The sequence below is a fragment of the Impatiens glandulifera genome, chromosome 5 (assembly GCF_907164915.1).
Source record: "Impatiens glandulifera chromosome 5, dImpGla2.1, whole genome shotgun sequence".
In the NCBI taxonomy this organism is placed as follows: Eukaryota; Viridiplantae; Streptophyta; class Magnoliopsida; order Ericales; family Balsaminaceae; genus Impatiens; species Impatiens glandulifera.
In genome coordinates this window covers 14,417,498-14,555,420 of record NC_061866.1, presented here as the reverse complement: position 1 = coordinate 14,555,420, position 137,923 = coordinate 14,417,498, and the positions used below count along the sequence as shown (strand labels likewise).

General features: G+C 33.5%; 10 protein-coding genes and 1 long non-coding RNA gene across 18 annotated transcripts; 6 read left to right on the top strand and 5 right to left on the bottom strand.

Moving 5' to 3' along the window:
- Positions 1-7,213: 7,213 nt before the first annotated feature.
- On the bottom strand, positions 7,214-8,189 carry LOC124938683 (protein TIC 20-v, chloroplastic-like). Its single transcript, XM_047479168.1, has one exon. The coding sequence runs from the start codon at positions 8,165-8,167 to the stop codon at positions 7,526-7,528; it is 642 nt and encodes a 213-aa protein (XP_047335124.1). The 5' UTR covers positions 8,168-8,189; the 3' UTR covers positions 7,214-7,525.
- A 1,085-nt stretch (positions 8,190-9,274) lies between these two features.
- LOC124939052 (blue-light photoreceptor PHR2-like) lies at positions 9,275-10,631 on the top strand. The gene is made up of 4 exons (XM_047479566.1): positions 9,275-9,619; positions 9,709-9,929; positions 9,999-10,091; positions 10,377-10,631. The coding sequence occupies exons 1-4, from the start codon at positions 9,275-9,277 to the stop codon at positions 10,453-10,455; spliced, it is 738 nt and encodes a 245-aa protein (XP_047335522.1). The 3' UTR covers positions 10,456-10,631.
- A 7,540-nt stretch (positions 10,632-18,171) lies between these two features.
- Positions 18,172-21,073, top strand: LOC124938260 (cleavage and polyadenylation specificity factor subunit 6). Of its 4 annotated transcripts, none has more exons than XM_047478676.1 (3): positions 18,172-18,294; positions 18,632-20,658; positions 20,742-21,073. In XM_047478676.1, the coding sequence occupies exon 2, from the start codon at positions 18,646-18,648 to the stop codon at positions 20,608-20,610; it is 1,965 nt and encodes a 654-aa protein (XP_047334632.1). In that variant the 5' UTR covers positions 18,172-18,294; positions 18,632-18,645; the 3' UTR covers positions 20,611-20,658; positions 20,742-21,073. The 4 variants fall into 4 exon arrangements, with proteins under 4 accessions (XP_047334632.1, XP_047334631.1, XP_047334633.1 ...); XM_047478675.1 differs by having other exon boundaries at positions 18,182-18,294; positions 18,560-20,658; XM_047478677.1 differs by having other exon boundaries at positions 18,183-18,294; positions 18,514-20,658; positions 20,791-21,073.
- A 4,669-nt stretch (positions 21,074-25,742) lies between these two features.
- Positions 25,743-28,086, top strand: LOC124937617 (probable L-type lectin-domain containing receptor kinase S.7). Its single transcript, XM_047477913.1, has one exon. It carries the CDS (start codon positions 25,817-25,819, stop codon positions 27,875-27,877), a length of 2,061 nt encoding a protein of 686 aa, XP_047333869.1. The 5' UTR covers positions 25,743-25,816; the 3' UTR covers positions 27,878-28,086.
- An 87-nt stretch (positions 28,087-28,173) lies between these two features.
- LOC124937618 (probable ribosomal RNA small subunit methyltransferase B) lies at positions 28,174-32,196 on the bottom strand. 2 transcript variants are annotated; one of them, XM_047477914.1, is made up of 17 exons: positions 31,961-32,193; positions 31,819-31,860; positions 31,595-31,749; positions 31,406-31,519; positions 31,268-31,333; positions 31,112-31,195; positions 30,950-31,036; positions 30,765-30,856; positions 30,630-30,690; positions 30,456-30,515; positions 30,305-30,365; positions 29,455-29,562; positions 29,218-29,336; positions 29,075-29,146; positions 28,675-28,760; positions 28,472-28,568; positions 28,174-28,390 (listed from the first exon to the last, which is right to left on the bottom strand). In XM_047477914.1, the coding sequence occupies exons 1-17, from the start codon at positions 32,112-32,114 to the stop codon at positions 28,262-28,264; spliced, it is 1,587 nt and encodes a 528-aa protein (XP_047333870.1). In that variant the 5' UTR covers positions 32,115-32,193; the 3' UTR covers positions 28,174-28,261. The 2 variants fall into 2 exon arrangements, with proteins under 2 accessions (XP_047333870.1, XP_047333871.1); XM_047477915.1 differs by lacking the exons at positions 28,174-28,390; positions 28,472-28,568 and having other exon boundaries at positions 28,695-28,737; positions 31,961-32,196.
- A 3,901-nt stretch (positions 32,197-36,097) lies between these two features.
- On the top strand, positions 36,098-37,107 carry LOC124937620. Its single transcript, XR_007099377.1, has 2 exons — positions 36,098-36,228; positions 36,650-37,107. It is a non-coding gene; the product is annotated as an uncharacterized LOC124937620 (long non-coding RNA).
- A 1,955-nt stretch (positions 37,108-39,062) lies between these two features.
- Positions 39,063-43,424, bottom strand: LOC124937619 (putative MO25-like protein At5g47540). Its single transcript, XM_047477916.1, has 11 exons — positions 42,968-43,424; positions 42,473-42,634; positions 42,160-42,278; positions 41,490-41,564; positions 41,080-41,173; positions 40,507-40,566; positions 40,270-40,338; positions 40,019-40,117; positions 39,666-39,710; positions 39,498-39,600; positions 39,063-39,407 (listed from the first exon to the last, which is right to left on the bottom strand). Exons 1-11 carry the CDS (start codon positions 43,151-43,153, stop codon positions 39,295-39,297), a joined length of 1,125 nt encoding a protein of 374 aa, XP_047333872.1. The 5' UTR covers positions 43,154-43,424; the 3' UTR covers positions 39,063-39,294.
- An 8,115-nt stretch (positions 43,425-51,539) lies between these two features.
- Positions 51,540-54,416, bottom strand: LOC124938826. The gene is made up of 2 exons (XM_047479343.1): positions 52,337-54,416; positions 51,540-52,025 (listed from the first exon to the last, which is right to left on the bottom strand). The coding sequence occupies exons 1-2, from the start codon at positions 54,305-54,307 to the stop codon at positions 51,918-51,920; spliced, it is 2,079 nt and encodes a 692-aa protein (XP_047335299.1). The 5' UTR covers positions 54,308-54,416; the 3' UTR covers positions 51,540-51,917.
- A 47,786-nt stretch (positions 54,417-102,202) lies between these two features.
- On the top strand, positions 102,203-105,084 carry LOC124937597 (serine/threonine-protein kinase D6PKL2-like). Of its 4 annotated transcripts, XM_047477888.1 has the most exons (4): positions 102,494-102,630; positions 102,769-103,126; positions 103,166-103,664; positions 103,880-105,084. In XM_047477888.1, the coding sequence occupies exons 2-4, from the start codon at positions 102,892-102,894 to the stop codon at positions 104,757-104,759; spliced, it is 1,614 nt and encodes a 537-aa protein (XP_047333844.1). In that variant the 5' UTR covers positions 102,494-102,630; positions 102,769-102,891; the 3' UTR covers positions 104,760-105,084. The 4 variants fall into 4 exon arrangements, with proteins under 4 accessions (XP_047333842.1, XP_047333843.1, XP_047333844.1 ...); XM_047477886.1 differs by lacking the exon at positions 102,494-102,630 and adding an exon at positions 102,203-102,333 and having other exon boundaries at positions 102,769-103,664; XM_047477887.1 differs by lacking the exon at positions 102,494-102,630 and adding an exon at positions 102,208-102,226 and having other exon boundaries at positions 102,769-103,664.
- A 1,689-nt stretch (positions 105,085-106,773) lies between these two features.
- On the top strand, positions 106,774-109,044 carry LOC124938597 (phosphatidylinositol/phosphatidylcholine transfer protein SFH9-like). Its single transcript, XM_047479068.1, has 11 exons — positions 106,774-106,916; positions 107,067-107,095; positions 107,229-107,312; positions 107,408-107,461; positions 107,554-107,628; positions 107,755-107,808; positions 107,882-107,941; positions 108,019-108,114; positions 108,192-108,293; positions 108,379-108,459; positions 108,538-109,044. Exons 1-11 carry the CDS (start codon positions 106,862-106,864, stop codon positions 108,823-108,825), a joined length of 978 nt encoding a protein of 325 aa, XP_047335024.1. The 5' UTR covers positions 106,774-106,861; the 3' UTR covers positions 108,826-109,044.
- A 419-nt stretch (positions 109,045-109,463) lies between these two features.
- On the bottom strand, positions 109,464-111,819 carry LOC124938584. The gene is made up of 5 exons (XM_047479052.1): positions 111,290-111,819; positions 110,795-110,880; positions 110,398-110,703; positions 110,105-110,188; positions 109,464-109,973 (listed from the first exon to the last, which is right to left on the bottom strand). Exons 1-5 carry the CDS (start codon positions 111,629-111,631, stop codon positions 109,550-109,552), a joined length of 1,242 nt encoding a protein of 413 aa, XP_047335008.1. The 5' UTR covers positions 111,632-111,819; the 3' UTR covers positions 109,464-109,549.
- Between the last annotated feature and the right edge of the window lie 26,104 nt (positions 111,820-137,923).

Below are 137,923 nucleotides of genomic sequence, written 5' to 3'. Positions count from 1 at the left end.
GGAGGTGATGATTATTTTTGGTAAAAAAACATAAAGGGTATTGATATATATGAATAATTTTTTTTTAAATAGAGAATATTTTAGTATTTTGGTTAATGAAATGAGTGATGTGATTGTTGAAAAGTGATTGATTGAAAAATTAATTTTGGATGAGTTTTTAAAAAAACCCAAAAAGAACATGGCCTTAATGGCGGGATAGGTAGATTATTATTTGCTACATTAATAGTGCCATTATCTTATTTTTAATGAATTTATCTTTACTCTTAATCTGTGTTTTGATTACTCTTAATCAGATTTTTTTCTAAGTATGGGGAGGGTTAAAACCGAAGGTTTTCAAATAAACCTTCGGTTTTTACGGGTAAAAACCGAAGGTTTTCAAAATAACTTTCGGTTTTAACACTAACGAGTTTGTTATATTATTTTGTTTTTAACCCACTAATCTTAACTTCTAACTAATATAATCAATTTTGTGTTGTATTTTGAAAATTTATATTGTGTTTCATGTTCAAATATTTATGATTGTGTTTGATTATTATAGAGAAGTCTATATGAATGTTCATGTTTGATTATCTTATGAATGTATGTAATGTTTGATCATATGGATTGTGTAATATTTTAAAGACATCAAATGTGTTAAATTAATGTTGTTAAAGGTCATTAGAAGGTGAAAAACCAAAGAATTTAACAATTTGTCAAGTGCTAATTCCGAAAGTTATATAATTAACTTTCGGAAATAACCATCAAAACCGAAAGTTTTATATAAACTTTCGGGTTTTACATTTCTCAAGAATGAGGGTTTTATATAAACCCTTCGGTTTTGATGGATATTTCCGAAAGTTAATTATATAATTTCGGAATTATCATTTCACAAAATTGTTAAATTAATTGGTTTTCTACCTTCCAATTTAGACTCCTAAGTAATATAATCAAATGTGTGTTTTTATTTTAAAATTTTAGATTGTCTTTAATGTTAAAATGTTTATGAATGTGTTTGATTATATATAGAAGTGTATATGAATGTTTATGTTTGATTATCCTATGTATTTGTGTAATGTTTGATCATAGGGATTGCAAAATGTTTTATGAATATCAAATGTGTTAAATTAATGTTGTTCATGGTTATTAGAAATTGAGAAACCAAATAATTTAACAATTTGTAAAATTATAAAACCGAAAGTTAAGCATATAACTTTCGGAATTAACCACCAAAACCGAAAGTTTTATATAAAACTTTCGGAAATGAACGTTATCAAAACTGAAAGTTTTATATAAAACCTTCGGAAATTACCCTTATTAAAACCGAAGGTTTTATATAAAACTTTCGGAAATGACATTAATCAAAACCGAAAGTTTTATATAAAACTTTCGGAAATGATATATTTAGAATTAAAAAGCCCTAGCCTCTATTCTTTTCCGCTCTGCCCGATCTCTCTTCCCGTTTTCTTTTCCGCCAGCCGTCCGCCCTCCCCGATTGAAACCGCCAAGACCACGCCGCCCAGTCGCCGCCGACGCCGAGACGAAGCCTCCAAGACGACGACGCCTCCGCCTGAAGAAGACTTCTCCGCTGAACCTCCTCCGTCCATCCGACTGCGTATCTGCCGCCGCTGCACCTCCGCCTCCGCCTGAAGAACACCATTGAAGGTTAGTTTTTTATCTTAGGTTTATTTTGTTTAGGTTTATTAGGTTAGATTCATTGTACACAGTTCTAATTTCATTAGGTTATATGATTTTGATTTAGGTTAGATTAAGTTATATATTAGGTTATATGATTTTGATTTATGTTATTGGAATGAAATCAAAATTGATGTTGGAATTTATTGATGTTGGAATTTATGATTTTCATTAGGTTAAATCATATATTGATGTTGATTTTGGTTATATTTGGTTAGATTAGGTTTATATGTTATATTTGATTTTTTGGGAATTTGTTAGAATTGGAATGAAATCAGAATTGAATTGGATTTGATTGGAATTTGTATGATTTGGATTGAATTTAGAATTGGATTTCTTGGGAATTTGTATGATTTGGATTGAATTTGTTTGAATTGGATTTTTAGATTTGGTTTTGGATTGGGATTTGGATTAGGTTTTTCAAATTGGTTGTTGGATTTTGTTTTTGCTTAGATTATGTTGGATTATTGTTAGATTAGGTTTATATTTTTGTTAAAAAAGTTTAGAAATTGTATTGGATTGTGTTATTGGTTTGATTTTGGTTGCTTTGATTTGGGTTAAATATTTGAGTTTTGATTTAGGTTTAATTGATGTTTGATTTAGGTTTTGGTTTTGTTGTGATTTGGTTTGATTGTTTGTTGGTTTGATTGGTTTGATTGTTTGTTTGTTTGAATGTTGGTTAGATTAAGTAATGATATGTTATACATTAGGTTATTTTGATTTGATTCATTAAAATTTGGTTATATTAATGTTGGTTATTGTTATTAGGTTTGGATTGGGAATTTCAGTCGCCCGCTGCCCGCCCGTCGATCTACATCCACTGATCTTGTTCGTCGCTCTGTTTGTGCAAGGTTAGTTCTTGTTGGTTTATTATATGATTAGGTTAGTTTCATGTTAGATTTATGTTAGATTTTCATGTTAGATGTAAGTCTAGATTTATGTTTGATTTGAAGTATGTTAGATTAGGTATTATGTTTGATTTATGTTAGATTATGTTAGATTAGGTTCGAAATGTGTATGAATGAAATAATGTTGAATTATAATTTAAATAGGTTTTGAAATGTGTATGAATGAAATAATGTTAGAATATATGTATGTTAGATTGAAGTTAAATTTATGTTAGGTTTTATTATTGTTTATTTATGTGTAATTTTGGTTATAATATTAGATTAAATTGAATTTTGGTAATGATAGAATAGGTAGAAATTATGTTAGCATTATGTAAGCCTAATTAATTTAGACAAATTTAAGTTAATAATAATGCGGGTTGTTTTCCATTTTATTAGAAATATGGAAGTACCCGATAAAAGCTGGATGACCTTACGTCGAGATCATCCAGATTACGAGGAAGGTGTTGACAAATTCCTCGAGTATGCTCTTAGGAATACATCCCGACAAACCGTGAAATGTCCCTGCGTGAAATGCTTGAACACGCCGTTTATGGAAATAGACGAAGTGAAGACTCACCTCATCGTTTATGGAATAAATATTCATTATGAGTATTGGTATTTTCATGGAGAAAAGAGACGTACTACTCAAGTGGTTAATGAAGATGTCGATGAAGATGCCGATGACTACGATGATGATGACGACGATGATCAGTCGGAGGATGCCGTGCCGGAATTCAACGATCCGACACAGGAGAAAACTCTCGGTTTTTAGCCAAAGAGAAAACCGAGAGTTATATGACAAACCCTCGGTTTTTATCCAAGAGAGGAAAACCGAGAGTTATTTACAAAACTTTCGGTTTTCCTCTTCGGGTAAAAACCGAGAGTTTTCATATAACTTTCGATTTTCTTGAAAAGGAGAAAACCGAGAGTTATTGGAAAACTCTCGGTTTTTACACGAAGAGGAAAACCGAAAGTTTTGTATATAACTTTCGGTTTTTACCCGAAGAGGAAAACCGAGAGTTTTGTAAATAACTCTCGGTTTTCCACATAGAGAAAAACCGAAAGTTCTTTGCAAAAACCCTCGGTTTTTCCACACTGAGAAAAACCGAAAGTTATTTGTAAAACGAGGAAAACCGAAAGGTCTTTGTAAAACCCTCGGTTTTCCACAAAAAGGAAAACCGAAAGGTCTTTGTAAAACCCTCGGTTTTTCCATAAAGAGAAAACCCGGAAGGTCTTGTAAAACCCTCGGTTTTTCCGCAAAGAGAAAAACACGAAAGTTTTCATATAACTCTCGGTTTTTCACTTTACGGAAGTCCCGAGAGAGTCAATACCGAGGGATGGCGAGGGTAACTAAAACCGTCGGTAAGGTGTCTTCACCGAAAGTTATAGGGTCAAAACCGAGAGTTTTAACTCTCGGTTTTGACCCCTTTTTCACCAGTGTATTTTTATTATTATTATTATTATTTATTTTATTTTATTTTTGTTGAGAATGAAATAATCACTCAAATCTTGTCATTTCATTACTAGTGAAATAATCAACACTAGAAAACCTCAATGTTATAAAATCTATCCATTACATGTATTCTGTCAATTGAATGTGATGTTGTATTTTGGGTGTTTGCTTGGAGAAAAATAGTCCAAATTGTCTCTAGGTGTTTAACCAGTGTTTAACCAGTGTTTAACCCATGTTTCGTATTCTCATATGACATCGCAAAAAAATAAGCTTATATAGGCCTAATTTCTGCAGTCTTAGACCATCTCCCACAGGCAAGCAAATGAATTTATGTCATCTCTTCCAGCCAAACGCATATATGTGTTTGGACTGCACATATATATATGTTTAGGTTATATATTTTTTTTTAATAATTTTTAATTTCTTTACATTTAAATTAATTTTTTAATTTATATTTTTTTTTTACTTTTAAGATAAAAAGTTAAATTGTTTTTTATTTTATAATTTATTTTATATTTTTAACTTATATTTTATATATTATCTTATTATATGTTAATAATGTTTGTTTATTTAAATGTATTAGAATTATTTTGTTGTTTATGAATTATTGATATGTAATTAATTTTATTTTCATTTAATTAAATGAAATAGAAAAGATTGAGGTTAAATATATAAAGTTGATAAATATATAGATAATTATTAATAAGGTTGAAAAGTTAGTGTAAGAAAGGAATCTTTTAAGAATGTTTTTTTGGGTTTGAGTATAAGTTTTTGGTTTGGAGATGAAATACTGTTTGATGTGATGTTTACTGTATTTTGGGTTTAAGAATGAGTTTATAAGTTGTAGATGGTCTTAGGTGTTCCTCCTGTACCTCGATATTATTAATCAAGTTTTTGTAATAAACCTGTACCGATATCATGATCTTCACCCGCGCCCATAGTACTCCACATGAGAATATTTGAGAACAATATATAAGACTTATTTTGAATTTTTTTTAATTAGCCTTTTTTGTTTGATTAATCTTGAATCCTTTGGAGAACAATGTAACAATTTCTCATAATTGAGGTCTTGACTTGAACTTGGGTTTGGTTGTATTTGGACAAGTAAATTCTCATTAGTTATTATAGTCTTTCAATTTATATATATATATCCTCAGTTCTTTGTTGATTGATCCATTCATGTATAGGGTTGTTTTCATTTTGCTTAAACACAACATATGGTCCTGATTGTTCCTTTTAAAATAATTTACTACCCTCTAGCAAGAGAAGAACTACATACTTATCTAAAAAGTGGTAACTCGAAAGGTTGAAAAATGTTTTTAGTATTTTTTAAAACAAAATATATTAAAATTGTTAAAAGTAATTTATATCTATTTGGCTATCTGTATTCATTGTGAGAATAGTAATCTAGATGAATTGATTAAAGTAAAAAACATATTTTTAAATTTTTTGCATTAGAATTTGTTTTGCTTCCCAAGAGAGATAGTTTAATATTCTATACAAATATTAAACTAGGTTAAAGCATTTGGAAATGATAATACGTACATAAAAAAAATTTGAGTCTTCTTCTTCCTTGAATAATAATAATAATGCCTCAATGAACTTTAATTAGTATATATATAAATGTTAACTGTTTCCCAGAATGATAATACCTTAAAATTAAGTAACTATATTCTTCACATATTATTCAGTAACACTAGTTAAACTATACAGATACAGTAATCACTAAAAATCTTTATATTACAATTGTGATCAATTTGTTAGCAAAGACACAAAATATATATATATATATATATATATATATATATATATATATATATAAAAGCGTGGGTTAAATAATCACTAAAAATCTTTATTTTAATTTATAATATTAAAATAATTATTTTTAAGTTTTTAATAAATAAAATCAAAATAATTAACTTATGTCAAAAACTCAATTAAAATAATTAATGAAGATTAATTATTATGATAATTAATCTAATTAATTAAGGATAAATGTCAAAACAAATAAAGTAAAATTATTTGGGATAAAGTAAAATATACAAAATAAAATATATTAGTAAAATATTTGTCATATTTATTTTAATATTTTGTATATTTAAAAAAATCAAAATTAAAGCCAAAAGGTAAAAGAAAAAATTAATTTCAAACAAATCCTTAAAAGTTTAATAAAAAAAATATTTGTAATCTTGTGTAATCGAAAATACGAAATTCAGCTACAACAAGGACTAGAGCCATCGGATGAGCGCTGGATTATCATCCAACGCTCCCAAGCTGACCGCGTAGCCGCTGCAACGAAGAGAACACACGCCCGCGCCACACCCGATTGGCTAACACCTGTTAGCTAAAACACTAACAGAGCGCCCAAACGCTGACGGGACACAACAGAATGCCAACGACTCGTTCTACGTATGTTCTCCAGATAATTCTGAATCGACGTCGTTTCAACCAATGATCATCTTCTCCAACACGTTGCAAATAAAGTCGAGTTCGGGTTGACGGGTTTAGGGTTGAGCGATACTAACTTGAACCTAACTTGTTTAGCAATTCGGGATAACGTGTCTAACTTGAATTCGACATTTTATTTGTAATTGACCTGAACTCAACCCGATTGATCCGATTAAACTCGAACCCAACCCGATTTAATTAAAAGCATGTCTCTTATTTTAGATTAAAATGACATTAACACAAAAGAACAATAAAACAAAATCACAAATCCGTTTACAGAATAAAAATAAGTGAATAAGTAGAAAATGACAAACACAAAATTCTAAAAAAGTAAATTGTAAAAAGGTTAACGGACCTACTTTATGTCATTTCAGAACGATCCAATTTTGACATTTTATTAATTATGTTAAATGGGTGAAGGAAATTTCGATCCGATCTTAAGAATACATAACCTTAGCTTATTTTTTTTTTGGTTTAGTTTGTATCGTGTTTTTGTGTCAGGTCATAAATTGTCTGGCCTAGGTATATAATGATTTTTAATGAGTAGATTTAAAACTTATTTTTGGTTACTTGTCGTGATAAAGCAAAAGCACATGTCATATCACTTGCATGTGAAAAACTTGTATTGGCTACTTCACAAGGAATGGTTAAATAACTACTTCACAAGCACACAATCAACATTTGACCTTTTAGAGTCCTAGTTTTGACTTCTTTTGTTTTAATTTTCCAAATGTAACTTGAAGTGGTAACATGAACTGCTAAAAATCAGTAATATAATTTGGGAGAATTTTGATTCATATTTATGGATTGTTCATTACAAAATAATATGTGATATAAACTTTGTGAGTATTTCCTATAAAAGATGTAATATTTAAACAACAATAACAACACAATGTAGGAGTTGGACTGCTGCTGCTGCTGCTCTTTTTTTGATGTCTGTAATAACAAAACAAATTAAAGAGATGAATGAAGGTTGAAAGGAATCTCCATTATCAGCTAGCTAGAATTAAAGAAACAATGGATGATTGTTGTTGTTGTTCCTCTTAGTCCTGCTCCTACAGGATCACATAACCTGCCTATCTGCAGCATCGGCAACAATGGGCAATCTAGGAAGTTGCCCTAGAGCACAACTAGACGATGCATAAATCAAACACACCAACAAGAACAAAAAGACTGTACTATCCAAGCTCATTATCAAATCCAATCCCAACCCTTGTCTCGGATTAAACGTTCTCTCTAGAAGATCCGGAAATATAAGTAAAACATCCAGAACAATCGCCTGCATAGTATTAAACCTCACGTACCTGCTAAAATTAGGATTTCTTACCACCACAAAGTAGAGTGTCAAAAAGACCAGAAAGCCGTTTAAGGGGAAGCTCTTGAAGACCCTAATTGCTGGTACCAGTGGCTGAATTATGGCTTGAATTGGAGCCACTTGTGTGACAACAAACTTGCCATATTGGATTCCGTCGAAGAAAGGGTAGAAGTAGCAGATGGCCGAGATCAGACGGTCGGGTACGTCGACGGAATCGTTGCCTTTGGACATGGCTGTGATGATTAGCTGTCTGGTTCGTGTGATGGGTGGTAGTAGAGATAAGGGTTTTGGAGTATGTCTGGTACTTGATCTGTTGTTGGAGTAGAGAAGAAGAAGAGGTCTTGCAGCAGTAGGTGAGAGACGAAGAAGATTGGTAATAATATTAGCCATTTCTCTTTCTCTCTGTGTTTCAAATCAGACCACACAGACCAACTTACTTATATTAATGTTTAATTTGTTCATCACCAATGGAATTCATCATTTTCATAAATGATCTCAGCCGTCCGTCCAATAGTCCAATACACTATCAACCCATTATTAGACTTCCCAAACTATATATGGTTGCCATAAATTATTTTGAGGTGAAATAGCTAGTGATAAGAGATAATCTTGATTAAGAGGAGAGAGAAGCCTTAATGTTATTATTTTGAGGTGAAATAGTGATAAGAGATAATCTTGATTAAGAGGAGAGAGAAGCCTTATTGTTATTTTTGTATGAATAGTAACTCATCATTAAATTTATAAGAAAATGCATATGAGATCCTCTACTAGTTTAACATGCTCCCATATTCCCCTCTCACAAAGGGAGGAGGGGCATTTTTATTTATTTACCATATTGTCCATCCCTTTGTGAGAGGGGAACATGGGAGCATGTTAAACTGGTAGCAGAGGATCCTCTTTCAAGAAAATGCAAGTTAATTTGTAAAAATCGGTAGAAAATTCAAATCTTATCTATTTTATAATATGCTAAGAAAATAAATATTACAATGTTTTCAAATTTTTGTTTGGTTTCTAGTTTAAGTAGACTCATGTTTGAGTTTGTGACTAGAAAGATAAACTTGAAGGGCAATTTGATTAAATGGCCTTAAAGATGGGGTATTTAAGTTTTTGACCCCCTTTATAATAAAAAGCGTTGGTGACACTTTATAATAGTTTGAACAATTATACCTTTTCGCGAGACACGCAACTCCAAGTGTGTTTCGTAACCGGAACCCTATAAAATCATTTTTTTTATTTGTTGTTTCATTTTCTCTCTTCTCGGTCTTCTCTGCTCTAAACCCTAATGACGAAGAAGACTTTCTCATCTTTTCATCGACGAAGAACACATCGAAGAACACCATTCCATATATTTAATGGCGAAGAACTTTCAACGGCGAAAGATACAATTTCCACTATTTTCGTTTATAGATCCATGTTTTGTGTTTATTTCGTTTATAGATGAATGTTTGTGTTTATTTCGTTTATAGAACGACATTGATTCGTTGAATGCAGGTATTGATGGTCGTCACGCGGTTGCATCACGCCATTTATACTCATAGAGAGGTTTCCAACGAGGAGATTAAGACGGAGGACAAGATTGAGGCTGCAATGAAGGAAGGAGTGGAGATTAAGTATTGTTGGGGAATCACATTGTTTCATGTGGATGATTTTCCCTTTAAGCTCGAAGAAATGACAACCAATTATGGAGGATTCAAGGAGAAAGTGAAAGGGTTGAAGATTAGGGAAACGATTGCTGCTCTGGATCAATTAAAGGGTTTTCCTTCTCGTGGAGATGTTGAGCATGGAGAAGTTCCATCATTGGTTGATCTTGGTCTTAACCCAGTTTTAACCATGAGTCAGCAGGTATGAACAAGAAATGAGTAGAATTATTAACACCTTTTATTTTTATGTGTCTTTTTTAACTCTTACCTTTTGATTGTTGTGTATAATAGAATGGAAAAGGAGTTGTCAATGGTTCTCTAAATGGAGGAGAGACAGAGGCATTGCAGAAGCTAACTAAGTTTGCTACTGAATGCCGAGCACAACCACCAAGGGGATCGAAAAATGACAGTATATATGGTGCAAACTTTTCCTGCAAAATTTCCCCTTGGCTCACAATGGGATGCCTCTCTCCCCGTTCTATGTTCGATGAGCTAAAGAAGAACATGTCAAGGTAAATATTCAAAGTATCTTCTTCTTCTTCTTACAAATCTAAAATACTTCTTTTAAACTCTATTGAAAGGACAATCTCGGCTGCTTCAAGTGAAAATGATGACAGTGCTTCTGTTGGAACAAACTGTCTCATGTATGAGTTGATATGGAGGGACTTCTTTAGGTAAGTAAGAAGTAACTTAACATTGTCATTATTAGAAAAAAATTATCTCTATGTTAAATGAAGCAACAAATTGTGCTCTAATTTGGATCATTATCTAGAAAATGGTTTGTATAGAAAATGAAGCATCAAAACTTGCAGTATAAGGTTTAGAAAATATCTTATACCAAATGGAAAAGGAATCACTTTAAGTCTTGATTGTGACAAAATACTTAAATGTCTAAATAGGATCAACAAAACATGTTGGAGGAGGATTAGCTAATGTTTTTGATGTGTTTTTTTGAACAGATTCATAACAAAGAAGTATAGTTGTGCAAAACAAGTGAGTGGTGCACCGGTTGTGACTGCATGCACTACAACAGCTTGAAGACTCGGAAAATAGCAAATTTCCCTCCATGGAAGAAGAGAAAGCTTGGTTGTTTTGTAGTTGGTGCAAAAACAATTAAAATGAACATTTTATTCATTGTGAACATTTTGGTGCTCAAGAAGAGCCTTGCTGGTTTGTTAATGAATAAGCAGCCCTTAGAGCTTTTGTTATTAAAACAATTTGTTACCATCCTTTTTTCTTTGTAAACCAATCACATAGTTAAATATTTTCTTTCATATCCACTTCAAACTCTTAATTTGAGAGACTTTAATTGGGAATGTCTCTTCTACATGGTTCCTTCTACATATTGTCCCACAATATAATTGACACATAGCACTTTATATCTGAGCTCCTAATAGGAATAGCAGACATATTCTTCAGTATGAATTATAAGTGAATACATAAGGGTGAAAACTCTAGTTATATGCCCTTGACACTACTAGCCTTCTATAACATGAAAAGGGTGAACTTGGGCATAACAATTCTACCATACTTATAAAAATTTCGACCTCGAAATTTACTTACTAAATAACTCAGGATAATTTTTCTGTATATCCTGTTCTACTTCCCATGTTGTTTCCTCTACTGAACTGTTGTGCCAAAGAACCTTGACCATGATCACTTCTTTGTTCCTCAACTTCCTGGTTTGCTTGGCTAGGATATGGGTTGGGTGCTCTTCATATGATAGGTCATTTGCTAACTGCACATCTTCATGATGAATAACATGGTTGGCATTGGGAATGTACTTCCTTAAATTAGAGACATGAAAGACATTATGAACAACAACAAGGTTGGGAGGTAATGCTAATCTATAAGCAACCTCACCAATTGCCTCAATAATTTCAAAAGGCCCTATATATCTGAGATTCAACTTCCCCTTCTTTTCGAACCTGATGATTCCTTTGTAGGGAGATACCTTGAGAAACACATGGTCGCCTCTGTTGAAGGTGATATCCCGACGCTTCCTGTCTGCATAACTCTTCTACCTGCTTTGAGCTGTTAGCAACATTTCCCTAATCTTGCTAACTAGGGAAACTGTGCTGGTGACGATCTCTGGTCCAATTAACATTCTTTCCTCAACTTCATCCCAATGCATAGGAGTTCTATATTTCTTCTCATAAAGAGCTTCAACTGGTGCCATACCAATAAAAAATTGATAATTGTTGTTGTAGGCAAACTCTACTAATGACAGCCTTGATTCCCAATCACCTCCAAAGTCTATAAGACATGCCCTTAACAAATCTTCCAGGATTTGGATCACTCTTTCAGATTGACCATCTGTTTGGGGTGAAATGCAGTACTGAATGATAGCTTCGTCCCCAAACCCTTGTGCAAGCTCTCCTAGAAGTGTGAGGTGAAACGAGGATTTCGGTCGAACACGATTCTGGTTGGGATGTCGTGGTGTCTAACGATCTCTTGTAAGTATAGCTCTGCGTATTGATTCATTGAGAAAATTGTCTTTACTGGTAGGAAATGTGCCGATTTTGTAAGACTATCTACTATTACCCAGATGGAATTCATTTTTCCTCAAGGTTAGAGGTAATCCAACAACGAAGTCCATGGCAATATCATCCCATTTCGAAACAGGAATGGGCAGCGGGCAGACAAGTCCATTAGGCCTTTGATGCTCAATCTTAACTTTTTGGCAAGTTAAGCACTCACTAACATACTTACTGATGTCCTTCTTCATACCATGCCACCAATACAATATTTGCAGATCTTTGAACATTTTGGTGCTTCCTGGATGAATAGAATATGGAGTAATATATGCCTCAACCAATAATTCTTGCCTTAAAAAACCTTCAGATGGTACCTATAGCCTATTCATGTGATACACCAGATTATTCTTAGTCTCTTCTCATCTATTTTCTTCCATAAAGTGAGTTGTGGGTCATTAGCTTGTCCCAACGTAATTCTTTCCACCAGATTAGGGACAATGGCTGGAGTTATAAGAATGCACTCCTGTCTTGGCTCAATCACAACCAGATTTAATTTCTTGAATCAGGTCAAACTGGGCAGTGATTTGATTAAACGTACCTAACTTACAGCTTAAGGCATCAACTACAACATTGGCTCTCCCCGGTTGATAAACAATTTCATAGTCATAGTCTTTCACCAGTTCCAACCATCGTCGTTGCCTCATATTCAGCTCCTTTTGAGTAAACAAATATTTCAAACTTTGATGATCGATAAAAAATTGAGACTTCTCTCCATAGAGATAGTGCCTCTAGATTTTAAGAGCAAAAACTATAGCTGCTAGTTCCAGGTCATGGGTGGGATAATTCCTTTCACGAGTCTTCAGTTGCCTTGAAGCATATACCACTACATTCCCGTTTTGCATAAGAACAGCTCCTAGTCCACTCTTTGAGACATCAGTGCAAACCACAAAGTTGCCTACTTTTGATGGAATGGTAAGCACTAGGGCATAAATCAGGCACCTCTTCAATTCATTAAAACTTGTCTCACATTACTCCGACCACACGAATTTCACGTCCTTGCGAGTTAAAGTTATAAGAGGTAGTGCTATCTTGAAGAAGCCCTTGATGAACCTCCTGTAATAGCCTACTAAATCAAGAAAGCTCCTCACCTCAGTCATGTTCTTTGGCGTTGCCCACTCTTTAATTGTCTCTACCTTTGAGGGATAAAATTTTATTCCTTTTGCTGAGATGATATGCCCCAAGAAAGCAATTTGTGTGAGCCAGAAATCACACTTACTTAGCTTTGCAAAACAGCTGATTTTCTTTTAAGACTTGCAAAACTATAGCCAAGTGTTGTTTATGCTCTTCCTCCGAACGTGAATAAATTAAAATATCATCTAAGAAAAACCACCACAAACTGATCCAAATACGAATGGAATACCCCATGCATCATCTCCATGAATACAGCTGGTGCACTGGTTAGCCCAAACGGTAGAACCAAGAACTCATAATGCCCATAGCGGGTTCAGAATGTTGTTATCTTAATATCCTCTTCCTTGATTCGCAACTGATGATAACCAGATCGTAGATCAATCTTTGAAAACATCGAAGCACTTTAAAGTTGATCAAACATGTCATAAATTCTAGGTAATGGATACTTATTCTGAATTGTCACCTTGTTCAGCTCCATATAATCAATACACAACCTCTTGGACTCATCTTTCTTATTCACAAGAAGGCCTGGTGCTCCCCATGGAGACACACTTGGGCGAATGAAGCCTTTGTCTAGATAATCTTGTAGTTGATCTTTTAACTCCTTCATTTTTATAGGTGTTAAACGATGCGACGCCTTGGAGATTGGCAGTGTCCTAGACTTCAGCGTTATGGAGAACTCCTCATCTCTCTTATGTGACAAACTTAAAATATCATCAGTGAATACACTAGGGTAATCCCTTACTATTTCAATATCTTCCAATTTGAGTTTCTGCCCACCTATCATAGCATAATTATTAGACATCACCCTGGTGGCTCCTTTTAAAAACAGATGTTTCCCTTTAAATGTAGGAATCACATGAAACAGAAAGGTCTTCCCATACTGATCTGTTAGCACCACCGTCTTCTTATTACAATCAATCTACGCCTCATGGCGGAATAGCCAATCCATACCTAGGATCACATCAAATCCTACCATATATACTACCAAAAGATCTACTAACATCTTGTGGTTCTGATTATAAACTAGGCAAGCTTTAATAATCTTATTAGAATTCAGGTGAGAGCCTGAAAGAAGTGATATGCTAAATGCCATCAGAGATTCCTCAAGTTTTAAACCAGATTGTTGAACAAAACATATAGAAATAAAGGAATGAGTTGCTCCCGTATCTATCAATGTATTGGCTAAAATATTGTCTATTAGAAGATTACCCGTGATGATCGTGGTATTAGGGTCTGTCTCCTCCCTTGTCATTGAAAAGTCCCTCCCTGGCGCAACCTCATTCTTCTTGGGACAGTCCCTTTAAAAGTGACCCCGTTGCTTACATATGAAACATGCATTGGTCCTTAGGAAGCAGCTCCCTACATGATTCTTCTCACAGATGGTACAAATTGGAAGTGGAGTATTAGAAGATTTAACTAAGGATGATGATTGCCCAACATGTTGAATTCTCTTATGTTGTTGTTACTGTTGAAACCGTTGAGAAAATCTTTGGTTGTTGTTGTTATTGTAGAAGTTCCTCGGTTGTTGCGGATGTTGAGAGGTAGCTGTATAATATAGGATGAATGGGGCAAAGTCATTCGGTTATAAGACTAATTGAAAGGCTTCTTTATTGTTGGCTCATGAAAATCCCTCCCTTGATAGCTGTCCCTTTTAACCTGGGCCTCCTTTAAGATATCTTGGCTATCCTTTTCAGCCATTAAAGCGCGATCAACCGTTTCTCTCATAGAAGAAGGATTGCTTAGCCTTACGTCTCTTCGAATTGTAGCATTGAGTCCCTCTAAAAAGTGATTTAGCTCCATGGTAGCATCATTGGAGCAAAATACTTACCTCTTTCAAATCTTTTCATATAGTCTGCAATACTAGCATCCCCATGCTTAATTTCCATAAATTCTCGTGCTAGCTTGTTTCGGGTGCTTAAAGTAAAATATTTTCCATAGAAAACCTCTTTAAACTCCCTCCATGTAATGATGTTAAGATCAAGGGCTATCGTAGCACATTGCCACCAAATTCTCGCATCATCTTTCAGCATAAAAGTGACACACGTGACTCTTTCCGTTTCAGTAATCTGCATAAACTCAAAAATTGTTTCCATTGACTACATCTATTTTTCAGAAATAATAGGATCCGTGCTACCTTTGAACTCAACTGGCTTAAAGGTCATGAATTGCTTATATATAGGGGCTTGACCTCCCTCTTGGTTGTTATTATTACTTTCATTAGCCTTAAGTATTACTCTCATCTGCTCACCTTGAAGGCGATTCTGATCTTTCAAGGCCTCAATTAGCCCTGTCAGAAGCATATTCTGGTCCTGCTCCGTTGCTGCACAAGATGAAGAAGACGGGGCTTTCGAAGCTTTCCCCATTGCCTTAGATCTAAAATCATATATAGATCCTAAGATCAACTTAACATATTTTCAAACTGTATAAGCTGAATTCTTATTTTCTATCATCAGTCCTAATATCACATTTAATCATATAAAACTTACCAACATTGAAGGCGAGATCTTGGAGATGCAACTGTAGGAGCTTGAGTGTGGAAGTGTTAAGGATCGGGACCATTGCTCTAATACCAACTGAAACGTCCCTACTCATAGAATATAACTACTACTCAAATAAATGTATCTATTAACATTTATATCATTAGTGGAAGCCATATAATACAGGTCCTGTTCAAAAATTACTTCATATATACATGCTTCTTACTACAGCCAACAGAAGCTACAACAAAATAACTATACTTCATCACAACTCTCATGATTCTGTACAAGTCTTATATACATACTCCATTTAGACAGCAAGTAAAGACCCATAAATATAAACTAAGTATTTATACAAAAGACAAGTTAAGTCCAACAGCATTGGTCCCTCCTCCCACACTCGTTCCACCAGATTGCTCCCCTCCAAACATCATTCCTTCAAGTGTATAAAAGCTAAAGTTGGATACCTACACCACACAAGTATAGTGATTCTAATTACTCAGCAAGCAATTAAGTACTTAAAACATGTTCAAGTGCATTTTTTTTAAAAAGGGAGACATATGCATAAAAATGTTCATCATTTAAAAAGAGATAATTAGTTTATAAACACCAATGGCATTTTAGAAAATATGTATTCATGGGGCCTATATAGTAGTATCTTGAGCCATATTTTGACCTACACCTTTTAAAGCTGATCTTGAAGGTAAGGAATCCGTTTGAGCCGTATTTGGCTAGGCACAATTAGGAGTCCGTCCCTAAAAGCTTGGCCTGTTTGGACCGTCTTTTAGATTGGGCAACAATAACTAGAGCTCATGCTAATACTCTGGTCCCATAAATATTCAGCCAATATTTTGGATCCAGCTGACCAGAGCTCATGCCGGTCAGCCTCCTCCCGTTTCCGACAATACTCATTCATCAATAATGTGCCACCATGTATGCATAAATCATAAGGGTTTCGGTTTTATAAAAGTGTATGTTTAACAATCATGCAAACCCTATCATTTTTAGAAAACATGATAACCCTTGTCATATTTGAAAAAAAAACAAATTGTTTATAAACCATGTTTGTCAATAAACCATGTTATGCCATAGAAACATGTATTTCAAACATATATGAAAATTATATAGAAAATACTTGAGATACATAGCTATGTGTGGGTTTAAGAGTGAGTTTGAGAAATAGTTTGCCTTAGTTTCGAAATTGGATAAACAAAATGGTCTTTGCTAGGGTTGGCTCTTTCTTTTCTTCAAAGCTCCTAAGTCTTGCTTATAGAGAGATAACTGAATTTTCAAATGAATCATGGTAATTGGGATAGGCTGAGCTAATGGCTACTATGCTAAGTGGGAGACATGCAATTGTAGCAAGTGGAGATCATGCAAATGGGTTATGGTGTAATGTTTATAAGCTGCCAAATAGGGGTTTACAAACCTACGGATCGGATACGATCCGGTATTTCGGATCGGATACGATCCGGTATTTCGGATCGGATATCCGCCTCTATTTTTTTCAAACATTACGATCCGTATCCGATCCGGTATACGACCACTATCCGATCCGAAAAAACCGGATCGGATCGGATCGGCCAGCTGGATACCCGCTGATCCGATTTTTTCATATTTTTAATTTTTTTCATATGCTAAAAAATTGAAATACTTCTATTAAGGATTTCAGTTATGAATAATGATGATTTGAGAACAGATTCACAAACAGATCTAAAGAGAAATGGGAAGAAAAACAAATGAAAAAGACATATTTTTGTTTGGGTTTGTAAAGGAAAATGGAAGAAAACATAAGGAAGAGGGAGATTTTGTATTTTTGTTTGGGTTTGTAAAGAGAAGAAAATAAGAAATAGATTTTTGTTTAGTTTGTAATTGTTTAATACTATTTTTATTTGGATTTGTAAAGAAAAACGGGAAGGAAAATATAGGAAGAGAGAAATTTTTGGTTGAGTTTGTATTTATTTAATAATATTTTTGTTTGGGTTTGTTTATTTAATAAATTTTAAAAATAATCGGATCGGTTTTGGATATCCGAAATCTTTTTGCCCGACCCGTATCCGATTCAGAAATCCGGTAAAAATATCGAATCGGATCGGATCGGATCGATATCCGAATCCGATCCATCGGATACGAATTTTTTCGGATCGGATCGGCCGGATCTTTTGGATCGGATTTTTTGGCCACCCCTACTCCCAAGTGTTTTAATTATATGATAACATGTGGGTGTTTAATTAGTGACTAAAAGAGGGAATTAAATTAGGATTATATTTATCCTAATTATTGGAGGGTCCTTATATAGGTATAAGGGTGAAAACTCAAGTTATATGCCCTTGCCACTACTAACCTTCTATTAGTGGCATGAAAATGGTGAACTTGGGCATAACAAAAAGAGTCTACTAATATTGTAAGAAACATTGAGTTTTTTTTTTATTTGTGATTTATTTGAAATGATTGGTTTATAATTCACAATTTAAATATTAAATATTCATATAAATTATTATTTTTTAATGAAGAATTTTAATTTTTTTTGTCTGAAAATGTTGTGGGCCTTCATTTGTTTTGAATCCTGAAAGAGTTTATAAAACCCTGGGCCTGGTTCATGAATCATAAATGTTGTGCCCTCTTTTACTTCATCGTCTCAGCCGTTCTCCAGCTCTCTCTGTAAAAATTCTACAGCCAGGGAGCGATTTCTTCGTAGTTCGGACCAAAATCTGCTCGCCACCAAGCTGGTAATTTCCCCTGCTTTCTTCTTTAACCCATGTGTTTCTTTCTGTGATCCTGTATATGCTCTGCTCATTCCATTTTGTTACTTGATGGTCGGTGGATCGTTTCTATGGAGTTCTTTCAGATCTCTTCTAAACTCTATTACAAGGGTTCTTGACTGTTTAAGAAAAATCTATTCAAAAATTTTAACTTTTTCATTTACAATTGCATTTTTCTTGAATTAGGGTTTTTCGGACCGATAACGTTCAATAAGAATCTCCTTCTTCTCAGGCTATCTCCAGTTTTCTAATGTTTTTGGCATCCGTTTTTGGAGAAAACTTATACTTTTAAAACCAACCCTAGGTCCTACTTGAGTCATGGAGGAAAATGAATCCGCCGGCGATGTAGGAGATGTGAGTGAGCAGTTCAATAGCACGGAAGCTATAGCGGCCGTAGCCGATGATGGGTTTCTTCATGGAGAAGAGGATGATGAAGACTACGAAGATCTATACAATGATGTTAATGTTGGAGAGGGTTTTCACAACTCACTGGGAAAGGATGAAGAGGATTTGGGTTTTACAGATAATACTATTAATAATGTGGTTGACAATAAGATTGAGCCATCACAAATAGCTGCTGAATCAACAGCATTGATTCCTGGAGTAGTAGGTGTTGTTGATGGGTCTAGGGTTTCTGGCATTCAGGGAGAAGATCAGTCTACTAATACTGGTGGTGGGATGAGGTTTCAGTTATTACAGTCATCTGATAAAACAGACGATTTCCATGAACAACAACAACACCTTGTGGATAAAAGTATTCGAATTCAAGCTCCTAATTTACAGCTCTCCCAATCTGTTAATGCTGGAACAGTTAATGGAGTAGAGTCTGGGTTTGGTACAGGTCCAGGTTCAATACTGCCACAACCACAAGCTGTTCTGGGTTCGGTTGGTACCAGTTTGGGGCCGGTTCTGTTTGTTGGAGATTTACATTGGTGGACGACAGACAGCGAACTCGAAACCGAGCTTTGCAAATACGGTTCGGTTAAGGAAATCAAGTTTTTCGACGAGAAAGCCAGTGGGAAATCGAAAGGTTACTGTCAGGTCGAATTTTACGATCCATCATCAGCCATAGCTTGTAAGGAGGGAATGAATGGGCACTTGTTTAACGGAAGGCCTTGTCTGGTTGCACATGCTTCTCCTTTTACCGTCAAGAAAATGGGAGAGGCACAGGTCAATCGAAACCAAGCAAACCCTTCGGCCGTCGCTCAAAGAAGGGGTCCTGGAATGGTTATGGCTCCTGGTCCGGGTACTGGAGATCCCGCCCCGGGTAAAATGGTTAATCAAACGGGCGGTGGGAGTTTCCAAGGAGGTGTGGGAGAGAATAATCGCGGCGGTTACGGAAGAGGAAACTGGGGCAGGTCCGGTCCTCATGGGTTGGCAGGTCGTGGGCCGACGGGTCCAATGAGGAACCGACCGGGTGGAATCGGGGGAAGAGGTATGATGGGTGGATATGGACCAGGACCACCTCTAATGCATGCTCAGGCGATGATGGGTCAAGGATACGACCACCCTGGTTATGGTGGCCCCATGGGGCGGATGGGTGGTTATGGAGGATTCCCGGGTGGTCCAACTGCTCCGTTTTCTGGGATTTTATCATCTTTCCCACCTGTGGGCAATGTAGGTCTTCCCGGGGTTGCGCCTCACGTGAACCCGGCTTTCTTTGGACGGGGAATGCCGATGGGTATGGTTCCGTCAGCTGGTGTTGACCCGAATATGGGAATGTGGGCCGACCCGAATATGTCTGGGTGGGCCGGAGATGATTATGGTGGTGGAAGAGCTGCTGGGGGGGATTCTAGTTATGGAGAAGAAGCAGCCGAGAGTTGGCAGAATCCAGCGAAGGAGAAAGCAGCAGCTCCTCCCCCGGAAAAGGATTGGTCTGGATCTACTGAACGACGGTATAGGGATGAAAGGGAGGCTGATTTTGAAAGGGAGAAGGATACTGGACATGAAAACGACTTTTCTGAGAGACGACGTGGTGGTGGTGATAGGGAAAGGGATCGGGATCGCATACGTGAAAGATCTCGTGATCGTGACAGGAACAGGGATCGAGAAAGGGAAAAGGAACGCGAGAGAGGAGATAGGCATAGAGGAGACGATAGGGAGAGACATGACAGTAGTAGTAGGTACAAAGAAAGGGAGTCTGAACGCGGTGGCGATGACGATGATGAATGGAAAAGGAGTAGTCGATCAACAAGGCCGCAAAGTAAGTCTAGGATGAGTCATGAGGACGATCAAAGGTCGTCAAGATCTCGGGACACTGATTATGCTAAGAGGCGACACTAACTACCCTCTATTGATTTCGCGAAATGAAGATTTTTGTTGAAAATAAAGGTTTGTTTTTTTCTTGTGTTTTTTTTTCCTGTTTGTTTCATAGAATGGAATATAATTGAATTCATGCTTCTTTACTTAAAAAGACGTAGGTAGGAGACCATTATCTTGACTGACAGCGGGATATTCTCTTAGGAAAACCCGGAGGTGTTGAAGAAGAATGTGTTGGATGCGAAGTTGGTTATCATAAAACGTAAAATGTCTTGGCATTAGAGAATTTACCATTGTTGTAGTAATGAATGACTTTGTAAAAGGCTAAAAGACTGTCTCTGTGTGTGCGTGTGTGTGGTTGCATTGTTTAAGGTGGTGTCTCTTATGGTTGAGTTTTTTGTTTTGCTGTAATAGTACTAGTTTGGTTTTTGAATTGTGTGAATGCTACTACTAGTAAGGTGTAAGGTTGACTTTACATTTTTGTATTGTTGTTTTTCTTTCTTCCTCTTTTTTGTGTTTTATAATTTATTTGGTGGTGTTAGTAGAATAGACCACCATTTGTTGCACTTTTGCATATTAGCTAGTTAGTTAGGAGTAAATTCTATTTTGTACAAAGATGTAGCAGCATAATGTAATTGACCAAAATATGTTCAAGTGAATGCAATCTGAATTGTTGACATGTTTACATCTCCTCATCCTTATTTGTATTATAATTATGTTTTTGCTATTATTATGTTTTGTTGTTTACATTTGGGAATACCTTTCTAATCATCTATGTATTTACTTAGTGGAGATCAAATTTAGAAATGGAATGTATCATATATTTGTTTCAGATTTCAAAATTTATTTGTGTGAATATTTTCAAATTATGACATATATTTGCATGCTGCAGCTGAATTATATTATTGTACTATACTGTTTTACTTAAATTCAAATTTCAAGTTAATTGACCAATTTTCATAATATGCCTGAAAGTAGTTTTTTTCATCAATTTTAGTAGTGTTCGAACGACAAATGCAAGGTAAACCTTTGTTTGCTTGGTATCCCCTTCTTCGCGTCTTCAAGAAGAATGTCCCATTTGTTTGTTCATAAATGGAAGAAAAAATTATTTAAAGTCAACGAGATTACAAATATAATGTGATTCATCACAAGATAATGGTTGTATACATAAAAATAAGTAATAAACTATGTTACAAATATATAATAATTAACAAATAAACCACAATTACGTATATTTTTCCATAACAATTTGAGCATTCAACCTATAAATGTCTATTCTCTTATTAAAATGTTTTTCGTTTAGTTTTTAATGACGTAAAATTAAACAAAAGTTATAATAACTTTTACAAACATATTTTATTTTAAATATAAATAAATTATTTTCAAAAACTACTATAAATATATTAATATTTTTTTTACTTTAATGTTAAGCTTATGATTATAATTTTTTTTTAAAAAGTTCCATTTATATTATAAATGATAAAAATCGTGTTTAAGTATAACGACAAAACATGACATGAAAAATAAACGTTACTTAATAGGTTATCAAGCTTGTAAGGTTTCGAGAAGAACGATTAACTCTCTGACGGACTCAACTGGTTTTCTAGAATGAATATCATAAAACGTCATAATAATAACATTATTTATGATACGCATCAGACGGTTACGATCATTAAAAGTTCAACAGTTTATCTACAACCAGATAAGTCACAAAAAAATAATTTGGATGGTAATCCGAATATGTAGGCATGTCAACTATATAACTTCAAACTTTCCATCAATTATCTAAAGACTCGGGCATCACCAAATTAATTTCAATAATATTCCATAAAAAAACTTCAGATATTAGTCATTCATCGAAAATGCAAAACTAAGTGAGTTGTCGATTCAACCTCCTCGTAACACGTACTAATCAAAATATAACATTTTTTTCATGCAAATATCATCCGTAAGAATTCCACCGTGAATAACACTACATTCAAATAACGAGATCTTGGATGGAATCTTCGACTCTCAAGTTTTTTCTAACAAAAATGATATGAAATCATCTTAGCAAACAAATTATAGAAATTCCCTAAATAAAAATTATTCATGTATTGTGAACGCATAACGTCTTGTTCAGATAAAGACATTTTTTGCGTTCTAACAAAAGTAAACTCTATTATAAGACAAACTATCTCTAATGTTTAATCTATTTTATAACTATGAAAAATTTTTCCTTAATTTTGACATATGTACGTATAACTATGAAAACTCCACGTACAACCTAACCCAAAAAAAAAAAAAAATCACATTTGTTCAATCATAATCTACTACCGACCAAAATTAATATGATATTTATTTTCTCTTTTAATTTGTGAAGAATTGTCTAATTGAGAATATAAATGGAAGGATGTGTTATAATCCTTCTCACTTTTTGCGGTGAGAATATTCAACGGATGCACTAACTTTTGAAAATATGTATTGTTTGCATAATGATTTTATTTATTTATTTAAATAAACAGACAGATATTATATGAAAATTTATAAGATTTTGAATGGGCATGCAACGGCTATATAGTCAAAATAACATGTGACGTTTGTTTGGACTTTGGGAATTTTGTGGGTTTGTGGGCCATTTGCAGAATTTGGCTCTATCACATGACATTGTCATATACATAATATTTATATGACAAATGTACATATTTTATTCCAAATTTTTTACTGACAATTTTCTTCATTATAGTTTGGTTTCATTCCCACGTAAGCTCCTCATCAGCATTCATTACTATTATTCTACTTTAATCTATCTCCATCTTATTAAGGGTTTGTTTGTTTCAGATTAATTTAGTGGGATTTTTTTTATATCTTGACTAAAGCTTAGGTTTAGGTAATTAAGAATTAAGTTGATGTGGGATTTTTATATCTGACTTAAGCTTAGGTTTGGGTAATAAAACATAAAGATTTTCTTTGGAACTTTGTTACAAATTTACAATAAAACACTTCTAGAGCTTGGTTGATTTATTTTTTGTAGTTATTTATTTTTTTTTTCTGATTTTTTTCAATCATCTCATTAATATTTTAACAATCAAATTATTTCATTCATTCATTAAATTATAAAATTTACTAAAATTATATATTTTAAATATAAAAGGACATTTTAATAAAAAAAAATTAAAATTATTTTAAATAATTCATTTTATTAACAAACAATATTTTTTAATAAAACCAAAAATAAATCTTAAACCAATATATCAAATTAGCTTTTCCGATTATGTTTTGGTGTTGGATTATTTTAGATTTTTATTAAGTTTAAAAAATGGTTCATTTGATAAAAGTAATTGATTATATTATTATAATGCTCTTCTATATTTAAATTTTATAAAAGTAAAATAAAATATTTTAGCATTTTAATTGATTAATTAAGTTATTAAAATATAAAAAAAAATGGTATGCCCTGAAAAAAAATATCAAACCATATACTAGAGGAAATGTCTTGTTTTTATTTTATTTTGTTTTATTTTAAAAAATAAGTTATGTTGTTTTATATAAATTTTAAAGGGATAAAGAAACTAATAGAGAGCAAAATAAATATTTACTGTTACAATAGTGAAATAATAATAAAAAAACTAATCAAATTAACATGTCAACAACAATTTATAATTTTTTCATAATAAAGGTAAAAATGAATTAAAAGTTATTTTGAAAATTATCTCGTACTGTCGTACAGCTTTAATAATTAGGTTAATATCATTTCTCCTCCCTAACCAAGAATTTAATTGTTAAAGGTGGTAGGGACCTTTTCCAATGTTAATAGTGCAATTTCTTTTGTTTTTCATATCATTCCAAATATTATCTTTTGTTCTTAGTGTCTCACACTTCTTTTTCTCCATTAATTAAGTACATTTTTTCTCCATTAATTAATTAAGCACATTAATGTATAAATTATTTGAACTTATATTCTCCATCATAAAAAGATCTGAACAAGCACATTAATGTATAAATGATTTAAACCTCGCCTTAAAAAATTCAAAAATCATATAAGGTTCACTTGAACCAGCTAATCTAAAAGAAAAGTAGGGCCTTCAATTTTAATTTCGACACAAAAATAGGCCCCAAACTAAACACGAAAAAATCAGGTTAGAGTAATGTATTTTTAGGTTCAGGTCAAAATCAGGTTAATCCATTTAATATTATTAATAAAAATGTCAAAATTGAGTCGACTTGAAATGATAAAAAGTAAATCAGTCAGCATGTTTATAATTTTCTTTTGTTAACTTTTGTGTTTTACTTTCTCGTTAACTCTTTTTTTAGAATATTTTTTAAGCGAATTTGTAATTTAATTTCTTTTTTTATGTCATTTTAATTTGAAATGGAGAAGTGTGAATTAATTATATCGGATTAAATCGGATCAGATTTAGGTCAATTACAAATAAATATGTTAAGTTCATGTTAGAGATTTTATCCTGAGTAAACAAGTCATGTTAGTATCGCTCAATCGGTTAACCTACCGACCCAAACTTGCAAACCTGCAAACCTGACCCGAATTGTCACCTATAAAAAAAAAATCATTTAAATAATATCGAGCAGTATAAATCAAACACATCAATTTAATGAACAATCCTTATCCATTAAGATTATAGGTGTTTATCAGTTGTCTCCCATTTATTAGACTTCTTCGATTCAGGTTTTTCAAAGTTATTTTATTAGCTAATTAGAATATCGTATCGAATTTGAATTTAATTTTCATTTCGAATTGGAACCGAATTCAATTTTTTTTTAGTATTTCGTATAATAAATTATGTATAATTATTTAATTATATGTAATAAATAATATAATATATAATTAAAATAAATAATAATATATTAATTTGAATTTCGTTTTGTTTTCCAGTTGTTCTACATCATATTTGTATATATAAAACTTAAAAGCAATAAATTAGCAATTAGAAGAGCAATCAAACTACATTTTAAATAAATCACACTTAAAGAATAATGTAATAATAGTTAGTGCAATAATTAAAATAGAACATATAAAAAAATAAAAAATAAAAAGTTAAAAGAAACCGGCCGTTTTCCAAACTTGTATGTAACCGTTGCAAAGGCGCCCATCCAATTATTATTCTGTGAAAATGAAAATGGTCAAACTTTATAATAACCGTTAAAACCCATAATCCCCATCATTCAAGATTCCCACCACTTCCATCTTCTTCTCAAAAACCCATTCTTTCGATTCTTTCATTAATTAATCATGCCTCCTCCAAGAAAGCTTCTTGATTTCTCTATCCCATTCTTCTTCTTCCTCTGTCAATCGGCACTAGCTTCACCGTCCAACGTTAAATTCGATTTCCAATCCTTATCTCTCCGAAACCTTACACTCCTAGGCGACTCCTACATCCGCAACGGCATTGTCGGACTCACCAGAGAGCTCGGCGTCCCCACCTCCAGCTCCGGCACAATCATCTACGACGACCCAATACGTTTCTTCGACTCAGAATGGAACACCACTGCCTCTTTCTCCACAAGATTCACTTTTTCAATCCAGAACATCAATCCCACTTCCTATGGGGACGGCCTAACCTTCTTTCTCTCTCCCGATAACCAAACTCTAGGCAGTCCTGGCGGATACTTGGGTCTTGTTAACTCATCCCAACTCACCAAGAACAGATTCATCGCAATCGAATTCGACACTTGCCAAGATTTGCATTTCGAAGACCCAAACGGAGACCATGTGGGTTTTGACATTGACAGTCTCATTTCGATCAGAACGGCAGATCCCGTCTCTCAGGGAATTGATCTCAAGAGCGGAAACTCAATAACAGCTTGGATTGATTACAGAAACGATAAAGAATTACTCAATCTTTACTTAAGCTACAACTCTTCCAAACCCGAAACGCCTCTATTAACTGTGGAAACAAATCTATCCGCTTATCTCAAAGAATTCATGTACGTGGGTTTTTCCGCTTCCACAGAAGGAAGCACGGAGCTTCATTTAATAGAAAGCTGGAGCTTCAGAACTTCCGGACTTCATCCCGGAGATCCGTTAACTCCGCCCCATAACGTCTCCGACAATTCCGTTATCATGCCTCCAATTCCAATTCCAATTTCCACCTCCCCCAACAAACATAACAGACGGATCGGTTGGGCATTCGGGATTGTCGGCCCAGCCTTCTTCTGTTTAGTCCTGATCGTTTTAGGGTGGGTCTCGATCAAGAAATGGAGAAACATCACTTCAGACAATAGCTTCAAAGCAGAGCTTGTAACCGCCCCAAGACAATTCTCGTATGGACAGCTCAATTCCGCCACCAAGGGATTCCATCACAGCCGAATAATCGGAAGGGGGGCTTTCGGCACGGTTTACAAAGCCTATTTTCAAGCCCATCGTTCGGTTTCGGCCGTGAAGAGATCAAAACACGCAACCCACGAAGGGAAAACCGAGTTCATGGCTGAATTAAAGATAATCGCTTGTTTGAGGCATAAGAACTTGGTTCAACTTCAGGGCTGGTGCGTGGAGAAAGGCGAATTGCTTCTGGTGTATGAATTCATGCCCAACGGTAGCCTCGACAGGGTTCTCTACCAGGAATGCGAAGAAGGAATAAACCCTCTGGATTGGGCACAGAGATATAATATTGCGATTGGGTTAGCCTCTGTATTGGCTTATCTGCATCAAGAATGCGAACAGCAGGTGATTCATAGAGATATAAAGACGAGTAATGTGATGTTGGATGCTAATTTCAACCCGAGGCTGGGAGATTTCGGGCTGGCTAGGCTTATGGATCACGATAAGAGCCCTGTTTCAACTTTAACAGCTGGAACGATGGGTTATTTGGCTCCGGAGTATCTTCAATATGGGAAAGCAACGGAAATGACTGATGTTTTCAGCTATGGAGTTGTGATGCTTGAATTGGCTTGCGGGAGGAGGCCTATAGAGAGGGATGTGAATGATTCGAGCAAGATGATGATGAATTTGGTGGATTGGGTTTGGGGGTTGCATTCAGAAGGGAGGGTTGTTGAGGCGGCGGATCGTAGTCTGAAGGGGAGGTTTGAAGGGAGCGATATGGAGAAGCTTTTGATGGTGGGGTTGAGTTGTGCGAATCCAGATAGTACGGCTAGGCCTTCTATGAGGAGGGTTTTGCAGATATTGAATGATGAAGAGGCTCCGCCTTTGGCTGTGCCTAAGATGAAGCCCAGTCTTACTTTCTCTTGTAGCTTACCCAGGATGGAAGATATTGTATCAGATGAAGATGATGATGATCATCATCATGATGAACATGATCATGATGGGAAGGAGTTGAAGGTTATTGAGATATGAGGATTGATTGATTGATTGATGCTAATGATCATGATGATGATGGTCTGGAGTTGAAGGTTATTGAGATATGAAGATGGATTTGATTTTGTTGGTCAATTCTTTAATTTGTTGTTCCTTTCATAATGTTCTTTTTTGTTTGATTTGTTTGGGTGCTGCTTTTGTTGTTGTCTGTATGAAGAATATTGAGAGTTCAAACTCACATTATTGAACTACAAGCAGAATATTAACTCAAAAAGATTGTATTATTTTATTTGTTCTTCTTTCCCATCTGCCTATTACTGCTATCAATCCTACTGCAACTTCAACTGAAAGAAGAAAACGCATGAAAATATGTAAATCGCTATTGCAAGAAGTTGACATCGTTTTGAGAAGTATTATTGGTCATCAGGAACGAACAAGTCGAGCTGCAAAGGCTCCATCTAATGAGTGCACCAAAGGGTTAGAAAAGTAAAAACCATCTTCTCCCACAAATTCTTTTCCTACAAATCTCTCCACAGGCTCTATCGAGAATTCCTACAACAAAAACACAAATTCATTTATAATTAATTATTACTCCAAAACATAACAAAGAAGAAACTGTCTCCATTTTCTTACCCGATGCCTGAGAAGAAATGTGTTAACTCTCTCTTCATTTTCTTCAGGATCAACCGAACATGTGCTGTATACAAGTACTCCCCCAGACTTTACCAAACTATTACACAAATGGAGAATATGTAGAGGAAAATGATCAAGTTTTAAGCTGCATCTCCACTATGTATAGAAACTGATTAAAAAAAAGGAAATGATTGTGGTCTCACGTCGAAGCTGCATCGAGTAGTTCATCTTGCAAATCTTTAAGCAGTTCCATATCCTCTAATTTTCTGTTCCAACGTAAGTCAGCTCTCTTCAACAGTTCAGATTTGGAAAACATATGTAAGATTCCAGCATCAAATTAATAATCTCTTCTTTAAGCAACAATATAATGTACACTCCATGGGCTTGTTTGATGTGGAGTTAATTGAAAATAGAATCTTATTCTATAAGAAATTGGATTATTTGGATCAAAATGACCAAAACACTATTAACTGATATATTAGAAAAAGTGATCAAGGGTATTCTAGATTTTTTATTGGATGATTTGATAAAAGAATTGATAGAACCAAACAAGCCCGAGAAATAAGTATAACAAGAAGAGGTCAAGGCACTTGGAGATGATACCTTAGAAAGAACACCTAGTCCAGAACATGGAACATCTAACAAAACCTTGTCAAATTTCACCTCATTATTGTCCTATAGAAATATACAAAAATAAAATAAATCAGCATATTCAGGGAGGAGAGAGCAATGATGATGATGCTTACAGCAAAAGTTCGGATATCCGCATGAATGGTTGTGATAACATCATCAACTTGTTGCAGTACAGCAGTCTCTTCGAGGATTCTCAAACGGCCTTTATTAATATCTATTGCATTTATTTTACCTGTTGTTCGGGCACAAGCCAATACATATTCAACATTATTTTGAAAACTAAGAAAAACAATTTAATTTCTCTTTGGATTATATTTATTGATCATAAGGTTCAATCTTGTAAGATTTACCTTGACCACGTAAGCATGATGCCATGAATAGAGTCTTTCCACCAGGAGCAGCACAACAATCAACAATGCTGTCACCAGGTTGTGGATCCACAATAGAAACTACTAAACCTGTAATGCATTTCTAAAAGCTCAAGATTTAAAAATCACACACATACTTGTCCAACTATCTTACCAGCATGCATAAAGACAAAGTAATAGATTTTTGACCAGTTGAAAATGATCCTTTCTTTGACAGATCATGTGTCAAGATCAAAGTATTCATTTCATTCATCATAGGTTTTAAGGTGTCAGATTGGATTTGTAGTTCTTTGTTCTAGCACACACATATATCAAGGAAAAAAAAGTTCAAATGCCCATAAGTTCTTTTTGTTTCTGCCACATAAGTTTATAGTGTGCCGAATGAAAGAGATGAGGATAAGAAATTGGATCAAGAATTGAGATAATATACTTTACAAGGACTAGATGCCACTACACTAATTCATCATCATTGTCCAATATCCCAATTGATTACATTGCATCTATACTAACTTCATATCATATTAACTACTATTAATACTAATTAAACTATTAACTATCTAACTACATACACGTGACATAACCCACCACCGTGATAATTTTTTATGTTGTGGTGTTTCACAATAAAAGAATTAAATAACACACCGAACATTATTTGAAACCAAATCTGGCATCAAATAATGGCGGGTATTTTATCTCTTTAAAGTGAAACCTCACATCATAGAAACTGTATGTGGCAGAAATAATGGAAGTTAGCATTGTGAAGGGGAAGCTGGTAAAATAAGTCATTCTTTTAGCCATTTGAAAGTTCAATTGAGTGAGGATTCAGAATAACCTGCGCTCTCATCTTGGACTGAGCATAAACCTTCTCTAAGCAATCCAGCTTGCTTAACAGTCTGATGGATAAAGCTTGATAATTATGAAATTTCCCAATAAAGAAATGTAGAGAGAAAGCTAGAAACAACTCTATTTTGCTTTTCCTTTACCTGCATCCCATTTTTTATTCGAACAAAATCCGACAGATGAGGAGATAGTTCATGTTCAACCTGAATAGTAACAAGAGGAAAATAAAGGTAATGAGAAGGTTCAAGTGGACCTAATGCAACAACCAAACAAAATTGATATACATTTGAAGTTAACAAATGAACAAAAAAAATTACCTTTATCGTTTCAAGGCGCTTCACTAGATCAGCTCTTGTGAAACCCTTTCTGCTGTTTGCCCTGAGATAGAGATTTTAGAAAAATAAGAACTAAATGTATTTTCGTAGTAAAGTAATAATTGTTGGCGTATGAACCTCAAGCTGAAGCTGGGGTTACTATTGTTCCACACCATCAGCTTCACTGTTTCATCGCGTCCAAGATACTTTATCCATCGTCTAACCATCCACTACCAAAAACACAAATATAAACAACAAGAGGAGGAAAAAATCGTTTGAAAGAATGATATTATAAATGAGTGTAGTGATTGTTATGAGCATACAACTGGATGTGAATAAATTGTTGCAAGAGCACGTGCTTGTTGACGCTCATCTCCTTCTATATTTGGCAATGGAAGTGAGTTACTTTCCTGCAGAATCGCTTGATCATGCATTTGCTTGGCAATGAATGAAACAATTTTTTTTCTTCTTCTCAAAAAAAGTACCTTAAGTGAAACTAATTTTCGTAGAATAGCATTCACCATGTTACCAGCACCAATCCTAAGAGCAACCTTGGCAAGTCTTACATTCTGTTTAGAGACCGTGAGAGTTAATACAATTTAGGTTAGGGTTCATAATGAAGGGAAACATTAGAAAATTACCTCATCTACAACAGCATAGGCAGGCATATCTAACTTGACAATCTCATAGAAACCAATCCGAAGAATCTAGAACAGAATAATACAGACACAGACAATTGATAAAGATTGCAGAAAATCATCTTAAATGCAATATTTGACCTGTAACAGAAGAGGTTCCATGCTTCTGAATGTGTTGTCATCGCGACAACATGAAAGAATTAAATGATCAAGGTATCTTCTCCAGCGTATTGTGCCCCCAACAACTTCAGTGACCTTCATATCATAGGAAAATAACAATTTCAGTGACCTCCATCCATAAAAATGGATAAACTAGTATGTAATGCATACCAGTCTGAGATCCCTATCATCCAGAATCCGAGTTCGAAAACCAAGTGTTCTTCGGACATACTCCATTTCATTTTCACCAGAACCCTTCCCTTGCTCATTTAAAAGATCAGCAAAAGCACCCCCCATTTCTACTCGCATCAATCTCACCGCAGAAACTGTTGTTGCAATAGACTCATAAGTACACAACAGTTGCAATTAAAAAGAAAGAAAGAAAGAAATATTACCAGCTCTGTGAGGAGAAATCTCCAAATTGAGTTTCCTTGGACCTTCAATTGAGTCAAATTTCAGTTGGTGAAAGAGAAAGAAGCATTATAGTAATGAGAGAGCTACATGAAATGAAAACGGTGATAACTTAAGCCTCTTTACCTTTTTCTGGAGTAAACGTTGCTGAGTTAGGGTGGTGGGAAGTGTTGTTGTTGTTGTCGAGCAGCTTCGGTGGCTTAGAAGAAGAAGAAGAAAAGATGTAAGCTTTGATTACCTCCCTCGAGGTTATAAGTCGGAATGAAAAGATGTAGGCCATTAGAGTTTATGGGTCGGAATGGCTACTACTGTATCGCCATACCTGCTGCTTGTTTGCTTGATTGTTGCAGATAAGAAGACATCAAGAAAAAGGAAGGAAGGAGAAGAGAGGACATATGAATTACCAAAATTAGCCCTCGTTCGTGTGTAACGGTGTCGTTTTCTAAGATTGAAAGAGATGATTTTGCAGGTGGGTATTTATTCAAAGTTCGATTCAGAGATTACATGTCGTTTTCTAATATGAACATTGGAGAATAAGGTGACGATAATAATGGCGGACTCCGAGGAGTCTGAGAGGGAGACAAACGAGAGTGTCCTTACTCAAAAAACAGACAGTCTTGGATTCATCATATCATATGTTGTTAGTAATTAATGTAATTGGGTGTTTTTCATTATTGTCACTTTATTATGCCCAAAAAACAGTCTTCAATTCAGGAGTTGCTGGATGCTGTACTGGTCTTGCCTTAACCATTATTATTTATGCTTACATCATCAAGCACTGTCATTCATGTTCAAAATTGAAATGTTATGATCTGTTGGTTATTATATTCATTCATTCATGTTGAAGATTGAGATAATGTTATGTTTTATGGGTTGTACTCATTCATGTTGAAAATTGAGATGTTATGATCTGTTGGTCATACTCATTCATTCATATTGAAGATTGAGATGTTATGTTCTATGGGTTGTACTCATTCATGTTGAAGATTGAGATGTTATGTTCTATGGGTTGTACTCATTCATGTTGAAAATTGAGATGTTATGTTCTATGGGTTGTACTCGTTCATGTTAAAGATTGAGATGTTATGTTTTATGGATTATACTTTGTTGTGACTCAAATATTCACAACATTAAGGATTTTACCGATATTGCTGAGTTGTACTGGGGCTGAAATAGAAGTAATTATATCTTTTAGGGATTATTTTACAATTTGTTAGCCTATAAATAAAGTTAAAATTGTCAAAGAGAGGGGATTGTATTTCTAATTACCAGAGTCGTCGCTCCTGGTAATCCTAATCCTAAACTCCCTAAATTCTCAATTTTTATTCAATATATTCTTCTTTTCAATATGTTCTTCTATTCACTATGTTCTTCTTATTTCTCCTTACGATCATCGGACTTCTGCTGAGAATGGTGAATTTACGTAGCAAAAGTAATGAAGAGATGATCCAGAATCTGACTGAACGCATCGAGACGATGAAATCACAAATGATTGATAAGTTTCAGTTATTGCAGCTAGAGAATCTCAAAACTAATCAGAATATTGAAGCAAAACAGATTGAAACTGCTCGTCACTTGGAGATTATGCAGAAAGATAGCGCTGAGAAGTATGAATCTATAATAAGACTGCTGGAATCCAAGAATTCGAACACAAATAATAAATCAACCGAAGACAAAGGAGGAGGTTCAAATACACCTCCACTACAGCCGAGATATGGACATGGAACAACTCCTTAGGAGAGAGATGGTATTTACAGAAGGCCAGACAAAAAGACGGCCAGACAAAACTTTGGAACAACTGAGACTCCTATTAGTAATCGGAATCAAACTACATGTCATAATTCGATACGGACTTCGGGAGGTATGTCAATTAAGCAACCATGGATGGATCTGAACAAATTTGATGGTTCAAACCCTAGGGGATGGTTCAGAATAGTCAATAATTTTTTCGATCACTTCACCATGTCTAAAAAAGAAAAGGTAAGCTACGTGTCTTATTTTCTTTCTGGTGAGGCTGATGTGTGGTTCTATTATTATCTGATAGATCATCATCCATTACCAAATTGAAACGAATTCTTTGAAGAGGTGTTATTGGCATTTCAAAAAGAGGGACACAAAGATGTGATAATAGAATTTAATCAGATGAGACAAACAGGAACTTTGAAAGACTATATCTATCAATGTCGAGAATTAAAAGCATTAGTTGCAACTAAATGCCATCCACAGAACGACGAATACTATGTGAAGAGTTTCATGGGAGGCTTACGACCTGAATTGAAAGAGGTTTTAAAGATGGAAGAACTAGTGACATTAGATCGGGCAATAAAGCTAGTTGAGGTGAAGGACGAGTTCCTCGAACCTCTTGGTAAGGAAACGAAATTGTTCAACAAATTGCCAACACAGACCGAAAATGTAGCACAACCAAAACCTCCATGGAGCAATAACCAACAAGGTACGTTTAGACCAACTATTAACGAAATATTACTGAAATACCAGCTAGAGATCTCACGTTTGTAGAAATGAGAGAAAAACGTGTTAAAGGTATTTGTTTCAAGTGTGATGGAAAATATTCCAAAGATCATGTTTGCCCCAATCGTCATCAGTTTTTCAATATTGAAGCAATGAAAGACGAGATAAACGATTGGTTTAAAGCTAAAGAGGAGTTCAAAACCGAATATATCTAAGATGACGAAGATAATTGTCTTAAGGATAAAGAGGAGGCCAGAGTCGAAAGGGTTAACGATGGGGGTTCGATTTCAATGCACGCTCTTAATGGGAGTGTTAATAATGTTACGCTCAAGATTATTGGGCAGCTTCAAAAAAAGGGGAAATCACTATATTAATCGATGGTAGTAGTACGCATTCGTTTATTGATGAGGGTACTGCATTTCAGTTGGGTTGTGTTATAAATGAAACAATGCTTATGGGGTGGGGGTGACTATTGCAGGCGGATGCAGAATATTTAGTCGATTCTTATGCACGAATTTGGCTTGGAAAATGCAGAGTCATGATTTTCTACTAGACTTTCGAACGATCAAGTTGGGAGGCTGTAATATGGTTTTGGGAGCTAATTGGATGACTAAATATGGACCAGTGAGCCTTGATCTCGAGAAGAGAGTTATGAAAGCTAGGTTATCCGGCGAGAACATTCGACTGTCTGGTGATAAGGAGGACAATTCTTTTTATTTAATGACAAGGGACGACGTAGCTCGTAATGTGAAGAAGGGTTACGATTGTTTTGGAGGTCAACTATTTTTTATGAATGCTGAGCCTACAACTCTGTTATCAACCCAATTTCCTGAATTCTGTAAGCAGTTTCCGATGCAGAAGCCACGTTCGAAAAGGGTAAGGAAGTTCTTAAGGGGAAAGAGATCTTGTGACTCTAATATTCACAATAATAAGGATTCTATTACCGATGTTGCTGAGTTGGACTAGGGCTGAAATAAAAGTAGTTATATCTTTTAGGGGTTATTTTACAATTTGTTAGTCTATAAATAAGGTTAGAATTGTCAAGGAGAGAAGATTGTATTTTTTATATTCTAATTGCTATATTTCTCTATTCTAAGTTTGATATTCTAATCGCTATATTTTCTCTTTCTAATTATCAGAGTCGTCAATTTTTATTCCATCTGTTTTTTTATCCATCTAATTTTTTATTCAATCGGTTTTTCTACTCACTCTGTTCTTTTTATTTCTCCTCTAAGAAACTGTTATTGCGGAACATATATCGCGATTGACGGGTGATGACGATATAGTCATTCATGTTGAAGATTGAGATGTTATGTTCCATGGGTTGTACTCATTTGAAGTCCCTGTTTCTCTCATATATGAAACAATGTTTTAAAAAAGCATAGTATTTTGCGAATTTACGGTTTGCAGGTACACCCCAGGCTCTTTTGCAGAGCTGTCTTACAACATTTGGGGCCTTTTTCATTTTTCATTGAAGGTTTAAATAAGCAAACAGCAATGGCAGCAGCATCTCCACTTATGACAAGAGAACATGGTAGGTATCATTCACTTCCTCCCTCCATTGGCAATTCCTCTTCCTTCTTCTGTCATTCTATAAGAAGATGTAAACATTGAGAGTTTCATCATGTGGCAGTTTCTTAAAGCTTCCTTCTCTTCATCCATTTGTACTGTTGATTAGTTTTGTACTCTATTTGAACACTTTATATTTTATTATATCATTTTTATACACTCCTTATTACTCAAGGGTCATTTTATACTTTTCAGTTATCTTTTGTATACAGTAAAGATGACACCTTTCGCTTCATCTGCGCGCCCTAATTTTCGTCTTCAGTAATCAAGCTCAATCTAGCGATCAAGATTCAAGAATCGACGAAATCCCCTAAATACTAATCAGTATGGCGGATCTACGACGCATTATCACGCAGGTCAGTTATAACACTTCTTTCCGATCATTATTGCTTCTTTCTCAGCCATTTCCGCATCATTGTTCCCTTGATTTCGAGCTATTAATCAAACGATGCGATTACATGTAGCAAAACGGTAATAATCATATACATTCAATGCCTGTAGGTCTATTGCTTCTTTTGTAAAACAGTTGGCCGATGATTTAGTTTTCTAGATTCGGGTGGACATGAATCACCAAATGCTTGATAGTTGAAATTTCATAGTTAAACCGATGGAATTCATATTCTGTATTCTTTATTTCTTAATACTTCATTCATTCACTGCTGCTGCTGCTGCTGTATTTAGCTTATATCATCTCTTTCCTCTTATCCATTTTAGCCTACATTTTCCATGATCTTGTGTTGAAGTTTTTCATATATTTTTATTGATGTATGTTTACAGTAGAAAAAAAGATGGGTTTATGCTATCCCTCCACTCCAAAGAAGTTGGCTGTGACTGTGGCATGGTTTCTCATGGGTGCTTCATTATTCGGTATTGGTGCCCATCTCTCATATGTTAATGTTGCTCCACAACAAGCACGAACCAAAGCACGTTCTGATTTTATCACGCAGAAATTGAACGAGAAACATGGCAAGTAGTGACTTACTTCCTTACTTACTCCTAAGTCCTTGATTTTATAAATTGAAACAGTTCATTTCTCTTCTTTTATGAATCAATGTGGAATGCTACCATCTTTATGCACTCTAAACCTTTGAATATCATGCTATCCGATGCTCTAATATTTCGGTTTCATTCTTCTTAAATATCTCAACAGCAGTAGCACCCACCATATTTGTATGATATGATAAGCTGGTATTTGTATGTTATAGATTGGATGTCCTGAATACCATCTTGATTTTTAGGGAGTTAGTTCATATATAATGCCTTGTTCAGGAACACAAACCTAGCTGCCATAGGAAACAACAAAAGGAATATCAACATATTTTTCTTCAAAGGCAATATATTTAACCTTATCCCCCCCTCCCCCCGCACAAACTCAACATCCTCAAAGGATTGTGAATCTCTAGTCTAAAGTTTTGTCGTATTAGTGGGATAGTAGAACTTGTTATCCCTGAGTATTTCAGAATGTCCAACAAAACTGCAAATAACAATTCTCAGTCCAGTTCTTTTCATTTGTCCTATAAGTCCTAGCATTCGGATAACTACCACAAATGTCCAATAGCTTCAAACCAGGTTGTTTGCATGTCCAAATTTGGTAGGGTCAGACTTCTGTTTCTTTTCAGCCACTCATGGAGGCAATTGCCTTTGTGAATCATAAGATTTCTCCTGCATTTATATGACTGTTCTTTTCAAATGTACTTGAAACCAAAACTTTTTGAATGGTCTATGAAGGTATATTACTCAATTATCATGAATTTATGTAATTAAACCACTGATACCCATTAATGGGGGTAAAGAAGGAGGAAGGACTTGACAAATACAAAGGGCTCAAAATTGTATTTCTCGTGACCAATGTGAACCTTATTTCTTAAACAGGTACGCATTGATCTGAACACTCCATTCCATTCTTTCACTCTTTGCTCTGTACAAAATCCCATATTTCTACAATAATTATCATTCAAAACAAGATGTGGATTGGTGCTTTTAGATGTCATGTTTATGTTCTTGGATTAATTTCATGTGCATACATGAGTCACTTTTTTTGTCATATATATGTGGAAGTTCACTATTTTAGTAAGTTGTTGTACGCCTTAAAAAATATCCCATCCTCGAGAAATTCGTTTGAGACACATTTTAGCCTCATGCCTTGTCTTCCTCTCAATTCCTAGTGCAAGGATGATGGATTTTGAGACTCACACTAAGCTTATTTCGCAGGAATGAGCCTGCGATCTAGGCTTATTCCTTATTTCCTTGTTAGATTTCAGCCTTCCTTATACCAGTTGACTCTTTTTTTTCTTACAATAATACAAAACATAAAATTCAACTAAACAAATATATATATATATATATTATTTATTTATTTTTACACATTTTATAGTTATTTATTTATTTAGGGTTTCACTTATTTATTTCATATCCGGTATTTAGTTAATTCGAGATCTAATTTAACATCATTTTATTGACTAATTATTTTATTTTAATTCACGTGTTCATAATTTTTTTAGAAATCATTTTTAACATAGATGGGAATTATATCTTAAAGTTACAATTTCAAATGATGTAAAATATTGGTGTGTTTACATTAGTATACCAATAATTGAAATGTCTAAAGAAGAGAATGTATTGAAAAACTATCCAATTGAGGGAAACAAAAATGAAAGTAAGGAATTAGAGTAGGAAGGATTGAAGGTTTAAATGAAAATATCCACAATTAAACAAAAGATACAAATATAGAAGAAAGCATGGCCAAGAATAATCAAGTGCTAAGTAAAATCCATCAACTTCATTTCTTACATTTAAAAAAAAGATTCAATTCTACTAACATAGATATTATGAACACTTGTTTATCAAATATAAGCAATTTCACATGTTAACAGTCTCAAAGCATTTCAAATTCCATAGAAAGTTTGCTTACCTTGATCAAGACAATGCAAGCACATGATTTTTTTTTTATAATGAGATTTAAAAATACATCTAAATTTTTATCAATGACACCAAATTGAATTTCGGAAAGAGGGACTTGCTCAATAAAGGGTGTGGATCCAAATTGAACTTTAAAAATACATCTAAATTGAACTTTCCAAATGACTTATCAACTGTTGTGCCCTGATCGAGCTGAAGCTCAAATATCAACAAGAAGTCAATAAATAAACAAATACATATATATTTATTGTCTACATGCATCATCTCTGAAAAAATAAATGAATATCACACACAAACATATACACATATATGTTGATTATTTTACAAATAGTTCCTTCAATTGGTCTTTATTCTTTTCAAAATAATAAAAAATAAATAAAAGAGAAGAGAATCATGACAATGATAATCCACAAAATCTGTTACCATTGTCTGACTCTCTTCTTCAAAGGGGTTGATTATATGAACAATTTCAATCAAATAATAACACAATAATAATAATCTAGTTACAACTCACTACATTTATCCATTTCCATCGTCATCTGAGGATGATCAACAGCTTCCAGCTGCGCTATTTCTTTTATAACTTTAGTTTTATCTGCCTCAAACTGTTCATCCTCTGCAAACCACACTAAACTTAATTAGTTTAATGCTTCAAACCATATTATTTAAGGTACCATATATTTATGTATGTATGTTTGTCTGTCACCTTTTTCTGTCTTGAATCCTGCCAAGAACCGCAAAAGCTTGTTTCTATTTGCAATTAGTATCGTCACTATTTCAGGAGTTTTCTTTTCGTTTGTGGCAAATAACTGTTGCAATAATAATGTCATCTTCAGTTTTATTATATATTAACATATCAATGTCTACAAAATACCTTAAACACGTGAAACGCATCTATTGGGATGGATTTGCTAGTCTCCTGCAACCAAAGTAGAAACACATTAAACCTTGTCTTATCATTTATTATGTGATATGTGCAAATGACACATCAAGAAACTTCCACAGTGAGAATATATATGTAAATAAAACATGTTTGTTATCGCAATGCATGATCCAAAAAATAATAGTTATACCAAATAAAAAGCCTAAACTCACGTTATACTTTGGATCATAAGCCAAAAGACAATCCTATAAGTTTTTAAGTGATTTTTCAATTTCGAATAGGCTCCATCTACATCATAATTAACAGTTTGCAATGAAAATAAGGAGAACATAAGAAATACATACTCTCATCAGATTCATTAGTATCCGCAAGTTGTCCTTTGAACTGACATATTGTACCATAACAGGAGAATTTGATCTTTCCAACATAATTTCACCCAACAGCTGAAATCAATGTGATGTGTTGTTAGCAAAATCCTTCAACATTCCAAGAACATTGAACAAAGGGATAAGTGCAAACTTTAGTGAATTATGTGCAAACATCTTATTAATCCAGATGAAAACAATAGAAGAATCTTAAATGTATCAGCCATTACCTTAATAGCTTGCCTTCTGATGATATAATTCGAAGACTCCAATAGTTTCAAATTGAAATCAGCAAAAAACTGAAGACAACAAAATATTCCTCCATTTACAACACAGCCATTTTGAAAATGATAACAGACCAAAATTGGTAATCACATACAATATATCGAAAGTAAACAAAAAATATGCCAGTGTGGAAATCCCACTGTATCTGCAATGTAGATTTTTTCGAGATACCAGAAACGTACCATATCATAATTTTTACACAGAAATTCAGCAACTGTAGACTTATGCCTGGTCAAAAGCTCCTACAATTGACAATTTGAAGTTAGCACACCCAACAGGTATATTTTCAAAAAACAAAATCAGTTAGGCTTTGCTTTTGATTGAACTTGAATAAGGCCTTGTTTAATCTTGAGTTATTTGAATAACTATGTGGTTATTGAAAATTGGTTGTATTAGATACAAAGAAATGAAAGATAGATATATAATGATAAAATAATTTATTTATTTATTTAAATAGAGAATTTTTGAATATTTTAGTTTGTGGTTTGAATGATGTGAGTGATGGGTAAATTGTTGATTGAGTAATGAACTATTTAAAATTAATATCAAATGACCCAGTCAAAGCAGACCTTGGGATATTTCCAATAACCTACCTATTCAATCTAACAATTCAAATCAACCTATTTTGGTTATTTATACAAATAAATCAGTTTTTAGAACAGGCAAATGTTATTTAATGTATGAGTGGATTAGTAAAATGGAAGAGAAGAACTTGTCTGTGACAAGCATCAAGTTGAAAGAGAGAGAGGCGTCACCTTAAATGTTACTAAGGCATCTGAAGCAACGTCAAAATATGGAAGTTGTATGTAATCGAAAAATTTCTTCATATGTTCTGAAGCCAAAAGGTGCCTGAAATAAAAGAGTAGCATCTTTACAAAATATCAAATAATAAACAAAAACGAGCAGATCAAAGACACCTATGAACATATTAGCTCCTTTACATGAGTAACCATGCACAAACATTAACATACTCAACTTGAGGCTTTAAAGATTGAACAACTTATAACAATGTCAAAATTTGAAAAATATCAGGGTCAACTCTATGAGCTCAGTGATAAAACACATGAACTCATGTCCTCAGATCATGGATTCGACTCTTCACATTCGGACCATTTACAAAATATATAATTGAAAAATATCATTGAGAAGCTCTCAGAACTCTTACCTTGCAACTACCTGATGTCGTATGCACTCCCTCAGCATTCCACCATAGTGTAAAGCAAGAACAGGATCCTCATAACTGAAAAATTATAAAATAATGTCCAAACTCATCAATAAAAACAAGCATATGATAGTCATACACTCATACTAATTAAATAAAACAAATCAAACTAAAAGCTTTTTTTTCTAAACAAACAAACTAATTAAGCTTTCCTTGGCAATCCACAAGTAGATGGACCACCTACACAACATGAAATGAATGGTAGGTGTCGTATTCACAAGGAAAGTAAGCTCAATATGTGAAATATATGGCCTAAGAAATTAAAGGAAGCAAGAAAGAAGCACAGAGAAAAAGGAACCAAAAATAGCCAAAACAAAACTTTTCATTGGTAACAACTATAAGGGAACATGGTCGGAGCATGTCTGTGGTGTACCCGCCAAGAAATTTGAGCTCCAACAAGACTTGGAACCTTTCCAGAATCTCGATTTGGAGGTATGAGCTGTTTGTTTGGGACTTGTTTTCTTTTATGCTTTTGTTATTAGCATTAAATTAGGTAACATTCGCGAAACGTGGATCAATGAAAAGTTTTCCTTGAAACGTTAAGATGTGCACAAAGTTGTAGCAACATTGACCATCAAAAAGAAAATAGAAAAAATCTAAAGCAATTGTGTACCCGCATATTAGAATATCTACGAGGTCTAGGTTAGCTTCCAAGTATTCAGAGGCAATTAGTCGAGAATGAACCGGTTGCCTTTGCAAATTGGCAACTACCTGAGTGGCATCTTTACGAGCCTAGGAGAAAACATACTTTTAGCAATAAGAAATGAGAAGAAGAAGAAAATAACTTTACAAGACAAGATTTATTTGCCTTCTTCCTCATATGGTTTCCTCAGTGACCTTACTTGTTAATGGAAAAGAATGTACTTTAAAGTATCAATTTGATGTAATCATGAACTTTACAAGAAAAATACCGACTTCAAATTCACCTCTAAATCCAATTTTGGTAGACAAACAATAAGTAGGCGCAATGTGTTTTCTCTGAAGAATTCCTGAGTCACTTGTGCACATGCATCTGGATTAGGCTCGGATTCACTATCTCCATAAAGGATCACCTTTATGTCACGCATTAGTTTATTCAATTCCGTCATCTGAATGAAGGATGACACTCAATGTCAGTAATGGATGAACTTCAGCACTAATGCAATACGATGCATCAGAAAGATGCATGTTCACAATGGGAAATAGGGGAAACCAGGTTTATGCAAAACAAGCATATCAAAAGAAATTATGAAAAATCAAGCAATAGAGGAATTGATTAATTAATGATCTCTCATAAACATGCATATCAAAAGTTTCCCTAGTTGTTGTGGCGCGAATTAAACAATCCAAAGATATAGTTTGGGGAAAATATAATATTTAGATTCACCAATGTGCAGAAATCAACAAGTCAGGGATAATCCAAACATGGAATGGAATCTAACCTTGACTACATGCCTAGGTCCGCCTTCGCCGAGATCGGCTTCGAGATAAACAAGAAGCGCGCGAGTCTGGCAAACGACATCTTGAGGCGTACGAGGCTTCTGCTTGAAGAAACCCTTTGCGGCACCATTACGAAGTGCGCGAACGAAGATCTTCTTCAAAGCTGAAGACTGATTTCTGTCTGACATTTCAAGCTTTCCTGGTGTGGCCGCCGCCAAACAGATAACTCCACGATCGATCGATTGATCGAAAATTAAGGAAAGGAGAAGAATTAGCGCAGAGATTGTTATTTCGTATAAGCAAAAGGGATTGTGATCAAAGTTTTCCTTTTCCTTCTTCCTCTGTCTGTGATTTATTCAACAGAGGAAGAAGGAATGTTGATTGGGAAATCCTGCTGATGGCATTGCATTGAATTGAATTGAATTGAATGAGAAGTTGAGATTTGATTGCATCTATATTTCCAACTTTCCCGCGATCGATCTTGAATGTTTCTAATCAAATCTTCTGCCATGAAATCATACCTGTCCTTTATCTTAAACTAATATATTCAATTCCACCCTTTAATTTATTTGTATTCTTAGGATCATAACAAACACCACTAGGTCAAATTTTTTTGGGGAGGATCTATGGTAGGTCAAGTTATTGATATTGATGATAATCGATAATACATCTCTATTATAATAATATCTAAATTTGTGACATCCAAAAATTACACTTTTCACAGCCGAGCGTCTTCGGTCCTGGCTGAGATTTAGGACCGAGGATACTGGAACCCAGGACCGAGTGGTCCAACCGATGATCTGCAGATTAGGAATTATCAAGTAGTACTATTTCTTAACTGATTTATATACGGAACGGAAATGGGGGCAGCTCTCGATCTTATGTGAATAGTGGTAGACATGCAATTTGAGCCGATTGGTCCAAAATGGTGACGACGTAATCAAAATATTTTAGCGGAAATAAACATCCTCGTATAGAAACATGTACTTCGTAGAAATCCAAAAAAATCTTATAAAAATCTGAATATTATATCAAATGTTCTATAAATTTTGGTAATGTTATTTGACTTATCTCATACATTACACATACTTTTTTAATCAATAATTAAGAAATACAATATAAGAAGGAAAAAATAAAAAAATAGATCTTATATATATATATATATATATATATATATATATATATATATATATATATTCTACTCCAAATATGTAAAAATTATAATTCTCTTCAAACATTTTCATTATCTTTCAGTTTGTTTTAGAATTTTAGTTGGTGTCTATTTTTCAAAGTATAATGTAACTTGTAATAATTTAGCACAAAAGTACATAAATTATTACCGATTTTAAATAAAAAAAAGTGTAAGTTAAAAATTTGAAAATTTTCAAAAAATTAGGATTTTGTGGGTAATAGATTTAGAAAAATAATGATATGATATTCTAGAACATTTTAAGAGTATTTATTAGTTGAAAAATTAAAACATCAAATAAATTCTTGCCATCACTCTAATTCTTTTGTCATTTATTTTTTCTCGTTTCTCTATTTAGCCACGACCGGCAATTTCAGAATGGACCAGCAAACTTTGGATAGTCATCAACTTTGGATAGTCATTGATGAACCTGAACAGCTTATCGATCCAACATAACCATTGAACCCTAATTTTTCCTTTGGTTTTAAGCGAAACTCTATCCATTAATTTATATATACTCTTCTTTATTTAATTTTATATGTTGGTCATGTGTATTTGAGAAGCAGTACTTCACTATAAATATTTAATAGTATTGATTATAGACACTCATTTTTCATTCTAATTTTATAGATTATAAAATTAAGAAATTAGAGCCTATACAAATTTATTAAATTCATTCACAAGCAATTTATTTTAAAAGACAATTATTTTAGAATAATTGAGTTTTTAAAAATAATTTATTTTAAATTCTTAGTAAATTAAGATAGTAATTTGTCTAAGTTAAAACACTTAAGTAAGTTATTATATTTAGAATATTTAAGGTTTATTTAATTAATTTAAAAAATTATAAAATATATATATAACATTTTTTATAAAGTTTTTTTAAGAAAATCATTAAAGTATATTTTTGTAGTTTGTTTTCATTAGTTAGATTAGATGTTTTTAAATAATTAGTTTTAATTAGATTAGTTTAATTAAATTTGTTATTTTTTTATTCTTTTAAATTAAGAATAAATAGGATTGTTTTAAAAAGGAATAATTATTTAGTTTTTTTTTTTATTATTATTATTAGTTAAGTTAATTAATAATTTGTTTTTTAATTAATTATTATTATTTATTTTTTTAAGATTTTGGAAAGACAAAATCAAAAGTGAAGGGTTGGGAAATCAAAAGAGGAAGAATGATTCAATCAAGAAGACTGGTCATTTTTTAATTAAAAATTAAAATAATAAAGGATTACATCATTTATTAATTAGAGTTTAAATCTCATTGGATATCACTTCACATTTAATAACATGTTAAGTGGAAATTGCTCTATATTTTTAAACATTTGTACATGTTTATAATGGATTTTTTTCCAATGTCAAGTGTGTTAAATGGGCCTTTAGTTGGGGTTTTATAGTTTTGTCTATAAATATCTCCTTTAACACTTTGCAAAAAAAAAAAAATCACTCTCAATTCCTTTGAAATTTCCTAGCAACAACTAATTAGATTATTGGTCACAAGTGTTGTCTGGAAATAAAAGAGTTCATCCACTTAAGTCAAGAAAATAACTATCTTTATAAGCTTCTTGATTTTACCTTTAATTTTTATCTTTTACATAATAAGAGTGCTTTTGTCTTTTCTATTATGTAATATGATTGTATGTATAATTATTAACTTTAACTTTCTGCATGATTTCTTTGTAAATATGTAAAACACTAATAACATGTAAATAAAATAAAATATAATTAAAAAACAAACAGAAAGTTCAAATTTAAATATAAGGTCCTTAACAAAAAAGAAAAATGCATTTTTTATAAAACCAAAATCGTCCATTTGGAAAACCCTAAAAAAACAAGAAAAACAATCTGTTTTTTTTATGTACAATTTTATTTTATTTATTTTATATTTTTTGAATTATTAGATCTTTGTATTTTGTATATATAAGATGTTTAATTATATGTTAATAAACTCTTAATTTAAAGGGCTATTTGAATTTGAAGAATCTAAAAAAACAAAAAACAAAATATTTGTTTTTTTATACAGTTTTATTTATTTATTTATTTTATAATGTTTTTGAATGAGTAGATCAAAGTATTTTGTATATATAAATGTTTAATTATAAGTTAATAAAGTTTATGAAAGTTTTAATACAATTTGGGATCCATTTGAATCATCAAAAATTAGTTAGAATAGGGTCAAGTCAAAACTAGAAAGAATAATAGGTATGCTCTTTTAGCAACTCTTAGGACCTATAGCCTGCATCTGAAGCTGACCCAAGACCGAGAACTGAGGACCGAGCTGCATCTTATTATTTTTTTATTTTTTTATTTTTTACTTTTTAGATTTAGGGTTGTTTGTTTGACATTTTTTTTATTTTCTTAGTTAAGAGAGTTGTGACTTGCTTGATCCTAGGTTAGAATTATTTTTAAAATTAAACCTTAACTAAAATTGAACTAACTTAGGCTTAAGATTTTTTTAGACTTAGGACTTTTTTTATTCTTGAATTACAATTCTTTTATAAAAAAAAAATAAAAATTAGAACCTTTATATAATTCACTAAAGTTCTTAAAAATCAATATAGACTTAGGCCAATTAAATTTGATTAATAATTTGCTTAGCTTTGGTTTTTAGAATAACTTTATGTGTGAATTATTTGCTTAGGTTTATTTTCTTATTTTTCTTTAAGTTTTATCTTTGTTTATTACTTTTTTGATTTTAATCTAATGCCAATCTTAAATGTTAAATGGAAAAATCTAATTTCTAAAACGTAAGGAGTTTAAAAGAAATACCAAAATTAATTAGTGGAGACCTTAGGGGCGTTGTGGGACATAGCGTCTAAAAAACTCTTTTCCACACGTAACCAAACGCCGAACCCACTCTCTTAATTTCCTAATTTTTAAAATTAAGTGGCGACTCTCTAGTCGTGAGGTTAATTAATATTGAAAAAGTTAAAGTAGGTCTATGACATACTACCCATTAAAAAACTCTCAATCTCTTCTTGTTTCTACGGGACGGTAAATTATGGAGTTGTCTACAAAACCTCGTTTTATAAACTTAAATCTTTCAAACCTTAAAATTAATCCCCTCACATTTTCAAAATAAGCTTTATAAAAAGTGTCCCAGATTTTTAAACTCGTCGATCAAAAATATATTTTTTAAAAAATCGATCCACTATGAACGCCAAGAAAACTGTGATCGATTTTAAAAACATTTTTTGATCGATGAGTTTGAAAAATCTGGGACGCTCTTTTTTTTAATTTTTTTTTTGAAAACGTAAGTAGAATTAGTTTTAAGGTTTGAAAATTTTAAGTTTATAAAACGAGGTTTTGTAGATAATTCCATAGTTTACATTTCCGTCGAATGTGGGAGAGATTGAGAGTTTTTTAATGGGAAGTATGTCATAGGTCTATTTTTACTTTTTCAATATTAATTAACCTCACAACTAGAGAGTCGCCAACTAATTTTAAAAATTCTTAAATTAAGAGAATGAGTTCGGCGTTTGGTTACGTGTGAGAAAAATGTTTTTTAGACCCTATGTCCCACAACGCCCCTAAGGTCTCTACTAATTAATTTTGGTGTTTCTTTTAAAATCTTTACGCTTTACTATTTAGATTTTTTCATTTAACATTTAAAGATTGATATTAGACAAAAACAAAAATAAACAAAGATAAAATTTGAAAATAAGTACAAATAATTCACATAAAGCTATCCTAAAATCAAAACTAAACAAATTATTAATCAAAATTTAATTGGCCTAAATTTTTTAAGAACTTTAGTGAATTATTTAAAGGTTCTAAAGTTTTATTATTTTTGAGTTTTTAAATATATATAAAAAATATTATAATTAAAAAAAAAGTTTTTAAGTCTAACAAAAAAAAATATTAATTCTAAGTTAGGGTAAAATTTATCATAACCTAGGATGAAACAAGCCACAAACTTAACTAAACAAATAAAAAAAATGTCAAAACCTAATTATTTTTTTTTTTAAAAATTATACAAAAATATAGAATAAACAAAAAGAAAACTGAAGAATACAGTCAGGGCCGCTAGCAGAGCGTCAGAAGCGCCTGCAGTTGCAACAGAACAAGCGTCGCCTGAAAAGCGCCGGAACTCTTGAAGAAGCGCTAGAAGACTGAAGAACAAGCCTCGCTATAATGGGTACTTCATTCTTTCAAATTTACACGTCTACAGCCTTAATTTTATCATTTTGGTAGTCCTAAATGACTCATTTTTCAAATATTTTTTGACTTAAAATAACTCATATTATTAATAAAAATATAAAAAAAAACAAAAAAAACAGAACATTATTGGAATCAAAATCAAGGAAATTATAAATCAATGCAAAAAAACACTAAGTTTTAAGCCAATTTTTGGGTTTCATCACTAATCAATGATCAAATTTATGCAAATCATGTTGGATTTCAAATATACTTGGACTGGATTGTCTCTAACACATAAGAATATCATAATAGGCAAGAAAATCCTACCTTTGACCGAACTTTAACTAACGTAAATGATGATCAGTGCAGAAAAGTCCATTTTTAGCCATTTTAGGATCAGTTTTCAATGTCCTTTGATCAAATTTATTTTTATTATGTTATATGTTGGATTTTTCTGGACTAGAATGTTCATAATACTTAATTGTAAATAATATACAATAAAAATCAATACTTGACCGAAAATTTATTACAGAAACTAAAAAAACAAGGCAGACAATTTAAATATTTAGTTATTTTTAAAGTTTTCTTTGAATTTTTTTTGGTGAAAGTGCTATTATTTTTATTCAAATTCAATTTATGTTAGAAATGATTTATTTACAAAATATGAAAACTAGTTCGAATGAAATTTGATTTTAGGCTTTTTAAAACATAGATGAAATTTGATTTTAGGCTTTTTAAAACATAGATGACCTATAAAGCTTATTTTCGTTAATTTTGATAATTTTTAAAGCTTTTTCGGTTCTAGTTTTATTTAAGTCTAACTTTTTTTTTGTTTCTTAAGGTTTATTTACATTACATAATATACATATTTATATAGAATTCACGAAATTAAAGATCAAACACTAAATATAGTAAAAAAAACATGCATTTCTTATAATGTGTAATAGACACTGCATTGATATATATATATATACATATATATATAAAAGAGGGATGAAAATTCTAAGAAAGAGACTTAAAACACAACCACACTAGTTGGTGCTCTTGCTTAGGTTTTTAAAGTAGGTAGTTTTTGTGGATAAATAGAAAGGGCAGCCTAGGGGCACTTGAGAGTGAAAATAGTGTCTCGGGTGGTATTTATAGGGAATTCACAAAGGAAATCTTAGGGTCCAAATGCCCATTTAACACACTTGATCGTTAGAATGAAGTTCCATTTAAAAATATGTCAAAATATTTTAATTGAGCTCCACTTGACATGTCACTAAATATCAAGTTTTATCCAATAAGATTTAAGATATTATTAAAAAAGATGTAACACTTTGTCATTTAATTTTTAAATTAAAAAAATGATAAAGTCTTCAAGCTCCCTCTTCAACTCTCTACTCTCCAATGGTTCTTCTCTTCCTATTTTTTTTTTATTATTTTGCTCCAACATTTCTCCTAAATCCTATAAAAAATAGAAGTTAATGGGAAAACAAAATGATTATTTCTTTTTAAAAGGAAATAATCCTATTTAATCATAAATAAAGGAATAAAGAATTTAAGAATAACAAACTTTAATTAAATTAATCTAACTTAATCTAATAAAATAAAATAAAAAACAACTAAACTAATTAATGAAAACAAAATAAAAAATATACTTAACTATTTTATTTATTTATTTTTTTATAAAAACCGGTAATATATATTTTGTAATTTTTGATTTTATAAATACCCAAGTAATTAATTAAATAAAATTTTGAATATTTTAAATATAATAGCTTCCCTAAGTGTTGAAACATAGATAAATTACTGTCTTAACTCACTAAGAATTCAAAATCAATTATTTCTAAAAACTCCATTGTTCTAAAAATAATTGTCTTTAAAATAAATCGTGCAATTAGCCCGTGAATGAATTCAAAAAATTTGTATAGACTCAGATTTATTAAAAATATAAACTATAAAATTGGAGAGGGTGAAAAATGAGTGACTACATAATAGACGACGAACAACCTCTGGATAGTCATCGATGAACCTGAACTATCTGATCGATCCAACATAACCGTCGGACCCTAATTTTTCCTTTTGTTTTAAACTAAACTCTATCAAATAATTTATATATACTCTTCTTTATTTAATTTTATAGGTTGGTCATTTGTATTTGAGAAGTAGTACTTCAATAGAAATATTTAGTAGTATTGATGACACATCAATAACAAATGATGATTATCGGGCGTAGATGAATCAAAATTTCTCAAAATGTATTGATGAATATATGGTATAGAAATTATTTATACATTTCAAGAATGAATCATTCTATTTAATTTAATATCAATAGTCTTTTTTTTTTATCTTACTTACATTTAAAATTATTGTGATGTTTTTTATTTTTTATTTTGTTTTTTTTCATTCCCTTTGTATTGTTTGAACGCCTGCATTCTTTTTAATAAAAAAACGACCTACTAAATAAAATGCACAAGCTGCTCGAAGGTAGATAACTGCATTAATTCTCTCTCAATTTTATTCAATTTATTTGTGTATAATATTGCTATACAATTTTCTAAATTCTGATGAAAGTTACATTGAGTGTACACTAAAGTACATGAAGATAAAACATGTACTCCAAGGGTTTAACTATTATTTGGAATTTGAATTTGTGTCATTCTTATAAAATGAAACTTAAATTTTGAATTATGTGTTCTTGAAATATCATAATTGGACTGTTTGAGGCATTTTTCAAATGAGCAAAAAGTTTGTCCTCTTATTTTAATGTATTATTTTATTTTTTTTAATTAATTTGTCACCACGTTCGTATATGAAATAATATTTATATACGTTTTGGACATATTTTTTTCGAGATTTATGCATTTTAATTTATCAAGAGTGTTTTGAGTGACTAGAAAATTTGCAATCGAAATCAAGATTTGAGAAAATCCAAGAGAGATAGATTTGATATTTATTTTTCGCTTAACTTCGAAACGATATAACTTTACATACATTTTATTAATTTAGACATATTTGTGTTTAAATTAATTTTTTTTTAAATATACACGTTCCAAACTGTTAAATATGACTTGAATAACTTAAAAATTTGTAAAAAATTACTTCATTTTATGAACATAAATTAATTAAGAAAAATAAAATGTATGTTAAATTAGATCAACCATAGTTAAATAACTAAAATTATGATAAATAAAGTCTAATGCAACTTAATGGACCCAAATAAGAAATGATTTTATAGTTAGAGTACATAGACTAACACACCACAATGATTATATTATCTAGGAGCCATGGAAAGGTTGGATTCTTTGATCTTCAAATTGAAAAAGAAGGGTCCTGAAAATTTGTTTCCCTTTCCATTGGTATATATATATACACCTAAGGTGATCCCCAAGAGGAAATAGGTCAATAAATACAAATAATGTGTGTTTTGTCAGATATCAGTTTTAACCAACCATAAAATACATATTCTTCTAATTCGAAAACAAAGATGGGTGATCCTAAAGCAGGTTTAGGGTTTACTAAGAGGATCAACATATAAACAAACGGGTAAACTGTCAACTATGCGTATGATAAGTCTCTTTTCAAGCATCTGCTCAGTATCGAAGAATGTCACTTCTTTAGTGAGAAAAAAGCAAATCATTCTATAAGACCACAACCTTCCTTTGGTTCAATTAACACAAATTCAACATAGAGATCCTTGAGAGCAATCATAAATGTGGTTATTAGTGGTCCCATTATAGCTCCCTGCAAATGAGTCCAATAATTTACACCATTTTAGTTCCAAAAGATTGATGTTCTTGAGATTTGAATATCAAATAAAGAGATACCCATAGCTGTCCTAAGCTATGAAAGTGCTGAAAATTACCAAAAACATGAAGAATAAAGCAAGGAAAAATAAGTACTTTGATAAGTTTTCAGAATTGAGATCAGGTTTTTCCTACCAAAGCTAGCACGACTCCACCTCAATCAATCCGTGTGAGTTCAATCGATATTACGGGTGGTTTTTGCATAATTGACAAATGATAATAAAGAAGTAGAAAATGAGATGAAATTACCTCCAACGCAGATGGAAATATTGTCATGCCACCAATGATACTGAGTCCAGTAAGATAAGGACTATGACCAGGTATTTCCTCCAAAATTTCAGTAGTTCCATAATCCATGAGCACAAGATGAATAATAGCTAAGCTAATTGCCAGAATATACCTACCTTCTAGTATAAATTGTAGAGCTGCAGGTATAGTTGATATCCAATAAGGAAAGATTGGGAATAAAGGATTGATAAATGCGAGTATAGCCGAGGTATACAAGAAATGTATTGAAAATAACCTAAAGAGAAGCCATGTTAAACAACCCTGAAAGAAAGCAACCTCAGCTGTTGCCAACATCACACCCGAAATGGCTTTATCAAGAACTTCAACACACTTAATCCTAGTCCTTCTCGAAATCGGTAGCATACAAACCACTTGTTGTGTTACTCCACCCGATTCTGATGTTATGAGATAATAAAGAACCCATATGAAAACCATCAAGTGAGAAACAAACCGGAATAGGCCAGCCGCTCCAGATACAATTGAGTAGCCGATTAAGACCATTATCCTTGCACCCCCACCGAGGACTGACTTGCTACTCGCGAGAACTCGTTGCATCACGTCTAGACCTTGAAGGGCGAATCCTTTAGCAATCTCAACCAAATCCTCTCGACTGATCAGCAACTCTCTGAAAATCGCTTCCATCTCTTCGTATATTTGGCTCCATTCGCGATTTCTTATCCTCGTCCTCAAGCTCAACAGCTTCTCCGTGTATGGAGATGGATTCATCAAAGCAGTCGACGGCTCGGCGTTTGCAGATTGGCCAATCACGAATTCTTTAATACCGTCCACGAATTCAGTCAAGTTATACTGCATTGCTAAGCCGTCGATCTTTTCAGATACAGTCTGGTAAACCTTTGCAGTGCATCGATCCACCATTCCGGCCACATCATTCTCTTCTATCCATTTCTTAACACCGATCTTCTCCGAATAATTACTTTCTTCCACGTGCAATTTCAGAGACATTACAGCATCCTTACCCTCAACTCCTATCTTGTAAGAAAAGAAAATTAAGGAAGACAGACAGCCAATTATCATTGCAACTATCACTCCAATGGCTACAAGAGTCTTCAATCTCTTCAATATCCCTCTGGTGAAAAATGCACTAATAGGCATCCTACGAAAACTTTGACTCCTGTAAGTTGAAACAACAGCCATCGTCGACTCAAATGAAGTTGAGGTGAACAAGAATCCTAAAATGAGCAGACCCAGAGATCCTAGGGACCCTAGCTGTTCGTACGCAATTACAAAAACCCAGAAAGACACGAGCCATCGTATCAATTTGGAGAAGCGGCTAGGCGAATGCTTGGACGACATATTATATTTCTTTTCTGATCTCCTGGGACGCAATCGGAGGCACAAATCTCGAATATCGACAAGAGTGGAGAGAAAACTTCGAAACAAAGCAACGGGGATCGCCAATATTGTGTCCATTAACCCCGATTCAAGAGGGCCGGACCAAAATGCAACAAGGGTTCGTTGAATTCCACGTAAAGGGATTGAACAAAGAATTCCCCACTGAATGGGTCTCGTATATTCTTGAAGGATTTTACCGACACAATAAAGTAAGAAAATGGCGAAGGCGAGACCAGCGTGGGCCATAGCGACGTAGAGAGCGAGGCGTACCTGAGGATCGCCGGAAAGTTCCTCTGCGGAATGCTGCGGCGATGGGGCCATGGGTTTCCGCGTTGAGCCCAATCGGAACATTTCTCGCCATGGTGGTGATGTATCCTTAGATTTGCTGTTTTGGTCTGAATAAGAGGCGGCGGCGGCAGGCTCTGTCTGATCGGCGATCGGTTTGCGAGGTGGGCGTGCGTGGGATTCAGGCGATAAATGATCGAGATTCTGCGAAATAGTAGGACTTGATCGGGAGACATCTTGCCTGAGGGGGGAAGACGAAGTCGTCGATGGATTGCTGTTCCGATCGAGCTCCATTTTTCTTTTCTAAAGATGAAAATGGAAAACATCAACAATAACTGCCACAACAGTCGTCGTCGATGATGCCATGCCCGTCTATTTTTGCCGCCAAATCAGATTCAACAAGAAAAAAGACGTGAGATATAAAACCTAAGACATATGAGATTTTAGATGTATATTTAAGGGAAATTTGATGAAATGGCCCCCATAAGCGGGAAATTTGATGAAATGGCCCCTCATAACAGGGGAAATTCTAAAAAAGGCCCGCGCCTGCTAATGTTGGCAAAAAGGGCCCTTTTGCCCTGCGAAATGTCAGAAATACCCCTCCGGCCCCAGTTTTTACGCTCATTGACGCGAATTACCACTCACGCGATTTAATCTAAATCGCGTGAGTTCATCAACGCGATTTAGATGAAACGCGTGAATGGCAATTCGCGTTTTTCAATGTACGTGAATTACCATCCACGCGTTTCATCTTAATCGCGTTGATGAACTCACGCGTTTTTAGATGAAACGCGTGGATGGTAATTCGCGTCTTTAGTCTTATATATAATTTTTCGGCCCTAATTTAAAACAAAACCTCCCCGATTCTCCCTCCCACTCCGACTTCCAAAACCACGTCTTCTCAACTGCCGACTTCCTTCAACATCGATCAAGATCATCGTTCCTCAACATCGTTCCTCGTCCAACATCTTCGACTTTCCACCGTCTATTCGACATCATCGTCTTTCCACCGTCTCTTCGACATATTCCGGTGAGTTTAGGGCTTAAGAGTTAGGGTTAGGTTTTGATGTGTATTATTCCGTTTATATTGATTTATATTGATGTATTTAGGGTTTAGGGTTTGGTTATGGTTTCGTTTATGTGTGTAAATGCTTTTAGGGTATATGACGAGTATTGTATCAGTGTTCTTATTCTGCATGCATGCATTTCACGTTTATTCATACATTTCTCGTTTAAGAAATGACATTTTCGTGTTTGTTATGTGCTTGTGAAGAAATGGTATTTAGGGTTAGGGTTTAACTTTTGCTACTTTACTGCACCTTAATAGAATGCCAATGAGACAAGTTTCATGTTTGTTATGTGCTTGTGAAGAAATGGTATTTAGGGTTAGGGTTTAACTTTTGCTGCTTTACTGCACCTTAATAGAATGCCAATGAGACAAGTTTCGATGTTATATTAAGAAATTTAGTCAACACTTGCTCCTAATTTGCTGTGCTGAATCAAAAGCCATAAATGATCCACACTGTATGTTCACTTTCTTGGACCATATTGCACTTGCTATAGGAAGCAAATATATCTTTCACTTTTACCTTGATTGAATGCATTTCTAAAAGTGGATCAAGTGTTAATATGTTTAATTGGAGGCTGCATCTAGATGAGTGTTCTTATATTGAATACATTGATTGTAAAATCCTTTTTGATGAGTGGATGACTCGGGAATATATATGTGCATCTATACACTAGATGCTATGATTGAACTGGAACAAACTATTTTCTGTCATTATTTCTTCTGTTCCATTTTTGTTGTTGGTCTTACTATTTAATTAAATACTTATTTTGTTTTGCTAATTATCATGGTGATCCCATGTTGTTCCTTGTTTTGTAGATGGAGTCCACTATAATACCCGAGTTTGCTGGTAGGGTATCTTGGAAAACCAATATGGGAAATATTGCAGCCAAGTTTGCAAAGATGAATCTAACTAAAAGGGTAGAGAAAACCCAATTCAGATTCTTATTCAAAGGGCACCCGTTACTGCGGTTCTCAGGAACGATTATACACCTCATGCTCCTCAGGAAGTCCAGCTCAAATTCTATGGAGATGAAGTTCCTTGTGAATGGAGAAGAGCTATGCTTCGGGATGAGGGAGTTTGCATTGGTTACAGGTCTCAATTTTGGGAGATTCCCTGCGGAGCAAAGGATTTTCAATCAGTTTGAAGAATCTCCAACTTTGGTTCTTAAATATTTTAAAAGTATTCCACTTATTAGAATAGCAGACCTTCATTCAAAATTCATGTCCTGCTCTGATAGGGAAGATGCATGGAAATTGGGGCTGGTATACCTAGTTTCCCATTATCTCTTTGCCCTTGACCCGAAGAGGATAATAAATAAGAAACTCTTCAGCATGGTCGATGACATCGACACCTTCCTCAATTTTCCATGGGGAAAGGTGTCCTTTAGAGCAACCATCAGGGGTTTGACCAAAGACCTTGATCGCTACAGGAAGCTATATCTGCAGAAGAAATATGCCGCCTCGGGGAAGAAGAACAAAGACAAAGACAAAGATGTCGATGTCGATGTTTCTTATACCGTATATGGGTTCGCACTAGCCTTACAAGTGTGGACTTATGAGGTGATCCAAACGTTTGTCCCCAATCTTGCAATTAAAACGACGCTTCAAACGGAAGAGCCTGTCTGCCCAAGGATGATACAGTACAAATCAAAGAGGAAGAGCACTGCCTCTGATCTTCACACTGCCCTGCAAGGCAAGATTGTTAAGAAAATGGAATTGTCTGAAGAAGAGAAGATCTTATATGCTGGGGATGACTTTGAAGATATGGGAGGTAATGTTTATGATGTCCTTTTTGATCTTGACTGCAGAAAGAGGAAACTTGGAGATATTGACGATGGAGTTCCTCATAAAAAAACTGTCATGAGCAAGAAAAGACAAATTACTCCAGCCAAAGCCAAACCTTCCACGAGAAGAACAACCCGCAACCCTACCCCAGCACCAGCACCAGCACCAACACCAGCACCAGCAACTCTTATTCTGTCGAGAGCGCCACGAGTAGAAAAGACAAAGACGAAGACGAAGAATCCTCTCCCCCGACTCCAACAGCAACAACTCCCCAGGATAGATGTAGATTGGATGAACTTTCGAAGCAGCTAAATGAATTCAAAACTGAAATGAGAGATGAAATAAGTCTCATCAAAACTGAAATGAGAGATGAAATAAGTCTCATCAAAACTGAAATGAGAGATGAAATAATTCTCATTAAACGGATGTTAAAGTAACTACAGCAAGACTTTTCCACACAAGGGGAGAAAAAGAAGGAGAATGATGAAGAAAAGGACGAGGGGGATTTTGAGGTGAACACTGAGGTATGAGTTTGAATGATGATAAATTTCGTGCATTTGGCATTTCTTGCATTTGGTCTAATTAGAAGATTTTTTCTTTTTTGTAGGATGGGAAGGGAGACAATGTTGTGCTGATTTTGGAGAAAGACAATGTTGGGCTTGTGGAGGAGAATGAAGTTGGGGTATGTATTTCTTGCATTTCTTGTATTTGGACTAATTGGTGCATTTCTTGCATTTGGTCTAATTAAAGGATTTTTTCTTTTTTGTAGGATGGGAAGGGAGACAATGCTGTGCTGATTTTGGAGAAAGACAATGTTGGGCTTGTGGAGGAGAATGAAGTTGAGGTATGTATTTCTTGCATTTCTTGCATTTGGACTAATTGGTGCATTTCTTGCATTTGGACTAATTGAAGGCTTTTCTGTTTTTTGTAGGATGGACAGGAGGAAGACATTGTTGGGCTCTTGGAGAAAAACAATGTTGGGGAGGACAATGAAAATGAAGATCACGATTTGTTGAACGAAAAAAATATTGAGGTATGCATTTCTTGCATTTGGTGCAATTCGCGCACTTTGCCTATTTCTTGCATTTGGACTAATTGAAGGGCTTTTTTGGTTTTTGTAGGATGGGCCGTTGTTGGAGATGGACAATGTTGGGACTTTGGAGGAGAAGACAGATGAAGATGGTGAAAAAAATATTGAGGTATGCATTTCTTGCATTTGGTGCAATTCGCGCACTTTGCCTATTTCTTGCATTTGGACTAATTGAAGGGCTTTTCTGGTTTTTGTAGGATGGGCCGTTGTTGGAGATGGACAATGTTGGGACTTTGGAGGAGAAGACAGATGAAGATGGTGAAAAAATATTGAGGTATGCATTTCTTGCATTTGGTGCAATTCGCGCACTTTGCATATTTCTTGCATTTGGACTAATTGAAGGGCTTTTCTGGTTTTTGTAGGATGGGCCGTTGTTGGAGATGGACAATGTTGGGACTTTGGAGGAGAAGACAGATGAAGATGGTGAAAAAAATATTGAGGTATGCATTTCTTGCATTTCTTGCATTTGGTGCAATTCGCGCACTTTGCATATTTCTTGCATTTGGACTAATTGAAGGGTTTTTCTGGTTTTTGTAGGATGGGCCGTTGTTGGAGATGGAGAATGTTGGGACTTTGGAGGAGAAGACAGATGGTGGGAATGTTGAGGAGCAGGTGGAGAAGTAGGTGAAGGAGCATGTGGAAGATAATGAAGATGAGGTTGAAGAGAAGGTGGAAGAGAAGGTTGAAGAGAAGGTTGAAGAGAAGGTTGAAGAGAAGGTGGAAGAGAAGGTTGAAGAGAAGGTGGAGGATAATGAAGATGAGGTATGCAATTCTTGCATTTGGACTAATTGAAGACTTTTCTTGCCTAATTCAATGATTTCTTTGTAGGTGGACGATGATTTCGTTGTGCAGAGGAGTAGGAAGGGGGTGTAGAGGGGTAGGAAGGGGGTGCAGAGGGGTAGGAAGGGGGTGCAGAGGGGTAGGAAGGTGGTGCAGAAGAATGTGGACGATCATTTCGTTGTGCAGAAGAAGGAAGAGAAGAAGGAGGACAAGCAGATAGATGAGGATGTGGTGGTACTGGAAGATGCATCCCACATCCTATTTAAGAGAAAGAGGACGGCGTCGAAAGCTGTACTTAGTCCCTACATCGTCCCTCGTCCAAGAAAGAAGACGATTGTTGTCGATCCTATGTCGACTTGTAATGAGCAACTGAAGAACGAGTTCAAGAAAGAATTTGCGAAATGGGCTAAATTCAAAGACATCCAACTCTCTGATTGCACTGGAGACCTTAAGTTCTTCACTACAATTCTGAGGTTAAATAGGTGGCTAACTGATGTGGAGATGAATGCCGCAATTTGTCTGCTAAGAGCAAGAGCATTCGCCTACCCTAAGACGTACCCGGCGGATTTCACCATCTTAGATTGCCAGTTTGCCCCTTTGATTACTTCATACTATGACGATTTTGTTAATGATTCGGTTGATCCAGAAAAACCAGCTGGCCATACTTTCGCTTAAATCATTTACCACTACTACTGGGGTAGAGAAGATAAACATATGCTCGGTTGGAGCAGTGTTGATGTTATTTATTTCCCCCTCAACCTCAACAACCTACACTAGGTACTGTGTGTTATTCGATTGCAAGAATGGAGAATTGATGTTTATGATTGCGATCAGACAATTTTCAATGACGACGAATTTGGAAAATCCATGAAAGCCATTTGTGAGATGATGTCGCCCTTCCTTCATAAAGCAATGTCTGAAGTTGAAATGGCCAGGTATCCTAACATGATAAATGAAACTTTTAGATTTCAGAGAATCCCACATCCTGAAGTACCAAAAGTAGAATGGAGTGGGGACTGTGGCGTTTTTGTATTAATGTATGTAGAGTACCTGACTGCTAAACTTGGTCTAGAAAATTGCGTATCAAACAATATGCAATTATATAGAGAAAAGTGGGCAGTCATGTTGTACCACCAGATTTTAGAGCCATGAAGTTGTAAACACTGAATTATTGTTGTAACATGTTTTGTAAACACTGAATTATTGTTGTAACATGTTTTGTAAACACTGAATATTGCTTGTCATCATAATTTCAGACATGAATATTGTAATAGGTATCATAAAAATGTGAGTCATATTGTAATACGCGTGAGTTATGACTCACGCGTATTACAAAATGCGTCTATTATGACTCACGCATATTCTAATATAATTCACGTGTATTGTAATACCCGTGAGTCATAACTCACGCGTATTACAATATGACTCACGCGTATTGTAATACACGTCAGTTATGACTCGCGCATATTGTAATACACGTCAGTTATGAATCACGCGTATTATACAATCTGCATACAACTTTCAAATAAAATCTGTATACAATATGACTCACCCAACCTGGATGTATTATACAATCTGTATACAACTTTCAAATAAAAAAACATAGACAATATTCATGTAATTGAAAACCAACAATCAATCAGCATACAATATCCGAAAACCAACAATCAATCAGTATACAATATTCAAAATTGCACAGACAATATTCATGTTTGTGGCTGAGATGATGGCGGCTGAGATGATGATGCTCTTGCAGCTCTTGCAGTAGAGGGTGCAGGCATTACTGATTTGCATGTTGCCCTGTTGTGACCCTGACCACCACATGAGCTACATCTTCTCGGTACCTTACGAATTTCACCTTGGGATGACCTACGCTTTGTTTGAGGTCGCCCTTTCTTAACCTTAACAGGTGGTTTAAGGCACACTCGTTGCTTGATATGTTCTGGAATATCCCAATACTCTTCATGACAAACTGGATATATTGTTTCCGCATAAGCATTGATCCACATTTCACTTGAGTAATACCTGAAAGATAACAATTGAACATGTGAGAAATAAAGTTAGTTAGATAAATTCAATAGCAAATAAAGTAAAGTAAACCCTAAACCTTGAGCAGAACTCATAGGCATCCAATCTATGGGTACGGGAAGCAGCCAGGGCATGAGTGCAAGGAAGACCAGATACATCAAATACCCTACAACTACAACTCATTCATCGCAAGTCAACTTTATAATCAGATTCACCGTCATGGACATAAAACTCGAATCGGTTAAGTGGATGAACGTTATATAATCTGGCCTTCTCAGCTTGATCACGTAAGAACTTTTCATAATAAGAAGATAAACGTTCATTGTGATTGGAAGCTTTTTCTCTTCGACTATTAAACCAATCTTGTAATGTGAATCTTAAATAATCAGCTAAGATTGATATGGGATACTTTCTAGCTTCCTTACTTTGACTATTGAAGCTCTCAGCGTAATTGCTTGTCATTTGATTGTATCGTTTACCCGGAAAAAATGCACGACTCCATCTCTCAAACCCAATATCTGCCAAATACATAGCAATATGAGGGTCCTTAGCATTGATCTTGTCAAAATACTGATTAAACTTCAAGATTGTGTATGCTTGAGAAGCCAAACCAAACTCGGCGTGGCAGTGATCGGTTTTGAATTTGGCCATAATATTCATCTTGATGTGATATGTGCACGCACCGTGGTCAGCTTCTGGAAAAACAGAACACAAGGCATTGGCGATGCTTGGGTGTCTATCAGATACAAACACGATATCATCAACCAATCCAATTGCATCTCTAAGTTTTTGCATGAAATAAGTCCAGGAGTTGTTATTCTCCGAATCAACAACGCCGAATGCAACAGGATAGAGTTGTTCATTCGCATCTAATGCTATCGCCACCAATAGCTGACCTCCAACCTTGTGCTTAAGAAAACTGGCATCGACGCACAATACTGGACGACAACAGTTTTTGAAACCCCTAATTGAGCAGCCTAAGGACATGAACATATACCTGAAATGACCGTGCTCATCCGTCTGGATGTCTGTTATGGTACCCGGATTGTTCTTCTCTAACATGTATAGGTATGATGGCAATTTACCGTAAGAATCTTCTACAGTTCCTCGCACCGCCATTAGGGCCTTTTCTCTAGACCGCCAAGCCTTATTATAAGACAACTTTATTCCATAAGTAGTCTGTATGTCTTCCATTATTTTCTTGGGCACGTGGTCATGGTGATGGTCCATGTACTTGCTCTTCATGCATTCCCCAAACACCCATGCTGGTGCTTGCCTTTGATTCTCTTTCCTCGTCACAATTGAACACGTATGATCTTTTTACGAATTTACGAATCTCAAACATTTCCGAGGAATTTACTCTGACAGCACGCAGTCTCCACTTGCAATTCTTATCCAAACATTTCACAACCCAAAGTTCTTTTTTTGACTTCACCACTTTGAATTCAAAATGATTAGTCATGGCATATTTATATAACCTCAGCTGAAGTTCTTTTTTATTCTCAAACAAAGAACTGACTTCCAATCCGATTCCGGTACTTACTGCCTCATGTATAGGATTTTCACTACTTGGTATGTTACTAGCAACCCATTCACTGCAGCTTGGTTAAGTACGAACAACAACATTGTTTTGTTGTGTACTAGGAACCCAAGAACCGCTTGGATTTGGATTGGTACTAGGAACCCAATCAGAACTACTAGGTTGGGTAATAGGAACCCAATCATCATCAGCATCATCCCCCACATTCAGACGCAAATGTTCATCTTCAATGTCATTTTCAAAGAAAACCTCACGCTGCATCGGGAAGACGTCGGGGTCATCAATTTCTGGAACCGCTACACTTTCTTGAATTGGTAGTGACTTCTCTACTAAGGATACACACAATGGAGTGCGGTTGTGGACTGAAACTGCTTCATGTAAAAAGAACTCCACATCCACATCTTTTTTTATATCAGTTATATAAGAAAATTTGGCAATCATGCCAGGAGCATTATACTTGGCTTGAAGCAATAAATCATATCTAGATTTGTCAACATCGGTAGTAGAATAAATTTGATCAACTAATTGGGCATAAGTAGAATTTTGGGGAACAATCATACCGCTGTTTGACTTTGTAGAAAAATGAGTAAGATCATCCGTAGTTTTCCACTCTCCATCAAAGTAAAGAAGTACAGGTACTTGAGCTGCAATTGAAAACAGTTCAACAACATCACAAGAATTGAAAAAAGTTTAACAACATTACCATAACCGAGGAGAGTTTGCTCGTAGAGTTTCAGGAAATCCAATGCCGCAACTTTTTACCATAAGTTTGCTTCAATGAATCTAATGGGATAAGAGCTCCCTATCCAATAGGTCCATTGAAGCAAACTTGTGGTTAATTCTTGGAACATTGTATCTCCACGAAACATACCAATAAACTCTACCTCAAAGCTTAATTCGCGTGAGTGAGAATCAATAAGCGTGAGTGAAATACGCGTGAATCAGCTACACTATGCCAACATGCAAACCCTAAACCTTAATACTAGAATAACAACATAGTATTGATTCCCATTCATTCGAATACAACCTAGATAAACTATAATTTAACTAACCTAGTGTTCATAATCACTAAAAACCATAAAATAAACATACCCATTTTGAGAACGAAGAGTAGTGGGTCAGCTGCTGCTGCTCGTGGTAGAGTTCTTCAGGGGAGGGTCTCGTGGTGTCGTCGTAGTCGTCAGCTGCTGCTGCTCGTGGTCGAGTTCTTCAGGGGAGGGTCGAGTCGGAGTGGCGAAAGCGAGAGAAGAGAGAAGGGGAAATTAGTGATTCGTGGTTTTGTTATAAATTAGGGCACAAAAATATTATATACGATGAAAGACGAGAATTGAAATTCACGCGTTTCATCTAAAACGCGAGAATAAACTCACGCATTTTAGATGAAATGCGTGAATGCATTTCACGTTAATTGAAAGACGAGGAATGCTATTCACGCATTTCATCTAAAATGCGTGAGTTTATTCACGCGTTTTAGATGAAACGCGTGAATAACAACATTGTTCCTTGTTGTTTGAGTTATGTTGTAAACAAAGAAAGCGAATAAGCGTGATTATACACAATACGCGTGAGTTATGTTGGATTGTTCTAAATAAGCATAAGTTATGATATTGTTAACAAAAGTAATAAACCATAAATAGAAGAATATTCAGTAATATAAACCACCATAAATCATACATATCCAAATTAAGTATTGTTATAAACCATAAATATCATAAATAACCCATAAATAGAAGAACAATAAGTCTAAACAACTCCAAATTAAGTAAGCAAATGCTGCAAATCACAAGCAGCAACAGATTAAAGCAACTTTGTATGAGGAACAACATGTTCATCCATTATCCATGACATAGCAGCCGCTGTCTCATAAAGCCAATTGTCGGGAAGAACATCAAAATCCTTTTCAATTGGTCGACACCTGCTGTATATCTCGAAATATACTATTATAGTTTTTGCATCCCTTGGCTCAGCAAATGGATAATCTGGATTATCCGATTCTTTAATACTACCACCTCCAGCAACTATTAACTCAATGAGATCCTGTTTGTAAAGTGTGTTGAAATTCCCTAAGAATATAAAAATGTAACCGTCGAACAGTTTCGAACGCTGAAAAACAAACAAAGAAACTAATTTCAGTTATCAAGCAAAATAAGAAAAGTACAGATAGGAGGAATAAGACCAAACTCACATTATTCAACAACAGAAGTCTGCCTTTTCTAGGACCACCTTGGGCTCCATGATTATCATGTTTAACCTCATAAGGTTCCTCATCAACACAGTTTTGAGTTTTCAATGATGATTTTATCCCTACACAAAACAATTTTTATATTAATTTAACAGACATATGTATGAAAAGAATCGTGTTAACAGAGACTCACAATCAATAGTAAGGACCCATTTCCCGTTGAGAATTGCCTTCAATACTTTTTGAGTTCGGCCGCATGCACCATTGGGATTAGTGTAAGCAATAACATGGGTTACATCTTCTCTCCACTTCGGAGACACCCTTGCACCAAAAGTGCGAGCAAATTCAACTATCAACAACTGTGTAAAACAATAATATAATGGTTATTACATACAAAACTAGTTAATAATGAAAATAGTAGAGAGAATAGAACATACATTATTTTCAGGTGATAATTGATTGGGACATAAGGTCATAACAGTGTTTGTTGCCTGCATATTATAAAAAAAAAGGAGTTGAAAGAACTGAGAAAACCATTTTATTAACAACCATTTTATTACATACCATTTTGTTAAACGAACTGAGAAAACCACAACGGCAGCTCCTGATCTAAATACTACAATATCCATCAATATAAACAGCAGAATATACATCAATAGCTAACCATACAATATTCATGTAATTGAAAACCAACAATCAATCAGTATATATAGGAAAACCAACAATCAATCAGTATATATAGGAAACGCATAATATACATCAAAACCAAACCTTAAACCCTAAATACAACAATATCCATGAATATAAATGGCAAAATATACATCGAAACCTAACCCTAAACCCAAATACTTCGATATACATAGGAAACAACATAATATACATCAAAACCAAACCTTAAACCCTAAATACACCAATATCCATGAATATAAACGATATAATATACATCAAAACCTAACCCTAAACCTAAATACATCAATATATATAGGAAACGACATAAAATACATCAAAACCAAACCCTAAACCTAAATACATCCATATCCATGAATATAAAACGGTATAATATAAATCGAAACCTAAACCTAAACCTTAAGCCCTAAACTGACCTGATGATGTTGAAGAACGATGATGTTGGAAGGATCCCGATGATGTTGAGGAACGATGATGTTGAGGAACGATGATCTTGATGGATGTTGAAGGATGTTAGAATGGAAAGTCGGCCGCAGTCGGAGTGGGAGGGAGAATCGGGGAGGTTTTGTTTTAAATTAGGGCTGAAAAATTATATATAAGACTAAAGACGCGAATTACCATCCACGCGTTTCATCTAAAAATGCGTGAGTTCATCAACGCGATTAAGATGAAACGCGTGGATGGTAATTCACGTACATTGAAAAATGCGAATTGCCATTCACGCGTTTCATCTAAATCGCGTTGATGAACTCACGCGATTTAGATTAAATCGCGTGAGTGGTAATTCGCGTCAATGAGCGTAAAAACTGGGGCCGAAGGGGTATTTCTGACATTTCGCAGGGCAAAAGGGCCCTTTTTGCCAACATTAGCAGGCGCGGGCCTTTTTTGGAATTTCCCCTGTTATGGGGGCCATTTCATCAAATTTCCCCCCATAAGCCACGCGCTTGCTAATGTTGGCAAAAAGGGCCCTTTTGTCCTGCGAAATGTCAGAAATACCTCTCGGGCGCCAGATTTTACGCTTATTGACGCGAATTACCATTCACGCGTTTCATCTAAAAACGCGTGAGTTAATCAACGCCTTTTAGATGAAACGCGTGAATGACAATTCGCGTTTTTCAATTAACGAGAATTCCCATCCACGCTTTTTATCTAAAACACGTTGATGAATTCACGCGATTTAGATGAAATTACGTGAATTGCAATTCTCGTCTTTAGTCTTATATATAACTTTTTGCCCTAATTTAAAACAAAACCTCCCCGATTGATTCTCCCTCCCACCCCGACTGCTGACTTTCCATTTCGACTTCCTTCAACATCGATCAAGATCATCGTTCCTCAATATCATCGTTCCTCAACATCATCGGGATTCCTCCAACATCATCGGAATCCTTCCAACATCATCGTTCTTCAACATCATCAGGTCAGTTTAGGGCTTAAGGTTTAGGGTTAGGTTTCGATGTATATTCTGCCATTTATATTCATGGATATTGGTGTATTTAGAGTTTAAGGTTTGGTTTTGATGTATATTATGTCGTTTCCTATATATATTGATGTATTTAGGTTTAGGGTTAGAATTCGATGTATATTCTGCCATTTATATTCATGGATATTGGTGTATTTAGAGTTTAAGGTTTGGTTTTGATGTATATTATGTCGTTTCCTATATATTGAGAACCGCAGTAACGGGTGCCCTTTGAATAAGAATCTGAATTGGGTTTCCTCTACCCTTTCAATTAGATTCATTTTCGCAAACTTGGCCGCAATATTTCCCATATTGGTTTTCCAAGATACCCTCCCAGCAAACTCGGGTATTATAGTGGACTCCATCTACAAAACAAGGAATAACATGGGAGTAAGCAAATCGAATTAACCATTGAGAAATGCTTGCAAATTTCTTAATACATTAATGTGCAGTAAATGTGCAGTAATACATTAAGGTGCAGTAAAGGTGCAGTAATACATTAAGGTGCAGTAAAGGTGCAGTAATGGACAGTTCTAAATACATTAAGCATATGATGTGTCATTTCTTAATATAACAACTCATCCTGCCTCATTGGCATTCTATTAAGGTGCAGTAAAACAACAAAAGTTAAAGCTTAAGCCTACACAGTCAAAGAAAACACAAAAATACCATTTCTTCACAAGAACATAACAAACACGAAAATGCTATTTCTTAAACGAGAAATGAATGAATAAACGTGAAATGCATGCATGCAGAATAAGAACATTGATATAATACTCGTCATATACCCTAAAAGCATTTACACACATAAACGAAACCAAAACCAAACCCTAAACCCTAAATACATCAATATCAATCAATATAAACAACATAATACACATCAAAACCTAACCCTAACCCTTAAGCCCTAAACTCACCGGAATATGTCGAAGAGACGGTGGAAAGACGATGATGTCGAAGAGACGGTGGAAAGTCGATGACGTTGGACGAGGAACGATGTTGAGGAACGATGATCTTGATCGATGTTGAAGGAAGTCGGAATGGAAAGTCGGTAGTTGAGAAGACGTGGTTTTGGAAGTCGGGGTGAGAGGGAGAATCGGGGAGGTTTTGTTTTAAATTAGGGCCAAAAAGTTATATATAAGACTAAAGACGCGAATTTCCATTCACGCGATTTAATCTAAATCGCGTGATTTCATTAACGCGTTTTAGATGAAACGCGTGGATGGGAATTCCCGTTAATTGAAAAACGCGAATTGCCATTCACGCGTTTCATCTAAAACGTGTTAATGAAATCACGCGATTTAGATTAAATCGTGTGAATGGCAATTCGCGTCATTGAGCGTAAAATCTGGCGCGCGAGGGATATTTTTGACATTTCGCAAGGCAAAAGGGCCCTTTTTGCCAACATTAGCAGGCGCAGGCCTTTTCTGGAATTTCCCCTGTTATGGGGCCATTTCATCAAATTTACCTATATTCAAAACAATTAGTTTTTCTTAACAATTAGGTGAAAAAATATATTATATAAATTCTTTTTAACTCTATCTTTCTTAGAGTATAAAAGAGTTAAAGAATAAAAAAAAGAAGGAAAAGAATGGGCTTGACTTGAGCTAGGACAAAGAATATCATAAATTAGGTATAATTTTTTTATTTTTTTTACTAGTCTTAAATCAACTATACTATTTAATCTTATACATTATTTTGAGATAATAATAAATTGATAGAGAAATGGTTAAAAATGAATGGATTAAGAATCAATGAGTAGATATAAGACAATGAGGTGCATAATATAAAAATATGTTTAATGATGATATATGATTTTTTGAGAGAAGTTATGATGAAGAAATGATACATAAAGTTAGAAGATAGAAATGTGAAGAAGAATAAAATGAATGTAGAAATTATGAAATTTAAAAGTGTTTGAAAGGAATAGTGAAATTATAAGACTAACATGAAAGATAAATGTTAAGGAGCATTTCAAGACTATGAAGATATTTGATTGTAAAATCATGTGATATTATCCTTCGTGATAGTATATATATGTGTTGAAATGAGATGAAATGATTTGAATCATAGGGCCTTGCACCATTATGCTAACATGTGAATTCTATGGGTCTTGTGCCATTATGTTAACATTTGAATCCTAAAGGTTTTGTCATTATGCTAATTTTTGAAGGCGCCGCGTCATCATCCTAACCTATTAGACGTTAAGTATTTTGTGCTACTACTCTAAAGATTAATTTTCAGAACAATTACGTTAATTTTGTACCATTACATTTGAGCCATATTTGATATGTAATTATGTTATATTTATATGATCCATACATTGTTCTATGAAAAATATTATTTACAATTTAGTTTAAATATTATAAAGATTGTGATTTTTTACTTAGCACGTTTAACTAATTCTAATTGAATGACTTCTTTTCAAATAGAGATCAAGAATAGTTTAGAAAGATCAAGAAGACTGAAGCATATATACAAGTACTTGTATAAAATTATTATTTCCTATTATTAACGTATTTTGAGAAGAATGTCAAAATATCTCACTATTATAATTGATAATTATAAATAGAATGTAGTTAATATTTATTTTATAAGCACTAAAAATCTACACACTTAAGAATTTAAAAATAATTATTTAGAATAAATAAATTTAAAATAATTAAAACTAAAGTCAAAACATAATTAAACGACTAATTAGATTAATTATGTAATAATTTAATCATAATTATTTAAGGAAATGGCCAAAAAATTAAATAAAATAATTTAGGATAAATGTTTTAGTCATTTTGTCTCAAATTAATTTTAGAAAAATCAAAGGGGATTAATATAAATATTTAGGATAAATGTTGTATCGATTTTATCCCAAATTATTTTATTTATTTAACCCAAAATATACAAAATAAATAAATAAATTAAATTGTCAAAATATATGTCATATTTATTTTAAATATTTTGTGTATTTTAAAGATTTAAAAAACAAAGCCAAAAGGGTGGAAAAAAATCAATTTTAAACAAACCCTTAAGGTTAAATAAAAATATATATATGAGATCCAGTGCATCTGAAACCTAGAGGAATCACTGTAGCAAGAGTCCTAGCCATCGGATAGGGGCTGAATTTTCATCTAACGCCCAAGAGCTGTCTGTATCGCCGTATCGCCCGCTACAAAGGAGCAAGGGCGCGCTCGCGAAGCACAAGATCAGTTAACGTGCACCTTAACACCATTAGCTGAAATGCAACGGACCGCTCGACCACTGACGGAACACGGACGGAATGCCAACAAAACGTCCCACGTCCAATTTTTCGTCCGAAACGACGCTGTTTCAGCCTAGATCGTCGTCTTCATCGCGATGCCAAATAAGAACAACAACCATCTTTGAATTTTTAAATATGGAACTCTTCCATTTCTCGATCATTTGGCTTCATTCAAAAAGTGAAATGATCACCCTACTTCAGTGATAGTTTCCCCTAAGCTTAGGATCATCATCGCGGCCTATGCCGTCGATTGACCAGAAAATAGCCCAAAGACCATCAATGGTCTTTTGACTAAATGAAGCCCACTTGGTTGATGAACCGACCTTGGGAGGCTATAAATATCCTCCCTTGATCAATCTGAAGGCAAGAGATCAAATCTCAAGCCTCCAATAAAAAAATTTCAGAAATCAGCCATTAAAGCTTCAAGTTTATGGATTTTTTGAAAATCCTGTATAAGGCCTTAAAATTTGGATCCAAGTATTCCCAAAGCTTCCAGAGCTAAGGAGTGTTCTCCAACTCTCATTAATCTTCCAATCATCCTTTAATTCAATCTTCTACTTTGAAATTGAAACTTTTACATTCCAGTTTTTACAGTTTCATATACTGGTTGTTGGATTTTTGATTGGAAAATGATCTTAGGATCATTTACATGCTTTTTGTTAAAGCCAAACCCGATTAATCGATCTAAAACAGAAAACCCCAAATTTGAATTTAGAAAATCTTAAAATCGGGTTTTATGTTCTTGAGCTATTGCTCAAGAACAACAACCTAGAAAGCTTCTCAACATGTTTTTAATGATGTTGGGAACATATTTGGATCATGTTTGATCCGTCCCGATCATGTTTGATCAAAATCAAAATTTTAATAAAAAATGAAAATTTCAAGTTTTTGAATTAGTCAAAACAAATAGTCAGTGTTAGTGTTCATGTTTTAGTTCTAATCAATCATATGAGGTATAAGGAATCTATTGACAAGCTCCTTACACTTCAATAAACCTAAAAACCAAAAACCCGATTTTTATATCAAAACTATTTTGGTTGAATGGAACATCATCTCGGTCGAATGACACCTCAAAATGATGTTACTAATGATCTTGGGAGCTTTGTGAAGCTTCCCATGCCATTGGATTAAAGGATCCAAGCCTCAATCAAAATTGCAAAACCTGACGTTTTGATGTTATTGAGGACTGAGGAATTTCGATTAGGACCGAGAGGCCCGACCGAGGAATTTCGACTAGGACCGAGAGGCCCGACTGAAGAATTTCAACCAAGACTGAGAGGTCCGTCCGAAAAATTCTAACTTGGGACCGAGGAATCTTGTGTTTGACCGAGAATTCTCAAACTTAGGACCGACAAAGTTATCCCCAGGCTAACCTAGGACCGGTGATATCCACACTCGACCAAGGGACTTCAGCACCCCGATTGAGGATTTCTAAAACCCCGATAGAGGGAATTTTGACCTAGGACCGAGGGCCTTTATCCCCAACCGATAAAAATCATGCCTAGAACCGAGGACATCGGTCTTAAGGTCTATTTGGTTACACTTTTAATTTCTAAAATTATTTTTGTAATTTTGGGATCCTAAACGATTTTCTAAAAATCCCAAAAAATAGAAAATTATTTCAAAATATTTTCACAAAAAATATTTTGATAAGGGCTCGTTTGGGATTTATTTTTAAAATCATAATGCTTTTTAAAATTGATATTCTTTGGGTATATTCCTCCTTAGTCATCATCATCAGCAACATGTACCATCATTTAAATATTGTTGTTACAATTTTAAATACACAAAATATGTGCATATTGAGGACCGAGAGAATAATTGGTTGAAATAAAATGTTATACAACCAATTTTCAAAAGCCAAGACTTTATAAAGTAGAGACCGTTTTTAAATAGGTACGGAGGATGAAGCGTGAAAACCATTTCCTGAGTATCACCAAACTACGAACTATAACGAAACTGTAGTTAAAAATATGTTTGTATACATATGCCTTTTTTTATTGATTTTAAACTGAAAATCAATTAGCGACTCTATTTCAAATAAATAATCTTTTAAATTAATTATTTTTAATTAATTTAAATACAGATTTCTAAAAATCAAATTTAAATTTGATTATTTCAAATTCAAAAGATTATTTAAACTTGAACTCAAATTAATTATTTTTTTATTAATTTTAAAAGGTCGTAAAATCTTTTAAATAATTTTTTTTAAAAATATTTCTGACACGCAAACTGAGGTTGAAATTTCTTGAACCTCGAACTTCTACACGATAAGAATTTTTCGGGGGTTACAATTTTGGTCAGCATGTTATTAGCAAACATATAATTATAAAATACGTCGACTGCACGCCCAAGATATTATTCTTGGTTTTAGGCGTGTCAGTTAAATGATATTAGTGTTTAACATTTCCCAAACTATATAAGTTAAGATTTATAGATAATGTTTTTCCGCTAAGAGTGTCCTAAACTCTCTCACAATTAACTTTATTAAGACTCATCACTGACACGTGATTTTAGGTATGGGAAGAGATTGAGTCTTTGTGAACCATTGGATTAGAAGGAGGATGTGAGATTCACAAGATGTTAGGATGAGGTTTAGAAAGATGGTCCCACATTATTTTGAGGATTGAATCGACCCTTTAAAAACTGAGGAGTGGATGGACGAATTGGAAAAGATATTTGAAGTACTCGACCGTGAAGACACAGAGAGAGTGCATTTTGCTGCATTTCAATTACGCAGCGATGCAAACAATTGGTGGAAAGCAGAAAAACTTGTCCACGAACAAGAAGATGGTATTTGCACTTGGGACAAATTAAAGGATAAATTTTACTTCATCTATTATCCCTCGAGTGTTTGCCAACATAATAAAATGGAATTCTTCGAATTAAAGCAAGGAAATATGACGGTGGCGGAGTGTCGAACTAAGTTGTTACAGTTTACATAATTTTTCAAATCATGGATGGGTGAAGAAAAAGGTAAATCAACCCAATTTGAATTATAGTTAGGGTAGAGAATAACATAAACGTGACTACTTTTCAATTGAAAACCTTTTTTTTGTATTGGTGGATAAAACATTACTCACAGAGAGAGAAGTAATTAAAGCACAAAAGGAGAAATACGAAAATTCTAGAAAACGAAGAAATCTTATCAATTTTCTAGGAAACCAAGATCCTAATTGGTTGAAGAGACCAACCCGAGGTAAACTGATAGTTTCACGATTTGAGAGCCATCAACCACATAATTCTACACCACAATGTGCACACTATAGAAAAAATCATCAAACCAAGGATTGTCAATGGATCTCTAGAGCATGTTTTAATTGCGGACAATGTGGACATCGCATAGAAAGTTTCCCTCAAGAAAACAGGATTTTCGACGATCGTCCACAAGAAGTTAAAGACTAATCGACTCGGAGAGCAGGGGTGAACGTAAATAATAGGACAACACAATCATTAAAAGTCAAGCACACATGTTTTTCATGAGCAAAGAACAAGTGGATGCATCTAATGTATTGGTTTCAGGTACAATTCTAATATCATTTACTTATGCCCTAGTATTATTTGATTTTGATGCTACCAATTCGTTTGTCTCTCAATCTTTTGTGAAAAATCATGATTGGATTTCGGAACCTAGGGAGATTGATATTATTGTTGAAAACCCGTAAATGACAAGGTAGTGGCGAATTTAGTTTGAAAATCTTGTGATGTGTGTATAGAAAATAAGAAGTTACCTGCAGATCTTATCGTACTCAAGATGTGTGGCTTTGATGTCATATTGGGAATGAATTAGCTATCAAAATATTTTGTTACCATTATAGTCATAAAAAAGTGGTCTTTCAAACTCATGAACATCCCATATTCTTTTTCGTGGGTCGAAGTATTATTACCCCACCTTAGATAATTTCAAGCTTTAAAACAGAACATATGCTAAGGAAATGACATCATTCCTAGTTGGTAGCTCCGTGGGGACCCGAGAAGTCGATGAAATCTATAGAGGAGGTATCTATTTTGAACCAATTTTACTATGTTTTTTCCAAATGATCTACCATGTTTTCTCCCAATAGAGAAATAGAGTTTTCTATCGATATTTCACTAAAGAGTTAAGCGGTATCAAAAATTCCATATTGTATGCTCTGCAGAGTTAAAAGAGTGCGCAAATAGTTGGAAAAGTGTTTCTCTTTGGGAGCTCCAGTCATGTTCGTAAAGAAGAAAGATGGGTCGATGCGTCTTTGTATCGACTATAGAGAACTTAACAAAGTGACTATAAAGAATAAATATTCCTTACCTAGAATTGATGATATGTTTGATCAATTAAAAGGGGCACACATTTTCATAGTCACTCATTTTAATCCCCCAATTTTTTATAGTTTATAAACAACTATCTTTGAAATAATTGAATTTTCAAGAAAAGTTGATTTTGAATTTTAATAAGTTAAGACAGTATTTTGTCTAAGTTATAACACTCAGTAAAATTATTATACTTAGAATATTCAAGGTTTTATTTAATTAATTAACTTGCATATTTATAAAATCAAAAATATACAATATATAATATATATATATATAAATATATATATTGGAATTAAGGAGAACTAGTAGAGCCACATCCATAGACCCCGTTTCAACACAAAGCGCTTTCAAATGAAATCGAACTCGTGATCTTTTAGGCTCTTAAGCTGACCCTTACCACTGTGCTAAATATACAATATATTATATATATATATATATATATATATATATATATATGTTTTTTAAAAAGTTAAAAAAAAATTAAGTATATTTTGTTATTTTGTTTTCATTAATTAGACTAGTTGTTTTAAATAATTAGTTTAGTTGTTTGTTTTTATTTAATTAGATTAAGTTAGATTAGTTTAATTAAGTTAACTAATTTTTATTACTTTAGATTATGATTAAATAGGATTATTTCCTTTTAAAAAGGAATAATCATTTTGTTTTCCTTTTTATTATTTTTTATTAGTTAATTAATAATTTATTTTTATTTAACCATGGTTTTATAGGATTTTGAAAAACCGTTGGAGGGAAAAGTGTGTGGACTTCAAGATTTTCAAGAACATCCAAGAATCAACGGTCATGGAAGGCACTCTCCCAAACATGAGCTTGAATAAGCAAGGACAAATCAAATTAAGATTAGGAATCCCACAAGACTAGGCATCCCTTGAGACTTGGCCATTTTAATTAAATAAAAAAATTCTTTTCCAAAACCGTGTATGGGTTAAATGTGCCTTGGCCTCTAGGGTTTCTCATGAGTTCCCTGTAAATACAACCCTTATAACTTTGAAAAACACACAACTTTTCACCTCCAAGTGCCCCTAGGCTACATCATTTTTTTCTCCACAAACTTGCACCAAATCTGCCCACTTTTAAAACCTAAGTAAAAGCACCAACTAGTGGGTTGTGTCATACGCCTTTTGCTTAAGGTTTTCAGTTAGGTTCACATTATACAAAAGGAGCAACTCATTATAAGCTTCCTATTGGTTTCTTTTTTTTTATTGTTAATACATTGCCTATTTCACTCCACCATCTTTGCATGCTTTTAAATTCTTTGTGCTTGAGTTTTAATTTCTGTATAATTTGTTTTGTAAATAAGTAAATGATAATAACATAACTTAACATGTAAATAAAATAAAACATAACCAAACAAATAAACAAACGGAAAGTTTTATGTAAATAAAGGTCTTTGACTTAAAACTTTTCTAAATCCAAAATGCGTCCCAAGAATTGGCCATTTGAAAGGCTCTCGGTCAAATATTTAAAAGACTTAAAAATAAACTTCATTCGAGCTTTAATATAACCATTTTATTCTTTAATGTTTCTGTCCAGGCTAAATTTTAAATTAAAACCTAAAACTATTACATGGTTCACAAGGAAACTAAAATTTAAACCATTCTCGGGGTCATGTATAATGTGATAAATTTAAAAATAAAATCGGCCTAGACTGTTTTGCATTATTTGTAATATGATTATGTTTAGCTCTAGTGGAATTCTTAAAACAAAGATAAAAAGTCACCTGACCGAAGAAAATATCCTAAAATAAAAAATATATATACAATCTACCTCATTTGTACACTTCTGAATTTTTTTTCTTTTTAATGAGTGATTAGATCTAAGGATTTTTTATGTGTATATAAATGTTTATTTGTATGTTAATAAAGTTTCTTGAAATTTTTATGTTAATTGAGATCCATTTAGGGTTAGGTTGAAAATCGGAAGAACAACAAGTCTGTTGTTATAGAGATGCTTAAGACCCATAGACTGCACCTGATGTTGACCTAGGACCGAGAGGATGGATCTGCTACTGGTCACAATTCTGCACCTGATTCTGACCCAGGATCGAGAGGATGGACCTACTACTGATCACATTTCTGCACCTGATGCTGACCTAGGACCGAGGATTAATGATTTCCGCACCCGAGGACCGAGTACAGAGGACCAAAGACCAAGCACTGAGCACTAACACCGAGCACCAAGGACCGACGCATAAAGGACGAGGACCAACACAAAGCACTGAGGACCGAGGACCAAGGACCGAGCACCGAGCATCGAGGACCGATGACCGAAGCTTGTTGCACCGAGGACCCAAGATCGAGAGCTTCTACACCCATGGATAACCTAGGACCAAGAGCTCCTACACTGGTGGATAATCTAGGACTGAGAGCTCATGCACCCATGGATAACCTAAGATCGAGAGTAAGTACATGTTGTTGGCTATATATCATGCACATGATGCTAACCCGGGACCGAGAGTTCCTGCAACCGTGACTAACCCAGGACCGAGAGTTCCTACAACCGTGACTAACCCATGACCGATGTTGTTTACTGCACTTGGGACCAATGTTGTCTGCTAACTAGGGACTGATGTTGGCTGGACCTGAGGACCGACCAAGGGTGTAGAATCCGACCGAGCTGGGTTCACATCTCGGCTAAAAAATAGGTTTTGGGAGCGTGGAGGCCAACCACGGTCCTTGTGCACATTTATCATAAATTGTGTCATGTTTAGGTTTTATGATTTCAATTTGGTTTTGTTGCCTTTATTTTATGTATGTTTGTGACTTATGAGATCCTAGGTTAGCATATAAAATATTTTAAAATATTGTAAAGCGTAAGTGATTTTAAAAAATGGCCAAAGTTAATTAGTAGAGACTTTAGGAGCATTGTGGAACATAACATCTAAAAATTATTTCCCACACATAACCAAACGCCGAACTCAATCTCCTAATTTTCTAATTTTTAAAATTAAATGGCGACTCTCTAGTCGTGAGGAAATTAAAATCGAAAATTTTAAAGTAGGTATATGACATAGTTCCCATTAAAAACTCTAATATCTTCCAGATTCGACGGGATGGTAAGTTATGGAATTATCTACAAAACCTCGTTTTATAAACTTTAATTTTTTAAACCTTACAATTAATTCTCCTCCCACATTTCACTTTTTTTTTTCAAAACTATTATTTTTCAAAAGAGAGATCCCAGAATAAAATTTCAAGTTGTCGACCTCAAAATAAAAAATCGAACACAATTTTCTGGCGACTCTACTGTGATCGATTTTTTACATCGACATCGACATCTTGAAATTTGTTTTGAGATCTCTCTTTTTAAAAATGATAAGTTTGAAAAAATAGTCAAATTAATTTTAAGATTTGAAAATTTATATCTATAAAACAAGGCTTTGTAGACAACTTCATAACTTACCATCCCGTCAAATTTGAAAGAGATTGAGTGTTTTTTTATGGGAAGTATGTCATAGAACTTTAAATTTTTTTCAATTTTAATTTCCTAAGGATTAGATAGTTTCCACCTAATTTTATAAATTAGGAAATTAATAGATTGAGTTCGGCGTTTGGTTACATGTGGGAAAGGTTTTTTAGACTCTACGTCCCACAACACCCCTAAGGTGTGTACTAATTAACTTTGGACGTTTTTAAAATATTTTATGTTTTACAATATTTTAAATATATATATGTTATTCTAGTGTCACGGGAAGAAACTCGGTCACCGAATATTCTCTCGTTCCGCGCGGTACTAGGCTAGATTGCCTCAATCCTAGCTAGTCAGCCTCTTAAAAGATGCAAGAAGATGGAATGCTTGAGAGAGAAAGAGCTTGGAGAATATCTTTTTTATTGCTTACAAGAGTGAGGTATTACAAGTGTTGAGTGTTTTGAACATTGTAGAGTGTCTTGGTTTATGGCCAAGACTTGTTTATATACAGTGAGAAGATCATTCTAGATCTTCCTTGTCCTAGAGATTTCTAGACTCTTCTATTACTAATCTAGACCTAAAAATTCCTAGAGACTTCTAGAAAATTCTACTAACACCTATACTTGAGAACTCATAGAGAATTCTAGAGAGTTCTCCTACTTTACATACAAAAAGGAACTCATAGAGAATTCTAGAAAGTTCCAAGACCCTACTTACAAAAAGAGGAACTCCTAGAGAATTCTAAATAGTTCCATGACCTCACTCACAAAAAGGGAACTCCTAGAGAAATCTAGAGAGTTCCATGACCAACCAAAACCCAGGAACTCCTAGAGGATTCTAGAGAGTTCCAGAAATGACCACAAAACCTGGAATATTCTAGAAAATGCACATTGTGAGTTTGACATGTGCACCCCATACCAATGGGCCGTGCCATTCTCCCCCACCTAAGTCGTGGCCGACCTCGGCACAACCTTAGAACGATGCATGGTGATCTTCTTCCTGGCGTCCCTTGAGTACTCTTCCTCCCCCTTGCACGTCACGACACTAGGTGCACTTATGGCCGCTAACTCCAATTGTTAAGAGACATTTCCCACACGTCCCTCGATTGAAAACGGTCCCTCGAATCTACGCACAAACTCCTTAAGCACAGACCGCATAGACTTCAACTGTTTCGGGAGCAACTTTCCCCTTCTACCGTCCCCTTCCCTAACTGCACGCCCTACTTCCTTTCCCATGAACTCGGCGCGAGTGAAGGCAGATTGACTTTGGACCACGTTGCCTCTGGCCAAACCTTGTGAATCTGATGGTTTCGTGCCTTTAACCTTGAGCCGCTCAAAGACCTTGCACCTCCTTTGGACTTCCTTGGGTACTTGTCCTTTCCCCTTGGAACCGTCCCCATCATCCACCCTAGAAAAAGTGGTAAAATCCCTTTACCACATTTGCGACCTCGGCTGAATCTCATTGCCGAGAACATGCCTATTCCTTCTAATTCTCTCTTTGTTGGAATCACGTTAGACTTCCCGTGATCCAAAATGATTAAGAACTCGAAATAATGCATTATGCAAGCGCGTACCTAATCGCACCATTGTAGTCCCAACACTACGCCGTAGTCTTCCATTGGGATCAAGGTACACGAGACTGTTCCATACCATTCTCCGATCCTGGTGTGAACTTTCCTAGCCTCCCCGACCACCGGCTTGGTTACATCAAAGGACTTCACCGTCCCTCTTGTTGGACTAATCCGCAGACCTAACGCCTTGGATACTCATTCTCGCATGAAGTTGTGTGTAGCCCTTATATCCACTAGTGCCTTAATGCGTCTTCCCCCGATCCAAGCTTCCACAAACAAAGAGCCACTCTTTGTTCCCTTGATCGTCTTTACAATACTAATCTTCGCAGCATTGAGCAGTCTCAAAGATCCCACTCGAGTCCCTTCCTCTTCCTCGGAAGACTCATGTCCTTTCACTATTGCAACCTTTTCCCCCTTGAACGGGCACATAAACTTTATGTGATTATTGGCACCACAAATATGACACACTCTTGGCTTACTCGAGTCGTCGGTTTTCCCCACAGAGTTGTTATGTGCATGACCCTTCTTAGGTGGGCGGTCTCCCCCACCTTTCTCCTGGTCACATGAGCGGTCTCCTTCATGATTTTCCTCCTCGTCCCTGAGGATCTTCGGCCTATCCACAGACACTTTGAGCTATAACAGTCTTTCTGCAACTGAGATTGCCTCAGAGACGTTCCGCACCTTGGCCCTTTGAGTCTCCAACTACGCCCAAGTCTTTAGGCCATTCACAAACGCAAATAGGGCCTCAGGTTCCGTTAGACTAGGTAACTCGAGCATCAACTCCTGGAACTCCTTCACATACTCCTTGACGGTCCTATTGTGCATAAGTTGATTCAATCTTTTCCTAGCCTCGAACTCGGCGTTCTCTGGGAAGAATTGGCGCTTGAACTCGGTCTTGAAGTCTTTCCATGTTTCCATCCTCAAGGTCCCTCGTTCAATGTCTACTTCTCGTCTCCTCCACCACAATAGTGCCATCTCTTGCAGGAAGAAAGGTGTTGTCTCCAACTTGCCACGATCATCTAGTATGTTTGATGCCCGAAAATACCTCTCCATGTTAAAAAGGAAGTCCTCTACTTCCCTTGCACTCCTCGAGCCTTTGAATGAAGTTGACTTAGGAACATCCATCCGTTGAGGTGTCGCACCTCCGTGTTCCCCTCCATTCCTCTCAATCCGCATTTTCATTGATTATAGCCTCCCCAAGATCTCCCTCCCGAGGGCCTCGACCATCGCATGGACTTCTCCCCGGATTGTCTCGAGCACTTCATGGCGGATATCATTAACCTCCCCTCGAACCGATCCCAACACTTCGTCGCGAAGGCTCTAGTTCATATTGTTAATGATCATCATCACCTCGTTCTCCAACTTTTCACCATCCTCATCCAACATCGTCACCCTCTCGGCCACCGCGATAAACACTTCGAGAGCCTCCTAGTGCTTGCACATGCTTTCCTCAAGCCGGGTCACCCGCGCTTCCATGCCGATACTACTCTAGATGGACTTGTCCCTCTTGGACCTCTTGTCCTTTTATTCGCCGGTCGAAACTTTTGTGACTTTGGAATCTGAATCCATCTCTTCTTTCAAATGCGGAAGCACAAACGTGGATGCGATACCACTTTCGCTTTGATACCACTTGTCACGGGAAGAAACTCGGTCACCAAATATTCTCTCGTCCCATGCGGCACTAGGCTAGATTGCCTCAATCCTAGCTAGTAAGCCTCTTAAAAGATTCAAGAAGATGAAATACTTGAGAGAAAAAGAGCTTGGAGAATATCTTGTTTATTGTTTATAAGAGTGAGGTATTACAAGTGTTGAGTGTTTTGAACATTGTTGAGTGTCTTGGTTTATGGCCAAGACTTGTTTGTATACAAGTGGGAAGATCATTCTAGATCTTCCTTGTCCTAGAGATTTCTAGACTCTTCTATTACTAATCTAGACCTAAAAATTCCTAGAAACTTCTAGTTCTAGAGAATTTTACTAACACCTGTACTTGAGAACTCATAGAGAGTTCTAGAGAGTTCTCCTACTTTACATACAAAAAGGAACTCCTAGATAATTCTAAAAAGTTTGATGACCCTACTTACAAAAAGAGGAACTCCTAGAGAATTCTAGATAGTTCCATGACCTCACTCACAAAAAGAGAACTCCTAGAGAAATCTAGAGAGTTCCATGACCAACCAAAACCCAGGAACTCTTAGAGGATTCTAGAGAGTTCTAGAAATGACCACAAAACCTAGAATATTCTAGAAAATGCACCTTGTGGGTTTGACATGTGCACCCCATACCAATGGGTCGTGACACTAGGATCACATTAGCCACAAACTTACATAAAAAGTAAAGTCAACATAAAACCAAATAAAAAACCTTGCCTAAACAATACACAAAATATGAAAAATATTCACAAGGACCGTGGTTAGCCTCCACGGTCTTATAACCTAATTTTAGCCGAATTGTGAAGACAGGTCGGTCAGAATTTGCACCCTCTCTTGGTCCTCAAGTGCAGCCAGCATCGATCCTTGGTCAACATCAGCGATCCTCGGGTGCGAAAAGCATCGATCATTGGTCATTAGTCCTCGATCATCGGTCCTCGATCATCGGTCCTCGATCATCGATCATTGGTCTTCGGTCTTCGGTCCTCGATGCAGCAAGCTTCGATCCTCAAGTGCAGCGAGCATTGGACATTGGTCATCGATCCTCGGTCAACATCAGGTGCAGGTGCAGAAATGTGACCAATAGTAGGTCCATCTTCTCGGTCCTAGGTTAGCCACGGGTGCAGGAGCTCTCGGTCCTAGGTTAACATCGGGTGCAAAAACATGACCAGTAACAAGTTTATCCTCTTGGTCCTGAGTTAACCACGGGTGCAACTTGTGGGTCTTAATCGTCGCTATAACAGCAGACCTGTTGTTCTTTCAGTTTTCAACCTAACCCTAATTTAACTAAGTTTTGATCTAAATGGGTCCCAAATTTCATACAACTTTCCAGAATGGATATTAACATGTAAATAAACATTTATATAAACTAAAAATCTTAGTTCTAACAATTATAAAATTAAAATCAAACAGATGATCAAATGAAGGCATGTTACATTTTTTGGTTAGATTTTAGTTTTAAGAAAAGTTTTAGATAAAAAATCATTGTTTAATTTTTGTTTTATGTTTTTTTTGTTATGTTTTATTTATTTATAAAGTTAGGTTATTTACATATTCACATGGCAGAATAAATAAAAGACCTAAGCTAGAAGTTTATGAATACAATCACATTATAAAATAAAAAGGCAAAGGCAAAACATATTATTAATGTAAGGACCACGACAAATGGAAAGAAAAACAAAAACTTACAAAGGGACTGTTCTTGATTTCGAAAGATTGAACAAACCTAAAGCACTAAATAATTCTTATGACCAATTTCTAATTGGTGATTTCTTAGGGATGTTATTTAAAAGGGCATCCTAGTGTGCTCAAGGAAGTTTGGCACTTAGGAATAAAAATCTGACCCTTGTGCAAGTGAACAAGGGTGTGTATTTATTAGGGAACTCATGAGAAATCCTACGATCCCAAGGCCCATTTAACACCCTACATGACAAAAGTTTTTTATATATATAATAATTAAAACTACAAGGGCATTTTTTTATTAGTTAATTGATTAAGTTAATTAATAATTTATTTTTATTTAACCATGGTTTTGTAGGATTTTGAAAAACCATAGGGGAAAGAGAGAGAAAAGCGTGTGGACTTCAAGATTTTCAATAACGTCCAAGAATCAACTACCATGGGGCACTCTCCCAACTATGAGCTTGAATAAACAAGGAAAAGGAGAAAATGACTGGTCATTTTTAATTAAAAAAGAAATCCCACGATACTAGGCATCCCACAAGGGGAAATTTGACGAAATGACCTTAAAAACCGGGTTATTTGACCTGGTGGAAATTTGATAATTTAATTGCGCTCGTGGTGATTTTATTTTTTTTGGACGATTTTGCCCTTGTCGCGAAACGCTAAGTCACTTAGCGTTTCACGAAGTGACGATATGTGAAATGTCCAGATTGCCCTTACTATTTAATATAACCTCCGTACTTTTTTTTCATTTCTTTTCTTCTCCTTCTCTCTCTTCCCGCTCTTCTCCTCCTTCTCTCTAAACTCCGGCGGCGGCGAACTCGTCGGATTCTCGGCGGCGAAGTTCGTTCGAAATCCACTATGAGCTCGACGACGTGCACGAGCACTGTTCCAATAGGTACGTCTATTTGAAGCATGTTTTATTGATGTTCGGTTTCTGAGATAGATTAGGGTTTACTTCCCGTTTCGCTAAGTGCCCAGCGATTCGCAAAGTACTTCTCGTTTCGCTAAGTGCCTTACGATTCGCGAAGGCCTTCCCGTTTCGCTAAGTTCCTAGCGATTCGCGAAGTATTAATTATCCGTCTCTAAATCAAATCATGTTTTTATATTGCAGCTGAAGTTTTCGTTTTCTATAATGGAGAGTGGAAACTTGATACTGATAGAATACTATATTTTGATGCATCTTCAATCAAAACATTTGATCTACCCCAAAGCACTCGTTATGCTGAATTACTTGATATACTCTACGATAGACTTAATCTCCAGATATCAACATACGATTTAGTGCTCCAAGTGAAGTATGATATTCCGAATATCAGAAATCCAAAACCTGTTTTTATTGATAATGATGGGGATTTGAACACATATCTATCACGCTTGATTTTGGGTCGAACAGTGTCACCATTGTGTGTATCTGTAGTGGAGAAGTCAGCGTTTACTAAAGAAAAGATACCACTACTTACATACCCAACTCAAGAAAGTATACTACCACCACAACTTACTCAGAAATTTGTTCCACCTGTTGTACCCTTGGAATTCTTTGTTGAAAGTCAAAATGAAGCCGGAGAAACCTCTTTGCCTCACATCCCACTTACTCAGGACTTGCATGTTAATAGTGGTGAAAAAGCATCAATACCTATACAACCAAGTGCAAGAAGATCATCATTGGGTACACCAACTAGTGCAAGAAAGGCATCAAATGGTACACCAACAAGTGCAAGAAGATCATAAATGGGTACACCATCTAGTGCAAGACGATCTTCAATGGGTACACCATCAACAGACCCGACAGACACATCACCGCCAGACCCCACATTTGCGATGGCATTAACTAGTGAAACCGTATTGGAAGTCGGTTCGTTGTTTGAAAATAAAAAAGAACTTCAACTTGCTCTATATAAATATGCGATGGCCAATCATTTTGAATTCAAAGTGGAGAAGTCAAGAAAAAATATTTGGGAACTCAAATGTTTCGATGAGACATGCAAGTGGAGCTTGCGGGCTGTGAAAGGTAAGTTTTCTGAGATGTTTGAGATCCGGACATTTGAGCATCAACACTCATGCTCAACTTTGTCGAGGCCCAAGAAAAAAATGCAAACACCAGCATGGGTTATTGGGCAGTGCGTGAAGAGCAAGTACATGGACCATCATCATAACCACTTGCCTAAGAAAATAATTGAAGACATGCAGACAACTTTTGGGATATTTTTGACTTATAATAAGGCATGGAGGGCAAGGAAAAATGCTTTAATAGCGGTGAGAGGAACGGTAGAGGATTCATATGGAATACTGCCATCATACCTTTACATGTTGGAGAAGTGTAATCCTGGTACCATAACCGACATACAGACAGACGAGCTCGGCCACTTCAAGTATATGTTCATGTCCCTAGGCCTCTCAATTAGAGGTTTCAAATCCTTTTGTCGTCCTGTATTATGTGTTGATGCTAGTTTTCTTAAGCACAAGGTGGGTGGTCAATTATTGGTGGCTATTGCATTGGATGCGAATGAGCAACTATATCATGTCGCATTCGGCGTTGTTGATTCAGAGAATAATAACTCCTGGACTTATTTCATGCAAAAACTGAGAGACGCAATTGGATTAGTTGATGATCTCGTCTTCGTATCCGACAGACACCCAAGCATCGCTAATGCCTTGTCTGTTGTTTTTCCAGAAGTAGACCACGGTGCGTGCACATATCACATACAGACGAATATTGTGACCAAATTCAAAAGTGATAAGTGTCATGCGGAGTTTGATTCGACTTCAAGGGCGTACACTGTCCACGAATTTAATCGGTGGTTTGAGAAGATTAAGGTTAAAGATCACAGGATTGCTGCCTATTTGGAAGAAATTGGGTTTCAAAGATGGAGTAGAGCATTTTTTCCCGGTAAGCGATACAATCAACTGACAAGCAATTATGATGAGAGTTTCAATAGTCAGAGCAGGGAAGCCAGAAAGTATCCCATTTCAGAAATGGCTGAGTATTTAAGATTCACAATACAACAATGGTTTAACGATAGAAGAGAAAGAGCGTCTAATCACGAAGAAGTTTTATCTCCAAATTATGAGAAGGTGTTACGTGAGGGATTCGAGAAGGCCAGATTCTATACAGTCCAATCGCTTAACCGATTCGAGTTTTATGTGCATGACAATCAGTCCCATTTCAAAGTCAATTTGAAAGACATGAACTGCACTTGTAGAGTATTCGAAGTTTCGGGTCTTCCTTGTACGCATGCAATGGCTGCTGCCCGTAGTCGGAATTTGGTTTCTTATGACTTCTGTTCAAGGTATTAATATCTAGCTCATGTGTTCATTCTGTTTAACCAATTAATAATTCGTTATATTTTCCATACACACAGGTATTACACAACTGAGTGTTGGATAAATTCATATGCCGAGACATGTTATCCTCCCGGCGATGAAGAAAATTGGGATGTTCCCGAACATATCAAGCAACGTTCGTGTCTTAAACCAAATGTGAAGGTTAAGAAAGGCAGGCCACAAACAAAGCGTAGGTCATCCCAGGGTGAGGTCCGTAAGATCCCGAGACGATGCAGCTCATGTGCTGGGCTTGGACATAATAGGGCAACATGCAAAGTAGTGATGCCTGCACCATCTACTGCACGAGCTTCATCATCTAAGCAACATGACTCATCATCTAAACAGCATGACTCATCATCTCAACAATATGAACCTTTAGCTTGATAGATACTATGTTGTAATATACTGAACAGAAACACTTAACATTACACTAACATGCAAAAACCACCCATGAACAAAAAAAGCAGAAAATGATAATGAACAAACCTTAATGACGAACGAGAAGAAAGCAGAAATGATCGGGCTTGACAAGATTCAGTGAAGAGAAAATGGGTTAGAATGAGAGAGAGAGTCGGGCGGTTGAAATGAAATGTTCTGAAATTTTTGAATATATAAGGTCTAGCGCGTGTGAGTACGCACGTCTCTTCAACTTCCGTAGCGAGTCGGGAGGCACTTAGCGAATCGGGAGGGACTTAGCGAATCGGGAGGGACTTAGCGAATCGGGAGGGACTTAGCGAATCGGGAGGGACTTAGCGAATCGGGAGGGACTTAGCGAATCGGGAGGTACTTAGCGAATCGGGAGGTACTTAGCGAATCGCGAGGTCAACGAGCTCCAGCTAAGAGAAGATGGTTTGAATACGTTTTCGCTACTATATTTGTTTAATAACGAAATCGAATTCAAACCATTCTCCTAGCTGGAGCTCGTAGTACTTAGCGAATCGTCAAGTACAAAATTTTTTATTGGTTTCATAGGTAATCTATCTCGTTTGACAAGGTATCAACAACAAAGTCATGGTTTTGAAAAGAACATGTGTTAGCAAAACAAACCCTATAATTTTACATGGAAACATTTAGATTCTTCAGAAAAAGTCTTTGAAGAAGCGATCGTTGAACTCCAGATAAGAGAAAATTGTTTGAAATTTATTTCTTTAGCTTAACGACTAACGAAATCAAAGTCAGCCAATCTTTGCTTATCTGGAGGTCAATGATAGATTCTTCAAAGGCATTTTCTGAAGAATCTAAATGTTTCCAATGTAAAATTAGAAGGTTTGTTTTGTTAACACAGGTTCTCTTCATAACCATGAAGTGATGTCGATACATTGTCAAATGAAGTTCATGATTAACTATAAATAACAAAAAATCTTGATACTTAGCGAATCGCGAGGTACTACTTAGCGAAACGGTAAGTCCGTAGCGAAACGGTAACTCCGTAGCGAAACGGTAAGCAGATCTGAAACAGAAACACATACGCTCTTATCAGACAGAGATTTTCTGCAAATATGAACGAATAACAAATAATAACCTAACGAAATGCTCAAACATGAACCAATATGAACCATATAAGAAATAAGAATCAACAAAACGGAGAAAATGATGGACATAAAGGAAATATGAAAAGGTTTTTGAAATGAAGAAAATGTAAACAAGAACATAACTATTTATGACATCTGAAATGAAGATCTACCTCGACGACCTTCAAATAGTTAGAATCGGAGACCTCACATAAACCCTAGTATAAGAAACCTGCATGCAAAATAGATTTAGGGTTAGAAATCGGCAATAGATAAACATAAATGAATTAGTTAGGTTAGAAGAGCTCTGATCGGTATAGATTTGTATGGATATTGGAGGAAACGGAGCCGTCGTCGCCGCCGGCCGCCGTCGTCGCCGGCCACCGTGAGTGAAGGAGAGAATTGGAGAAGAGAGAGAAAGAAATTTAGGGAAATGAAATTATTTGGGTATTTATACAAACCCCTAATCCACTTAGCGAAACGCTAAGTGACTTAGCGTTTCGCGACAAGGGCAAAATCGTATAAAAAAAAATAGAGCACCACGAGCGCAAAAAAAATTATAAATTTCCACCAGGTCAAATAACCCGGTTTTTAAGGTCATTTCGTCAAATTTCCCTCCCACAAGACTATGCATTCCTTGAGACTTGGTCATTTTAATTGAATAAAAAATAATTATTCTTTTCCAAAACCGTATAAGGGTAAAATGGGACTTGGGCTCTAGGTTTTCTCATAAGTTCCCTGTAAATACAACCCTTAGAACTTTGGAAAACACAACTTTTCCACCTCCAAGTGCCCCTAGGTTGCATTTTTTTCCTCCACAAACTTGCTACAAATCTTCCCACTTTTAAAACCTAAGAAAAAGCACTAACTATTGTGTTTGTGTCATAAGCCTTTTGCTTAAGGTTTCGATTATGTTCACATTACACCAAAGGAGCAGCACATTGTAAGCTATCTCTTGGTTTCTTTTTTATTGTTAATGCATTGCCTATTTCACTTCACTATCTTTGCATGCTTGTAAATTCTTTTGTGCTTGGGTATTAATTTATGTATCATTTGTTTTGTAATATGTAAATGATAATAACATAACTTAACATGTAAATAAAATAAAACATAACAGAACAAATAAACAAACATAAAGTTTAATGTAAATAAAGGTCTTTGACCTAAAACTTTTCTAAAACCAAAATTCGGTCCAAGAATTGGTCATTTGAAAGGCTCTCGGTCAATATATATTTAAAAGACTTTAAAATAAATTTCATTCGAGCTTAATATAACCATTTTATGTTTAACATGTTTCTGTCCATGCCAAATTTTAAATTAAAACATAAAACTATTACATAATTCACAAGGAACCTAAAATTGAAACCACTCGCGGTCATGTATAATGTTATTAACTTAAAAATAAAATCGGCCTGGACTATTTTGCATTGTTTGTAATATTAGTAGGTTAAACTTGTGTGAAATTCTGAAAACAAAAATGAAAAGGTCACTTGACCGAAGAAAATATTCTAATTTAAAAAAAAAATACATTCTGCCTTGAATTTTTTGTATGATTAGATCTAAGGATTTTATTTATTTATTTATATGTTAATAAAGTTTATAGAAGTTTTTATGTTAATTGGGATCTATGGTTTGTTATAGCTATGCTTAGGACCCATAAACTGCACATGATGCTGACCCAAGACTGAGAGGACAAACCTGTTATTGGTCACATTTCTGCACCTGATGCTGACACGGGATCGAGGACAGAGGAACGAAGACCGAGGATCGAGCACCGAGAACCGAGGACCAAAAGTCGAGGACCAAAGACCGAAGACTGATGACTGGTTATTTCCGCACCCAAGGACCGAGCACCGAGTACTGAGCACCAAGCACTGAGGACCTAGGACCGATAGCTCATGCACCCATGGTTAACCTAGGACCAAGAGCTCCTACACCCGTGGTTAACCCAAGACCGAGAGCTCTTGCACACGTGGCTAACCTAAGATCGAGATCTCCTACACATATGGCTAACCCAGAACCGAGAGCTCCTATACCCATGGTTAACCTAGGACCAAGAGGATGCACCTGTTACTAGCTACATTTCCTACACCCGATGTTAACCTAGGACTGAGAGCTCCTACACCCATGGATAACCTATGACCAATGTTGTCTACTATACCTAGGACCGCTACTACTAACTAGGGACCGATGTTGGCTGCACCTGAGGACCGATTGAGGGTGCAGATTGCGATCAAGTTGGGTTCACACTTCCGCTAAAAATCAGGTTTTGAGACCGTGGAGGCTAACCACGGTCCTTGTGCATATTTTTCATATATTGTGTCTTGTTTAGGCTTTCATTTTGGTTTTGTTGGCTTTATTTTATGTATGTTTGTGGCTTATGTGATCCTAGGTTAACATATAAAATATTTTAAAATATTGTAAAGCGTAAGTGATTTTTTAAAACGGTCAAAGTTAATTAGTAAAGACCTTAGGAGCGTTGTGGGACATAGTGTATAAAAAATTCATTCCCGCACGTAACCAAGCGCTGAACTCAATCTCTTAATTTTCTAATTTTTAAAATTAGGTGGCGACTCTCTAGTCGTGAAGAAAGTAAGATTAAAAAATTTAAAGTAGGCCTATTATGACATACTTTCTATTAAAACCTCTCAATCTCTTCACGGTATGGTAAGTTATAGAGTTGTCTATAAAGCCTCGTTTTATAAACTTATATTTTTCAAGCCTTAAAATTAATTTTCCACACACATTTGACTTTTTTTCAAAACTATTCTTTTTCAAAAGAATATCTCAAAAAAAATTCAAGTTAGTCGACCTTTGTGATCGATTTTTACGTTGACAACGACAATTTGAAAAACTTTTATGGGCTCTCTATTTCAAATAGATTTAGTTTTGAAAAAGTCAAATGTGAGAGGAATTTATTTTAAGGTTTGAAAAAAATAAGTTTATAAAACAGGCTTTATAGACAACTCTATAACTTACCATTTTGTCGAATCTGAAAGAGATTGGGAGTTTAATGAAAAGTATGTCATAGGCCTACTTTAAATTTTTTCAATTTTTAATTTCATCACGAAAGAGAGTTTCCACCTAATTTATAAAAATTAGGAAATTAAGAGATTCAAGTTAGGCGTTTTGTTACGTTTGGGAAAAGGTTTTTTAGATGCTATGTACAACAACGCCCCTAAGGTCTCTACTAATTAACTTTGGTCGTTTTTGAAATATTTTACGCTTTATAATGTTCTTTTTAAAAAAATATATGCTAACCTAGGATCACATATGCCATAAACTTAAATAAAAAAAATAAAGCCAATAAAAATCAAAATGAAAGCCTAAAGCCTAAACACAAAACACAAAACATAAATATATGAAAACATGCATAAAGACTGTAGTTAGCCTCCACAGTCCCATGACCTATATTTTATCCAAGTATATACCCAACTCGGTTAGAATATGCACCCTTTTTCGGTCCTAGGGTGCAGCTAGTGTTGGTCCCTGGTCAGCAGTAGTGTCAGTACTAGGTGCACAACAGACTTAGATTCTCGGTCACAAGTGAGCAGCAATGTCGGTCCTCGATCCTCATTCCTTGGTCATCGGTCATTGATCTCGGTCATCAGTCTCGATCCTTGGACCTCGGTGTCAGTCATCGGTCCTCGGTGTCAATCATCAGTCTCGGCCCTCAATCATTGGTCTTGGCTCTCAGTCATTGGTCCCAGTGCTCGGTCCTTGGTCTTGGGTCAACTTCAAGTGCAGTATGTGGGTCTTAAGCGTAGCTAAAACAACAGACCTGTTGTTCTTTTGATTTTCGACCTGACCCTAATCTAACTAAATTATGGTGATTAAGATTGATCCCAAATTTTATAAATTCTTACAGAATAGTTAGTCATACAAACAATAATATAAATCAAAATCATACAATCAAAACACACTCAAAACCTAGAATTAAAAAGAACAAGGTAGAATCATTTAATGCACAAATAAGGGGTTGAATAGGTCTTGTTCTTGGGTGTTCTTCGGTCAAGTGACCTTTTTATTTTCATTTTTATTTTTAGAATTATACTAGAGATAAATGGATTTATATTATAAATAAAGAAAAAAAGTCCAAATAAATTTCAGTTTAATTATTTTTCAAAGTACATGATCGATAGGGTTTAAACAAATGAGATTCATCGCCGGTCATGTGTATGTTCAAAGTTTTAATTAAAAAATCGGTTTGGTTTGGGTAAACTTTTATTATTTTTAAAATGGGGAAATCAAGCTCGGATAAAATTTACTTTTAAAATTCTAAAACTTACATTGGCCGAGAACAATTTAAATGATAAATTCTTTGGCCGAATTTTGGTTTTAGAAATGTTTTTAGATCAAATATCCTTGTTTAACTTTTTTTTTACATGTTATTATAGTTTACATATTTACATTGTAGGGATGCAGAATATTAAAACCAAATACAAATGAATTTAAAACATGCAAACATTATTAAATGACAAAGGCAAAGGCAAAGACACATTTATTATGTAAAAGACAAAGGAAAAAAAAGGAGAATCAAGAAGCTTACAATGCAAATGCTTTCTTGATTTTTGGTAGAAGGATGAAAACCTCAAGTCTTAAGCAATTTTTGTGACCATAAATAATTGGTGATTGCTTAGGGTGTTTTCAAAAGGGGTAGGGGTACTTAGAAATAAAAAATATCACCTTTTGCGCAAGTGCACAAGGGTGTGTATTTATAGGGAACTCTTGAGAAACCCAACACACTTAACATGGTTTGAAAAAGATTTTATTCTTTTCTAATTAATTAAAATGCCAAATCTTAAGGGATTGAATTTTAATTAAAAAATAACTAAGTCTTTTCTCCTATTTCCTTGCTCATTCAAGCTCACGGTTCAAGCTCACGGTTGGGAGAATGTCTTCTAGATTCTTCCACCACCTTTTAGGCCATGGACTTGAGTATCTTCTATATCCTTCCATTTGGCATTGACAAATAAAATTAAAATTCCCAAATTGCCTTTTCTTCATGGATTTTGATTTATCTTGATGGACCTAGAACCTTCTTGATGGTTCTTGAATCCTCTTTTCCTTTTGATTTTGCTCCCAACGTTTTCCAAAGTCCTACAAAATCATTGTTAAAATTTAAAAAAAATATATATTATTAATTAACTTAATCAATTAACTAATTAATAATAAAAATAAAAGATTAAGTTGTGATACACTTAGTCTTATACCCAAAAAGAATTTATTTATTAATTAATCAAATTAAATCAACTAATCTAACTTAATCTAATTAAATAAAAACAAACAACTAACTAATTATTTAAAACAACTAGTCTAATTAATGAAAACAAAATAACAAAAATATATTTAACAAAAAACTTTAAAAAAACTTTTAAAAAAACGTTAATATATATTTTTTATTTTATAAATACCAAGGTAATTAATTAAATAAAACCTTGAATATTCTAAGTATAATAACTTTTCTAAGTGTTATAACTTAGACAAATTACTACATTAACTTATTAAAATTTAAAATCAACTTTTCTTCAAAATTCAATTATTTAAAAAAAAAAAGTCGTTTATAAACTATAAAAATTGGGGAGTAAAAAAATAGCGTCTACAACCTCAACGTAAAAAATTGATCACAGTTTTTAACAAAATTGACCTACAGAATGGCAGTGTATTCGCTCTCGAAGGAAAACTGTTGAGTGGTATCACAACGTTTGGTCTCCTAGGATCATACATCGACATCAGATTACACTTTGGTTGGTTCATAGAGGTAGGCGGATAATTAGAGATCGCTTGAACAGGTTCATGACTATCCTTAACACTGGTTGTGTCTTATGCATTAACTGTGAAGAATCAATTTCTCATATTTTTGGTGAATGTAACTTCACTAATTGGAGCTGTATTAGAAATTTAGTGATTTCAAAAGACTAAAGGAAACTCATTTAAAGCCAATTTATTCAAATTCTTTTATGAATGTCTTATGTAACATGTTTGTATGGAGAGAAATGCTAGAGTTTTTTTCTAGAACATTGAGAAATAAAGACCATGTATGGAATGATATTGTTATTGATGGTCTATATCTTATTCACACATGAATAATAATTCCAATTACTATAAAGAATTGGGAGTTTTGTCAAAGATGGGGTTTTGTGTTTGATGAAGTCGCAAAGGAAGCAATGTACAAGGTGAGATAGAAATATGAGATAGAAATAGATGCTTGCTCGCTGGTTGTTTGATACTCATGAGGCTACTATTTTTTTTAAGTTTTGTTTTGTATGCTTGTTGTTTTTTCAAAGTTTTGAACTTGTAATTTCCTTTGAATTCCTAAGTTTGATTGCTTTCAAAATTAAGACAATGGTATGTTTGTCCTAATTTCAAAACTCTTGTATTTTTCTTCCCTTTTGAGATTTTAATTAAATGACAATAAGTCATTTCCCCCCAAAATAATTGACCTACGGTCAGGCTATCATCAACTTAAGATCAAGTCAAACGATATTTCTAAGACAACTTTTCAAACATGATACGGACATTATGAATACATACTAATGTCATTTGGATTAACTAATGCACTCGCGACTTTTATAAATCTAATGAATAGAGTTTTTAAATAATTCCTTAATAAATTTGTGATAGTATTTATCGACGATATATTAGTATATTCTAGGGACATGGAGGAACACTAGAGTCATCTAAGAATAATACTACAAATTCTAAGAGGAAATAGGTTATATGCAAAAAATTCTAAAAGAGGGGTATGTATAAATCCAAAAAAGTTGAAGCGGTATAGGAATGGCCAAAACCCTCCACGATTACATAAATACATAGCTTCTTCGGTCTAGTTGGTTATTACATAAGGTTTTTTAATGGATTCTCTGAATTATCACTCTCATTAACTTGTTTGACATAAAAATGCATTAATTTTGAATGGTGCAAAAACTGTAAAAAAGTGTTTTCAAGATTTGAAAAGTGGTTGATTACAACTTCAATACTCTTAATCTCATTGGAAGATGAGAGTTATAATGTTTATTCTGATGCTTCATTGGGTTGTGTTTTGATGTAAAGATAAATTGTTATTGCGTGTGCATTGAAGTAACTAAAACCAATGAGAAAAATTATCATACTAAGGATTTGGAGTTACAACAATCGTATTTGCGTTAAAAATTTGGTGACATTTCTTATACAGGTCTAAAGTGGAAATCTTCATTGATAACAATAGTTTGAAATATTTATATACTCAAAGTGAGTTGAACATGTGTCAATGAAGATAGTTAGATCTCATTCAAGATTATAATTTATCAATAATTTACTATCCTAGAAAGTCTAATGTGGTTGTTGATGCTTTGAGGAAACCGTTAAGAGTAAAGCTTTCCTAATTTTAAATTTAATGATTCGTCCTACTATAATCGAGAAGGTCAATAGTGATCAACAAAATGAATCCCACCTATAAAATATTAAAAGAAATTTAAGAAAGGAAAAACACTCAATTTCGATTTGATAGTGAGGGAATTCTACAATTCCAAAATCAATTATGTATTATGAATAATGAGACTGTAAAGAAAGAAGTACTAGAGAAAACACACTACTCACGATACACAATTCACCCAGGTAGCATGAAGATGTATCGAAATTTGGACAATTATTGGTGGAACAATATTAAGAGAGAAATAGTTGACTTCGCTTCAAAATCTCTCACTTGTCAACAAAGGCTAGAGGGATTGTTACATTCATTGTCGATCTCACAATGAAAAGGGAAAGAAAATTCTATTGACTTTGTATCGGGACTACCAAAATCGAAAAAAGTATCGGAGTATGGGTGATTATTGACAGATTAACTAAGTTAGCACATTTCTTGCCAATAAAAACTATACTTTCATTGGACAATCTAACATGATTATACCTTAAGGAAATTATACGATTACACGGTATCCCATCGTCTATTGTTTTAGATACAAATAGTCGATTTGTCTATCACTTTTGGAAAAGTATACACTGGTATTTGGGAACCAAGCTAAATTTTAGTACCGCATTTCACCCTCAGACTGAAGGAAAAATATAAATGATCATTTAAGTCATGGAAGATCTACTTTGTGCATCCATCATCAATTTAAAAGGGTCATGGGACGAGCATTTTCCTCTTATAGAGTTTACCTATAACAATAACTATCAAATTAGTATTTAGATGGCTCCTTATAAAACATTATACGGTTAAAGATATCGTTCACCGATATGGTACGACGAGGTGGGCAAGAGAAGATGTATCAGGCCATATATTGTAAAAAAACGATAGATAAAGTGCGTGTAATTAAATAAATGTTAGTTACTACCAAAAATAGACATAAAAGCTATGCCGATATTCGTAGAAGAGATTTAAAATTTGGTGAAGGAGATCATTTATTCCTTGAAGTATCACCAATGAGGGGAGTAATGAGATTTAAAGCACGAGGAAAATTATGTCTTTGATTTGTCGGGTCATTTGAAATATTAAAGAAAATTGGGAAAGTTGTATAAGAACTTGCATTGCTTCCACCATTAGTTGGAGTATATAATATCTTTCATGTACAAATGTTAAAACAAAATATTTCTAATATTAATCATATTATCAAATACACCCTTCTAAAACTTGAAAGTTGTCTAAAATATGAGAAGAACTCAATTTGAATTGTGGATAGAAAGGAACAAATGATTCATTGATGAATCGTCTCTTATGTTAAAATCTAGTGGAGTAATGATTTTGAGAAAAAAAGTCACATAGAAACTTGAAGATGAAGTAATGATGAAATATCTTGAACTTTTTGAGCCCCAAATTTTACAAATTTTGGAGGACCGAACATTTTCTAAGGAGGTGTGGTTGTAACAACCAGAGTTTAGGGTATGAGTCACATTTGACATTATATTTTGTTGGATATATAAAGTATCTTTCATAGAATAAAAAATAGTTAAAGAGGAAATTAAATGAGAGAAAAAGAATGAAAAAAAGGGTTTGACTTAAGTTAGGGCTTGGCTTGAGTTAATTAGGACAAAGAATATCATAAATCAGGTATGGAAATTTAATTTCTTTTTACTAGTTTTAAATCAACTATAATATTTGTAGTCTATTTTGAGATAATAATAAGTTGTTAAAGATGGTTAGAAATTAATGGATTAAGATTTAATGAGTAGATATGAGACAATGAAGGTGCTTATAAAAATATGTTTAATGATGATGTATATATGGTTTAGGAGAAGAGTTGTGATGAAGAAATATAGATAGAGTTAGAAGATAAAAAAAATGTGAAGATGAATAGAATGATGGATGAAATTATGAAGTTTAAAAGTGTTTGAAAGGAATAGTGAAATTATATGATTCATATGAAAGATAAATGTTAGGGAACATTTGAAGACATTTAAGATATTTGAATATAAAACTATGTGATAGAATCATTTTTTATTTTATATATATATAAAATGAGATGAAAGGATTTGAATCAAAAGGGTTTTACGCCATTATGTTAACATTTAAGGGTCTTGCGTCATTATGCTAACATTTGAGTCCTAAAGATCTTGTGTCATTATGCTAACATTTAAATCCTAAGGAGTTTTCCACCACGTTAATTTTGAATCCTAAGAGTTTTGTGATTATGCTACTTTTTCAAGGGCGTTGCGCCATTATGCATATGAGTCGTCAAGTGTTTTGTGCTGCTACACTAACAATTGAATAAGTATGGTTTCATGTTATTAAGCTGACTTTAACGGTTAAAACTTAACTTTTAGAACAATTATGTTAATTTTGTACCATTACCTTTGAATCCTATTTCATAAGTAATTGTGTTATGTTTATGGTATTATAAAGGGAAATAAATATAAGAGAATTTCTAATCAAATGCAAATCACTTATATGATACATGCCTTGTTCTCTGAATAATAGTATATACAATTTAATTTGACTATTAAAAAAATGTGATTTCTTACTGAGTGCGTTTAGCTCATTTTAGTTGGATGACTTCTTTTCAGACATAGATCAAGAGTAGTTTAGAAGGATCAAGAGACTTGAGTAGTCTAGAAGAATCAAGAGACTGAAATATATATATTAGTACTTTATTTTGTAATTTGCTGAAAGCAAGGTGTGTCTTAAGGATATAATGTGTTGTTTTGTAAGATGTAATAGTCTAGAATCAATATGATATAGTTAGTGTATTTTGAGAACGATATCAAAATATCTCACTCTTATAATTGGTAGTTATGAATAATATGTAGTTGATATTCTTTTCGGCTTAGGATGTTATTAACGAACATATGAGTATAACATGGAATTTCTTGATTTGGGGTGTGACAAACTTTTAGTAGAATAATTGGGAGGTGGTTATACTTTATCATGACCTTACATTAGAGAGGTTGAAACTGCATATAAAAAAATTCAAAGAATGGCTGAAAAAGGAAAGCAAATGGGTCACTCCTTAAGTTAATTTTTGTTTATGTAAGTATCTTAAACATTGTTCTACTTTTGGTTTTTAATATTGTATGGGTATAAATGCTGGAAAAAAACACACAAAACAAAAATTCAGAAGAGAAAGCAAATAGAAAAAACACATAAAACCCTTCCACAAAACAAACACAAAACAACCCAAAGAAATCCAAAAAGAAAAATAGGTCAATTTATGTAAGCATATTTTAAGGAAAACGTGTTTCAATCGCCCAAACTTTCCTTTCCATCAAAAGATATCGAGTAAACCATTTTGAATTCAAAACAACTCATTTGCACCAATCAATCAACTACACTCTTAACAGCTCTTAGAAGTCATTGAAAATATAGATTTCTCAAGTAAGTCTATGCAGATTGAGATTAGTTGCAAGTTTTCTCATCGTATGCTTGACATAACACAGCATCCGACTGCGCCTCAATTATGTGTGCCCCTCAGCCTTAAGCTCAACTATCATTGAACTATACTTTAGTTATGTACTACTAATGAATTCTCTATTCTTGTAAACATACTATATTTTTTCTTCTTTTTTTACAATAAAGAAGATAATATTTGAATATTACAAAAATAGGTGTGAAGGAAATAATACTCCAGTGTGTCTCATGTATGGAAAAGAAGATCCTTGGGTAAAACCTATATGAATCATCAGGTTAAAAACAACCAAAAGAGGCAGCCTTGCTGGACACTGCTCCCTAAGATAATTAATTACGGATTTTTCTTTTTTTTTGTTTGGTTCAATTAGTATTTGGGGATGATCATATTAATTTTTGTGTTTCACATGATCATATTATTATTTTGTATTATTGAGATATGATTACTATAACAAATGTAGATTTTCTAAATCATGATAACATGGGTCCAATACATGTCCCACTAGTTAAAAAAATGTCAATTAGCGGACAAACATAGCGATTAGTCTAAAATCGTCGTTATCAAAATAGTAGCGATTGGTTGTGTGTTTGTTTAATAACATTGGTTATGATGATTTGGGTTCAATTGAGTATTTGGTGTTTATGGTTTAATTATGGCTGTAGTTAAATTTTCGGTTTTATAGGTATTTTAATATTTTTAAATTAATTTTTTTTTTATATTAGCAAATAGCGATTGTTATTGGACAAATTGCAGTTTCTTAATGGGTCTATTGCGATTGGTTATCAAACCAATCGTAGTTTCTTAATGAGTCTATGGTTTGATAACCAATCGCAATAGACCCATTAGGAAACTGCGATTAGTCTAATAACCAATCGCTAAATGATTTGGGTAGTTACGATTGTAATAATAATCAATCGCTATAAGACTACCGATTAAGGCAACACCGAGGAAACCTCTATCGATTGAAGGCGATTGATTTATGACCAATCGCTATATGCCTATAACGATTGGTTTAGAGGTTAATAGCAATTGGTTTACCAATCGCTATAAGGTTTTTTTTACTAGTGTTCTTAGAACCCATAGATAAAGAAGAGATTATTGGATTAATTTTGGTGATTTCAAGCAGGTTATGAATTATTTGTTAGACAACAATGAATAACATAGAATCTAGGGGTTTGGTCTCAATTAAAATTCATGATTTTCATCCTCTTTTCTTGTCTAGCGGCAACAAAAAGTGGATATTAACACTAAGATTCTGGGTTCGAGCCCGTGGTTGTCCCATTTTAAATTCTCAAAAAAAAATTCATGATTTTGTTTATTTCTTTCTTGTGTAATTTTGATTTTGTCGGCAATAATATATATTGTATAGGTTTGGTTTAATACCCATTACTTGATGGGTATAACTTTGAGCATTGATAATAATTGGGTTTAGATTTAGGAGGTGCATAATAATATTAGGTTATGCTTCAAGGAACTTGCTATATATCAAAGTTGGGTCGACTCATCGTACCTGTCAATAATTAATGTTGACCTTATCCATATTCAAGGTCGGCCCATGGAAAATAGGATTTTCAGTTGAATTTATTAATTTTATTATTTTATTTTTATTATGAATTCAATCTCACCAAGAAAATTATTTAAACTAAAATTAGGACCGTTAAAAAAAATTCAGCAGGTCTCATTTATTTTCATGGACTTTGAGTTTTATTTTGATTAGAGAGCTTATTTAAACTTTGTAGTTTTTTCCCTTTGGTGACTTGCAAGAGCTTGTTTGATGTTTGTTATTTGAAGGTTTTTATTGATTTTTATTAAAAATAATGTTTGATGAAAAATATATGTTATAAGTTTAATTGGTTGAGTTATTATTAATTTATAACATTGTTTTGTATTTAAAATTTATAAAATAAAATAAGAGTATTTTAATATCTTTGTTGATGAAGTGAGTATTAAGAAGAAATATAATGAGATTGTTGAGCTTTGAGTAAAAAATTAGAAGGAAAACAAATCAATTAAGCTCTCGTTCTAATGTTGGTGACTCGTAGGTTTAAAAAAAATAATCAAAATTTTATTATTTTTTATCCATCACCGATCACGTAACTCAATTTACCAACCAAACTATTAAAATATCATATATTTTTTATTTAAGAAAAATCTATACAAAACAAGTTTAATGTAGAAGTTTCCTGTTGAAATTTGACTTCTAATAATGTGAGTCCATTTGATGATTTTGTATTGGTTTCTTGTTTGTAAGTGAATTTAGTAAGAAACAATTAGTGTTGCAGGGCATCATGTGATAAGCAGCTCATTAACTAACATGGTTTTGCATTTAAAATTGAGTTGGATGAAAATCATAAGATATCTTTCTTGTTTACATCTGTCATGAAAAATCTTTCCAAAAAGATTTATAAGATCATTGTTTGGTCAGTTCAGATATGCTTAATTACCAATGATCTGTGTAGTTAATTTCCCTCACAAAAATGGTGGTCACTTTCTAACCATCATGATTACACCATTAACTTCATATCACATTAATTTCCCTTTATGAAAATGAGATTTGGGTCCCCCACCACTCCCCCCAATGCTGTAAAGGTATGGGTAGGAATGCAAAGTGGTCTCAAATGCTACTTGTTCACAAACTTATGAGTTAAAGCTTTTGTTATGAAATTTTCTATTTGACTTATGATTTCTATTGATTGAAATATCAAATGTTTATGCTAATGATCTCTTGTAATTTGTGGAGTATACTCTGCAACACTGATTTGTTTTCCACTGCTTTGATGAAGATTTATAGTTGAAATCATTATCTCTTTTGAAAAGAAGATTGACAATCTTTGCAATAAAGGTCCCTATCTTTTAGGGTGGTGGTGGTAAGTAAGGTCATGATCAATATATGACTATGTGCTGGCTAGTTGTGAGAAAAGATGCATCATGCATGTGAAGATCATGTCAATTAACCCAAAAAAAGAAGAGAAAAACCTCCGTCCAAAAGTAAAAGAGCGCGGTTTCAAGTAAGAATATTTTTTTCTGCACAAATGTTGAAATGATTAAAAAATAAAGACGAGCCATAATCCATTATTTTAAATGATGATTGAGTCAAGTTTAGTTGAGATTCCTGGTCATTTGAAAGACCTAATCTTTGCCCAAATCTTATTGTTGTCAAAATAATAGTAAAGAAACCTTGACTAAAAGTTTATTGCTTTAATATTAATGTTTGTTAGTTGTGGATGAGCATCAACTTATTGGCTTGGACCATGTGCTCCCCCTCCTCTTTTGATATTTATAAAAATTATTATTAACTAAATAGATAGGGGAGGGAGACCTCTTATTTTTATCTTATTGTTTTTAGAATTTTGTTAGAGCTAGATTGATTTGTTTTTATTTTATTTTAAAATTAAATTATTTTATTATTTTTTCAATTATCAAATCATTTAATTTAAAATACTAAAACATGATATTAGGCCTGATTCGTTTTTAGATTATTCAAAAAAAATCAAATATCTCTGTACTTATTATTCATTAAATCAATCAATTCATTAACCAAAATATTAAATACTCTCTATTTTAAATTATTAATTTTATTTTATTTATATATATCAATATATTTTAAGTCTTTTTAAAAAAAAAAAAAAAGCATCTTTATCTTTTTAAAATCATTATCAATCATAATTTTTTTTCTCGATAAGTTATTTAAATAATCTTTATAGAACAAAGACCTTAATTCAACTAATTAAAAATATACAAAACCATCAAATAACTAAAATGTTATTAGCCCTTTGTCACAAGTTGATAGTGTCACGTTAAATATATATAAATAAAATAAATGGACAAAGCATGAATGATATGATGGACAGGTTGGAGGGTGGTCTCCATATGTGTTTGATTCAGACATTTGTGTTTAGGACAAATTACATTTGAATAATTGAACGTGAAAAGCTTGTAACTTTAGGTTTGAGAGTTTTATTTGACCCCCCATGTTCTTTCTCTTTCTCTCTCTCAAAACAGAGAATTATAGGCTTTTTCTCTATATCTCCTTCCAGCGCCACACATTTTACGGGGAAAAAAAGGTGCTCACTATCTCAATCTATCTATCTTTCAAACAGTAGTGCTCTTTTTCTCTCTCATTCTCAATTTGCTAAAGTGAAACCCTAAAGTTCTCATCTTTCGACTTCAGGTACTATCTTTTTAGGTTTCTTTCTTTCTTTCATGCTTTTTAGAACTGTTCTTTTTCTTTACTTTGATTTCTAGCTTCTGGGTTTTGCTGGGTATTCGGATCCTTTAGGTGGGGAGGTTTGTGCTGAGATCCGATCGCATCTAAATCTGGATTTTTTTTTCATTTTTGATCTGGGTTTTTTCACCAACTTAAGGAACTATCATCTATATATATATATGGTTTCCGATTGTCTGTCTTTGGAAGTACATGATTCTATATTGATTGTTTTAAACATGATTGATTAATGCTATTATTAAGGTAAAGCAATTTGATCTTCACTGTTGTTGGGTCTTGCATTGTTTAGTTCACTTATTATTGAAGACAGTCATTTTATTTCTAGTGATCTGGATTTTGTTTTGTGCACTGTCATGATTTCATTTATTGCTTTCTCTATAGGTCTTCTTGCCTCTTTCTGGAGTTCAAGGCAAACAAATCTGTTTCTTTGGTCTACTAACAGTTGATTCAAATCCCACGATGACTCTGAAGATTCTTTTGGACTAAGGTTTTGGGTTTATTTCAATGGAATCTGAATCCAGCATCCACGATCCTCCACAAAAACATAATCCCTCGGAAGGAAATTCTAATAAACAGGTCTCTGTCATTGTTCTTACCGATCAGCTTGAAGCAGGCTTATCTATGGAGACCGAGACAGAATTGGAAAAGAAATCACTTGGAGGTGTAACTGATTTGGATAAAAATGATAGCTCGGGTTCTACTAAAGTAAGTGATGTGACCGTTAGTCTTCAAAAGAACAGCGGAACTGAAGTGGTCGGGAGTGGTAAGAACAGTTTGTGTGGAACTGAAGTGGTCGAGAGTGGTAAGAACAGTTTGTGTAGAGGCAGTATTGGCAGTGATTTAAGCGACGAAAGCACGTGTAGCAGCCTAAGTAGCAGTGTTAATAAACCTCATAAAGCGAATGATGAAAGATGGGAAGCCATTCAGGCTGTTCGAACTAAAGATGGATTATTGGGTTTAAGCCATTTCAGGTTGTTGAAGAGGTTGGGATGTGGCGATATTGGAAGCGTATATCTTTCTGAGTTGAGCGGTACCAAGTGCTATTTCGCCATGAAGGTGATGGATAAGGCATCATTAGCGGGCAGAAAGAAGCTTCTTCGTGCTCAGACGGAAAGAGAGATATTACAGTGCTTAGATCATCCATTTCTCCCCACATTGTATACGCATTTTGAAACAGATAAATTTTCATGTCTGGTCATGGAGTTTTGCCCCGGAGGAGACCTACACTCTCTCAGGCAGAGGCAGCCTGGAAAATTCTTTTCGGAACTAGCGGTTAAGTATGGAACTTGCCCAAATCCCCTATTCAATCACATTATATTATTTGCATTTGAGCTAGAAACATATGTTTTTATTTCCTTTCCTTCAAACCTGCTTGCTCTAATTTTATCTTTGAGAAAATGGAAATTCCTTTTATTTAATTTGGCATTAATTAATGTTTCTAAAACACTTTGCACTTCTTGTTTTTTCTCTGATTTGGGGGGTCTATATGCAGGTTTTATGTTGCAGAGGTTCTTCTTTCTTTGGAATACCTCCACATGCTTGGGATTATCTATCGCGATCTGAAGCCAGAAAATGTACTCGTGAGAGAAGATGGACACATAATGCTCTCCGACTTTGATCTTTCTCTGCGATGTAGTGTGAGTCCTACGCTTGTCAAGTCTGCAAACGTGGAGAATGAATCATTACGAAAAAACTCTGTTTATTGCGCCCAACCCGCTTGTATCGAACCTTCATGTATACAGCCGTCTTGCGTAGTGCCAACCAGCTGTTTCACACCTCGATTCTTTTCTAGTAAATCAAAAAAAGTAAGGAAACCCACCAAGAACGAAATCCGGAATCAAGTCAGCCCTCTTCCAGAGCTTATGGCAGAACCAACTGGGGCTCGTTCAATGTCATTTGTTGGTACCCACGAGTATCTTGCACCTGAAATCGTTAAAGGAGAGGGCCATGGAAGTGCAGTTGATTGGTGGACATTTGGGATATTCTTGTACGAGCTTTTGTTTGGTAAAACTCCTTTCAAGGGTTCTGGGAATCGAGCAACGCTGTTCAATGTTGTCGGTCAGCCACTTAGGTTTCCGGAAACACCTGTTGTCAGTTTTGCTGCCAGAGATCTCATAAGGGGGTTGCTGGTCAAGGAACCACAGCATAGGCTGGCTTACAAACGAGGAGCTACTGAAATTAAACAGCATCCTTTCTTCGAAGGTGTGAATTGGGCCTTGATTCGTTGTGCAAGCCCACCCGAGATCCCAAGACCAGTTGAGATTGAACGGGCTCCAACTTCGACAGCATCATCTAGCAATAAAACTGCCATGGCAGCAGCTCCTCCGCTAGAGAAAAACGCGGAGAATTATTTCGAGGTTGATTTCTTCTAAAAGAAACCTAAAATTTGCTATTTCCATCTCATTATTATTCTCCTCTTATGGGATAATGTTGATGAAACCTTGAATTGGAAAGCTGTTTATATTCTTTTCTTGGTTTGACGACGATGACACGAGGGGTGAAGGAGGACACGATTTGTTGTGAAGCAGAAAGTTGGTAATAATAATGAATGCATGTTTTCATTGAAGAATACATAAATAGTAAGTTGTTAATGGACTTAACTTAGCTACTACTAGTAGTTGTATTTGCTAATATTATTATTATTATTGTTGTCATTGAATGAATAATTTGCATCAAAGTATGTGTCTTTTCATTGTATTTGTTTTGGCTTCTATTTCTTATATTAAGAAATAATAAGAAAGTTCTTATTATATTCAAGGCTTCATTGTGTTTGATCTTTGAATGATGGAAATATGTGGGATGGTGTGTTGTCATTTCTAAGTTGTTTCTTTTGACCTCAGGGGTAAAACAGTCCTTTTTAAAAATGTAATTATTTACTGTTTTGCCCCTCCATGGAAAGAAGGAGAAAGAGCAGACAACAAGTGATTATTTAGATGGATGATTACATTTTAGTCGTTTTAAAGTCAAGTCAAAACTCAAAAGTCTCTTTATTCCAAGCTCCACTCCATTCAGACTCTTAACTTCTTGATTACGTGTAATCTTCTTATAGGTTTAAAGACTATATGTATAGGTTTAAAGACTATATGTATATGTTTAACTCGTAAAAATTAGTCAAATTTTAAAGGAGAAACGAAACATATTTTTTCGAATTTTGAAAAGTATTTTTCATTCTATCGAGTTTGGCCCCTATTTAGTTTATGGGCTTCGCTTTGCTAACTCTAATGCGTTCTTAAAAATAAATTTATATATATATAATTCTCTAATTAGTCTATGAAGTTATTTTGGTAACAAGTGTTTAATAGGTGCAAGTTGAAGTTTATTAATAATTTTTTTTATTTAAAATTTAAAAGTTATTTAACTTCAAAATAAATTTATAAAATAATTAAAAGGACTAGTGTGATAAAGGAGTTAATTTAAATTTAAAAAAAATATATATATAAAAAATTAGATGATAATATGATAAATTAATATAAAAAATCAGATAGGACATTATGTCTACCCAAATTTATTGGAACAAATTTTATAATTCAAAAAATTAAATAAAAAATATATATAAGTTTTAACATTTTAACCAACCAAACTAATAATTTTTGGTATGGTTAAACTTCAAATTTGATACCATATAATTTCTAACATTTTAAAATTTATATATATATATATATATATATATATTTTTTGATATATTGTTTGACATAAGGGAATTGATAAAGGTTGGTAAAGAGAAAATAGTTGAGTAATAAGGATAATTTATGAAACGGTGGATATATAATTATGATAATTTTGTTTTTAATCGTACAAATATACGAAAATCTCACTAGTCTACCATAAAAACATTAATTTACATGTATTAAAGTGAAGAAAATTTACCAACCTAGCATATTGATTTTTACCAAAATAAATAATTATTTTATGTTGTAATTAAATAATTTGACAAGAAAAATTAAAGATTTACCTAATTTAGTTATAGACGTTGTTCCGATTATTTTTTTTTTAAATCTAGAGTGAGAAAAAATAATGAGAAAAAATAATGATTGGTAATGATTTTGAGAAGGTGGTGATTATTTTTTGTAAAAAGACTTAAAGAGTATTGATATATATAAATAAAATAAAAATAATAATTTAAAATATAAGGTATTTTAATACTTTAATTTTTAATTAATAATTTGAGTAATGTAATAAAAAAAAATAAAAAAAATGAATGAAATGATATTTAATTTTGTGTAAAAAAAATTTAAAAACCCTCACCGAACAACAAAGGTCATAGAGTTGAAAGTTCATATAATGGTCAAGAATTTGAGCCTTTGTAACTATTTAAATAAAAAAATACCAGTTTGTTGACTTTGTTCCCCTTGTTGACTGACTCATCTCCTGGTTCACAATATATTTGATATTTCTAGCATGATCCTATCTCTTCCTTTCACATTCTCCAGCTCCAAATTGCAGTCTTGGATTGTAATATTGGAGCTGTGAGAGAATGGTGATCATAACTGATGAGATGATCAGACACTTTTTCAAGCTAATGGAAGAAAGTCAGCCTTCCCCCATTTAACTCTCGATTCCCATTATTATTTGATTTCATGAATTGACTTTATATGTTTTTAGTTTTTTTCATCTTCATCTTCATCTTCATCTTACCACTTAACTTTGTTTTTCTTTCTCCCCTGCCTGCCTGCCTGCAGTCCATGAGCCACTAAAAGACACCTTCAAGGTTTCACCCATCTCTGTATTTATAACATGATCCGATCTGCTTGTGCTAAATTCACTAGGGTTTCTGCAGTTTTCTTTCAAGCTTTTCTCTATCTTTTTTTGAAAAAGTTGGTTTGGTTTGGTTTGGTTTACAGAATGTTCATCAAGGGTATCCAAATGAAACTCTGAAGAGATTTCTGAAAGCAAGAGATGGGGACGTGGATAAGGCTTATAAAATGGTTAGATTATGAGTTTGATTATTACCCATTTGCTGGTTATTATTGAAAAAATTATGCTTGATTGATTGAATGAATGAATGAATGGACACCCACAGCTAGTTGATTTCTTAGAATGGAGGATACTGAATGAAATCGACACCATATTGACTGTGAGCTCAAATTTAATTGGCCTTCTCTCTTTTACCCTTTTAACCATTTTTTCTATTTGTAATCAATATGCATATTTATGTTCCCTTATCAGAAACCCATTCCTGTTGATTTGTATAGAGCTTTGCGTGAAACTCAACTAATAGGATTATCCGGTTATTCTAAAGAGGTTTGTTCTTCAACTCCATAAGAATTTAGGCCAAGAAATTTCCTTAACTTTGAGACAGACACCACCAACAACAACAACAACTTTGTATTCAATATTCATGTATGTGTTTTCTATTTCAATAAACAGGGTCTTCCTGTTATTGCTGTTGGTGCGGGTCTCAGCACCTATGATAAAGCCTCTGTAAGGACAACCTTAAATATAATGAAAATTGTTGAAATACCCGACAAAGGATGATTTGAATTCTTCTCATTAGGTGGAATACTATGTCCGATCACATATCCAGATGAATGAATACAGAGATCGTGTAATATTGGTGTGTAGTCGGTTTTCTTTTAGTGTTTTCCTTTTGAAAATGTGTATCTTATTTCTATTTACCCTTTTGAATTATAGCCACAAGCCTCTATAAAATTTGGACGGCACATTGCAACATGTTTGAAGATTATTGACATGACTGGCCTAAGGCTTACGGCACTTAGCCAAATTAAAGTATGGCTATGAATCTTTTCAGTTATCACCATTTACTAGTTCAAAAAACAGGTTATGAAACTGGTTTCATTTTTCAGCTGTTGACTGTCATTTTGAACATTGATGACCTGAACTACCCTGAGAAGAACGAAACATACTATGTTACCAATGCCCCCTACATATTCTCGGCGTGCTGGAAGGTTCTATTCGTCTTTCGCAAAAAAAGAAAAAGTCATAAAACTTGTTTTTTTTTTGTTGAGAATCAGAAGTTGAAACAAATTGCAGGTTGTGAGGCCACTCCTGCAAGAAAGAACAAAGAAGAAAATACAAGTGCTTCAAGGTTCTGGCAAAGATGAGTTGTTGAAGGTATTATTAAAACAAATTCATAAAAATTCTTCTTCTTAAGACTTTTCTCGCTGAACCTAATTAATGGAGGTTGTACAGATAATAGATTATGGTTCTCTCCCACATTTTTGCAAACGAGAAGGCTCTGGATCATCACGACATTCCAGGAACGGAATGAGCGATGATTGTTTCTCATTTGACCATGACTTCCATCAAGAATTTTATAATTTCATTAAAAAGCAAGCTGAGCTAACAAAATCTACAAGACCCATAATCAAACAAGGGTCTTTACATATTGACTTCCCCGAATCTAGTGCATGTGATGTCAAGATTGTTGAAACCATAGAGACAGAGTTACAAAGACTCGGTAATCAAAACTGTCTCTAAACGATGTCTCTAAACGATGATCTCAGTGTCCTGTTTATCTTTATAATAGATTTTTACTGAATGGCTCAACAAATGAGCTAGAGTTTCTATGTTGCAACAAAAAAAACTCTGTTGTAAGTTTCTTTAAATCCGTTGTGTTTGATGTCATGAACTTGTAATTGTTTTGTAATTGTTTCGTTCCGTTTTATCTGTAAAATCAAGTCTTACTCATGTTGGTTTTTTCCTTTTTTTTGTTTTTACTTCACTTCTACCAATTTTCATAGCTTTCCTTAAATAGTGCAAAGAATAGAAGATCATAGAAACACAGTTTTCTAATATGGGAACTGATTGTATCTAAACTTTTTCTTTTTTATCCGGGTTTAATCTCGGGGTGGTTATTACGATCCTAATAAGACAGCATATGTATATATACTTTTTGAAGTTTCGATCCACAAATTTCTCTACAAACATAGTCAACTTACATTGAGTCTCTGCACTGTTTTCAGAAACAGGATTTGGGTTAGGATTACCCATTTTAATTAATTATCTAAGACCTATTGGATCATCTGTCAAATACATTTTAAGGTTGGTTTATCTCACATCTACACCTTCAATATTAAAAGTATCATAATTTTGTATTTTTACAGTTGCTATATTGGAAGACTGAACATGTTCATTTTATATCAAATTCTAATTGATAAGAATATATACATATTATTGTCTAACTATACCCATTAACCCAAATCTAGTTCATCCGCTTATAGTAGCCATATGCGAATGCAACTGAAACCGCAGCAACAACAACAGAAAGAGTGGCATAAGTGTCATCACGCTCCCAGCTCTCGAACCAAGTAGGCATGTTGCAGATTCTTCTAGTAAAAACTTTTCTACTATAACTGCTCCTCTTTTTACTTGTACTTTTATTGTTATCATCATTCTCGGATCTTGTCTTTGTCCTTTTCTCGTTGTTTCTGCCACTTCCGTTTGTTTTTTCTTGGGATGAGGTATTCTGACAGCAATAGAGGCGCCTTCCATTTGTTTGGCAACAACTATTAGTCGATCCAGTTTCGGATTTATTCATGCTTCTTCCAAAACTCGCCAATCCGTTTTGTTTGAGTCTAGTCTCCTGGGCTGTCTTCTGATCTTCTTCTGATAAACCCATCTGTCCCCTGCAATTGGATATCACAAAACTTATGTTAAATACTAAATTTTAAGTGATTTGAAATGATAATTATTGAACGAACTTAGTTTAAATAAGTTCACCAATTAAAATCAGCTTGTAATAAGAAAAAAGATTCACCTCCAAAGATAATCAACAATTTCTCCCTTCCCAATATGATGTTCTAGCAACAAAGGCACATCGTCAGGTGTTACATACCCATACCTAATCGAATCATGATGGCCAAAGGGTGTTTATCAACAATTGTTCATTTGAAAACACATCTTTTTGTTAGATTTTTCATCCAGATGTGAATCCAAGTGGAATCACATTTCAGAATTTTGTAAGAAAAATATTATAAATGGTTGATAGTTTTTTATATAGAGAGATCCAAATACAAAACAGAAGTGTTTCTAAATAGGCCTACTACTTACCAATGACCAGTTACATTCCCATCCATGGTTGGTCCAAATATGATCACATTCCCTGCATATTTATGTCCTCCAATGTGGGAGCATGGGCTAACCGACAGTTTATTCTGAAGGCCGCGTAATTCTACATCTTCTCTAAATCTAGCGATCAGGGGTGGTCCACAAACACCACAACGCTGGTCCCTGGACCCATGAGCACAAACGAAAACATAGAAGCCCCTTAGGGACTCAGGAATTCCAGGAAGCCAATCTCCGTCCTTTACCAGAACTTCTTCAACAAACATTTCAACGTCAAAGTGTGTCAATCTCCTGCATTTCATAGGAAAACAACACCCGTCCAAATGGGAAACATGTTTTTATTTTTTTTTTACAGAAACCCAGTGAAGAGTAAAATCATGACCTGTATATGATCATGTCTGGAAAGATTAATACATCGCCATTTGATGTCTCGGTTCCATCGTGCCCCTCGCATATGGTTAACCGTGTCTAGATAATGTGTAGTAGAAGATATGATTAGAAACATTGAAAATTCATGTATACTACTTTATAATATCTCCATTAAACTCTATACATATATATTCATTGAATATCAATCAGTTCTTGTCCAATGTTGCTCTAACCGGTTTAAAGGTTTCATTTATACATCTGTATCAAAAAATGCATCGCGGGTTTTGAGCAAGAACCCCATTAAGATCCGGATATACAAGTGTTTTCAAATGAAGGCAAACCAACTTCTCATTGAAAGGAAAGTATAAACAGTATGGATATGCATTGGAAACAAAGAGAAGAACAACAGCACACATACAAAATTGACTGTCTATGATGAACAACAGTCCCCCAAGCATCAAAATCTTGATAAAATGAAACCAGATTTAATAATAGAAAACAAACATACCGTTTTCTTCATCTGGGCTTTCCTGGAGGCAAGAGTTGAAGACAGAAGCCTAGGCAAACGATCGAATTCAGAGGCTTCAATACGAGGAGGCCAAACCTGAGGATTCTTGTAGCAGAGGAAGACATGACGATCGTAGGTCTCGACGGTCCCGACCAAGGGAGTCTGACGAAACCCAGTCCGGGTGAAGGAGAATTCGGAGTCACTGCTGATTCCGTCGAGGAAACCCTCGTTCTGGAAGCTTCCAGAAGTGCTTCCAATCTGGTAATTGGTGCTGGTGTGATCATGGAGGTAACTTTCTCGTCCCCCCTTGACTGAGATTGGAGATGAAGTGGAATCGTTCATGAATACAATCAGCGTCGCTATGAATCAAGAAAGGAAGAGTATTTTATCTTTGTGGGAAGTAGATGAATCGGTTTCTTCTGCTTTTGGACGGAGAAATCGCCGTCGCTGTTCTACTGGATTCGCCGGCCGGTGTCGGCGGCGGGTCAAGTTCCCAAATTTTAAAGAATGAGTTTTTTTCTTTTTGGTAGTAAACCTTGATTTTGTAAAAATAACATATTTGAAAATTGGAATGCAATCTATCTTTTTATTCTATATATTTTTTTCTAAAAATATTTTCTTTTTTATATTAAAAAAAATTCAACAATCAAGTAAAAATGTAACATATTGAGCTATGTTTGAAAGTAAATTTTTATTTTGTCAAAAATAAATAAATTTATTTGATAAAAAAATTTTAATGACAATTTCCTAATATCATAATCTAAAAATTAATTTTTTTTATCAATTTTTATATTATTCAATAACGTATTTCATAACAAGTACAAACATTATATCATTTTTATATTTTATTTTTCACAATTTAAAAGAATAATTCAAATTTCTAAAATTATAATCTTTCAAACAAAATATATATATCAAAATTTCCACTCATAAGGGAGAAGTTGAATAGAACTCATCAATTACATAAGAATATATTAAGAAATGATTAAATTAGTTAAAATATAGACTCTTAAGTAACCATTCTAGTTTATTTTTTTAATTTTAAATTAGTTAAATTCTTATCATTTTAAATGTATATTTTTAATATTTTAAAATTATAAAATTTTACAGAAATAAAGTTAATTAAAATTTAAATATTTAAAAAATATTTATTTTTATTCAAATAAATAAGTTCATTTAATCAGATTTTATAATTATAATTTTTTTTAATGTTATTTGCTTATTATTTTTTAAATTGATTATTTTTTTTAATTATAAAACGTAACAAAATAAAATTTGGGTCACCCAACAGTCAATTTTTTTTCTATTAAATAGCCATTTGTATTTATTTGCTGTTAATTCAAACAAACGGAAACAGAAATTAATTTGGTATTAATGTAAAAATGTAATGAAGGCAAAATATTTGCAATTAAGTTGCAAAATTACTATTAAATAGCCATTTGTATTTATTTGCTGTTAATTCAAACAAACGGAATAAGAAATTAATTTGGTATTAATGTAAAAAATGTAATAAGGCAAAATATTTGCAATTAAGTTGCAAAATTAGGGAATTCCCTTTAAATGTATAAATATATATATATATATATAAATATATATATATATATAAATATATATATATATAAATATATATATATATATATATATATATATGCAATTTTTTATATAAAAACTAATTTGAATCTTAAAATTAAAATAAAAAATTGACTAGTTTTACATCAAGGGTAATTCAAAATGAATATTATTTTATTATTATTATATATATATATACAGTTTTGAAGACTTCACGTTCATAGCTTATAGGCTCATAAATACTTTAAATGGGTGCTTATAGTGGATCACCCATTATAAATATTGAGACTTTTTTACTTGTAATTCATCTTTTAATTAACATAAAAAATGTTAGGCACTTTTATTTTATATAATAAAAAAAATAGTTTAAATAAACAAACTTTTCCCTTTTAATATTTTTGTACTAGAAAGATACATTCTTTAGTTGAGTATAAAATTGGTTGTTTATAAAAATTTACATAATCATATTCATCTCCTTTATTATTGAGAAACTAACATGTATTCCGTACATTTGCACGAGTAATAATATAAAAATCGAGAAAATAATATTACGGTAAAAATGTTTTTATGAACAGGTCAACTCACAATCCAACTCAAATATCCAATTACTCTCACACATATATTCAAATTAATCACAGCTCTCGACCCGGCAATCCAGACACTTTAAAAATTAAGCATCATTATATATATAGATTTGTTAGTTAAAAAGTTGAACTTATATTTTTAAAGTGTCCCGCGTTCATCAAATTTGGTGTTGAATTTAAAATATAAAGTGTTATTAGCCTAGTTGGTTATAATGTTGTACTTGTTTTGTTAGGTTGCAAGTTTGAACCATACCTATAACATTTTTAATTTTTTTTAACCGTTTAAAATTTATGGGCGGGTCAACCCACAATCCGACCCAAATATCCATTTACTCTTAATTATATAGCGGAACACTTTTAAAATTAACCATCATTATATATATAGATTAGTTAGTTAAAAAGTTGAGCTTATATTTTTAAAATGTTCCGCATTTATCAAATTTGGTGTTGAATTTAAAATATAAAGTTTTATTAGCCTAGGTTGTTAAAGGGTTGTACTTGTTTTGTTATGTTGCAAGTTCGAATCATACCTATAACATTTTTAATTTTATTTTTAACCGTTTTAAGTTTATGGGCGGGTCAACCCACAATCCAACCCAAGTATTCATTTACTCTCACATATATATTCAAATTAACCACAACTCTCGACCCGACAATCTGAAAACTTTAAAAATTAAGCATCATTATATATATATATATATATATATATATATATATATATATATATATATATATATATATATATTAGTTAAAAAGTTGAACTTATATTTTTAAAATGTCCCGTATTCATCAAATTTGGTGTTAAATTTAAAATATAAAGTTTTATTAGCCTAAGTTGTTAAATGGTTGTACTTGTTTTGTTATGTTGCAAGTTCGAATCATACCTATAACATTTTTAATTTTATTTTTAACCGTTTTAAGTTTATGGGCGGGTCAACCCACAATCTGACCTCAAGTATCCATTTATTCTCATATATATATCCAAATTAACCACAACTCTCGACCGACAATCCGGACATTTTAAAAATTAAGCATCATTATATATTTATATATATATATATATTTATATATATATATATTTATATTTATATATATATATATTTATATTTTTATATATATATATATTTATATTTATTTATATATATATATTTATATATATATATATATTTATACTTTAAAGGGAATTCCCAAAATTTACAACTTAATTGTAAATATTTTGCCTTCATTACATTTTTGACATTAATATCAAATGAATTTTGTTTCCGTTTGTTTGAATTAACAGCAAATAAATACAAATGGCTATTTAATAGTAATTTTGCAACTTAATTGCAAATATTTTGCCTTCATTACATTTTTGACATTAATACCAAATTAATTTCTGTTTCCGTTTGTTTGAATTAACAGCAAATAAATACAAATAAAATATTACGGTAAAATGTTTATGGGCGGGGCAACCCACAATTCGACCCAAATATCCATTACTCTCACATATATATTCAAATTAATCATAACTCTCGACCCGACAATCCAGACACTTTAAAAATTAAGCATTATATATATATAGATTTATTAGTTAAAAAGTTGAACTTTTATTTTTAAAATGTCCCGCGTTTCTTCAAATTTGATGTTGAATTTAAAATATAAAGTGTTATTAGTTTAGTTGGTTAAAGAGTTGTACTTGTTTTGTTAGGTTGCAAGTTCGAACCATACATATAGCATTTTTAATTTTATTTTTAATCGTTTTAAGTCTATGGGCGGGTCAACTCACAATCCGACCCAAGTATTCATTTACTCTCACGTATATATCCAAATTAATATATATATATATATATATATATATATATATATATATATATATCTTCTCTCACCTAATATAATTAATTATTTTTGTTCTTTTTTTCATATTATTTTCTCTCACCTAAACCCAAATACACAAAAAAGAATAGCTAATTGTATTTTATTTCTCTTCTCACTCTTTAATTGAGTTAGAGTGAGTTTTGTTCGGTGTGATATCTAACCTCGAATTTTTGTAATCAGGAAAATACTTTCAATCATCAAGAAAATACTTTCAATTTGTTGAAATCATCAAGAAAATACTTTCAATTTGTTGGTGGATCTTTTATTGTTTGTACCCTCTAATTGTATTTGTGATTTTTTTTAGAGTATTTGTTTCCTTTTTTAGAATTTAAGAGAGATGAAATTATAAGATATTAATTATTTTTTATATCTATATATATATATATATATAATGACGCTTAATTTAAAATGTTAGAGAAATGAAGGGTGGTTATTTGATCATTTACCGATCTGGGTCTGATAAATCCTATTTTTTTCTTTCTTCGATGGAAGGTTAAGGGTCAATGTTATTGTAGAGCCGTATGCAATGCACAAAAGATGCCCGTACGGTTGTTCAATTCAATTTTTTTTTCTTGTTATCCTTTATCTTTCTTTTATCTTCATCATGCGAGATAGAAGAACTTTTTATTCTGTTATATCATCAGGGTAATGATTCATCAACCTGCTACTTCTTTTTATGAAGCACAAACGGGAGAATTTATCCTGGAAGCGGAAGAACTGCTGAAACTGCGCGAAACCATCACAAGGGTTTATGTACAAAGAACGGGCAAACCTTTACGGGTTGTATCCGAAGACATGGAAAGAGATGCTTTTATGTCAGCAACAGAAGCCCAAGCTTATGGAATTGTTGATCTTGTAGCAGTCTAGCAGTTGCTGAAAATAGTATAGATTTCGCGTAAATCCGCTATTTTTTATTTTATCTTCTTACCCCAAATTTGATATTGAAAAAATTCAGAATTATCTGGTTAGGATCAATCTAAACCAACCCATTATGTATATGTCGATCGATTACGTATTAATCAATATTCGATTGATTGGTCTAAGGTTATCGACAAAAAAGATTTGTCTAAGTCACTTCGTTTCGTTTTGTCCAAGTCACTTCTTTTTTTGTCCAAGTTGCTTTTCTTTTTGTCTAACTCACTTCCTTTTTTCTTTGTGAGTTTCGGGAATATCCCCATTCATAGGTCCGAGATCTACATCTATGAATTGAAAGGTCCGAATGATCAACTCTGCAATCAGTTGTTAGAATCAATAGGTCTTCAAATCCTTCATTTGAAAAAATGGAAACCCTTCTTATTGGATGATCATGATACCTCCCAAAAATCGAAATTCTTGACATAACAGATGACCAATAAGATTGATTAGTCATCAGGACTTGAAGCGGGTTGAAAAGATCAACTCTATAGAGTTTTACTATCTATTACCCTAATTACCGGGGGTTGATAAAAAAAAAGTGGATGATTAGGAAGACCAAGGTACACAAAGGATTAGTAATGTAAATTCTAAAATCTATCCACCTGGATATTTTTACATAAAAATTTTTGAATTGGGGCTTTAAGTTAGTAGAAATTTTTAAGCAGCACTCCCCACGATTCCGATCCAGAGTATGCTCCTAGCCACCGATTAAATAAATAACTATCAGGAACGAAGGAATCCTTTAATTTAGCCTTCTACCCTTTTCTGAGAAAAAAGAATAGGAATGAAAAAGGAAAATACAAAGAATCAAAATGGAATAGAAAAGAAGAAGGATTTTTTCTTCTTTCCTATATATAACTTTAAAGAAAGAGACTTCTTGTTATGATTCAGTAATGTCTAATTTTTTTATAAAAAAAAGTGATAGTTTGAAATATATATTGATCTTCATAAAAAAAATTTTTTATTCAAGAATTAAGTTATTAATCTGACCCATGACCAATATGAAGGAAGTTCCGGGAGTTACGAAGGAAGCTTCCAATAAGATTTCATTCTTGAACAAAAATCAATTTTTTGATTTATTTCATCTATTCCATGACCGGAACAGGGGAGGATACACGTTACACCACGATTTTGAATCAGAAGAGAGATTTCAAGAAATGGCAGATCTTTTCATTCTATCAATAACCGAGCCGGATCTGGTGTATCATAAGGGATTTGCCTTTTCTATTGATTCCTACGGATTGGATCAAAAACAATTCTTGAATGAGGTATTCAACTCCAGGGATGAATCGAAAAAGAAATCTTTATTGGCTCTACCTCCTATTTTTTATGAAAAAGAAATCACACTATCTCCATAATCATTAACAAATTAATTATTTCTCTTTTATAATAATTATTTATCTTAATTATTTTCTCTCTCCAAATATATATATATATATATAAATTTCTTTCCTAATATAAATATATTTCTCTTCCTTACTTTAATTATGTATTTTTTACTCTTTCTTACCATATAAATATTTATATTTTTTTCGCACTAATAACATAAAATATTTTTTTTATCAATAATTTTATATTAAAATATATAATATTACATAACATATTTATTTTTATATTTAATAATAACAATATATATATATAATAATGTTTAAAGTCAACATGCACGTTAATCCACGGATATATAATTCACATCATCAATTATTTTCTCTCTCCTCTCTCATTCTCTTTATTTCATAATTTCTCTTTTCTAATAATTATTTGTCTAACAAAATTCTCTTCAATATGATTCAGTTTCATGAAGTTTTCAAGCGCATCCTTTTCTGTTTCATTGAGTTGTTCATCACTATCATCCCTTAATAACCTTTTCTGAACCTCTTCCAGTTCTTCTCTAGTAGCCAGAACTCTATTAGAGATATTACTAAACTTCTTTTTGTCACAGATTTGAAGATGATTCTTCAGGAGCTTAAGCTTCTCAGAAACCGTATACATGTTGGATTCCCTGACATCTGTAGACCATACGCTTTCGAGAATACCCTTGAATTTTTCGTTTTCCAACTAGAAATTGAAAATTTTAAAGGGCCTTTTGAACATTTTTCTTTTTTCAGAACAATTTAATCGGGCAGTGATTAGATATACCCGAATTCAGAACATGAAGTTGACTTCTCGGAAATTGGTTAATTCAGTTCTCATTTACCAGACATCTGTCAATTCTACTTCTTCTAATTTGCTCATTCTCTCTCGTAGAAGACCAAGTGAAAAATTCCCAGAATTGGTAGGCTCGATACAACCCATATCTCTGATGCAGTCATTAAAGTCAATCATATCCCGAGTTATTTCAGATTCTAGGCTACGATCAGATTCGTTTCTAGTTACGTTGTAATCACCGAGGATAGTCCAAGATTTATCACTATTGATCCAGTTTCTAAGATATTTCCAGAGGAGTCTTCTGTTAGTGTTTGAGTTGCTACCATAGACAATAACAAGATTAAACATGGTTCATGTGATTCTGTCTTTGCCCTCCACCAGGATTGCTTAATCATTCGAAAAGAGAGTCTTGACCTCAGCAACTTTGTTATCCCAGATAACCCAAATTCTGCCCGTTTTTTCATTTGAGTTATGAATGATTTCCCAACTGCTATCAATACACAGCTTGCTAACTTTCTCAGCATTCCGACTTTTGACTTTTGTCTCAAGAATACCCATAATAATTATCTTCTTGTACTCAATGATCCTCCTAATTTCTTTACATTTTAGAGGGTCATTGAGTCCCCTTATGTTCAATGTCACTATATTCATGAATGGATATAAGTGTTGGGTTCCTGACTTTCTAGACTGTCTTGGACCTCTTCATCAGAGAAATCGTAAGTATCATTTTTCTCGCTATCTTCAATGACTACAGCTTGATTACATGGAATACTATTGTCATTGAGTGGGGGTTGCCTCACATAGATCTCATCTTCTCCCGTTATAGAGTCAGTGGCTTCTAGAACTATGATCTTTCTGTTTTGTCTTTGATTTTCAGCTTGTTCTTCTTTAGTAGGTCTTTTCTGACTTTGAACCTCTTCACTAATAGATTCAAGTCTGTTATCGATTTTAATTCGCCCTACTTCAAAACCAAGGCTCAATGCCTTATTCAAGACCAAATTGTCTTCTTCTATACTTGATCTTTTCATTTTTCACAAAACCCAAGATTTCTTAGTCCATTCTCAAGAGTTTCTTTATTGCTTGTTAGTTTTTCAATGTTTTTTTGTCCAGGATTCTCATGTTCATTATCTCGAAAGGTGGCTCTAAGCCCATAGATCCGATCATTTCGAATTCTGATGACATTGCTTTTTCAGTTCCTACTTGCATTACTAGAATTGTGAAGAGTGGACTCACGACCTATTGGAGTGCCATCAGAACCAATTTTGCTTGTTTCATATGGGCCAAGTATTCCCCGTCTTATAGATATTTGAATTCCAAAAACTTTAGAACTAGGACATGTAGTTGCATCAAGACTAGTTCTTTGATCAGTATTGGGACTAGTGGAGTTAGGACCAATAATAGTATCATCCACAATAATAGGACTTGTGCTAGTATCTGGACTAATATAGTCGGAACCAGCAATGGTTGCACCTTTTTCATCAGGACCGGTAGTAGCAAGTCCGATAGCTTGAGTAGTATCAGGATCAGTAAGTTTAGGACCAGGCTTAACATGGTCAATATGGCTAGGTACGGTAGCATTATGAGAAACTCTAGGACCAGTGTGGCTATATACAGCTTTATCAGGACCGATACCTTGACTAGGACCGACGTTTTGAACATGACCTATTCTTGAGAAAACAGAATCCCTAGGACCGGTGCCCTGAACATGACCGATAAGATCAACGTTAGCAGGGCCAACTTGTACCCTTACTCACTTCATTCTTTTTCCTATCTTCTTCCTTACCCTTATCTGTTATTGTTTTTGATTGCCCATCATATCATTATCAGTGCGTTCATTGTTGTTAAGTTCAGACTTGTTCATATTTCTCTCAACCTGAGTCTGGTTAGAGTCATTAATACCGCCTTCTTGAGCGTTGTTATTGGCATTTGATTTTAGATTATTATTGACTGGACATTTATTTCTAGCGTGTGTGAAAGTGCTACACCATATACATCGATTTGATTTCCATTCATATTGTACTCCAATGTCAAATAAATTTCCCAGTCTATCTTAAAGTTCAAGCTTGATTGAAAGAGAGCTACTTGGATGGATTTCGACACTTACTCTGGCCACAGATGCACGCTCGTAGCCTTCCATTGTTGGGTCAAACATAAGTGGTTTGCCTATAATGCTTGAAAAATAAGCCATGCCCATTGGGTTGCACATGTGTGATGGAACATTCTTGAGATTCACCCAAATTTGTTCAAGTTTAGGCGGTCTATGATTATTATTAAGCTCATCGCTCCACTTGTACAACTTGAATCTTTTTCCTCTGATAAAGGTACATTAACTCTCTATGATCGGCTTTATTTCTCTTCCATTCCTGAAGGATAGAAAGTAGAATTTGTGATCATTGATTGTGATCCTCTTTAGACCAGAGGATTCCCACTGACCCATCAACGTTCTTTTAACCTCATCGAATGGTGCCTTTATGTTTCCCATAAAGTGACCAATTATGACACACTCCCATGCATTTACGCATTTTTCTTCAATTTCTGGTGGGAGCTCAACCGATGCGGATGATCAAGTGTAATTACCTTTGGGTATAAGGTGTCTATCTAGAATTTTCTTTTTTTCTGGATTGTTCATGGCATTTTCATTTCACACCTTTTATTCTTGTCATGTTTTTTATGGGTTACTCATGATTGTATACACCTTTGTTTTATTACATTTCGAAATTTCCTTCATGACGTCAAGCGTCCACTTGATCACTTCATCATATTGGTCTTTTTTGAAGAGATTCAAATTCTTTAGATAGTGACTATTGAACTGAGCATTCAACTGATCATTTCTTTCTTGGGGCATCGTAATATCTTGTTTATAAACTTGGAAAAATAGCTTTTTCATTTGGTTTCTCGTCCTGCCAAATTTTCTATTTCGTTTTTCTTCATTGACCACGTTGGACCAGCAGTAGGATCCTTGTTATCAGCCTGAGTATTTTCTTTTTCAGGAATTGCAGCAGTAGGAGGAGCTGAGGAGATGATTGTTTTATGATTTCTATCTTTCCTGACTTGTTTGTTCTTTTCGGCCCATCTAACCCTTGTATTTCTCACAAAACCGTTGACTTCAATTGTTCCAATCTTCTTTAGAATATCCCCTTCAGTTCTCTTATCTTGTGTTCCAATTTTCCTCTTTTGAATGCTATCAATTGAAATTTTAGGATCCAGATTAACGAGTGGAGAAAACGCACCCATGTTTAATATCTTAGGGTTAGCCTCGAGTGTCACGGGTTCCTTGGGATTTACTTCAGCATTCTTCTTGGAACTTGAGTTATTTGCCTTCATGCTTTTTTCTTTGATTTTCGATTCATTCTTACCCTTCTTAGTTGTTTTAGAATTATTCGATCATGTTACTTGACCGATCCTTTCAATTTCAACACTTATTTTGGAAGAACTATGTCCATTTGCTTCTGGTTTGATCTTCGTTGCTGACATCTTCTTCATGGACTTATGATATTCAAGGTCACATATTATTGTTTCATCATAGTCGGAGCTATCGTCTAATTCAAAATCAATATCCATGCTTTGGTTCTTTTGATTCGACTGGTGGCTCATAACTTTGATTGTAGAGTTATCACCATGTCAATTAGGACCGACAGAGGAATCAATTGTTTGACCAGAAATGTGAGTAGCACCAGGGCTTATGTGAGCAACCAAATTATCTTTTTTAGACCCAGCCAAGCGAAAACCGTTGGCTAACCCCTTATTAGACCCGGCCAAGCGAAAACCGTTGGCTAATTCTTCCAGTTTCATACATTTCCCCCCTCTTATACCCTGATTTATATTCTAACCCAACTTATTTGTAGCTTTCATAAGATCCATACCCAGATCCAGATTTACAAACAGATTATCATTCATGGTGCCACCAACCAACGAATCAATATAACTCCCAGCCAAGCTTTCACCATTGACTATACCAATCAAGTTCAGTTCATCATCCTTTAGATCTATTTTATTAGTCTTTTCTGATTTAGCTGAATTTATTTCCATGACCAGCTCCAACTCAGATCCAATTTCTTCAGTGTTTCCAGATTTTGTTAGACTACGTCTTTCAACAGCTTCAGCTATATGTGTAGGTTATTTAGAAGATCCTGCAATTTTAGCCTCAATTTCAGAATCCTGGGCGCATTTAGTGTCTTTTGTCCAACCTTTTTCTAGCCTAGTCCATAGTCTGGTTGTCTGACTTTCCATCTGATTTTTAGTAGGGCAGGTAGACTTTGCATTCTAATCATCAATGGAACCTAAGACTTTCAGTTTTGCAACATTTCCCATTACAAAACAAGATTATGAATTATGTCTTTCTTTGGACCCAATGAACTCTGAGCAGCTGATATCTCCAACTCTGTAGAGGCAATTTCAATATGACCCATTTTGCCCAGTTCAACATCCTCTTAGTAGGACCGGTAATCTCTGCTTTCTAATCTTTCTCTACACCTGAATAACCCAACCTGTCATGTTTTCCTGTTTCTGAAACTAACCCCGACCTTATAATATTCTTTGAACCTACTGATTCTCGACCAGCAGTCTTATTCAGTCTTGTCATATTTACCTCAATAGGAACCCCAATACCAACTTCAGTAGGATCATTTAAAACAGACATAGATTTCAACATAATATTTTCACCCGATGTAGAAACAGACCCCAACATTGAGCTTTCAATAGGACCCGATAAACCTGTACAATTTATGCTATTTTCCTACATTACCTTAGAGTTTGTACAATTTATGTCATTTTCATGCATTACCTTAGAGCCCTTTTGACAGATTATCTCCATCATTGAGACCGAATTTTCAGCACAAGCAACCCGATTGTCATTAGTTTCAGCTAGACAAGATTTCAAATTCAATTTCCCAACAGAATGACCAGTCAGGTCTAAGGTACCAACCAGCGACCCTAACGGTCCATTATGTGCAGCATTTCCAATAACAACAAATATTTCTTGAATTAAAGTCCTATCATTTCTATATGCAGTACTATCTTTTCCTATCAATTAAATCCTATCATTTCTATTATGAACATGCATATCATTACAATATGAATCCCCAATAGAACTATCCCATATAATTCATCAGCATGTGGAAAAGAACTCATATCTGATGATGAATTTGGCATAGAATCAATAAGCGCATCTTCTCCATTTTTTAGGACTTCATCCATGATTTTTGGCTTCTGCTTCTTAAGATTGTTAAGAGACCTGCGAGTTCGTCTATCAAACATAGCCTTGCTACTTGTCGACGGTCCCTTCAGCACCTTCTTAGGATCATCAAGGAGGACTTGAAGGACGCCCCTTGCCCCAGTAACAACAATGGACGGGCGCGTACCAGTCATTGGAAAGATCAAGCGCAAACTGCCTAATCTTCAAAGGAGCCATAGAGGTTGGAATTCTGCAGCAAAGGGTGGGCGCAAACAGCACGATTGGAAACCAATCACACCGGAACAGGGGCTTGAAGATAATTGCTCAAACGAAAAAGGGTTTAAGCAATTTTGGAACGGTATGTAGCTACAAAAGCTTCCTCCAGACCGAACACTTGATTCAAACGGAGAGAAAAAAGTTCAATGGAGACCTACCCGCGCCTTGCAGTGTGGTTTGATGTCCCGAACGAGGTCCAAACTAACTTGTAAGGAAAATGTGAGGAGAGGAGGGCGACCGACGCCGATTCGACGCCAAGTCTCTACAGAAAGGGGTTTTGACGACGGTAAGAGAAGATGATCGCGACCGTCCCTTGTACAACATTACACTTTTAGGGTCTAGGTGAACGAGATGCGTAATGAAATTCTCATTCAAAACGACAAAATTCGTAGTCAACGACAAACTCAGGAAGGAATTCGAGACAAAATCTGTAGCCACAAACAAGCACAATCTGTGTTGAACGTTGAGAGTATGGCCCGTCTTGACAGAATTGAAATAAAGAAATTATATCAGTCCTAAATTTGATAAATTAAATCCCAACTAAGTATAACCACAACACATTGGCAAGACAATGACAAACTTTCGATTCCAACCTCTAAAATTTCAAACATTCACCTCTTAGGGGTTCACTAAAATGTGTCAAATTCCCTTAATTGCACCACTAATGTTATTTAACATATGGAACTTAATAGGACAAAACAAAACACTGAAAGAGTATCCAATCTTAATGTTATAGAATTAACAGAATAAAAAACGGTATGGATGAACTATAGAACCTAAAGTCTATGAACATTAGTTATAAAACACTAGTTCAAAAACTGAATTTACTTGGACATTAATCAAAGCTGAAGTTGCTACTCAACATTTTTAATAGCTGGAAATTTTGGATAAACTAGCAGGAAGAATCAAATCTTGCACAGAAAGAAAAGTTGTCTACAAGGTATGTCAATTTACTTCTTTATCGAACTAAACTATTAGAGAATCAAGACAAAAACATAAGACTTTCCTAAAACTTTAGCAGTTAGTAGAGCACCAAAGAAAATATCAAGTCTATACTCAGGAAGAAAATTAAGGTATAAGGCTTCACTGGTTCTTGTTGATTTAGAGTACATGAGCATTTTCTCACTAATCTAATTAAAATATATTTATCAATACTACAAATAATAATATTTATCATGAACACTAGCCTTTCAGATATATAAAATCTATCAAGCCTAGCTTATTAAACAAATATGAAAAACAAAATTTGTATAAGACAGGGACTTTGGTAAAGAGATTAGTCCATTGTTCACAAAAAAAAAATAGTATATGGAATCACTAAAACCTTCTAATCAATGGCATCACGAATAACATGATAATAAATTTCAAAATGGATAGTTTCAGCCCTCTCCTTTCCAATGTCACCACTGCTTCAGGTACTTGAGTGAGCCTTCTCCTTGCCGATGTCACTACTAGTTCAGGTACTTGAGCGAGCACCTAGTTATGCCCATGTCTTAACTTTTGCGGTTATGAAGAATCTCCGAACCTCAAAAAGATAAAGATTTATGTAGGGGATTACTAGGATTGGTTCTTGCGTCCTTGTGCCCAAAAGTAAGGGAGAGTTCAAAGTCTTCAAATAAAGAATTGTTCCAATGGAACCTTCTCGAAAGAACTCGTACACAGAACAAGGGCGACATGTGAAAATACATCAACTTTTTACTCGTGCAAATGAACTCTTTCTTGGCAACTTGGATAACTTATAACAATGTTTGTCCCACATATCACTAGGACGACAACAGAATTATCTTTAGCCCTCCTAGAGAAACTATTACCTCCTCGAGTATGAGCGCGAATAAGATATTGTCTCGCAACACATAATATAGGTTCAATGACAAGAACACAAATCATTATATAGTTTCTTTATCCACGCAAACACACTTAACCAATTAGCCAGGCGAGCGGAACTTGACGTCTGACGGGCTTGAACCCAAGACCTCAGGGAGGCTGGTAATATTCAGCTCTTGTTGTAGCTAGGCTGAAAAAAGAAATTCGTTACTTTCTTCTTGTATTGCCTAAAAATGGGCCTTCCATTGTAATATTTTAATTATCCCAAAACATATCAAATCTACCATCTCTTCGGTACTTTTTGGTGATATCACACTCCAGGTCTCTTTCAACTTTCTGATAGTCTTTTTGTTTCTTTTAGTATGGTAGGAGATCATTTTCTACATCGTGATCAAAACTACAATGTAATGTTTGTTTATTTAGTATAGAGATTTTGTAATATTGGATCATGATTATACTTATTTTTTGGATACAAAAAGAGCCCATTAATATACACACCTTGAAAAGGAGATTGCACAACCAAAATCCTTTACAAGAAGGTTGAATTGCGATCCTCGCACCAATTCCAGTTATATAAAAAGATTATTTACAAAGCTGAGAATAAGGTAAATAATGTTACCTTCTTATAATTCTTTATCAAGTGTGTAAAGTCTTAGTAGCCTTCTCTCTGGAAGTTTGATGAGATGACATTAAAGTGGCACCTGGATCTCATGCAGACGAAAAATCAGGTAACAAAAAATTGAATTGAATTATTGTGAATTGAAATCTCAAACTCTCTACCTGTAAGCTGTCCTGGAAAACCAAATTGAATTATTGCAATTTGGCATTTAAATTGATGATAATCTTAGGTTCACATGTTTGAGTAATTATAAAGTATAAAAGTGTTTCAAATTGGAATCCTATTGAAAAAGCATCTTGATTGAAAATAAGTTTTATATTGAATGTAATAACTCATGTCGAATGCGACCTGGTGATAGTCATCCCTGATTCGGGCGTTGCTGCTGCTCTAGGCTTCGCAGCCAAAGCATGAGTTGCGTTTCAGCAGGGTTTGATAAGATCACAATTGATGATAATCATAGGTTCACATTATTGAATAATTATAAAGTATACAAGTGTTTCAAATTGGAATTCTATTGAAAAAAGCATCTTGATTGAAAACAAACTTTATATTGAATTTAATAACTCCTGGCCACAGAATCCCCAATCGAATGCGACCTGGTGATAGCCGTCCCTGATTCGTGAGTTGTCGCTTCTCTAGGCTTCACAGCCAAAGTAGGAGTTGCGTTTCAGTAGGATTTGATAAGATCACACTACGTATGTCGAACTTTCATCGAGCCTTCTCAAAAGAATTAGAGATTTTAGTGTTTTTATCATCTCTCATTCAGGTTTATGTTGTTATTGTTGTTCATTCTAGACTGTCAGTGTTGTTCCTAAAAGAGCGTCGGATGAGCGGTCCTCGATATCGGCAGACGCTGGGTGACGACTTTGGAAGATGAAAACCTACGGTAAGGTCATCCTAAAAGGTCGTCATTTCAATATATTGATTTTGTTGCAAATGATAGTAATAATAGCATATTAGTAAGTTGTGATAACTGTTCTTATGTTATTCTTATTGGTACTACTATGCAAATAAACACTATTGCAGGTTCATGTGGCACTATCTACCATGCTTTGTGGAAGACAAGAGGTTTGTGAATAAACATCGACATTCTTTTTCTTTTAATGTTACCAATTGCTGGATGGTTTTCTGTTGATGAAATATTTCTGATTGTGTTTATTTTCAATGGTCATCTTACAAAAATAATGTATTCTGAGGAGTGGTGGTTTCGATATGATATTGATATTAGGATTTTGGGGATCATTGGGCAGGGAGGCTGCTACAAAATGAGTGGTGATTTATGCAACAAAGACATTACTGAATGAAAATAAAATGGAAAGACAGTTAATGGATTGAGAATTGTCATTCCAGTATGATGTTATATATTATGAATTGTGAGATAGGGATCCTAACTTAATCTCTTAGTCCGACTTCTTGCTTCAAAGCCTCCATTCTCCTGCCCCAAAGAAAACACTTTTGTATTGAGAATTTGGGATCAGGTGTTGGAATTATTTCCAATATTTGGGTACATATATTATTTAATAATTGTATATTAGTTGTTATCATAATAAAGATTAAAGCCCAAATAAAGTGATCTATTAAAGTATAAAGGTTATGGGCTTATTTAGACATCTATAATAAGTATGGGGACATATTTGTGTAGAAGCAGAAATACCATTCATTATTTCGTTGATGGGCCGAATAAATAATGGGTATATTAGGGTTAGGTCCCCAACCCATATAGATAGCGATTTGTTTCTCTCATCGAACAATAAGGTTTATGTTCATCTCTCAAAAAAACTAAAGAAGGGCTATCAATATAGGGTTGGAAGACTTAACCCCACCACATCAAACAGTCTGATAATCTGCTCCAGGTCCAGATCCAAAACGAGAAGATCCACATTCAGATTCAGGTCCAGATCCAAAATCAAGAGAAGATCAAGAAGAAGAGAATAACGAAGAACGAAGAATGGCTTAATGGACCGTTCTTCATTCAAGATCCAGGTACGTTTCCGCAATTACAGTTTATCTCGATTTATCGACATAGAGTACTAAAGAATATAGAACTAAAGAATACAGATTTAGATTAAAGTATCTAACAAGTGGTATCAGAGCCATCTCTATGTCTATCTATTGAAATTTAGGTTTATAAGAATTTTAAAACATATTTCTTCATCTATTTCGATCAGAACTAATAATGATTAGTATAATAAGGATTAGTATAGATCATTGAATTTGTAAGGGTTTAATGATATTAGTAAGGATTATCAGAACTAATAAGGATTAGTATAGATCATTGAATTTGTAAGGGTTTAATGATAAGGATGATAATGATAGGGAAGTTGAATAGGTTTTTTTTGGTTTCTTTAAGAATTTAAGAAGAGAATAATTCTAAATAATATATATAAAATAAAAAATGAGATAATTAAGGAGAAATTATTTCTATTATATATATTTATTTGAAGTTATATATTTGTTATTAATTATAGAATTAATTATAGAATTAATTATATTAATTATTATTTAAGTAATTAATTAAAGAAATATATATTATATATAATATATACATATATATGGAATTTAGTAATTATAATTAATTAAAGAATTCAGATTTTAGAATAATAATTAATTATGATTAATTATTATTAATTAAGGAATTAATTAATTATATAATTATGCTATTTTTTTTTTTAAAGAATTAATTAAGGAATTTAATATTTTAAGAATAATAATTAATTATTAATATTAATTAATTAAGAAATTAGTTATAGAATTTGTCAAATTAATAATTAAAGAATTAATTAAGGAATTTAATATTTTAAGAATAATAATTAATTATTAATATTAATTAATTAAGAAATTAGTTATATATATTGAGGAATTAATTAAGGAATTTAATGTTTTTTAAGAATAATATTTAATTATTATTATTATTATTAATTCAGGAATGTAATTATATATATTGAGGAATTATGGAATAAAGAACTCTTCAAATTCTAATTAAGTTTTTTTTTATAACTTAATTAAAATATTAATTATTTATAATAATTAATGTATATGTCATAAAAGAAATTAAGGATAAACAAAAATAAAATCAAGAATTATATATATAATTTTTAGTAAGAATATTTGAAGAGTTATATATATATATATATATATATATATATATATATATATATATATATAATTAAGAAAGTGAAATATGATTAGATAATTAAGAAGATATTAATTAATATATTATATATATTTTGGTTATATTTGATATATATATAGAATTGTGTATGAATTTAATAATAATTATAAAAGAATTTTAACCTATTAATTAAGTTAATTAAGGAATTTTGAATTTTAGAATAATAATTTATTATCATTCTAATTATATAATTATGTAAAGAATTAAGGAATTCAGTTTTAGAATAATAATTAATTATTATACTTATTATAATTAATTTAAGGAATTAAAATAATGATAATATTATTTTAATTAATTAAAAATTGAAAAAATATTTATTCCGGAAATAATTGTTAATGTATTAATACATTTATATATAATTAAGAATAAAGTAAAATATATTATGGAATTCTATAATTTTAAAACTTTAATATACATATATATATATATAGGTTATGATTTGAGAATTAAGTAAAGAAAAATATTTACTTATAAATATTGATTATATTTTTGTAATATATTTAATGAATTAGTATAAAAACGGATGTATCATCCATTTAATTTATGACTTAATTAATATATGGAATATATTCAGAAATTAAGAAAAAGTCAATTTATATAAATATATTCAGAAATTAAGAAAAGACAAGAATAAGAATAAAGAGATTATTATTTTATTATTAATAATAATTTACAATTAAAAAATAAATAAATATCAATAACTTATTTATCCAGAATTAAGTTATTTATTCATAATTAAGGAAATCAATTAACCTAATAATTGATAAATTTAGAATTTTGGGTAATCTGTGTAATTGATTATTTAATTATTTATTATGATTACACTAGTAAAAAAAGATTCAATAGCGACCACAAGTACCGACTGGAACAAAAACAGTCGGTATATAATATATCAATGCCGACCAGCACAATAATGGTGGGTATTTGTGGTTTAATTGCGACTACTTAAAAAATCGTCGGTATTTGAGTCTTAATAACGACTATTTGAAAAAACCATCGGTATTATAATCATTATCTTTATAATTTTGAAACCTTGATTTTAAATAAAATTTAATATATTTAAATATATAAGATATTATAAAACTAAAATATTTTATATGAATTTGTTTAATTATTATAATATTTAAAATTATTTATTTATCTCTTTAATACATCATTTTTATATTAATTAGTCACTATCTTATTTACGATTTAAGTTATATTATTATTATTTATTTATTTAACTTTTTTTTGCTTTAATACTTCATCAACCTTCTTAATTTAGCTGATTCTCAAACCCTTATTTTTTATTTTAATTTTTAAGAATAATAATAACTTTCAAATCTTCCAATATTATTTCTCTCTCAAAACATTCAAACCCTTGTTCAAATTTCTTATGCCGTAACCGAAACTGGCCTCAATCCTCTAAAACCCTCCAAAAATCTTCGAAACTCAAGCTGTACCTTAACGCCGATGATCTTCGAAGTTCACGCTGTGTCGCAACCTTCGAAACTCACGCTATGCCGCAACCCTTCGAACATCTTTAAAGGTCACGTTATGCCGCAATTCTTTGATCCATGCTTCTCTTGTATAATTTATCGTGCAATCGATACTTCTCTCTAGGAGAGGAAACGTTTTCCTCCCTGTCGATCGAGACTCCTTCTATACTACCATTTGCAGATTATCACCTCCTGCGACTCCCTCCTGTAATTATTCTCAACATCAAAAGGTCTGTCTATGAACTCTCCCATTCAGATTAAAATATATGCAGAATACTTGAAATTATCATAGTTTCTTTATTTTTAGTTTGAATTATCTGTTAAATTGACGAAGTGTTTGTTTTGATTAAAAATGTTGCTAGATATTATGATATCAAACATATCATGAGCTTAATTTATTTAGGTGTTTGTCTTCGATAAAATGATTCTCAAGAAAAAACATGTTCATATTAGTTTGTAGTATTCTTAAAGAGACTTTGTAAGCTTGTAAATAATCTTATATGGTGATTCCTGTTGCTTCAGGATATGCAGAACAAGTTGAGAAATGGAAGTGCACTTCAGGATTTTGAAAAGCTAGGATCTGCATCACTTAGTTCTGGGGACAGAGTTGCTTTGATACTGAGAATTCTTATACCTGAGGTTACCCTATGCTCAAGCTTGATTTGTGTTTGTACTTATTCTGTATCTTTTCTCAGGCAAAGAATCTTCCAGAACCTCTTTCAGCTAAATCTTTTCCACTAATTGAAGCTTTGTAGGGAAAAAAGCTCAGTCAATAACAAGTAATCTTGCTACAAATAAAAGCAATGTTTTTATGTATAAGAAAAATGATAGAAGTATAATTGCATGCATTTATCTACACAAGAAATAAAACCGACACTGAGAAACACTAGTAGAGCCATATTGATTCCTCTTCATGGCTTTGTCACACTAGATTTGATTCAATCTGCTGACAATCAGAAATGACAGCATTATGTTGGTGGATAATATTGTTGCTAATGAAAATTTTCAAATTACAATTGCATATTATCTATGCTAAATTACCTGCATTGAATGTGAAAGCGCGTGGAAACATTCATGGCGGCCCTAAGAGACATAACTGAGGAAATGTAAGCAAGACCGTTATGTTTAAGCTTATTTCTTAAGACGTGTGATCTCTTCTACCTGTAAACAAGGATGTTCTTCCATTTGTTTATGCAGTGGAGTGGATTATCAATAACTTCTACCTGTAAACAAGGATGTTCTTCCATTTGTTTATGCAGTGGAGTGGATTATCAGTAAAGAAGCTTGCCAAGAAATTGGAAAGAACACTGCTACATTCATATCGGTAGGTAGCTTGATACTATTACATGTCATTTCCCTTTGGAGTATTAGGATGTCCCTTCATATTCTAAAGTTCTGTATCCTAACATATTGACCATATTTTAAAACTGGCATTTTATCACAATCTTAGTCACAATTATGATCCTAATGAAATATTTCCAAAGTTAAAATTGAAATATAATAAATGTAGAATTTTCCATGTTCTATAGGAAATTTTGTTTTTGGGTACTGAAGATTTTCTGTCATATATAGACTTAATATCTCAAGTTTATGTTGCTTCCAAATGTTGTATCCCTAATTTATATACAAGTAAGTGACTATATACATCTTGATGCAGAAGTTAATATTAGGTCATGCTATTGCCATATATAGATCTTCTATGGCTTTATTTTTTATTTTTTATTTCCTCCATAAAACAGGTCTATAATAAAGCACTTCAGGCACCTAGGAGGGACATATCTGTAGCAGTTCCTCGACTGAAGGTAAGTAGTCTCTATTTTTCATTCTCTTGTGACACCACAGAAATAGGTAACTCGCATGATAAAATTGAAAATTAACAACATAAATATACATAAATATGTTTGTTTGGCTGATGGAGTATGATGGATTCAGCCAAAACAAATATAAGAATAATTAACAAATATTTTTGTACTAATTTCCAGAAGCCATTGACCATAAAAGTTATTTCATTTGTGAAGGTGTTAAATCTTAAGTGGTACTGTTTTTGCTATGTGTATTTTCAGGACAAACTGGATGATTCAGCTTACATATTGTAGTATGGGGTTGTTTTTTATAAAATATTTATATAATTGTTTTTTTTTGTAGTTGAACATATTTATAACACTTCAATATGATAGTCTAAAATACTATATTAAAATTTCTTTTCTTTAGTGTGAATTTAACTAATCCACTTTCATATATTTGCAGGTCGAAATATAAAAAGTGAGGGTTGAAATAGTGTACAGGTACATTCTTGTCATGTTTGTTCCTCACTTTATTATTTTTTGTTTTATCTTCAAATATTTACATGGGTAGTTGGTGGATCATTACAGTACAAATGAATAAAAATTAAGGGAAAATGCATCAAAATTATTTGTACTCATCTCCTCTTGGGGGAGGAAGACCTAAAAGTTTAAACAATCTCAATAAAACAAATATAAATTGGTAGTGTATTTTAATTTCTTCCTCTATTTAACACTGTTTCTTTGTTTATTATTGAGACAAATTTCATGTCTAATATATTATCAAGAACTAATATAAGTATCAATATATTAAAAAAATCTTTGGTTTAATTTTTTTTTGTCAAATAGTTTAAATTTGATGTATAAATTTGTATAGAAGATTACTACAGTTTAATTAATTTGCATAACCTAATAAAACAGAAACAATTGAAAAAGTACAAACGAAAAAACATGGAGATATGTTGTGCCATGTATATTATATTATATACACAAAGATCTTCCTCTACTTGCAAGCCTTCTAATTCATCTGCCATTTATATTCATAGTCACGATTTTCTCTTAAAGGAAAAATCCTTTTGCCCTTCAGCTGTGATTTGAATCTCATGTTGTTCCTTTCCCAACTAGTGAGATTAGGTGGCCCTGACTCGATCCTGTTAGCTTATGATCATGATCATATCCGATTAAGGTTGTAGTTAACCGACTTCAAGTGATTATTGCATTGAATGAAAGAAACTTAAATACTTTGAATTGAGTAAAAATTGTCAACTGAATTAAGTTAATAAAAAAAGGATATATGGAATTGTGGGTTGTTTGGCTATCGCCCCTATTTCAGAAGGAAAAAGAAATCACGGTTTTTTATCGTTGAATTTTTTTATTGATTAAACATTGCTAATTTTCTCTGCTCGCACACCACTTTGCTTTCTCATTCATGAGTGGTTTTTAATTATTTATATTTCTTAATGTCTTAATAGTATTTCAAATATTCATCACCATTCTTGTTGTTGAAATTTTTTCAGAGTTTTTGTGTTTTGATAATTAATTCACCGAATCTCAGGTATCAACCTTTATCGTATTGTCTTTCATTTGATAGATTTATGAATGCATATGATAGAAAACTATTAGCCCACGTGACAAAGTGTGCGAAATTTTATGTTAGTTGTGTTTAACTCTTGAATTTGAATTGTCTTAAAACAATTCAACATTTGGTAAAATGTCTTATGTGAAAATGATATTATGATTTATTTATAGAATGCATATACCCCATAAAAACATGATTGATTTGTTAGGAGTCTACAATGTGCTCTCTTTGCTCAAGTTTTCTAATATTTCTTTTCTTTCCATTGACGTATATTTAATATAGTTTATCTTTGTGCAGTAGAATAATCCTGAATGCTTTACTGATATTAGGATTTGAGATAATTTATGTATTATTATTTGTAAAATTAATATTATATAGTTGATCTTTGTGGTTCAAAATTGAGCAAATAAAATGATCATTAATGATATACTGATATTAGGATTTGATATGATTTATATATCAATATGTTTAAAAGGAATATTATAAAGTTGATATTTGCTACCATGATCATTGTTGTTCCCACTGGAATCAAAATCTTGTAGAATCGAGCAAATAGAATGATCTAGTAGTTGTGTAAGAATTGTGCATAATTCTCTTTTGTTTTTGGTTTAGGTGGACTAAGTAGATCTTGTTGGTGTGCTTTAAAGATGATTCATTTGAAGTGTGAAGTGGAGCTGATGAATTTTCTTCAAAAACTTTCTTATTTACTTTGTTTAAAATTTATTGTTTTGTTAAAATTATAAAGCAATTTTAATTTTTTTTTTGTAGTAAGGTGATAACTGTGACCTAATTACTTTTCAAATGTAGATTATGAAATGATTTATTAAAATTTTCAAACTAAATATTTTATAATATTCTAAGTTTGGTTTATGTTTTAAGGATATTATTTAGTTTGTTTAAATATATTATAAATTCACTATAAACAGGTTATTTAATGGTGAGAGTAAAAGTGGTCGCCATATATCATTTTATGGCGATGGTAAAAGTGGTCGTCATAGAGCATTTTATGGCGACAGTAAAAGTGGTCGTAATAGAGTCCTCTATGGCAACGATAAGAGTGGTCGTCATAGAGTCCTCTATGGCGACGATAAGAGTGGTCGTCATAGAGTTCTCTATGGCGACGGTAAGAGTGGTCGTCATAGAGTCCTCTATGGCGACAGTAAGGGTCGTTGTTATAGAGTATTCTATGGTGACAGTAAGAGTGGTCGTTATATAGTATTCTATAACGACGGTGAAAATCGTCGGCATAGAGGGTTTAATGGCGACGGTACTAAAATGGTCGGTATATGTGCTTTTGGGCAATAACGACAAGTACAATACCGACGATTGACGACTGCTTTTTCACCGTCCCTAATAACATATAGCGACAGTTTATATCACAATACCGACGATCCCTACTGTCGTTATTGAGCTTTTTTTTACTAGTGTTATTATATTTGGATAAATAATCAATCATGTTATATTACACATTCGAATATATATACATATTTCGGTCTTTATGTATATATTGTGTTGATTGATATTAAGAAATAATTGAGTGATTAGTAAAATCACAATTATTTGTTTTGTGTAACACATATGGAATTTATGCAATTTTGATACATAAAACAACATTCGGATTTTCGGTGTTAATAACACATTCAAAATTTGGTACAATTTTAGGCCCACTTAAATTTGTAATTATGCGGTTGTTAATCGGCCCAAAGGAAGATTAATAATTGGTCGGATTGCAAATTTAAATAATGTACAAATTATTAATTTATAGAACATATTTGTTTTATAAGATTAAGACGGTTGTGTTTGTAACTATGCGATTATTAATCGGACAAAAAGAAGTTTAATAATTGGTCGAGTTACACACTTAAAGTATGTACATAATTTATTAATTTATTAAATCAATTAATTGAAGCAACATCCTACCAAAGTAGGCTCTCTTGTGAAAGTTAATATGTTTTATAAATTAAGAAGGTAGTGTGTGTATTTCATGCGGTTATTTAATCGGCCCAAAGGAAGATAAATAATTGGTCAGAATAACATTATGCACATGTGGTAATAAATATGTAACAATTATTCGGTGGGCCATGTGAATAATTGGAATATCCAAAGATAACCAATTATTTGACAGGACTTATTGTTAATATTTGATTACTACAAAAGAGTACCGTTTGCAAGTTAATATTTAATGTCCAAAGACTAAATATTAATGTTGCGTTTGGTATCTTATGATGAGACGTACCATTATTTTGAATTTATGTGATTATTAAAATTTTGTGAGTATGGTTGTTCATTTGTTTTGTTATCTAATCAAGTTAACACTTCTGCTTATACGGATTATTTTTTTGTCAACATCTTAAGTTCATTTTATATGATATAATTTTTAAGACATATTTAGAATTTGTTGTATTTTTAAGAATTATATCTAAAATGGTTAAAATTGCTAAGGGTATTATTAGAATAAAGATTTCATAAATAATATATGTTTTATTTTGTTTCAAAAGTAATGCATTAAAGTCAGAGTTACAATAATGTATTCTCATGCATCTAATTTGGATTTTCTTATTTACACTTAAGTTAATTGATGTGAATTGTAGTTGTCTAAAGGGAGACATAGTCTCTATATGAACTCACATCAATTGTGTGTAGGAAAAATAAAAGATTGAAACAAAAATAACATAAATAGTGTTCACTTAGCAAATACCTTAATACATAATAAAGAAATAAAGTTGTAAGAATTGCAGATATTGCACCTAAAAGAAAATTACTAAAGAAAGTGGTGCATAAAAAAATACATATTATAGTTTGTTTTGTTTGTTCTAAGAGTAATTTAACTTCAGTACTCATACACATTTGATGGTAACTTCATTATTACTATATAAAGTAAATGTGTTGATGTACGGTTGAGTTAGTTGTTAAAAGTCAATTGATGGTGAAAGAAACATCGGTATGGACATTGGCAATTCATATTAAAGATGAAGAAATAAAGGCCTACTTTAGATACTCTTTATTTGGAAACAAACATTTATGGAATATCTTCATGTAATTGATTCATTTGGAAGGAAGAATTAAGAATTGCAACTTATATATGGAATAAAGATTTAATTAAAACAATTAGAGAATTCTTTTGGGGTTGTCCAGTTAAGGTCAGGCCTTATAGGTCTAAAGAAAATAAACTAGACTAAAGAATTTCTAGATGTTAATTATTGGATATTTTGAAAGATCTAGAGATAAATTTAGTCTCATAAGTACTTCAAGATTAACCTTGAAAATAAATATATATACATAATACTCCTTAAACAAGAGTTTAATGTATGTTCTAGATTATATGAATCAAGAAATTAAGTACATTTATGATGTTGGACAAATACTTGAAGGATCCTGGTTTGGATCATTAAGAAAGCAACCAAACAACTAATGTGATATTTTAAGAACAAAACATTACATACTCATATAGTGAAATCGAATCGGATAGAGATCATTTGGTATTTTGATTCGATTTTTTTTTTATACCAAAACAGTCGGAAATTCGTGCCACATACTTTTAATTTAATTATTAGTTTAAAGAATTAATTCTTGTAAGAGTGCTAAGCAGACACTAGAATTATTTCGACATGATGGCAGAATTTATTAGGTGTTTTATGACATTCAATTAAAGAATTTGACTG

Excerpts from the sequence above, each read along its gene's own strand:
- LOC124939052 (XM_047479566.1), top strand. The coding sequence starts at position 9,275 with ATGGTCGTCACGCGGTTGCATCACGCCATTTATACTCATAGAGAGGTT. Across the intron at positions 9,930-9,998 it reads CTAAAGAAGAACATGTCAAG|GACAATCTCGGCTGCTTCAA; the intron begins GTAAATATTCAA and ends CTCTATTGAAAG. Across the intron at positions 10,092-10,376 it reads ATATGGAGGGACTTCTTTAG|ATTCATAACAAAGAAGTATA; the intron begins GTAAGTAAGAAG and ends TTTTTTGAACAG.
- LOC124937617 (XM_047477913.1), top strand. The coding sequence starts at position 25,817 with ATGCCTCCTCCAAGAAAGCTTCTTGATTTCTCTATCCCATTCTTCTTC.
- LOC124938683 (XM_047479168.1), bottom strand. The coding sequence starts at position 8,167 with ATGGCTAATATTATTACCAATCTTCTTCGTCTCTCACCTACTGCTGCA.
- LOC124938597 (XM_047479068.1), top strand. The coding sequence starts at position 106,862 with ATGGTGATCATAACTGATGAGATGATCAGACACTTTTTCAAGCTAATG. Across the intron at positions 106,917-107,066 it reads TTTCAAGCTAATGGAAGAAA|TCCATGAGCCACTAAAAGAC; the intron begins GTCAGCCTTCCC and ends GCCTGCCTGCAG. Across the intron at positions 107,629-107,754 it reads TATCCGGTTATTCTAAAGAG|GGTCTTCCTGTTATTGCTGT; the intron begins GTTTGTTCTTCA and ends TTCAATAAACAG.
- LOC124938584 (XM_047479052.1), bottom strand. The coding sequence starts at position 111,631 with ATGAACGATTCCACTTCATCTCCAATCTCAGTCAAGGGGGGACGAGAA. Across the intron at positions 110,189-110,397 it reads GGGAATGTAACTGGTCATTG|GTATGGGTATGTAACACCTG; the intron begins GTAAGTAGTAGG and ends TGATTCGATTAG. Across the intron at positions 109,974-110,104 it reads ATTGTTGATTATCTTTGGAG|GGGACAGATGGGTTTATCAG; the intron begins GTGAATCTTTTT and ends ATCCAATTGCAG.
- LOC124938826 (XM_047479343.1), bottom strand. The coding sequence starts at position 54,307 with ATGGAGCTCGATCGGAACAGCAATCCATCGACGACTTCGTCTTCCCCC. Across the intron at positions 52,026-52,336 it reads TATTTCCATCTGCGTTGGAG|GGAGCTATAATGGGACCACT; the intron begins GTAATTTCATCT and ends ACTCATTTGCAG.
- LOC124937597 (XM_047477886.1), top strand. The coding sequence starts at position 102,892 with ATGGAATCTGAATCCAGCATCCACGATCCTCCACAAAAACATAATCCC. Across the intron at positions 103,665-103,879 it reads TTTTCGGAACTAGCGGTTAA|GTTTTATGTTGCAGAGGTTC; the intron begins GTATGGAACTTG and ends GTCTATATGCAG.
- LOC124937618 (XM_047477914.1), bottom strand. The coding sequence starts at position 32,114 with ATGGCCTACATCTTTTCATTCCGACTTATAACCTCGAGGGAGGTAATC. Across the intron at positions 30,516-30,629 it reads AGCGCCTTGAAACGATAAAG|GTTGAACATGAACTATCTCC; the intron begins GTAATTTTTTTT and ends GTTACTATTCAG. Across the intron at positions 29,337-29,454 it reads ATCATGCTTACGTGGTCAAG|GTAAAATAAATGCAATAGAT; the intron begins GTAAATCTTACA and ends CCCGAACAACAG.
- LOC124938260 (XM_047478676.1), top strand. The coding sequence starts at position 18,646 with ATGGAGGAAAATGAATCCGCCGGCGATGTAGGAGATGTGAGTGAGCAG.
- LOC124937619 (XM_047477916.1), bottom strand. The coding sequence starts at position 43,153 with ATGTCAGACAGAAATCAGTCTTCAGCTTTGAAGAAGATCTTCGTTCGC. Across the intron at positions 42,279-42,472 it reads TACCAAAATTGGATTTAGAG|GCTCGTAAAGATGCCACTCA; the intron begins GTGAATTTGAAG and ends GTTTTCTCCTAG. Across the intron at positions 39,711-40,018 it reads TACTAATGAATCTGATGAGA|GAGACTAGCAAATCCATCCC; the intron begins GTATGTATTTCT and ends CTTTGGTTGCAG.